General features: G+C 37.2%; 1 long non-coding RNA gene across 2 annotated transcripts; it reads right to left on the reverse strand.

Moving 5' to 3' along the window:
- Nucleotides 1–23888: 23888 nt before the first annotated feature.
- Nucleotides 23889–98004, reverse strand: LOC108640692. Of its 2 annotated transcripts, XR_001921409.1 has the most exons (6): nt 97963–98004; nt 92169–92246; nt 55231–55278; nt 38029–38094; nt 24993–25044; nt 23889–23916 (listed from the first exon to the last, which is right to left on the reverse strand). It is a non-coding gene; the product is annotated as an uncharacterized LOC108640692 (long non-coding RNA). The 2 variants fall into 2 exon arrangements; XR_001921408.1 differs by lacking the exons at nt 23889–23916; nt 24993–25044 and adding an exon at nt 36160–36319.
- Nucleotides 98005–144179: the final 46175 nt, after the last annotated feature.

Genomic DNA, 144179 nt, shown 5'->3' on the forward strand with positions numbered 1-144179 from the left:
GTAGTCTTTGACGTATAACCAGCTGGCATCATTAAATCCTGGCCTTTATGATAGCAATCTTCTTACAGTTGAAGACTGTTATGTTGAACAATGAAAGTGTCTACCCAACCTGAAATATTGTCATGCTATACTCTAAAAATCCTTAGGTTTTTAATGTTTACACTGTTACTGTAATCAAATCAATAAAGCATTTAAAAAAATTCTTGACTTCTTAGTGCAATGTAATAAAGATAATAATTGATTTCTTTACATTATTGACACATTATGAAATAATTATTTTTCATTTATGAAATATTGATTATTAGACATGATTAATTACCCCAGTTCCATTGAAATTACAAGCAGCTTATTAAAGCTCTTGGTGCTACATGTTGACAAGTAAAATTTTTGCAGCTGAAATGATGCTGTGTTAATGAAGACAATTAACAGAACTTTTTATACTCAAAGGGAGCCTTCCAGTAAAAATTATGCTGAAAATAATTAAGATGGTGGAATTTATTTGATGAAAAATTCATCACTTCATCCAGCATACACTGGAAAGCAACTTGAAATAAATTAATTGGGATTTTCAATTTATTCTTATCTTATTTTTTTATGAGGAAAGTTAACCAGTGTTAAAACCTGTTGCATTAAAATTTCTCAACAATATCTAATAAAGTATATAAAAATTAGTCCTACAGAGCACTCCTTCAGCTCATTTTCCTCCAAGAGAGCCACTATCATAATCAAGATGCCCCATAGTTCATAATGAACTGTACTTTAGGTGGTTTGCAGGGGTGCTGGTGCAGAAGTGTTATGTGGTTGGGTGGGCTGGTAAATCCCTCCGCCTGCTGAAGCCTGTGCAGCACAGAGTTTCCATGCTGAGCCCCAGGAGTTAAGTGATGAATTTCGTGACACCAAGGAAAAAAAAATCAAGTAGTGTAAAACCAGCAAAGTTCAGATGTGGGGCTTATTGACCCAGTAAGAAAATCTGGATTTCAAACTCAACACTAAATGGAGTCTTTTACTTGAGTGGACATTAGGTTTCTTCAAGAACAAATTTTGGTTTAGCAGTTAGAATTCTATCTTTGATCTTTCCCTGAATAACCCTCACCTAGAAAAGGCAAGGAACCTGAACATCTTGAGTCAGTCAGGACCTTTGAAGTATATGAGTTTTCACTGTTCTCTCCTAAAAGTCCAAAATCCATAAGGCATGCTCTAAACTGGAGAATGAAACTGTTCATGGCAAAGAGGCTGAATGCAGGGGAAGTTCTGAAGCCTGCCAACATCCATAGTGAACAGATAAACCCCTAAAATCAAAATGGGGATAATCTTTTATCTAGTCATTCCAGTTTGCAGAAGGGAAAGTGTCTTTGTCAGGGGGGTGACTAGTTGTAAAGCACAAAACATGCAATACATGGCACTAAAAGATTTCCACACTATTCTATCAGTGAACAACTAATGACGAAGAAATATTGGTAGAAATGGTTATATGTCAAAAGCCATGACCTTCCCTTTGTCTGAATGAGAGAACCTCCTCAAAATTAGTATGACAGGAGAGTAAATTTAAAGCTGCTTGAACATGATGGCTTGCCCTGCTAAACTACTTCACTTTGTCCAATTAAAAAAGAACAAACAGATGGCAAAGTGAGGTTGTGGTTCACAGATTGATGGGCTTCATTCAGGCCAGAAAAGCAAACCATGTCAAGAAAAGTCTTCCAGTGCAGGAACTCCATTTCTTGCACAGAAAAATTGCTGAAATAGTCCATGCTATCACTTCAACTTATTTCAACTGGCATTTTTCTGTGGAAATTGAAACTGCATGAGGCCAATCCATAAAGAAGACTGCCTGAAGTTAAGCTGTTTTGAAGGGATTCTTGGATTAAGTCATAGGGACTCAGTACATACTTCAACCTCAGTGACCAAGGATGACATTGCTGGGCATACTCATTAGTATAGATACCTCTAACAGACAATTCCTTGATTACTGCTGCCAAAAGTTTACCTTAGAAATCAGAGAGAGTATCTGAGGCTGCAATTTTAGATATTTGTGAACTCTTTTCTTTCTTTAAAAAGAACAGTAACATTCTTCAGTGTTTGAAACATGAACAGAGAGAACAACATTTTGGAATAACAATTGTAAAATTTCTGCTAGGTAACCGTCTATTAAAAAATGCAATAGAATTATATATAAATAGTAGAGTGTGATGATGATCCTTCAGTAATGATACAATGATGCTTTTGGGACCTGCAAAATTAGTTTCTTAGTCTTAGTCACTTTGTTAGTTTTCACATTTAAATTTTGTAGGCTTTTCTAGTGTAATCAGATGACTAAAAGTTTTTCTTCCTCTCAGTTATCCTGCAGTCCTTTGCCCAGGAACATGTCTTTAGGTAAGGAACATTCTTGTAAATTTGAACCAGAGGCTTTTTTCTATCATCAAGAATTTAACAGTAAGACTTTCTCATTAAATTCCTGGTTAATTTGCTTTTTTGTATAGTGTAGATGTCTTTCAATTTCAAAGAATATTCTCATTCCTAAAAAATTCATAATTCATTAGTGGTTGAGTGATGACAGATGTTTTTACTGATTATCATATTTCTTTACTTTCAGAAGATCAACCCTTCATAAATACTGAACTGTGCTGTTATTCATAAGAGCTTGTTTTCTTCAAAGAGTTTATTAATTCAGTAGTCACTTTATGATCAAGAAAAATGTCTATAATTACTGAAATAAAAAAAATAATTGCAAGAGGTTACAACTTGCTAACTGCTGTTTTTTAAAAGATACCTAAGGCAATTTATTCAGGCTGAATCTTCAACTGAGTGCAAAATTTTGGTCATTTAGAGATATTATTGACTATTTTGTTGCAAACTCCTTCTTCTCTTCATCCCTGGCCACTACTTCAACCATCCTCTGTAAGACCATTGCTGCTGTTGTCTTCAGTGTTGTTTTTACTAGGTTTACATAACAGAAGAGCAGGATAAGGAGTTTGTGGCTTGTGTAAGGATGAAGGGGTGCTGATGAAGAAATCAGGGAAAGCACCGGTCACCACTCAGGCATATGTAGATTATGCACAGAGGCTGCCTTGTACCTAAAAGCCTCAGGCAAATATCAGAGAGACTTACCTGAGTATTTACCCTGAGATTGGTGTACATCTGCCAGCAGTGTACAGAGACTGAAAACCTTCTGCTAGGGGTCCTGCTTTGTAGCAAGACAAATAGGCCTGAGGTAGGTGAAGCACTGAGTGTGTGCCTGCTGGCTCCGAATTGGAGGAAAACCACTTTGAAAATCTGAATGGGGTGAAAGCCAACACACTCTTGGTGACGTGCTGAAGGCTCCTGGAATAGGTGCTACTCATTAATTACTGTATACAAGAAAGAAATGAGCTAGATTAAGGGCAGAAGTATAACAGCATGTGTTTTTGTGTTGCACGGTGATTTCGAGGAAGCTAAGGCTGTGCTTCTTTTTAGAGAGCAAGGTGATAAGACGCTCCCATTTCACTTGCACTCTTTCCTCCCATGCAATGCATATGATGGATATGGGATTTTAAGGAAGAATTTAGATGTCTTATATCCCGTAAACTCATACATAGGCTATCAAAAATGTTCCAGTAATTTACATGGTTGATTTAAGAAAAGACAGCCTTTACAAACTTTATCCGGACTAGCAGTTTATTGTGTTCTTGGCAGTTCCACTGGACTTGGTTTTATTTCTCCTTAATTAACCACTCCTATTTCTCAGGCTTTCTAAAACAAGAAGGATCTTACACTTTTCCAGGGATGAGAAGCAATTTACGTGATGTAGCTTTTTTTTCTACTGGGTATGAACCACTTTTTTTTTTCTTGATAATGTTAAAGAATGTACGAAGGATGAAACTATTCCTGGCATTTTTTTTCTGGATTAGAAATTGCATGGCCTTTCTTTAAGGTGAAATATCTTGACTGAGTTTAACGGGCAAATTACTGAGGGGTTTTTATTGCGCTTAAGGAGAAAATAGGCCAAACACAGGACTTCCAAATACTTGAAGGGTTTGTTTCTAATTTATTACATTGGACTTTATAGCATGAGTTATTCTATTGTGTTGCTATGGCAATGTTAACTGGGTTGCCTATAAAGATGTATTCTCTGATAGAGCAGTGGGATGAACTTATCACATTGGATATACTGAGAAATTTCTATATACATGCCTACTCTAATAATTTTTGCTCTTATTTTGAATAGCATTTGATTTGCAGTGCCAGAAATTTGCATCAAAATAAAGATATACTCTGTTTATACTACTGGTTTCTGTAATCTTTATGCAGGCACATTTTCCCGTAAAATAATTTTCCTTAGGATAGAATTGTACATAGCATATGTCTACACAGGATTCATCTGAGAGAAAGTTTTGAATGAGGAAAATTAAACATATTAGGATTCTGCCCTACATTTAATCACTATGTCTTGCAAGGAATATATTCAAGTAATGATTTTTTTTGTTTTAAATCAAGAGCCAGGATTAGAGAATACAGGGAGTGTTGGTGTATAAAAGTCAAATAAGCATACTTTTTGATGTTTCATAAAGGGTTTGATCAAAAGGTCACTACTTTGAAAACATGAACATCTTTGTCCTTATGACAGCTGTGTATATAAATCACATAGGATTTGCCAGTTGTTATAATATTAACTGTATAGTAAAGTTAATTTGCTGGGAATGTGTAGTGTTTCTAGCAAAACATTTCATCCAAGTATTTTTCCACTGACATGAACCTTAAAATACATTTCTATTAAGGTTTTCCTATTACGAAAACATTGTGTTCTAAATATTTGTGTAACTATTTTAAGTTTCTGTTCTTAAACAAGCAAATATTTAAAATCTCACACTTCACTCTTAGGTGGAAAAAAAATAAGCCAGAAAATACTGGCAAGTACTGTAAATTATATCTGTTTCCCAGCCAGGGCATCTGGTCTTTTGGCAGACATCCTTGGCAGATCTTTTATATCAGAGGATTTGAGTTCCTTTCCCTGAGAATTTTGTTTGGTTTATTTTGCAAAGTGGGAAATGGACACTGATGTTCCTACTATGTATGATATTTGGAAATCCAATTTTGCCTGAGACCTTGAAGGGAAGGTTCTGTAAGTATGGCCAATTAAAAGATTACATCATATTGTTTCTTGGGAAATTAGTTTGACTGGAGCATTGCATGTAGACAGTATCTGCCTTCTAAAGATTTTCCAAATTATACTTAAACAAAATACAAAGCAGAACAAGCCACACACAGAATTTCTGTTTTGGAGGGATAATTTTTAAAAGAAAAAGCTAAAAAATATCTAGAAGGAAGGCCAACACCATATACTGATTAGCCTTATTTATAAAAGCTGTTCTATAACTGAATACTGTTGGTTGGGTACATTGCAGCCTGGGTGGGAGCAAATAATGTATTTGACCTGTAGATTGTTCAGGTTGTTCTAATCAGTCTGTTCATCTACTCAAAAAACATGACCACACCAATACTGTGATTTGTGTTAGTCATGTCTTACCCCTCAAACTGCCCTTAGGAGGACTTATCATAAAGTCAAATGCAGAACTGTTGACTACAATCCCTCTGACAATTATTTGTTCATAAATTTCCCAGTGAATAGCTTTCACAAATTAATTTAATACAAATTTATAGAACAAGTTCATGAGTATTTGATATTCAGGATGCATTATTTAGTGTTTTTAGTGTGTAGTCAGTTCATTAGGTGTGTATTTTGGTGAAGTTATGAGCAGTTCCTGCAAGATAGGCTTTGTTTTAGTCCAAGAAGTGTGAAGTTTTTAGAAGTACATAATAAAACATGGTAATGTTATCTCTTTTCCCCTATTTTACAATAAAACTTAGAAGCATAACTTTTCAGAAGCTGCTGAGTTAAGTACCCAGACTCAAAAGCAAATCTCAGAATTAGTTTCAGCTTCTTCTGGAAACTGAACCCCTTTACAGGCACTGCAAGAGAATAATCAAAAAGCACAGGAACACGAAAGTCAATAGAACCACGTGAAGATCCCAACTATTATTTTTCTGTACTTAATATTTATCTAGAATATTACAGCTAAGTATAGCTACATTTCCCTCAGCTAATGGTAATAGAAGGATCGATGGTTGTTTACTCTTGTATTAATTTTTATTAAATAACTGTAATATGTCAACTTCACTTCTGAATATTTTGGGTGGCTTTCTAATTCCTTTCAGTATTTTATAGGGTTTTGAATACAACTGCCTCTATGTTACTTCACAACCCTTTTTCGAAAAACAAGCACTCATCAGAAGGTTCACAGAACTGTAAATGGAGATGCTAAGGAATTGACAGTCTTGTTCTCTAAGCAACTTCACAGATGAGATTTTCATGATTCACCCAATTCTAGCAATATTTGCCATCAACTATGCTGCTCTCCAACTGTCAAAGTGGGAAATGCTGAAGGATAGAGAAGTCGTTACCCTGACAGTCTGTCTTTGAGTACGAAGATTATTTTGTCTACAGAAAGGGTTCTAAAAATAACCTGCCCCACAGAAGACTAAATTTTCTTGTCCCATTTTGTGAGTTCATTGTAGAACTAGATATCAAAATGTCTGCACTGTCTCTGACCACAGGTCTGTCTTGCATGATTTCCTGTCTGGTACTAGCTTGTTTCTAGGAAATGCTGAAGGATTGAATATATGCAAGGTATGCATGTGCTATTATTTTATCTGTTATCCTTTCCTAGCTTCTGACAATCCATCGACTGGAAGCCAGAATTTGCAGTATTAATAACTCTTTTTCTTTCATTAATTTACTAGCTCCTCTTTAATCCCATCTATTATTTTGACATCCACAATTCCTAATGACCTCTGTTAATGTGTTATGCAAAGAAATACTCATCTTGTTTAAACTTTTCAAATGCTTTCCCTTAATAGACATTATTCTCTTTCAGGACTTCATACAGCAGTACCATATCCCACAGTTGTTGCTTTTCCAGAAAGCTCTAGAGACCTCTTCTTTTGTAGAAAACAAGTTATGTTTTGCTCATTTTTCGATGCCTTCTCTGCTCTTACAAAATCTTCTTATAAGAAGAAAGGAAGGAGATAAAAGCCTGATCAGAAATATATTTCTTTCAGTTGCTTCAGATAGTTTCTCTTATTCTTTGTAAACCTTGTTTTCTTTAAAGTTTTTGGTAAATGATTTTGGTAGTTGAAGTGTCTTGTGTTGGATGAATCATACTTTCCTACATATCTGTAAGTTCCACAAAGTATTAAAATAGATTTGTGAAAAAAAAAAATAAAAATGAGAAAACCCTCTTCCCCTGCTATACTGTCATGCTTTCATTCATTAATTATCTTCTTTCCTATAGTTCAATGTCTACTGGTCTGTAAATCAAACTTATTGAAGTGTAGTTTCTTATGGTGCCCTTTACTGAAAATGACATTATATTTTCTGGCTATTACTACTCACATGCTGATACACACACATATATATATATGACAAAGAGGTTACATAGCACAAATCATAAGACTACTAGTAATTTTGTATGAATTTCTTTGGAACTTTTAGGCAAATATGACTTTCTCTTGGCAGTTTGCTGCTATTCTCTTTGCCAGTGTGTTCTAAAGCCTTCCCTAATGACACTTACATTTGAGATGGTGCCTCTGACTCATCCTGATTAAGAAATGGCTTGGGTCTGGAAAGATCCTTTTGTTCCTCAATAGGGAATACTAATTCAAATAGTTCATTTTGTTTTTCTGCTTTCTGTTTATCACAACTAAATTTGACTCTTTATGTCACAATTAAAATTTTTTTCTGTCTCACTAAAGGACAGGCTTCCAGCAACATAGGTATTTAGTTATTAGTACTAGTTATTAGTACTATGTTATTAGTACTTCTTATGAGTTTAGAAAATTGATCATTGTAATCTCCTTCTGCCTGTTTTACTATAATTATGGAAAAAACCTGAAAATATTCTTAATCCTCCTCTATTTCCCTTACATGGAAACGGTCTGTACTTTCTGAAAAATATCTTTTGTTGTTTTAGTAACTGCCTTTGGCCCATTGTATAGACCTTTTCATATATTGTACGTGCTCACTTCGAGTGTCTAGACATTGCCTTTGCTACCTGTAAGCATTTTACTCTTATGCTGCTCATTATTAATTCATTAATTAATTTGTAAAAATATGTCTCATTTTTAAAAATTTAATACTACTTACAGGAATTATGTTACCCATTTCATCTTTTATTCAGTAAAATTATGCTTCTAGTTATGCTCAGTTTATTTTAATATAATTCAAATAAGTAATATCAAAATAACATGCTCGTATTGCTGCCACTGTGAACCAACGGAACAATTTTCATATGGACACTCAACCACTATGATTTGCATCTTTTCAGTCATCTCAGGTAAGAAAGGTTACCCATAGCTTTTCAAGTACTTTTCAAACAGGGTTTTCAGGGTGACAGAACTCTGCAAAACCTAATGGTTACTCTCAGCCTCTCTCAAAAACCTGCTTCCATTGAGGTGTAAGACAGAACTACCTGCTGAGCTTCAACATCATATGTATGGGTTAGATGAGTTGACAGTGAGGTGGATTGAGAACTGTCTGAATGGCAGAGCTCACGGTTGTGATCAGCAGTGCAGAATCTAGTTGGAGGCCTATTATCATTCCACAGGGATCAGTACTGGATTATTCATGAATGAGCTGGATGAATGCACAGAGTGTACCACAAGTTTGCTGATGATACGAGACTGGGAGGAGTGGTTAATACAACAGAAGGCTCTGCTGCCATTTGGTGAGACCTGGACAGGCTGGAAAGTTGGCTGGAGAGGAACCTAATGAAGTTCAACAAAAGCAAGGGTAGGGTCCCACAGCTAGGTGGAATAACCCCTGACACCAGTACAGTTTAGAGGTTTACCTACTGGAAATCAGTCCTGTGGAGAAGGACCTGGGGGTCCTAGTGGACAACAAGCTGTCCATGAATCAGCAGTGTAGCCAAGAAGGCCAATGGGGTGCATTAGGAAGAGCATTGCCAGCAGGTAGAGGGAGATGATTCTGCCCCTTCACTCAGCCCTAGTGAGGCTGCATCTGGAGTGCTGTGGCCGATTCTGGGCTCCTCAGTACAAGAGAGACATGGAGCTCCTGGACTGGGTACAGAAGAGGGGAATGAAGATGATTAGGGATCTGGAGTATCTCTCTTCTTGGGAATGGCTAAGGAAGCTGGGTCTGTTTAGTCTGGAGAAGGGACGACTGAGAATGACCTTAGCAATGCATACGAATATCTTAAGGGCAGGTGTCAAGAGGATAGAATCAGACATTTTGAGTGGTGCCCAGTCACAGGACAAGGGGCAACAGACACAAACAGAAACACAAAAGTTCTGTCTGAATATGAGGCAAAGTTTTTCTACTTTGAGGGTGACAGAGCACTGGAACAGGCTGCCCAGAGACATTGTGGACTCTCCTCTGGAGATATTCAAAACCCATCTTAACCTGTGCAACCTCCTATAGGAGGTTGGGCAGGGAGGTTGGACTAGATGAACTCCAGAGGTGCCTTCCAAACCCAACCATTCTGTGATTCTTCTGCAAGAAAATTACTTTTCTATTGGAAATTACTAAAAACTTAGGCTCACTGAATGGCTAATTGTCTGAAAAAGGTATGCATTGTCTATTTTGGCACAGATGGGGATCATCTCTTCCAGTGTGAATAGCCTCTCTGCATGCATCTGTTAACTAGGCAGGAAAGGCACCTGAGATACAGGTAGCTGTGTTTGTGTGGTGTATTTGCTACACCCAGGGGCAGTAACATGAAATTCAGTAGCAGCTAGTGGTCCTGCAGTGAAGACAAGTAGCAGGAAAAATCCTCCGAACTCTACTACCTTTCTCCTCTTTCACCACAGTTTGACTGGTTTAGTAGGTGTAATTGTGGGAGGCAAAAATCACTCCTTGCAAGGGAAGCTGTAATTGTGGTTAGGTGCTTGAATTGAGTGGGGTTAGGGGAATAAGGGTCCCAGGGGTGTGGAGGATCTTCTATCAGGAAAGCAACAGAGGTAGGACAGATCCAAAGAGGAGTTTAGCATCAGGAGTAGGGGTTCAAACTATTTCCACCCCTAACCTGTTTGAAGACACCCAGCTTCATCCCACAGCCAGAACCTTATTCCAAAACATGTCTAATTCTTTACAGGCCTTTTAAACTGCAGAAATGATCTTCTCCCCACAGGTCTGCCATTGCTGCTGCTGCAGTTTCAATTTTGTTTTTGCAGTCATCTTGGGTGTAGGAACACTCACCTTTACTCATGCAGGCAAACAGCAATGTGTTGTGGGATCATGCAGTTTAGGAACACATCCCTCTTCTATTATCTTGGTGAGCAGTTCCACAAATGGTGAATTACAACCACTCATGAGTACTTGCTGTGCATTCAACTGAATGCAGACCTAGCAAATGTTGAACTCACTAAATCATAAATTTAAAGAAAAAAATCCAGACAGTTAAACAGACTACTTGAATAATTACTCACATTCAATATTCTTAGTTAACATTCTTCATTGTCAGATAAACCCTCTCCTAGTTTTTGATGCTGGTTGTTCAGATTGGAAGAGGTTGTGCCATATAGCAACTGCCAGTAAAACATCTTTAAGAGGTGACTTTCTATATATCATTTACATAGTTTCCTCCTTTTGATTTTCCTGTTATCGTCTGCCTTTATAGGAGGGGCATTATTTACCACAGGAACAATTTCAAATTGAATTTGCCTCATTTAAACAGCTTTTTGGTCTGTATTTTCATACTGAGTTTTAGGGGTGAAGTAGTCTTCTACAAAAAAGAAAATGGAGTTATTCGGCCTTACACTGAATCACAATGTGCCAGGCAGCTTATATGAGAAACGTAGCGTGGCCATGTTCAGAGACTGAGGAAAAATAGGGTTCAGAAAAACACCCTTGTTTTTAGAACATTTGCAACATGGAAATAACTACAGTAGCAGGATGCATGATCAAACTCTTCTTAAAAGAAAATAAAAAAGATACTTAATCTAGGATAAGCCTGTATGGACAATAGTTTTCTTATGCCTTTGCTAAAATGAGAAATGCCTGGAATTGGAAAGGGATGTCCACTGCAGAGTAGTGTTCATATATATAATAGCAGCCAATTCAGGTACCAACAATATAGAGGTGCAATAGGGCTTAGAGAATCCTGCAGTCTTCTCTGGGACTGCAGAATTTTCTGAACAGTAGAATGACTATGGTGGACAATTTGTTCAGTCTGGTCCATACTACAGGACCAACATGTGACTGGCCCCAATATAGGAGAGCAGTTTCAGATCCATAGGAGTAGCACTGCAGTTAAAGCAGTACTGGGATTTTTCTGTATTTAGGTCAACAGTTTCTTGATTGCTCTTGGTGCTTGGGAAACAATCTCCTTGGTAGGTTGGCAGCATGAGTTCTGTTGAGAAAAGCATGACATTGGCATGATAGAAGCTCTATGTAAACTTCCTAGGTAGAAATGGCCTATGAAATCAAAGGGAGCTGATAAGTCAAAGTGTAAGATTATTGCATTGGTCCCGGAGTTTACTCCTATTGCCCAGCTGGATCAGCTAATCGGCTGCTGGTTTACAGACAATCTGTTTGTGAAAGAGAAGCTAGTACTTGTCTTGAACTTTGTCAGATATTAATCCCTGTTTAGAATAACTTTATACCCTTTGCAACTCCTTTTCAAGAATTTATGTGATGCATTAGAGCTTGTGTAGCCCATTTCTCTCTCTGTCAATACAAAATCTTGGATTAATTTACTTATCCCCACTAAATATAATGAAAATGATAATATCTTCCCAGAGAATATAACAACTTAATTTACTAGCTATTCACTTGGAAGTAGAGAAATTATTGATCTTATCCAACGATATGCTAGAACTTCCTAAGCAGGTAGCCCTGAGAATTTTTAGAGGAACTGGAAGATAATAGTGTCTTTACTTCCTCTAAAGGAAGCAAAAGGCTTGCAAATCAGGAAAGCACCTGCTGTGTTCAACACCATGTGGTCTATGTCCCAGCTGAAGTAACCAATTTGTCAGATAAAACTGAGTTGCATAAAGTGAATTGAAATAGACTGGAGATATGCAGTAGAGAATTGTCTCGCTATTTGGAAACTAGTTTATGGCTTGCAGAGCTGAGGTACCAACCATTAATTTGTCAGTGCTGGACACTGTCAGAGGCAAGATCATGAGAGAAGTTCAAAGAAGTCTCTGCTATACCTGAGCTATCACCAATAGCAGCATTCAGGGTAAAGCCTCACAGACCTAATCTTTATAATATCAGAGAATCAGAATCAGATTAAATGTCTTCATTTCCTAATTTATGAGAGGTATTTTGTAGCACTTGTCTGGCACGAACACAGCTTGCACACGTTTGTGCTATAACTGAATTAAGTTTATGACAAAGAACATCAGGTTAAATACAATGTTCAAACTGTAACACGTGGTGTTTCAACCAATGACATTAGGGGACGTCAACGCGCATGTGTGAGAGTCCTAGAGAACTACAAGTCCCAGAATGCCTTTCAGGATTCTTCCTGTAATAGGAACTGCTACAGTATTTAACGTCTTGAAAATTGAGGTAGTTTAATCCACACCCGTCTTTAAAACATCTGTTTTAACATTTTGGGCAATTGAAGACTAAATATTTCCTTTTCAGTGCATTTAATAGAGTTCTAGGCTTTTTATTTGATCCATTTGCTTGGAGTCGTCGCTGATTGTTCTTGTGATTATTCTGCTTTATTCCTGTTTAAAAAGGACTAAGAATTAAAATAAGAAAATTAAATAGGAGGAAAACCCTCTGAAATATCTCTTTTTTCAGAGTTATGATTCCTTACATGTAGCTGCTGATAACAGATCCAGCTATCTCAGCTTAGAGGTAGCTTTTGATATGACAGCTCTAAGAAAATGAAGTGTTTTGCTTAATCATAAATCGTATGTTCTTTTAATTCCAAGTATTTTCAAAGGAACAAAGCAAAATGAAATCTGTAAGCAAATTTCAAAATGACAACTCAATTAGCTTTTATTGAAAAACACTCAAAAGCAAATAAATGTTTCTTCTTGTTGTTGTTCTTTTTTTCTGGCACCCAATCATGCATATTTTTAAGAAAACAAAATGAATTTAGAAACTTCTTAGTTTCTCTCATTCTATATCAGTTCTGTTCTTCCTGTTCAAGTCATGCCCTGAACAGTGAGATACTGAAATTTCACAAAAAACTGTTACAAAGTTTTCATTTACACTCTGTGATGCAGCTAAAATTCTGGGTCTTCTCAGCTTTTCCACCTGATCATATATTAGATATGAGATTTTATTTTAATGTAGAGCAAACAGTCTCTTATAAATCATTCTGTGAAGTTTCAGCCCAGATCCCATATTAAAAACTATGTCTGTGTTCTTTTACTCTGCTTATCGCTGTGGAACATCAAACTTCAGCAGTGTTGGATGCTTTGAAAAGCATTTCTGAGGTCAATGTACCAAGATGTTCCTTTTTGCTGTTTTTCTATATGTAGAGGTTACTAAGTACAGATCTCCACATTCTCGGTAGCTTGCCTTAAAACCCGATCTTAAACATGAGCATTATTACAAATGAGCCAGTTGCTTTGGGCACCACAGTCACAGGACTGTGCCCTTAGTATTTTTAAGATTGATACATTTTGGAATTTTAGGACATTCTTAAATGAGTCTTTATATCATTTAAGGACCCCACAGTTGCTATTTAATGAGACAAGAATAACTGTATGAAAGAATTTGTGCTTAATTAAGTCTACATACCCTCAAAATAAATCCCTTCCAGATGACTTCAGACACTTGGTAACTTTATGATAAACCTGTAGCCCTGTTTCAAAATAATGAGAAAGCATGCTCTACATAAGCTGCTGATAATGAGATACCAAAACCATTACATTCACTCGGGAACATGTTCGAGAAACAGGATCCTGGTTAAAATAGTAACCATTGCCTATTTCAATTAGCGTTTTCTTCTTAGTGTGGTTATGCTGATCACTGCATTACAAAAGAGGGATCACCAAACCATGCTGGAATTTATCAGAGTACACAATTTACTAATTGTGTACTAATAATTTACTAATAGAATTCAAGCTCTGGAAGGAAGAGTGAACAGCTCTGAAATGAAATTAAATTAGCTTGGATTTGCTATTGTAGCCAGATTGCTTCTGCTGCTCAGGTTTGTTTGCCTCTCACTAGTTTAGACATGCCTATGTTGTGGTTTTGACAGCAGAAATGAAAAACATAAACATGTCTCAGTACTAAAGTAAATTTCATGATTAAACGGGAAGGCTAAGCAGCTACTTGTATTTGGGTAGAAGCCTGAAAGTACATTTTCTTGTCCTCATCTGTATCTCAGAAACAAAAGAATGTGGCTCTAAGATTATTAATTCACTTTACTCTGTGATGCAATAAGGCTTTATCAGCACTTAGCTTCTACAATTTACTCTGGAAAAAATCTGAGTTGTTAAAATTGCTTTCACTGTAGTTAAGTCTCACTGTCTCAGATGAACTGAAATTAGACTCAGATTGTTCAGAAAGCAATACCTTTACTCTGAAACATACCTGAAAAATTAAGTTAAAATTCAGTCCTAAGCAAACCATTTTATTACATTTACTTTTTCCTCTGTTTTTCAACTCTCCACAAAATATCATTCTAGTGGCCAAAGCAGTTTTTCAGATATTTTGAAACCTTGTCACTTGTTTTTTTTCCATAACTCCTAAACCTGTGGAATGACCCCGAGATTAGTTCAGTTGTTTGGAGCATGGTGCTAATAACACCGAGGTTGTGGGTTTGATCCCGACGTGGACCATTCACTTAAGGACTCGATGATCCTTGTGGGTCTCTTCCAACTCAGAATATTCTGTGATTCTGTGAACTGAAGTGGACTAGAACCTTATTGGTAACAAAAAGTCCAAAATTTTCTGTCTTTTAAGAAAATGTGTGACTCAGTCCATCAGCATTCAGTTAATCTTGCACTAGTTCAAAAAATCAGGATGTGATCATTTCACTGAATTTCATGAAATTAATGTAACTAGAAAACTTACTGCACTAATAAAGAAATACATTTTTACATTTTCCATTTCCCAGAGAAGTCTTTTAATTACCTGACAAATCGTGTATTTTTTAAGTAACTTTTCACTTGAATCAAACAAAAAATTATCAAAAGCACAGGATGTCAAGAAAAGGGGAGAAACAGCCAAATAAAATTTCAGAACATTAGTTTTTATTAATTTTCTTATTATACATATTGGCTATCAAAGCCTAACATTATTATCTGAAATGAAAAAAATTCTCGTAACATCACACATTTTTTGTGGATCTGAGATAATTTGTATCTTTTTTTTTGCCTTGCTTATATTTTGCCTAATTTCTTTTTGATAGATAAGTAAACTCTAGGTAATTGCATTTTTTATATTCCTAGCACAAATGCTATATCCACCATTTTATAAACCAGTTGTTTCCTGTTCAAAGAGAAAAAAAAAAAAAGCACAAACCAAAACAAGGAAAATTTTGATTCAAATGAAAGTGTACTTTATGCCACATTAGAATGATCACAAATCTAATTTTCTAAATGTGGACCAAAAGAGAGCAGTGAAGATTAAGACTTCCAGAAAAGTGAATCTTATCGGAGGATGCAGTCCTCAGACCTAGACATTTAATACTTATCAAAATGTGGAATGAGAGTACCATCTAACTGCTTGGCTATACTAGTTAGTTTGTAATAGGATTAGATGATAGATTTTTAGTGAGATACCAAACCTCTGTGATTCCCCAGTTAAAATTCTGTACTGCTCATGAACCTTACCCAAAGAGTTCTACAAAAATCTATAGGGTTGTTGTTTTTTTGGTTTACATTTTGTTTTTGAATGTTTTTGAGGGGGTTTAGAGGATACATTTTCCTATCTAATGCATACAAGCTATATTTTGTTTCATTCTTTGCATTCATGCTTTGCATTTTGTTGTTTCACATTAAATTTATATGATTATTAATATTTATCACATATTTATGGACATTTTAGCTGTCTTAGATGTTCCATTGAGCCACATAATTTGCAGTCTTACTTATCTCTTCTTTCATTTTATTTTACAGCTGTTTTAGAGAATTTAGATCATAAATCTATGTGAAATCCTGTTAGACATTCAGCAACAGATTACTGCTTCTCCATGTATAATAAACACATTTAATATTTACATCCATTTGACATACTACTCCTATTAGAGTATGAGTTAGTTCTAAGTCAGAGTCTAACAAATGTCTATCAGGTTTACATATTATGTGTATTTTTGCCAGCCCAGTTTATACTATTACCTTTTAAAAGGATTTATTGATCTAAAATGATCTTGATTGGCAATATGTACTGCTTGCCTCCCGCATAATCTTTTTTATTATATGGTATCACTGTCAGTCTAATAGGATTCTACATAACTGGAATGTGGAAAAGGGATGATCCTACATTTTCACAGCTGAAAAATAGTAAGTCTGACTTTTTTCCATGGCAAACACACTCTGAGGTCCTGCATTTACTGATTACTTGATACAAACAGGAAAGACCGGTAAAATAGCTTGGAATTACCTTTAATTTTCTTTATTCTAAACTAGTTTGTCATCAGTGACACTGACAACAATTGAAGTTAAAATAAGCACAGATTTAATAATTCATTAAACATACACAAAACTATACTTTCTTTGAAAAAGAAGGGGCTACTATTGTAACTTAATACTGAACAACTAAAATACATATCAGCAGTTGAAACCAGTGACTGAGATTTGCAATAGAGTGTATATATGCATTACCAAGGCACTGAATCTCTATTTAGTGATAAAGAGTGACATAGACTCATTCACACACATTGATTAAATGCTCCTGTGTTTAATTTTCCTCATTATTTAGGAATTTGTTTCTTGGTTTCCATGGTAGTTGGTATACAAACCCAGGGCGTCTGTGTATTTGCTTGTACACTGTCCTCTGACTTCTTCCTCATATCTTTCCTGCCAGGGATACTAGTCTGTGTTGGGCAATTCAGTGTTGAGATGAGTCAGCCTCAAATAATTTACACAGGTGGATGTTGAAGATGAAAATTTATGGGTCTGCACCTTATTACTGGTAAGTATACCAGTATTGAGGAGGCAGGTTATGTTAAATCCCAGGCAGAGCTCTTTCTAACCAATTTTCCCCAGTACAATCCTGTATAGTGATTACTGAAAAGTATGTGATATTTTTCTTCATGATTCCTAAGGCTTAAGTAATTTCTTACTTCTCACCAACTTTTAGAGTGTTTGCATGGGGAGAAAAGTGCATACAGCTTATTATTATCTATGGCATGAATATCTAGAATAATTCCTAGGCAGAAAAGCAGAGATTGAAGTAAACCCATAGAGCTGTATCAGTGCACAAAAGTGTAAAAAGCCAGAATGATGGCAGCTTCTCTTCATGTTTATAAATTTTAGCAATTCCATCATTTACTAATCTTTCTGAAAGTCTTTTCTTATTTAATAAACGCTTTGATATTTTGTCTCCTAGCAGTCAAATGAATGATATGGAGGATGCAAAGGATTTGTGCAGTTACTTATAGATGAGAAAGGCAACATTTCTAAATGGGAATGGTTTCAGCAAAACATTTTTTTTTTCAAGTAGAAATAACATTTTCCAGGAGATAGAATAGTGGAATGTGCCACTGGCAAATCAGGGCATACTAGCACATTTTAAAAAGTGTGAAACCCCTGGTAAATTTGTGTAATGTCAGACTGTGTTTATTCTTTGCCTCTCAAAAACTTACAAAAGTATTTTGCTTTGTTTCTCATAAGATCAAAGATTTTATAAAGAAGTGGGAAGTGCACAGATTTGGTCCTGTCCACTCCCAATGGACAGTGAGATAACTGAGAAAAAGAGGGAGGAAAAGGCAGGGAAGACAGAACTCTATAATCTTCTGAATCCTTTGCCTTGGGAGACAGCAAAAGAAAGTGCTTTCTCCACCAGCTTTATGGATGACATGTCTCTTGATGCACAGAGGGCAGTGGTAAGATAGGCCTTTCAGATGTGCTCTCTTCCATATATCTCCAGAGACATACACCAAGAAGAACCCTGCATTAAGCTTTCTGTTAGGTATCAGAAGATTTCTAGAATATGGGGAGTCATGTTTGGGGACCTAGAAATATTCCTCCACACATTTGAGTTTGCTAGGAGCCTGAGTGTTTGAGAAATGCTGCTGAGGTTGTAAACACAGCTCTGTTCTAACTAGTCCTAAGCAGATTCAGTGTGGCATTAAACAATTAGAAGGAATCATATTTAATAAGGAAATGGTTAACCAGTGCATGGAAACATTACCCCAAGTATTTTTTTTTAAATAAATACTAGAAGGTTTGGGGGTTGTCTGAACTTGTTTTATCTGTTTCTTTGGCAATTCAGAGGGTGACTCTTTTAGGCATGTGGGGGTATATTTCAGGTGTGATGACAAAAAGGGACCTCACTATCATTTTAGATTAGTCTGAAAATCAAATTTGCATTTTGTAACTTTTCCTCCCTGACTTTCAGTTAGACAACTTCTTTTAAGAAAGAAATTTATATAATGAGGGTGGAGAGATGCTGGAGTAAGTTGCCCAGAGAAGCTGGATGCCTGACTCCTGGAAGAGTTCAAGGTCCAGCTATAGGGGCTTTGAGCAGCCTGGTCTAGTGAGAGATGTCCTTGTCCATGACAAGCGATATGGAACAAGAAGATCATTTAAAGTTGTCTTCTATCACATATGATTCTGTGATGCTATGATAACCTCTATATGTTGGGAACAAGCTGAGCCAGCCTGCACTTGCGGATTCAGTTAATTAGAATCAAAAAGGAGTGTTTTGGCCTTGACCATGTTTTGAAAAAGGGAGTGCTGTGTTCTCAAAGTGGAAAACCATTTAATGGTCTGTATGATAGCGTGCATGGTTTATACTGTGATTGAAAACAATCACAGAATGATAGTGTGTGAATGTGTGAAATCAAAACATCAGGTCACCGAAGTCTTGGGAATTCTAGTTAACTGAATGGCAACACCAGATGCTGTTTACCTGAAGAGGTTAATAAAAGGGGAATGCAGAGAGAGATCTGTGGAGAATCCCTAAAATGGAACTGTGTGTGTGTGCAGTCCCATTCCTTAATTGCCAATATCTATACTGCAGAGCACCAACCCTGGCAACATTTGAGCATTGATTTATTCACTGTTACCATTGCGTGAATCAGAGAGACTGAGGCATGAGTTGGCAAATAAGACAATCCCAACCCAGATGTTTGTTTAGGAGTCCCAGGATCTCAGTGATGGACCAGGTTTTTAGCAAATGAATGCAGAAGTTCGGCAAGTCTGCTGCCACTGCAGCCCTTTACCGGAGTACAGTTTATTGCTTCTTGACTTTTAACAGACTGAGAGAAAACTAATAGTCTGAACAATTTAGAGCTGCAGTTTGTTTGCTCTTCAAGGCTGCAGGAGCTCATTGAGAGACAGACAATCTCTGCAAAGCGTGGGCACTTGACAGGGAAAAACAACACTGTGATGACTGCCTGAATAAGTGGAAGGGACTTCTGGAGGTCTTTCATCTCATTACTGTACAATTAATAGCTAGACATAATCTAGACATTAATGAGGGATGCAAATGGAACTTCAAAGAAGTAACATAATTAGTCCCTGAATTTAATAATTCACAAAATTACATGGAAATGCTGTAGTCTCTTATTTTAAATAAGTCTAATTAGTTGGTTTTTTCCTAACTCAGCTTTTTTAATAGACTCTAAGTTTTACCATGTGGAAGGTGTACCTTAGAAAATTCCATCCCTGCTTCTCACCTGTTCATAGAATCATCAGAATCACAGAATATCCTGACTCGGAAGTGACCTGCTTGGATCATCAAAGTCCAACTCCTGGCCCTGCACAGAACCATCCCCAAGAGTCACACCATGTGCCTGAGAGTGCTTCCAAACTCTCCTTGACCTCTGTCAGGCTTGGTGCTGGGACCACTGCCCTGGAGAGCCTGTTCCAGTGCTCAACTACCCTCTGGGTGATGAACCTTTTTCTAATACCTAACCTAAACCTCCCCTGACAAAGCTTCAAACCATTCCCTTGGGTCCTATCACTGGTCAGCAGAGAGAAGAGATCAGTGCCTTCCCCTCCTCTTCTCCTCACAAGGAAGTTGTAGACTGCAATGAGGTCTTCCCTCAGTCTCCTCTTCTCCAGAATGAACAGACCAAGTGACCTCAGCCACTCCTGAGGTCTTCCAGGTGTCCATTAGATTTAACAGTCACTCTGTACTGTAATATGATGTCTTAAAACCTGTTGCTTCCTTTCATTATAGATTTCTCTGGACTTTAAGTTCTATATGATGAAATTGCTGAAGATGGATGGTACCTTTAAAAAACATGGCACCTCAGATTGTGTACCAAAATTTCATCTGTTAACATTTTGTTAATACCAATTAGTTAGTTGCTTTATAAATGTCTACTTATAACTGTGTGATTAAAAATTTTGTCTGAAAATATTTCAGTAACTTTTATCCTCACAAAATGGTATTATTTTACCTCTATAATGCACAGTTTACCACACTATCAAAATAAAATAATGAGGCTCTTTCTATTCAGAGTAAGCACACAAAGACTAATGACTAAAAAATCTTTATCATCTGAAACGGGCAAACAAAAGTCGACTATCCATTCTACTCCTCATGTATTATATTTCCCATTTTCTTGTGCGGCAGTAATTATTTTTATGTGCGCAAATAAATTGTATTTAGTGTAATTCACTTGTTTGGGTGTCTCAAAATTCCACTTTAGGAAATAATTGTCATAATAATTAAATGTTCTTTTCACTGGAAGCATCAGCTTATGACAGAGATCCCTATTAAAGAAACCAGTACAATTGTGGTATATGAGATGGGCAATATCTCTTTAAGACAGGCCCTTTCAGAGAGGCAGACTGATGGGCTTATAACAACCTCAGTGCAGCAAACCTTTAGACTTGAGAACATGAATGGATGGCAACCAACCTTACTTTCTAACCAACAAAACTAAAATAACCTGAAGGAAAAATAAGTCCGAAAACTTAAAAATAACTAAATGTCTGAAAATGTTTACAAGATAGAGTGATTTAACAAGAAGATATGTCTTTATCTTCAATAGAACACCTTCAGCTCAAGCAGGCTCTTACTTTGTTAATTCTGTTATACATGTAGTTACTCATCCTGAAAATAAAAAAGTTGTTGATAGTGTCTCTAATTTTCTTACAAAAATTAAATGGATTTTCAGGTATAAAAGCTGAAGTAATGAAGCAAAGCTGAAGCCTTCTAACCTGGAAATATTTGTTTCTTGAAAAGCAATTTTTTTCCTTAATGTGCTTCTCATGTACATTCTCTGTTAAAATAGTTGATTAAAAATGAATTTTGAAAATGAATCATTCTGTAACATCTGATGGTTGTATTAATAGCAGAATATCATATATCATTAAAATAATACTTATTATGTCAAGACTTTGAAGACAGAAATAATACCAGATTGTAATTTTTGAGCTTGTACTAGAGCATTTATTCCTGTCTGAAAGAAAATGGCTTATTTTTACCATGCTAAACAAGTAGGAAAATAAAACTGAAGTGTTGAAAATAAAAGCTGAGTAGGAACTTTTCAAACTCATTGTTTTCATTTTGAAAAACTTCTCTGCAGTTTTTAATTTAATTTATCTTAATTTTAAATAACTTTAGCATTATGCTAAACAAGTAATTAAAATGGAGTTTTTAGCAAAAGTATTCAGAAACCAGTAGAAAGATTTTAAAACTTGTCTGAATGAAACCTTATCTAAATGTTTATCATTATGATGGGGAGGGGGATATTAATTAATTTAAACAAAAAAGAAGAACTTTTTGCAAATTTCATAACAAGTCTCAGCCTCTATTCTAAGAAGGTTATTTGGAATTATATGGAATTTTATTGTTATTGCTGCAAGGCTGTTAAAATTTGAACTAGTCAATTACACTTTTTGGACTTCATGGTGAATCCTGGTCCCAGAGGGATGCAAGGGAACTAAAGCCTTTATCGATTTGCTTCATTTCAAAAGTAAGAGGAATGAAGCCTGCTACCACAATTCTTCCAAATCATTAGAGTCCAGAGTGCACAAAGGGAGACAGATTTAAACAGACGTGACATCTCTCATATTTTAGGCACATGCTCCCAGCAGTTGATCAAGCTTAGTATGTGCAGGTTGCAGGTATAGACCAGGACGTACAATGAGACAGGAAGCCACTGTTCTGCCAGATAGATTCCAGTTAATTCATCTCAGCAATGTGTTTGCTCAGAGACAATAAAATTCAAATCAGTTTGAATTTACTTACCACACTGGCAACTTTGCTACCAGCTCCCAGTATATTAAGAAGCCAGATGGCCTGAAATTAGCCTAATAATACATGGAGTTAATGGTGAAATGGATTCCTGGTGATTTGTGATTTAGGAGTGATAATCAGCACAGTGTGGGTTGATAGGCGCTCAGCTTGAGGATAGGATAGATAGGAAAAAAACAGCATTAACAGGGACAGGCAGGCACTGCTTCTGTCCCTAGGCTGCTGAAACCAAGCTCAGCAGCAGCAGAAGGTGGCACGTTGGCAGAGGTCCCACTAACACCACCTTGGACACAGCTGGCTGGATTGTGAGTTTGGAAGGAAGACTGTGGAGTGGCAGCCACAGGTTTTCTGATGCTCTGACCTACTGCTTTCCCTTCAGGAGTGTCCAGCACCATGACTGAGTCCAGAGTGGTGGCTGGACAGGCTGAGAAGTGGTTCAGGTGGTTTCACAGGAAAATGGTCTATGAAATAAGAGGCTTGTAAAGGACACCTCTGCCCCAGCTGCTTTTGTGTTACATTTTGGAAGGTTCACAAGAGCTGGGCTGAGAATTTGCCTGTGTGGAGATGGAATGGTTTGATCCCACCAATGAAGATGTCAAAAATTAGCAGATAAGAGAATGCAAGTCCTGTGTTTCTGAATACTGTGGAAGTACAGCACTTTACCTGTGAGTTATTATAAATTAATGCCACTTTTTTGCTTCTTTACAAAACTGTGATTTTACAGAACCGAAGTATTGACACTCATGCATTGGGGAATAAAAAGCGCAGAATAGGTCATCTAAAAATCCACAGAATAATGGATGAGCTTTCTTCTATAAAAAATACTGCTTTAAATACTACATATAGTAGAAAGGAAGATCCTATTTGCCATGAAAGGATTTTCCAGACTGCATGACAGTCCTAAAAGTTGGTGAAATGGGTACCTTGACTGGAGCATATAATTTTACTATTGCTTTTAAAAATTACTTGAATATTTGAAGAAAAAAACCTGCATTCTTTAATGCACAAACTGATAGGCACGAAAATTCTGTGAGCAGTGCTGGAGAGAAATTCTCCTTTTATTAACTATACAGTTGGGGACAGAGGATAGAAAAAATACCACACGAATTTTGTCACTGTAGTTAAGGAAAACACTTAAGATACTTTTAGCACATTGAGTTACAACCCTTCCTTTTACAGTCATAGCAGTACAACAATTGAATTACTCTATCCTGCAGCATGGATTGGCTAATATTTCACAGTATTTCAGAGTTTCTTGCTGCTAATAATTTGCTTTCTTCAGGCTGTACACATAAATACTGATGATGTTTATACAGATATATCACTGGATGACTGAGATCAATACCTTGGAATTATCAACCGTTGTGAATTTTTGTTCGGCCTTCGTGTTTATTAAATCTTAAACCCACTCAGAGAGCCCAAAATATGCTTCTGTGAATAATCCGTTTTTCATCCCTTTCTAACTCACGCATAAATCTCTGTCTGGTGTCCAGAATTCAGGTGGAGAATTTTCTGGATGCATCTTCCTGCTGAATGCAACTTCATTGGTAGTTTATTCTTTGCCTTTGATGATTCTAGGGTTTAGAGAGTGCAAGTAGGGTGGAAATGGAAGATATTTTCCCACAGTTAATTTATTGCCCATGAGAAAAAACTGACAGTAGCTATTGGACTGTCTGATTTTCACATGAATAAAGACAATCAAGAGATACTACTAGTCATGTCTTGAGCACTACCTGTATTTTACTTTCACATGACTCTTAGGGGGTGCCAGGGCTCTGGTGTTAGGTTCTGACCTACAATTTCCTGAGCAGAACTTGTAACTTAGGTTATGAGACTTTTACCTCTGAACAAAAGGTGATTCGAGGCACCTATTTAGAGTTCCAGAATTGGCTGAACTGTTGGGTAGAAAGAGCTACATCTTTCTATTTATTTTTAGTCTGAGTCAGCTCTGTGTACTATACAAATTATCCATTCATATTCTGGTAATATTTTCCAAGAAGTTATTTGGTAGTTCCATTTTTAGGAACTTTTCTTCTATTCCATTTTTCAGAGACAAATAAATTGTTACCTATCCTAGGAAATATTCACCCTCCCACATACCAACTTCCTAAAATAAAAGTTTCTCATTTTAACCATGTGCTTTAGGCAAACCTCTTTTACTTTATTGTGTTTTGAAAACTTTTCAATGAAATTAATTAGAGCTTATTTGTTTTCAAGAAAAGATACAGCTCTTCAAGTATATATGATGAAGGATAAAAACATTATATTCTTTATTATAGCACCCGGAATACCTTCCAGAATATAAAATACTTCTTTTTAACAGAAGAAAATACTGGAATAAATTTGGTAGTCTTATAGGTTGAATAGAATACTTTGGATGTCTGGGGGCAATTTGATCACACGGAGGACTAATTGCAAGGTTAAGGTAATTTTCAAGGTGTGAAAAAATGTCTACTTGAGTTTCTGTTGTTGAAACTTTTGTCCAATGCCTCTTGTACTTTTGCTGGTCATGTCCAAAAGGTTTTTCTGAAACTTGTCTGTAGGCCAGCAAGTAATATAAAATAGTAAGAAGATCCTCTCTTAGACTTCTCTTAAAATTGAAAATACACCTTGCTATTTTGTCCCCCTTTTCAAAGCTGCTCTGACTTACAGAAGAAGTTTTCTCTGCTTGCTTGCTGCAAGAACTCCAATTGGCTTCTCTTCTGCAGAAAAAGAAAAATAGAAGACCGCATCTTTAAAGAGACATAGAAGGCAAGGAACACAAATTCTGGAAAACAGCAGATCAACCCAGGCAACCTTGTAACTTATAATAAATTAACAAGTAGTGCCTACGTCTGTAGACTGAGTAATTAGACTTAGAGATTTTTGCTACATACCAGGTCTCATGCTGAAAGTTTGAATTTTTCTTCTCTTTTTTCTTTTTTTTTTTTTTTGCATTTTACATGCTTTAGAATTGGATGTTATTTTATTAAGTGCTCTGATTGCTGGAATATAGGACTTGATGCAAAGATTATGTCTTAGGAACATTGATATTGCTTTTTTTTGGTCTGATCTCCCTGAAACCTGAAGTCTTGCTGTCAATGCTGTACTTGTAGGAGAGACAGGGGTTTGTTGCTACTCCCAATAATTGTTTGCTTCCTGTAACCAGAAAGAATATAGTAGAGGAAATATTCCCTTTACTGCTTCAGTTATTTGCATTCAGGAACACAGGCAGGTCAGAGGAGAGCATATCTGAATCTATGACTCCATGATTAGAACTACTGTGTCTGAATCACTCTTATCAGGAGAGTAGAACAGTTAAAAATCTGAGTTCAACAGGTCCAACAGTGTGAAAAGACAGCATCTGTTAATATTTTATATTCTTCTTACAGCATTCTGAAGAGGCATTGCTAAGGCTTACTCTGAGAGGCATCTCAGGATGCTTGCTGACATCTGATACCATCATTCAGGACCCCAGTTTTCATGGCCCATCGGAAAACATATGCCTTAGATTTGGAGGAATACATAGTTCATGTGTTTGCTAAGGAAGCCCACTGAGCAAATGTCATTCCCCCAAGCATGAATTCCTCTGAGTTTGTCAAGGAATTCAGAGACATTATCACTAGGCAAGATTTTAAAATAAGAGAAGACATCTATTTTATTCCATATATGTATTGGAAGCTAATCCACCAAAACATTGCCAAAAGATGTGGTTCCTTTATACCAAAATGTGACACTCGAGTCTAAAGGTGGGTATTTTCCTGTCAAATAGCAGAACTGAAGGGAGCCATGTCTTCTGCTTTCTCAGTTTGGTCTTTCATAAAATACAAATAGAATATAAAGGGGAAATATAGTGGGTTTCAGCCCACTTCCTATGCCATTCTACATTTATTTTGTTATATCTGTAAATAGTAGATTCTTTTTTTGGTCAAAATACTTGATTCAGTTGCTGATCTAAAAGTTATATTTCTTCAGAATCAGGGTCTGTTTTCAATTTTAAAATCAGCACTGAACACAAAGTAATGAGATGTCTGGAAAAAAAGGAATTGTCTCACAGTAAGCCGAAGACTTAAAAAGAATAAAAACAGAAAGACAAAGGAAGAATTTTTCAAGGAAATTGGCTCCCCAATTGCTTCAGTACTTTTTTACCTTTTACTCCATTGCATGTGGTTCATTTTGTGTGGTGAGCCAGCAGAAAAGGTACATGTGTCTGGAAATAGTGTAGCAGTTGCAGTTGTGTGAGTGTAATCAGAACTATCACGCTAACAATGAGCCATACCAAATGCCTCTGCAATAAGATTTAACAGCTGTGTATCTAGATGGCTGACCACACTGATGACTAGAACAAATGTATCATTGGGTTGTTTTATGAAGCAGAGGGCTATATTCTTTCAGTGAATCCCTGAACCATCAAATACTTTTTACTACTCTCTCATCCCCAAGTCTTTCCTTTAGTTGCTTCAACAGTACTCTCCTACTTTTAATCTCCATTTTGGTAATAACTACAGTTGTAATAAGCTCAGTTAGAATTGAATGCAGGAACTTCAATCCAAACCCCCACCGTATTTACCAGGATGAGCACTGTCTTGATCTTGTTTTCAATAAACATTGTTCTTTCTCTGATCTTTCAGCAACTGTTTTTTCCTGTGATTCACAATTCCCCACTGTAGAGGAGTTAAGAGTGGAAATAAGGACATGAGAAAAAAATGAAGATTAACCTAGAAGACATAAAGAGTGCCATGAAAGTGTTGTGTTCTTGGATTATAAAGAGTAATTATACTAGCAGGATAAAGAGAAGAATTTATAAGAAATTCCTGCAGAAATGTCACTATTGACAATGTGACATGAAATTACCAGAACACGAATAGTGATTATGATGAGTCAGTTACACAGATCATTTTACATAAAAATGTGCCCACTTGAAAGCTGTAACTGGTTTAGTTCCACAAAATGGAAAGTTATGCATTTAGGAACAAGAAAAATAAATCTTAACGATGAAAGAAAAGAAAAGAAAGAAAAGAAAAACTGAAAAACAGTGATTTTGATGAGGACTCTGGGTTCATAGAAGACAAGCCACTTAAGCTTCAGATGAAAAAGAAAAATATGATTTTTCTCTGTACAAAAAGGAAAGTTTTGCTCAAAAGCATGCATGGCTTGTGTTTATTGTGTTGATGAGATTAATTCTGCAATGGTGCATTCAGCATGGGTGTCCACATTCTTAAAAAGAAATTGAAAAGAAGAAGAAAAGAAATGAATTAAAAATTTGTTACATAAAATAATAATGAGTTTTGTATAATTTAGATTATCAAAGAGAAGACTAATGAGACACAATTACAGCTTACTCCTTTCTTCACAGGGAGAAATTATAAAGTCCTCAAAGTCAGTTAATTCTGGCAGGGACCAATAGTTGGAATTTGAAGCCAAATGAATTTGAATAGAAATAAAAGTTTATGTTTCAAAAGATGGATTCTCCATCTTCATGGATAGCTGTCTGTGAAGCAAAACATTTCTGTAATATGCCCTTTCTATTTTATTATCCATTTCAACCTCTTTTTCCAGAGCAATAGATAGTACTCCTGGCACAGCATCAACATACTTTTTTCTTTTAATGTATTTGTGTATTTTTAAAGGAGGAATTCTTAGCCTTAAGATTTATGATGTCCAGAATGCAGCAATTGGATGGTTACTGAATGGAAATATGTACACTGTCCTTTATCTTTAAATATTTCGGGAAACACTGGAGGGTGAAAGGTTGTATGAGTTTACTGGGTGAACGATTGTGTGAGTATATTGATCCTTTTCATTTCTATTTTCTAAAGGAACCTGGAACAGGGTTTTAAATCATGTTTGGAAGATGGTTTTAGGTTGGACCTTGACTGTGCCTTTTCCCATGATGAACTTTCCTATTCCAAATTGATTAGTCATTGACTGTCAGGAACTGGGAGTTGAAAGGACTTACAGGGCAATAAACAGGCTCTTGCACAAACTTTTCCAGTTTGACCCAACAGGAGTTAAACAAATGTAACTAACCCATGACAGATGGTCTTGTTCATTTTATTCAGCGTCTGAAAGACTTTCTTATACTGCTGGCTCCCTCATTGTTGAGGCGAAGTGGTCCCACCAATCTGACATCATGTCACTGAACAGGATCTCTAGCTGACCAAGGCTAAAAGTCACATAACAAGGACTTGAAGACAATTCTTGACTATACTAACTTTCTCAGACAGAAGTATATCCAGAAGGGCTGTATTCAGTTCACTAGAGACATGTCATCCTACAGTTGCTGATGTAGACATAGAATGAAGTCCACAATTTCTTTATGCTCTACAGTGCCCTTGTTAGTCAAGAGGATTTCCAGGTAGCCGGCTACATGGCTCCCATAGAAATAAGCAAGATTGGAAATAATGTGTGTATGTGAAGCCCTAAATGAAGGTTTGTCTATGTCAGTGACACACCCTAGTCGTGTGTGAAAGCAAAGAGCTTCCCTGAAATGTTCATATATTTGCACATGGATACACACAGTATGTATGAACTGTGGCACAGAACCCTAATTTTTTAGAATTAGAGATTAATAATAAATCAAATTTTCTTTGTGTTCCTGAGTGATCTTAGTGCCAGATTCCAGTGGCACACTAGTAAGTGGTTTTCTACTCTGAGAACACAACGCTCTCTTTGGCAAAACATCAGTCAAGGCCGACACTCCTTTTTGGTGCTGATTAACTAAACTGCAGGTGCGGCTGGCTCAGCTTGTTCCCACATCAGCTTCCCTGATAACAGTGTAAGACTAAACCACTCTCATTGCTAGGCCTTCCATGTCAGGAAAATCATAGAATCATTTGGGTTGGAAGAGATTTTAATTATCATCTGGTTCCAACCCCCTTGCCATAGCCAGGGAACCTTCCACTATGCCAGGTTGCTCAAAGCCCCATCCAGCCTCACCTTGAAAATCACCAGGAGTGGGGCACCTACATCTTCTCAGAGTAACCTGTTTTAATGCTTCAGCATCCCCACCATAAAGAATTTCTTCTGTGCATCTAATTAAAATCTACCTTTTTTCAGCGTAAAGCCATTTCTCTTTGTCATATCACTACATACCCTTGTAAAAAGATCTGTAAAAAGATCCTCTCCAGCTTTTTTGGAGGCCCCTTTAGGTACTGGAAGGTTACTATAAGATCTCACCAGAGCCTTCTCTTTTCTAGAGTGAACAAGCCCAACCCTCTCAGCTTGTCTTCGTAGAAGATGTGCTCCAGCCCTCTGATCATCTTTGTGGCCTCCTCTGGGCTCACTCCATCAGGCACAAATGTACAAGCTCATAAGTTTAGTGCTGCCACAGTGATCCTGCATTTGGTAACTGAGGCATCCTTGTCATATTGCAATGGCATAAGGTTTACTGGAAAAAGTAATATCTTCTGTTTGGTGAAGTAAAATAAATTGGAAAAAAAAGATAAGCTTTTGGGAACCTAAGACTGTATCTCTTCAGGATTTGTCTGTTTTTGATTTTATTTAGTCAATAAACTGTAGCAGACTGATATCCTTGACTCATTGGTAGTGCAATGCTCTGCACTGTAAATTGCCTGGAAACACAGGCCTGAGGTAACTGAATCCAGTTCTTCTGTTGTTCTCTAAGTAGAATTAAAATGGGAAACCACATTCCCCAAACATTTACTTCTAATTTCTGCTGTGAAACTGAAATGAAATATAAAGAGCACTTGGGTGAATTTGTGCTATGACTTGATTTTTTTCTTAGTCTAGTGGGTGGATAAGTAATTTTCTTCATTATTAATTTTTAATTCTAAAATGCTGTGGCTGAACATGCTATCTTCAAAAGGAAAACATGTTTTAATGCTTATTTTGAAACTAATAATTTGTTTTATAGAAGACTTTCATTCTGTAGATACCATCTTGTAATACCAGACTTGGGGCTATCATCTGTGGCTGTACTAGCTTAAGGACTGTATCTTAAAATGATTGGAAATATTGAAATATTATTTCTACTTTAATGTTTAGACCTGTATCAGAATGGATTTGAATTCTACCCGTTTCTGAGAACACTTATGTTGCTCTGAGCATTTAGTAACAGTGCTAAAACTGCTTTTAGGTAGTAGGAAGCATGATCAGTTCTAGAGATTGCTAAAATGGACAGCTTCCAAGGGAATCTCATTACTGTATTACAGTAAATAGCTACCAACCTCTGTGTACTTCACCTATAGCAGAACCAGCAAGTCTCTTTGGCTACCACACTGGGAAGAGGAGCTGTTCATGAGAAGTGCAGTGGTTGTTCAAGGAGGGTTATCTCTGTCTGGCAGCTCAAGTCTGCCTGTGGTGGTAGAGAAAACCCACCCCTTCATACATCTGAGCTCCACTGCTTTCCATGCTCTACTGTCACTCTGGGATCAACCCTGTGGCCATGACCCAACCCTGCCCATGCAGCCTTAGGGCAGGGGTTTGCCTGCACAGTTAAGAAACTGAGCTAGATTTACTGGGAGAGCAGCCACTTTGGGTGCCAACTGGGATATCAGAGTTCAGAAATTATAAAAGTAGGTACTGGAGCTAAAGGAAGAGAGAAAGCTAAATATAGATATTACCTGATAAAAGTAATCGCTGAAGAATACAACTGCAGAAGAGAATATGCAAGAACATCTGATTTCCTGGGTACAAAACCAAAAGGTGTAAATGTTCTTTAGAAACAGCCAGGAGGGAAACACAACACTAGACATATAATGTTTGTGTCTAGAGACACTATTCTGACAAACACGAACTTTTAAGAGGAAAATATTTTTTTCCTGCACTTCCTTTTGCAAAATGCATAAGGTGGCATTAATGTCAAATTACTCAATTATATTCATAATAGCAACTATATTTACTATTTTTTCTATAAAGTTATAGCTGAAGACAACAAAAACCTTGAGGATTTTTTGTCTTTGATTTCAGTTTAATTTTTTCTCCTCTTGCTAGCATGTCTACTGAGCACTGTACCTGGAAGAATACTGGGCATCTGCAAAGACATTCAGGTACAATCCTTATTTCCCCTGTAGCTACACATCTTTTCTGTGTTGATGCTATTTTGAGGATTCAGAATGATTAATTCTACCTGTTTTGCATAGAAATGAAACATTCCCAGAAAACTATAGTTTGAAATTGCTTGTCTTTTTTTAATGGAAATATATTTTATGCTCATCCAAAAAAATAAAAACAAATATACCACCTGATATATGACTTTCACTGAAATGAAACTTTTTTTGAAGTTCAAACACGTGCAGTAAACTCCTGACATATGTCTGTAGAAATAGGATTATGGACTAAACTTAAGACTTAATAGTAAATGAAGAGATTTGAATTAACATTTTCTGAGCACTCAGCTGAATTCAACATTTTCTGAGGACTAAACTGATTTCTATGTCTATGGATTGGTTTGGGCTCTCAAACATTTAATACTTCTCTTTAAAATGTATTAAAATTCAGATATAATCAGTGAAATAACTTTCATCTGTGCCTCACAGCAAGAGAATGTATACTTCACTTTCCTTGAATGGCTTCTTAGAAAAATAACTGCCATCATTAATTGAACTTTCAACATTTTTGCAGCAGTGTCCTAGTTTATAAGAGGCGTTTTATATTCCTTCCTCTCTTTTGATCCTGCCTTTGACAGATATGGTCCAAATATTCATAGTAAAATGCTGTTTTACATGAAATAAAAGCTTATTAGTAGTTTCCACGCTGTCAGAGAAAGTGAAAATTAAAATAACAGTTTTTTGAATATTTAAGTGAGTGAGGAGAGGATCGATTAAGCAAGAGCAGATTCAGATAAAAAAGATACTGATATAGCTTACTGATTTATTTTCATTTAAAAATTTTTGCTCTTTCCAGCATGTATGATGTTATAGGAACTACAGTTATAAGAAACTATACAAAAATAGAAAATTATGAAGAAATCAAAATGCCAACTATTTCTCATTTCTTACCTTGAAAGAGTTCTTCCACCTGCATAAATGTATATCAATTACACTTAATAACTTCCTGGAAAATGCTGACTCCCAGGGAGAGAATCTTGTAAAGGTAGCCTGATTTTCCAGAAGTTGCATGGATCCTCAAACTAAATTATGAATAGTTCTGCTTTCCTGAATGGGCTATTCTGTTCACTCCAAAGAAAGGGCATATATGCCTCTCTTTCTTAGTTCTTCAGTCTTGGTTTCATACAATCCAGTTGTAATCACTTAAAGCATTAAAGAGAGACAAATAGCTCATTAAAGGTGTGGGTTGCCCTTCCTGGTGACCCTGTTCTCAAATGTTTCTCTGTTGTCTTATAGAATTCATGTTAGTGCCTTAAGCTGGTAGGCTAGCATCCAACTTTTACCCCTTTTTATTCCCTAGTTGTTTTGGTTTTTTCCCTCAGTAAATCATTTTCAATGTTAAATATATATGTAAGATTAGGAGTGTAAAATATAACCTTTTATGTAGTTAAAACTTTGACGAGTAGTAGTATTGGCCTGTAAAGTGTTATTTTATATAAATTCTAAACTGATTGTGTTTTCAATAATATATCACATTTGAATGGCAACTATGAAAGTAGTGTATTGATCTTGTATGTTGTCAAGGAAATATGATTTTTTCCCCCAAGGTTTTTCTTTAAATTAAAGTTTAAACCAGTTTATTATTCTTGAGAGGTAGTTTGGAGAATAAACTCCCATTTTAATTAGAACACTAATGAAAAACAAAACTGTCTTTCTTTTAGGAGAAAAAATCAATACTGTAGTTTAAACAGAAAGTGATAGTTTGAGGCCTTCTGAACTTTAAAAATATTTACATCCTTTTGACAATATGTCCAAATGCTATTTTAAACTACTGCATCTTGAAATTTAACCAGGATTCATTCATTACCATTTATGATAAAGAAATTCATCTACTGAAAACAATTTAGAATGATCATGTACTGAGCAAAATATATTTCCTTCTGATGGTAAGAGAACTGAATCTTAATATTTCAAGGAATCATTAAGTAATATTATATTCCATTCCATTTTACTACATCTATCCATAATAAATTTTATTAGCTACATTAATGTAATGAGTAATACATTATATCAACTACAGCAAAACTGATAATGTACCTGTCCAATGTAATTTTTTAAACACTAAAGTATCTCACCTGTTTCTCAGATGGCTCTAGACATCTGCTTGGGTGGCTGATTTGTTGTTCAAATATCATCTTTCCTAGATGGACATGTTTTAATGAGACTTGGAAATGTCAATGAACTGTCAATGAAATGTCAATGAAATTGCAAAGTACTGATACTCAGATCCTCACACACACTGTTTTCAAATGTCCTTAAACATAGTAGTTGTCTGAATCCCAACCTAGGATTTGAAGACAGGCATTTTAGTTTAGAAACATGTACACCCAACCTCATAATTCCATTATTTCAAGCCAAAATAATGCGATGATTCTGCATTTGCTGACATAGACACACCTTTCATAATGATGATCACTGCAGTGACTGCAGTGACTTCTAAAAAAATCCCAAGTCCTACTCTTTGAAGATCCTGCACATGCAGCAATGCTATACACTAAACAAGATGAGGAATGGAACTTCACTAGTCAAATACCCCTATAATATTTCTTTCTTGTGTTAGGATACTGTAAGGGTGTCCTTGCTTTGCTCATGCAACTGAAGAAAGGTAAGAAAGAGAGTCAAGAAAAAAGTGTGGCATAAGCTTTATGAAAACCAGAGGGATACTCTCCTTCCTCTACAGAAATAGAAGAAATTAGAACTTAAGAGCATGCCTGAAATAATTTTGAGCTATGAAAGAATAGCTTCAAAATGCTCATTTTTTTCAAGATCTAAAAGAAGAAAAGAAACCTTCTTACAGGCAACCAGTTTTCTTATTCAATCACTATTTCTCAAGGCAATTAGGATACAATTGTTACAAAATCACAAGAATTCCTACTGTTTTCTTGGTTTTTTTCTTATTTCCTTATGTTTTCCTAATATAAATATAATTGTGAATGGATTTCCTCTTAAAATCATTTCATCAGTACACAGCATAGGAATGTGGTTTCCAGAGCATGACTTCCTATCAGATCTCTGAACATCTTCTGTGAACAGGTTTTTACCACTGCTGTCTTTCTTTGTGAAGGAGAAAAATTCATGTCTATTAGGTCTGCCAGAATGAACTGTCAGGGCACTGTCAAGGCCAGTGGCTCCCCAGGGGAAGTCCCAAGGGGAAGGGCAGGGACAATCAAGGCTGTTGGTGCCCCCATGGTCTTAACACCTGTCCTTGTCATAGTGGTCATTCAAATGTCTTTTAAGAAGAACATCGATTTTCAAAGACTTATACTTTTAGACATTAAAGAAAAAAAAAGAAAACAAAAAAAAAAAACCAAAAAACCAACCTGCAGGAACATCTCCTGTCAATAAAGCTGTCTTTGCTTTCTTCATTTTCTACCATACACAATAACAGCCTACCTTGACAGGTGAAAAAGTCAGGTATCTGCAATTCTGTTCACGGGAAACTTGATTTAGTCTGAATAAGTAATAAAGTCTGACAGGTTATTTCAATTTATTCTGGGACTGAATATGCTTGTCTAAGGACCTGTAAGACTTAATGTGCTGAAAAGATTTAGGGATGCCTGTACATAAAATATTAGGCTAGTCAGAGTTAACATTACTTTTATGTTTGAACTACAAAGGACAAATAAGTTACTCTCAGCTTAATTCTTTGTAGTTTCTCTTCAGAGGAATTGAATCTCACACTGAAGGCTCTTGCTATGCAGACGGCTTACCTGAGCTGTAAATTCTATACATCGATTTTGAAGAAGAGCACTGGTTCCTTTTAAATCAATCTGTGTTGGTCTTGCATCACCCTCTTAGCTGTAGCATCCTATTGCCTTTCTGTGTCACATTAAATGAAGTAATCAGCACCTTTAACATCACATATACTTCACTGCAACGGAAGAGACTTTTCTTCTCTGTATTCACATTGAAAGTTCCTGACTCTTCCCAGTTCCCAGCAATCTTGGACTGAATATGTTTAACTTATGACAAGCAGAGTCCTAAGTAATATTTATGGATATTATATTAAATTGTTGTTGGAATATTGTAATACCAAGGGCCTAAACACTTGTAGGCAAATTTTTGTTCTGTTAACCAAAACCTTTGGATGCTTTTGCAGCTTGATGTTGTTTATAAAATGTTGCCTAAATCAGTCCAACCACATAGTTGTACTGCTTTCTTGCCATATTTCCATTTTTTCCCTAAAAATTTTCCATGTTCTTTCTTCCATTGGAGTGGTTTAAGCCCAGCTGCCAGGCTAAGCACCATGCAGCTGTTCATTCACCTCCCCAGCCCCAGGTGGAATGGGGAGGAGAATAAAAAGTCAAACTTGTCAATTGAGGTAAGAACAGTTTAATAACTGAAACAAATTAAAATACCATAATCATAGTAAACAATAAAAATTATAATAATAATAAAGAACCCCAAGGAAAATAACAATTGATGCACAATACAATTGCTCACCGCCCACTGTCTGATGGCAGACCCTGTCCCCAGGCCCTAATTGGTCCCTCTTGTAGGTAACTCCCCCATTTTATATGTTGGACATGACGTTCTTTGGTGTGGAATATCCCTTTGGTCAGTTCAGGTCATCTGTCTTGGCTATGCCCCCTCCCATCTTTTTCGTGCGCCTCCTCACTGGCAGAGCTTAAGGCGAAAAGGTCTTTGGTTGAGGATAAACACTGTTTAGCAACAACCAAAACATCAATGTGTTATCAACATTATTTTTGTACTGAATCTAAAACACAACAATGTACCACCTACTCAGAAGAAATTATCTCAGCTGAAACCAGGACCCACATTTATTGCATTTTTGCCTTGATATCTTTTCTTGCCAAATCTTGAGCTTATGGAAATTCAGCTTCACTCAGACTGTTCATCCTAGCATGTGTATACAGGATCCTTTCCACTGTCAGCGGAGGCATTTTTGATGTAGAGTGTTCTTTCCCTGGATTAAAATAAAGAAGTGTCCACTTATAGAGAAATTTATTGGTTGTACACTGATTGAGTGTTAAATCTATGCACTATTTATCAACACAACTTTTCTACTGAGTGATAAAGATGGATGCGAAGTGGAGCTACACTGAAAGTAAAGCAGGCAACACTGTCATGAAAAGGGCATACTTTCTTTTGCAAGTTGTTGTGCAGTTTGCAAGTGTGTTTGCAAGTGTGTGTCTGCAGTCATCAATCCACACATCCACAGAAAAAAGGAAAAGTAAAAATATGTCTGTAGTAATCAGAAAGAGGTGCTTCAGACTACTTCCACAGCAGTGTTGATTGCGTTTCCTAAATGTGCCTATCAAAGGGTTTGAAGTACTTTCAGCTGATTGCTTAGGCTGGATTCTATAGACTAAGACTCAAAATAATTTTATAACTCTCACCCCATTTCCATTGCAGTGTAATTCTGATTATGGAAGAAAAGAAAAAGTTTTGTCACCATTTCAGATATAAGATATACTGCCTCTCAATCTCTTCTTACAATGATTAGTATGCATATTAACATGTATCATTCACATTATATTGGTCTAAACATATGTTCCGGGTGAGGCAGCTATCATCTATAAATTTCAATAAATTTTTTAGAGAACTTCTTTTTAAGAGTTTAGGTAATAATTTCCTGCAATTGACATGATGTTGTTGACTGTTTCATTGTTATTCTTTAATTCCTTAGTAACTGGCTAAATATTCCATAGCACTGAAAATAAATATTATGCTGCTGCTTTTAGCGGTAGCAGTAGCACAAAATATAAAAACATTATGGTATTTATCCAGTATTGACAAACTAAACTACATGTATAATATTGCTGAGAAATGCCCTCACAGCTTTTCTTTTATCAGAAGAAGCAAATCATCAAGCAGATTTGTTTTTATAAAACAGATGTTTCCTTAAGGAATATAAAAAAATATGCAACAGATACATAAATGTTTTGCTTGCATCCTAAGGGGTTTTCAATTAGTACAGAGAACTCAGTCAAAGTGACTAAGGCCTTTACAGACAGATAAACAGTGATATTTTCAGATATATTTATTTGAGGAGGGTAGAATAGCAGCCCTGAGTTTACCATCGGACAGGAAGAAGAGGGAATGGAATACTAATGACACCACTTTCCCTAAATACAAAATGAATTGTAACCCTTCCCTCAGATCTGAACACATTTATGTGTGAGTTTCTCATGTATCTGCTATTCATACCCCGCCTTTTTGCAGTACATTCTGTGAGACTACATTGCAGAGGAATTCTGTGAATGCTTTTTGTTGTACATGGGCTGTTCCTATAACATAGATAAAGTAAACATGTCTTCAGATCTCCGCTGAAGAGCTTTCCCGAGATATTTCAAAAAATCACCTCTCCCGCTCTCTCAGGTTTTTTACATTAGTTTCTGATCTCAGCTAGGCTGATGGCTGTTCCACGCTAGACCACTTATCATTCTGTTAGTCACCTCTGCCTCTGATATGTCAGTGTACTTCAGGTACCATAATGACAAACAGCGTAGAAAAAGCTGATCTGCAAGAACATGTGGAAATTAATTACTTTCACCCTTCTCTTTGCTGTCACCGTAGTTCATAGTTAATTCACAAGTATTCACACACACAGGTCTGAAAATTATCTTGTTCATAATCATGCAAGATTTCTCATTATGCAAAATAGCTTTTTACCTGGACTTCTCAAACCGCCTTTGAGTGTGCTGTTAATGCCAAAATCTGTCACTTGAAATAATGAACCTATCAGGGAAAAACATATGATAATGTTTACTGTCAAAGAACTTAAATAGGTTGAGCCTATTTCTTACCACAAATCACAAATATGAAGTGATGACATGTTGCTTAGGAAATACTTCTTTCCATCAGCTAGTTGCAGCTATAATCAAACATTTATAAATCATGTCAACAAGGTACAAATCCAGTATTCAGATTTACATATGGGTATGTAGATAAATCTCTATTTTAGCATGAAACAACAAGTAAGTATTACAAAGCAAGTGAAGAAACCACTCTTGCTAACCATAGTTCCACCCACAAATCATTCTAATTCTGATTCACTCTTTCATCCATAATGGCAGTAGACGATTTCTTCAGAAATATTCTAATACTACACACAGTATCTTGTTTTATACAAGTAAATGCTGCTTAGTTGTTCAGTGTTCCCCTCTGCTTCCAATTCTCTATATCTCAAGCTATATGCCTATATGAGCTATGTCTCAAAATCTGACTCCAAGATTTATCACAAAATATTAGAATGCTTCAAGTTGGAAGGAATCTCTGGGAATCATGAAGTCCTATCCCCAAGTCAAGGCAGGTCCAGCTTAAAAATTAGAATTAATTCCAAAGTTTGATCAGATTGCTCAGGTTCACGTGAAGTTGAGTTGACTGTCTCCAATGTAGGTGACTCCACAATCTCTGTGAGAAAAAAGTTTCAATGTTTGAAACTAATGCCTAACCTGAACTTGTCATGCTGCAATTTGTGTTCATAGCCTCTTGGCTTTTGACCATTCATTCAATTCCAAGAAAAGTCTTCTCTCCATTATTTCAAGTGACAATCCATTATTGGGCAGCTTTCTATAGCAATAGCATCTCTCCTCAGTCTTTTGTGCTTTGGGCTGACAAGGACCAGAGAGCTGGTCCTGCCAATAACATTGACGAGCTTTAGCTTAGATGCATTAGGTTCCATGCCCATTACTGCAGTGTTCTCTAATTGATCCTCCTTCATTATGGGTAGTTAGTATTCACTGTGGGTAGTTCAGCATGTAAAGTTCTCCATACACACTCTTCTTTGTCCAGACTTGAGTGTTCAAATGCTTCAGCAGAGATATCTTTGTGTCAGATATCAAAGCTCTGCTTCAAGACAGAAAAAATTCATAAAAATTTTCCTTTTCTCACCATATGCACAATTTTCTAATGCTCTTCCAAAATCATTTGCCCTACATGATGAAATTCATAGAATCTTATATTAGTTGTGGGATGATGGATAGAGTTAAACCTAGACGAGACTCAGGATTTTAGGTAAAAAGCAGCTGCAACTCCCTGGATGGACTGAGGTAGACACGCTCCCCAATACAATGATAAAGATCTGCTCAGAGAAGCAGAATGGAGTGTGGAATGAAGTAGAGACTACGTGTCCCCCTCTCCATTCCCAGCAGAATGGGAGAACGTTGTGGTACTGAGACCGTACATTACCCGTCTGACAAGGGAAAATCAAGATGTTCTGCTGCTGAAGCCAACAAGCCTGTTGAATCCCCTCCTCATGTGCCAAGCCATGACCACCACCACCCTCCCATTAGGTACATCAATCGGAATTAAAAGGTATTTATGACTAGAGCCATTCAAACTCCACCCAAACATAAAGAAAAGAGAATAAAAGTAAGTTGGGGACAGAGGGAAACTGGGAGAAGATTTCCACTGAAACTGCTGGAATCAGTCAACAGGCTGTGCATATCTTCTCCCTTCCCCCAGAAGGATGTCTTGGGTGAGAAATATGCTCTACACACGTTAAATGTGGTTTTAGAACTAGAGCTTTTGCTTGTGCTTACCCTATAGCATATTAGTAGATTGCTTCATATCAGAGCTTGTGCTTGCTTAATATATGTATCAGTAGATTGCTTTAATCATATTTTTGCAGTAGACACTATCACCCACAACCTTCGAACCTTATTAATCTCTCACAATTTATGTTAATAAAAAGTGTTATTCCATAAACTGTTAAAGTGAGTCCTTGCAGTTGCTGGCAGCAGATAACACCTTGGCAGGATCTGTTGAGTCCCCCCTAACAAGGGTGGTCGAGGGGTTGATCTTGTGAATCTGTTGGTGAAGGGTCTCATTACGAGACACTGACAGACTGTTGGACACCAGGGTTTCAACTTTTCTGGGGGTACTGTCAGGCAAAAACCTAAACTCCCACATTTCACGTGACAGTAGTTATGGCCAATATACTATTTTGAAAACAGAAGAACCAAGACCAGATTTGTAATTGATAACATTTTCTAATTTGGAGTTAAAGATAAATGAGTTGAAGACAATTTGCACTGTTTTGCACAATTTGTAGTGTTTATCAGAGACGCTCTCTCTAAGTTAATACCTTACAGATTTAAGAATCTGATATTTAAATGATACATTTTTGAAAACTTTGATCACAAGCTAATTCCCAGCTGAAGATGTTCACAGCACTGGGCTGAACTCAGTAGCCACTTTTATTGGTACACAAGAGGCAGCTTACAGCAACAAACAATAGCTTGTTGCTACTGATATTCCAGGTGGGGTTTTTTTGTGCTTCCACGTCTTTAATCAGAATTAATTTCATTTATCATATGTAGAGCTATAATGTTCATTATGTGTAGGATTACATTAGAATCTGTAACATGATTCTGTTAATTTGTGATGTGTGCTTCAACTTTATCCTCAACTAGAATAAATTGTCTTTTTTATCTGTGGAATAAAGATTTGAGGTGGAAATATTAAAAATATATTTCCCTAGAGCAAAACCAAACTTATGATTTCCTTCTTGAAATGGATTTAATTGCACAATAGAAAGAGGTGTTTCATGGTTATTTTGAATTTGTTTTATTGTACAGAAAAGTTCTATGAAAGTTTTCCCTTTCTTCTTCAATTCCTTAAAGGGCAGAAAGAGTTCAGAGAAGCTATAAAGAAATAAGTTCTGAACATTTGCACTTTTGTCCATTGCTATTTTATTGAGACCTCAAAGGCAACATCAAGGGAGTAGACAAAATGCTTTAGTTTTTAGTTGTATATAGATTTCCTATTTAATCATAACATGCAATTACTGTCATTTTATATTTTGAGTTATTTCTACTGTAACAGCAAAACATAAACTTTATAAATATCACGTTTTCTTACATATTCTACAGTTTAGATAGGTGGTTTCTTATTTTTTGTGCAAGAGAGTGAAATAGATACCTAAGTTCATATTGAAAGTCTGCAGTTTCACTGAAAAGATAAAGCATAAGTAATTGTCTACACAGAGAAATAAGCAGTAGAAGTAATTTTGTCCCTATGGCACAGCAAAATTCCTGAATAAGTGACTTCTGAAACAGAGTAACTAAGTTGAAACAAAGAATCGACACAGAAAATTATGATTTTATAGTTGCATCATTTTATTTTTAAAACCTACAAGCCAGTTTCTCTGTGCAATGAATGCCTTTATTTTTGAACCCCTATTAAAAATGTGTTTCAAAGAAAAATGTGACTGCATAGAACACAACCCTTCTTACATCAATCCTGAGATCTGTTGCACTGAACAAAATAGTATGCACTGCAATTTCCTGCTGTGTTTGGAGAATAAAGGGATCAGAGAATCTATATTTTAAACGTAATTCGAAAGTCAGGTTTGCAAGTGTGCATTTTTCAATCCTCACTTTTTCCACATAATTACACTTAATTACTGTTTGCAAGAGTAAGCAAAAGAATACAAGTGAGAGGCTTATCAAATTCTGGCTCCTAAATGCAGAGCTTGTCAGTAATGGGTTGAATCAAAGTTTTAGCCTGCAAAATTCAAATCTGGAGTTTAAAGATGAGTTTCACTGATGTAGCTTCACCATGTAGATTTGTGAGTTTCCATCAAAATATTTCTTTCTCTTTTTACCAGGAGTAAAGAAAGACACAACACACAGGAAAAAAAAGTCATATACAATGTATGCATATATGATGTGGATAATCATATAGATAGCTGTTATGACCTAAGACTATGGGTGTGCAGAGAGTGCCACACTGGGCTCATAGGATTTCTTAATACACAAAGACATGGAAGCTTTTATCCTCTAAATTTCTCTGCTTTATTGCAGATTATCACAAATCCACAGAAATCACCACTAGAAAGTATACCTTAGATCAATAAAGCAAATACATATAAATATATCAAGCTATTACAAATTACTATCAGCAATCAATAATTAATCAATGTCAATCAATAACACGACAGTGATCAACTACAGCAACAAGCAATCCTATGGCAACAACCAATATAATAACAGCAACCAAGTAGGTACATTACAGGTTATAATTAACTTATTAGTGAAGAAACTTATCAACAATATTAAAGCAATATGCTTATGATAGATTACTTTTATGGATATATATATATAGAAGGGGTATCAAGTGAAGTGTATTTCAGAAAGGGTGAAACCATCCCAAGGGGAGGATAAATCAGTCCCAAAGTTGGATCCAACCATCCCAAAGGTGTGAGGACAAACGAAACTGACCCCAAGGTGGGACCAAAGTGGACACAATGAGACACAGAGTCACTTCAAAGAGGGTCCATGTTGCAGAGTCCGGAGTCATCTGGGCACTCTTAGTGAGTGTCCAAAATCTTGTAGAAAAAGTTCATGTGAAATTCAACCTTTTCAGGAAAGGAAAATTAATTATAGAATGTGAAGTTCTCAGAAAAAGAAACTTCATTTTAGATAAAAATGAAGCTCTTTTTATAGCCTAAAGATATAAGAGGGAGTAGGACTACACCACTTCAAGCAGTCAATAATGTTGTTAATTTTGATTTTTCCTCTGCAACAGCCAATAATTAAATAATTAAATTACGCTTTCAGTTCTTCAAGACTAATTTTATTTTCCCTGGCTATTTCTACTTTTTCAGATGATAAATTGTCATTAGAGCTTCTTGGTTTTGTTTTTACTGATGGTATCTCAGGATGTCTAGAGATTCTTGATACCCCAGCTGTCCTCCAGAGTTACCAGATGCATTTTTTAAGGACATTTCTGGTTCACGGGCCTAGTTCTGAGACTTCCAACTCCCGCTTTGGCAGGCAATTTCTCTCTCAATATTTTCAAGCAGCCATTTTCTTCTGTTCAGTAATTTTCTCTTTTTAACCAGGTGTGGTGGGTTGACCTTGGCTGGACGCCAGATGCCCACCCAGCTGCTCTATCACTCCCCTTCCCAGCCAGACAGGGGAGAGAGTAAGGTGGAAAAACAACTTGTGGGTTGGGATAAGGCAGTTTATTTAAAGCAAAAGCAAAGTGGAAGCTTGCACGCGCAGAAGCGAAGCAAAGTGAAAGATTGCATGGTTTATTCCCATCAGCAGCGATGGTCGGCCGCTCCCGAGAAGCAGGGCTTCAGCACGTGCAATGGTTTCTCAGCAGGCAGCCATTGGAGACAATGAATGCCCACCTTCCTGCTCCTTGCCTTAGCTTTTATATCTGAGCTGACACGATATGGTCTGAAATATTCCCTTGGTCAGTTTGGGTCAGCTGGCCTACTTGGGTCCCCTCCCAGGATCTTACCCTCAATTGAGGAAGAAATGTTACAGTGCTGATGCTGTGCTCAGCAGTAGCCAAAACACCAGTGTATTATCAACACCCTTCTAGCTACCAAGGCAAAGCACAGCACTGTGAGGGCTACTATGGAGAAAGGAACTCCAGTTCAGCCAGACCCAACACACCAGACCACCTTTATGACTGCTTACATTAATGCTGTAGTGAAAAACACTTACCATCATGTAAGTTGTTGGGCAAATATTATCAAAAATACAATACAAGTTTGCTGGTACCTAGTTTCTAAAAAGTTATACTGGTGGAAATGAGGCAGAACAGTTACATTAGACACAGTCTAAGTTAGATGCAGGGGACAAAGTACTCCCTGCCTTCAGAAGAATGCTGTTAAGTCAGCAGAGAACATTTCTGTCAACAGCTTGTAATGGGCATGGAAATAATGTGTGTGTGTTAAAGAGAAACACCTCAGAAAATCTGAGGATAAGAACTTGAAGTGTTATTATGCTGCATTTGTAATGCTTGATATTATCAGCTCTGCCCTTGTGTCCCTCTGTCTGATTTAGAAAAAGGTTGGTTCAGAATAGTTATTATTACAGTGTTTGTTGGTAAGCTGATTCAGCATCTACCAAGGTAATTGCAATTTATTTGTTGTTCAAATACCCATGATTAAACGGGGAGATTTTCACCTGAATTGTTTTGTTTTCCTTAAGAACTTTCTGAACCATAATTTAAATGGGTGTAGGCTGAAGGTACTGATTAAAATTGTTTCTTGTTTGGTTTTATTTTAAGTAGAAAGAAAATTTTCTGATAGTATAACAATCCCAGCACAATTTTGAAGAAGAATGTCTCTCTGTCATGTATAGAACAGATGCAGGATTGTTCTTCTTTTCCATCTCTTGCTCCCCTGTTCCTCCTACAAATAAAGTTTTAACTAAAGTACTTTCTGTTCTCTTCTTCCATATTGTGTTCGGCTTAAGATCACCTCTCTCCCTGGTTTCAGTCCCAAGTCCTGTCAAGCTGTAACTGCAAATACATTCAAGCCCTGTAAAATGAGCCCAAGTAAATACTAGTATAGGTGAGAACAGTCTCACACTGCTCCTTTGTACTTAACCTTTCTCTATTTCTACACTAAATCCTACTGTACCATGCAGAGTTTGAGGAATCTATATAGCCTTTTATTGAGAATTAGACCAGATAAGCCAAAGTTAAAAAACTCACCCAGATTGCTTTCTTGGGCCACCTACATAGATAAATAAATGACACAGCATCTATTTCTTTTCAAGAATGCGAAAAGGAAGCAGCACCTGCCTGTTCCATGCAGACAGTGTAATTTTTTTTCTGTCTGTGAAGGTAGCATTCAGCTAATTTTTGTTCACTTGTATCATTGGGCTGATGGCAAAATTTGATTAGATAAAGCAGAGTAAAGAATGTGACTACAGGGGATCAGGGTAAATTTCTAATACAAGACTGATTTTTCACTAACATCATGTTCTGACCTTAGCAGGTTAAAAATTATGAGCTTTCTCTGTATCTTCTTCTTCTGCATTTCCTGAAATTTTGACAGCTTCTTTGGCACACTTTTTTCTGGTAATATAGCATTGGTTATATGGTATGGAGAGGTGAACCTCGATCTGGTCAGCAAATCTCCAAAACATTTTGTATTATAGTGTACTGAGCTTGAATAGCCCAAGCTTACTGCTCCTGAAAGTAGCACATTCTGTTATTTAGGGGCATCCTTCAACTCTGGACAACCCCATGACCTCTATCTCTGCCTTTCTAATATAACTTAGCCAGAATTCAGGTGAGCTTTGTACTATACAAAGCCTGACAAAGAAAGATAAATAGAAAAACAAGAACTTAGGAAACAAAGGTTGTTTTCTTTTCCACTTAAGCAATTTATTTTGTTGCCTCTTTTCTGTTTCTACAGCCTTGTCTGTGGATTTCTTTCATTAAGCCTGTCTAAATGACAAAAACATTGTTTCCCAGGAAAAGGAGAAAATAGAAGAGCTAATGGGAAAAAAGAGATGCAGTTTGAAGCAGTAAAAAAAGATCAAGAGTTAATCTAAATCTTACTTATTGGGTTTTTTACATCCCGTTTAGTCTAACTTTTCTCCCTTTTGATAGGTGGTTTATACTTGAACAAAGCTAACTGCTTTTAGGAATGATTCTCTTCAACTTGGTCAACACCAAGACTGGCCAGAGAGATGCCCATAAGGCAATGTTTTATCCTCTGGTGCCTGGAATCAGAGCATTTCCACAGAATTTGCAGTTCAGAAAATCACAGAGTAGCTGAGGTGAGAAGGCCTTTCAGGAGATCCCCTAATCTAACCCCTCTGCACAAAGTAGAGTCACCTACATAAGTTTGCACAAAATCTGCATCCAGTCAGATTTTTAGTATCTCCAAGGTCTGAGACTCCACAACCTCTCTTGGTAACCCGTGATTTTGTTTCACTACCCATATAGTAGGAAAGTGATTTCTTACATTTAACTGAAAGCATTTAATGAAATATATGTTCAGAGAAAATTTGCTTCGTCAAGGCAGGTTGAAGTTCACTAGACTAATAAACTAAAAATTATATTCTTACATGAAGTTAGTTACCTGACATGGAAGAACTTACATCAACTTAGTTACCTTGGCATTTTTTTATACCAATGTTCATTTTAGCTCAGAAAACCCAACAAGTACAACTTCTTATGCCTCAGGAAACTTTGACTCATCTTTTTCTCCTGGAATTTCTCAGTAAAACAGAACACCAGCATATTAGATTGATGAAAAGAGATAGCTGAAAAACCAAAGTGGTGGGGTTTTCAATTTCTTTACAGGCTTTTAAAGAAACCAAAGTTCATCCTGAGAGGGACAATTAAAATTAATAAAGGGACTCTCAAGTGGACTTAGCATAAACACAGCACACAGTAAACCAGTAATATTTATGCTGACTATATAATCTTGTACTCAAGACAAGAAAACAGTTTCCCCAGAAGAGAAAACACATATGAAATTAATGAATGTGAAAAGGGCAAAAACGCAACAGGGTGCAAGAAGAAAATAGTGTCTGTAGAATTGTTAGGCTCTGTGGTCAGGGAAACAGCAGACAGAGAATAGTGGTTACCATGGTATTTCAGTGCTAATTTAGTGCATATAAATTTTTGGTAGCATAGTTGGTATATCGGTCACAGACTGAAATGACATTAGTAAATGAAAGGCAACTATGGCACATGATGTAATTTGCTTTGTAAAGATCCAGTGTTTAAAGATTCAGATGTGGATACTTTTGTTATTGTAGGGACATGCTAAAGTTTTTTCTCTGGTAAATATACCAGGATTAGTCTAGCAGTTGAAGAGAGAGGGATGTGAATTAGAAGAGCAGCCACACTGATCTGTCCATTATCGTACACAAAAGGTTGATGTCGTGTCCCTGGACCTTCAAGTTTTCAAGGTATCTGTTAACTGTTTCCCCAGTTACTGAGTTTCCACTTTGAAATACATCTTTTATCTCTTCATCAGTTCAAGTATTTGGTTGAAGTGAAAGAATAGATTAGAATGGTTCAATTTTAGTGTATCCTATAGGGCCAAGGAGAGCTGGTGAGTCTATAATAATTCTCAGTAGGGCATTTACAATTACAAGACCAACAAGAGATGCAGGATCTTTTACTTTATTATGCTTCATTCCACTACTTTTTTCCTTTTTTTTTCTTTAATAAAAGCAAACCTTGTTCAAACAATACAGGTTATTGATTATATGAGCTTTTGGACAAAATTCAAGTTCAGAATGATAATATAAAACTGAAGAGAATGTCATTATTTAGATCTTGAACAGGTTAATCTACAGGACTTAGGACAAGTAATAGAGTCATATATGAAGAAAGAACACACCGAAAGGACTGAATATGAAAGCAGGAAACAAGACTGAAAAGGTAGCATCATCTTTCGTCTTCTTGATTGCAGTGGGTTGATTTTCTAAATTATCATATCAACATGTTCCACAACCATAAAATGGCACCTCAACAGTCACAAGTAACTCTGCACTAGAGGCAGTGAGATACAAAACAATTGTGAACATGTGATGGTGGCCTAAATGATGCTCTCAGACTGCAGGTTGGCAGGCAAAAGATTTTATTATAAACAAACTTGTTCTTTTTATCTGCTTTTCCTCTGTCCACGCGCTAATATAATATATGTCATTGGTTAAGTAGTGTTGTTCATGCATCTGTATCTCATGGCTAATTGGTCTCTACCAATTAGTCTCTAATTGGCTAATTGGTCTCTACCAATCTGTGCTCATGCCCCATCCTGTCTCCTGACAGATAATCGGCATCTCTTCTCATGTCCAAACACATTCCTCTATCTGCAGCTGTTTTTCTTCTCTTTCTCACACTTTCTTCCTTAATGATGTTTTACTTGTTCCTTTGCCAGGCCACAGCTGTAGCTCAAGGTCAAAGCTGCCTTACTACAAACATGTGACTGCACTGGCGTATATTAAAGCACACAAATCAAAATTTAAAATGATTTTATATGTCAGTAGAAAGACATATGAAACCTGATCTGATGCAGATTCCTTGTTGTGGACAGATGTTACCCAACATTTTAAAAAGCCTGATCTTATGAACTGATCTGCTGGCGCTTGAGTGACTTTGAACCAGCACCAGCTGTTGTAATTGCAACATATTTGATACGACAGAAAGAGTCCCAGAGACTGCTTTGTTGCACTGCCAAACTGTGTCATCTTTACTGAATGTCAAATGAGCAAATATTCTATAGTTTTATCTCTTAGAACTGCTTGAAACCATGTCTTAACACCACTTCAGCACAATATATAACCTGCACTCATTTTTGCACATTGGTTCTGAATCATTCTATGAACATTTTAGTTTAGACATAGTTTTATTTTGGCTGGTTAACCATTCCTCCTCATGCAGACAGATTTACTATTAATTCAATTATATTGCATTTGGAACAGAGAAGGGGGACCAAACAAAAGCACTTAAAAGTGATATGAGTCTGTGCAATTTAGTGTTCTAATAATGAAAGACTATAGGCTCTCTGTTTTTTTTTAATTGAACTCTTTTTCGATGCATCAGTATTAAAATACTGCAAAGAGGTTGATCTTCTTCATGCTATATACTATCTCCTATAATTTGAAGATTTAAAAAATTCCTTAGACAATAGTCAGAACCATATATTAAACACAAAGGGAAAGATATTAAGATAGCTGAAGGATAGCTGAATTGCTATCCTTCTGAGATCTCCATTCAAGTCCAACTTAGAAACTCTAAAGTCATAGAAATCTTAAATGACAGCAAGATAATGGTCTTTGATATTTGTTACTTATTAATCTTAAATTCAATGATAGCAAAATAATGCTATTTGGGATTTATATGCTTAATTATATAAGCAGTTCTTCAAAGCCCTAAACCCATATTTTTCATTCTTTGAGTTTAGTGGTGGTGTGTAATATATAAGAACTCCATTATTTTCCTAAAATACTTTTGGATTATCTTACCAGTCTTTTATTTTCCCCTAAAAAGCATTTTGATTATACATATGGACAGCTGCCATTGTAGCTTCCACTTTCCAAGTAAGGCTAATTCTACTTTTGGCAGTGGCTCTTCACAGTAAATAGTCTGGAAGGTAATAAAGGAGAGAAAGTGTATTTCCAGACACAGGTCTTTCCTAGACAATACAGTATAACATAGGAATAGAAAGGCATGGAGTCTGTAAACTTTCAGTTCCGATCTTCTTGAGTATCATACTTGCTTAATTTTTATTCTGAGTATTCACCTGAATCAATAACATAAATATTATTGATTAGGAGGTAAATTCATTTAATAAATATTTTGAAAATCTGACGTAACTTTGATCTCAAGGGCTTTAATTAAAATTTTTTAGGGGTTGTCTTCCCCAGCCTGACCTACCTCTGATCTGCATTTTCTAATCTCTTGCCTTTATTATTCCATTGGTGCATTTTGTAGCTTCTACCTTCCTTTGGCATTTTCTGTAAGAAGGAATGTAGGCTGCTTGTCATCAGTTCTGCAGTATGCCAACCAGAAAATGTCCTCCAACCTACTCCAAATCCTTTGACAGATACTTAATTCTGGGACTGAGAACCCAAAGACCAAAGAAATTATATCTTCTGTTTCATTTCTGATTTACTACAGCCTACTCTATCTAATGGTTGTAGCTCCTACAGCATTAAAACAGGGTGAACAGTCAATGTTTAAATAACATATCACTCACCTCTTAATCACAGGACATGCTCAGACCATCACAAGGCCCTAACTTACCATACAATCATCCCTGCCTTGGATCATGATGACTGAAGAATTACTGCACATCCTTAGTATGCTACAAAATCCAGATATTATGTACTCATATGAAATGACTACAGAAAACCCTTTAGTTCAGCAGATGTCCTCTGAACGTCCAGATAGGATTAGTTGTTGTCTAATCAAAGTCTTATAATCATGAAGATGATGTGATGATGTTTATTCTGTGTGAATAATATAACAGTAAATTGTTCTGAGACATTTTCAGGTTTTATTTTAGGAAAGGAAAATTTACTTAGCTGAACTTGACAATGAATGATTTCTTTACCACTAAAATGAGACTAATTGAATTCCAAGTAAATGAAAGATAAGGATGAGAGCAGACAACAAAGATGGACAGTGCATAAGTTAATTACTTATAAGGTAATAGCAATTGTATTGACATTCTGAGGGTGACAGTGCAGTATGTACAGCAAAAACTATTTGGGCTAAATTTATTTTTTAGTCTTTTCTGGAGCTTATCTGTACAGCACAGCTTACAGCATAGACACAGAAAATATTAGCCCATGTCTGTTAGATTAATTTTATCTGTTTTAAATAGGGAATAAACCCCAAGCAATTCAGCTGCATTACCAAAAGTAAACCATCCTAACGTTTGTGATGTTTCAGGCTATTTGAAGGTGTTTGATGGATCCCCAGTGAGATTCTGTGTTTTTTCAGCACTAATTCAGCAGAAAACCTTTATGAAGGTCTGTAATAGATTTTCTCTTTAAAAAAATTCAGTGTCACCTTGAAAGTAAATAGCAACAAAGAAAGCAAACACAGGAAGGTTTTAAGAAATGTTTGTAAAATTAAACCAAGAAAGCAGTAACACTACTTTTAAATTAAAGAGGAAATCCAATCAAAGAGTACTAACTTTGACCAAAATTATTAAAATTAGTGATTCTTGGAGGTTATGAGATGTTGAGTAAACTGCTGTGCTTCTTCAAATTCATTGCAGTAACAAAGGATACAAAAACTAACCCAACATATCGCTATTTGCGCATGATATAAGCATGTCACCTATTAACTTATGTTTTAGGAGACAGGAACACTTGACTGTTTACTTATATAATACAGAATTTTAGAATTAGTAAAGTTGTAGTAGTATTAATAGAATAATTCAACAGTTTTTCACACCAGTTAAATGAGAAAACATATAAAAAAATTATCCTTTATCATGTTGGTACAATCATCACTAATATTATTATCACTACTCCCATTAATATTATTATGTAGTTTTCCTTCATTATTCCTTTTTTAATTTTGATTGTTTCTTGACTGATTTTCTTAAAAATCAAATTCAATTGATGCCTAAAATATTGCTAAGAAAAAACTCCAAAGCAGTTAATTGAGGGTGAGATAAGGAAAGGGTTTAATTTGTGCCTATGCATAGATGTTACAGGACGTGTGCTCAGGCTGTGCTTGAGATGTTATATTTTATAATACTGCTTGACCAGTCCAAGTTTTGTCCATCCCGTAGCTTTTGCCCTGGTCCACCCCCGGCCCACCCCCTGGGAATTGGGTCTGGGGGCTTTTGGAACCACCTCTTCATCATCTTCATCATCTTCAGAGTACAGAGGGTACACGGTCACCCAGTTCTTGACTGTGTTCTGTTGTTCAGGCCAGGATATGAGTGTTCTCTAAACAGCCTAGGCCTTGCCTTGAAAAAAGACAAAACATTTTCTACTGAATTCAGGGGTAGAATTGATATGGGGAGCATGGAATGGGGTAAGAGGGTTGAGGAATGTGTAAACTAAAGGGTGCTAAAGGGTGAGGAATAAGGACTGCTGCTTCTAAAATCTACTTCTACTTCTTATAAAACTTAGAAAATTGGGAAAATAAGAAAAAAACAGGTGGACCTTATGGCATCAAATGATAGAGCAGACTAATTATCCACCTACTGTAATACCAAAATAATTTTAAATTGAAGTATTAAACCCCTGAAAGATAAGTATTAAACACAGAATTATATTTGCTGTTGATATAAAATATAATTCTGAATCTTTCTGTATTCTCTGGTCTCAGGGTCTTTTTCACTGTTTAAGTAGAATAATTAATTCTGAGATTCATGTCTCTAATGAATAGATGAAAATGCTGTTATTAGAACATGTTATGTACTGTATGCTGAAAAGACTCTAATTTGTCTTGATATGAATTATTCCTTTCATAATTTATGTCTTAAAGATCAGATATTGCTTTGAACTGACCTACATAGCATTAAGTAAATGTCAATGCTGGGCAAAAGCCTTCCAGTGTTGGTGACCTGAACAGAGATGTTGTGCCAACAGTACATCAGGTTTAACAAAGAGATATTCAGTGATTGCATGCAGATAATTTTATTAGCATTATTTTTCATCAACATTAATTGCTCTCAGTTTGCTTTATAATATCCTGCAAAAACTATGTGGAATATCCTATGGAAAACACCATGTGCTCAATATACAGCACCTGCTTTAAACAAAAGAAATTCTTCTCATGATAAATTCTGTTTTTATTGACACCTATGAAGGGTGATTGAATTGTTATTCCTCTCTGTTGAAGATACGGTTTCAGGAACACAAAAGTAATTTTCATCAGGAGGAGAAAGTATTCTTAAATATAGGATGTAAATCCATATGTATGGCATGGTTTATAAGAAGACAAAATAAAGAGTTCTAGTCAACAATAAGAAAAAGTATTTATTACATTAACAGGAGAGTCACAGTAAGCCTGTGAAAGATGATATGCTATATTGAGGAAGAACATGCCATGTGGTAAAAACCAGGAGAAAGCTGTTGCCAGTGTAACCGATGGTCATAAATCCATTCTGACTGTAGGTGCCTGGGGTTCCCTATGTAGGTCAGCACAATTTAGACCTTCAGCACTTTATTTTTCTTAACAGACTCTGGTATAATAATTGAGTAACTCATTAAATACCACAGACTAAGCAAGATCAAGTTGCACTCATGCTCACAGAGAAGTCCTTAATGAAAAATTCTTAATGATATCATATGTTGTTGTAATAATTCAGCAACAGAGGCAATTTCCTGTGGTGTAGTTTTTAGAATTTGAATCATTATCTACTGCACACTTGCACTGTATCTACTCTTTCATTATTAGCCTTGATTTTTTCTTCTTCCAAACTCTTGCACATCTCTGGATGCTGCGGAGCAGTTTGGCGCGTCAGCCCCCGAGTACCTGCACAACCACCCTGTAAGGCAGGGCACAGGAGCACATCAGGGGAGCCTGTTCTGCCCTGCCCAGCCTCCAGCACAGTGAGGCTGCAGTGGGGCTGCTGAGACAGGAACCATGCCTAAAAGAGTTAACTGAGATATCTTGACCTGCTAAGAAACCCCAATACCTGTTTTGCTAGAAGAACATTTTAAGAGCACTGGTTAATATCATGTTCTGTTCTGCTCAGTGGACCAAAGGCCTTATTATAGAAAGAATAGGAGTAGTACACACAGAGTAATAAATTAGGTAAACTAGACGCTTGAATAAGACCTAGAAGGCCCAGAGCCAGGATTTTGCAAGCTTGAAGAATTCAGGTCACTTAATTGAAGAGGTCAAATTGAGGAAGACATCCATGGCAACCACCAGAGGGATGAAGGTTTGAGGAGAAGACCTCCACAATAGAAGATTGCGCATGTCTGGAAAGACTCCGCCCAGAGACTAGCCTGCTTATTAATATGTATGTTAAATGATGTAACCATGTATCCTAAGTGTATAAAATAGCTTGCTTTTGCACTTTCAAGTCGAGCAAGTTTGTCCAGCGCGAGCTGGCTTGCTCCTAACGTTGAATAAACCTTGCTGCTTAAAGATCCAAAAGTCTATGAGCAGTTCTTTATACTGGATTTTTTTTGGATTCACTACTAAAGGAACAGTTGCTTCTCTCTCTGACATGTCTCTCTGAAAAACTCTTTAGTGACTGGATTTTGACCATAATGACCGCTTTATCCTCAGGAAATTTCTTTAAAGGAAAATAGCAATCTTTGGCTCTGGACATGTGTCACCTTACATTTGTGAAGTGGTGTCCACGTGGAGAGCTTGTATGATGCTCTACAAAGACCAATGTAGGTACATTTTTTACCAGTTACAAAAGATTGTTTAAGTCATGGCTTTTTAGACTCCTTAAGAAAAATATGAACATACTTTTCTGTAGAGTCAGTTCTTTCAAATACTTCAAAGGACAAAACCTCCTGAAGGTGACCAATAGAAAGGAGAAAGAACCATCCAGCCTCTATTTCAGTGCTTGTTAAATTGTATACAGCACTTCCATATTTGCAATATTTCTGCCAAAGCATGAGCATCCTGGCATAGAATTGTTTCTTTCTCTTTCAATATGACCTTTTAATAGCCTGAAACTATGAATAACAAGTAGAACCATGTTTTCCTGTCACCTATTTTGTTTGTGTATACCAAAATGCAACTCCCTGTTTCACAAAAAGTGGCACAACAAGGTGTTCATTTTCCAGTGGCCAGAAGTAGAACAAGAATGACTTCATTTCTTTTACTTTTCCAAGTTCTTTCCTCTGTACTTTTTTTTTAAATATTATTCTTCAAATACAGTCCATCAATTTCTATCTGGTTCCAGAGATGGTAAATTTTGTCTCTTTGCACTCATTTCTGCAAGTACTTGTTTCCTATAGGTGCTGTTTTTTCACTTTGTTTATTTCTCATATTGGAGTTAATTACATTTAAACAAAGAGTAGTGCTCAGGTTGCCATTGGTAATCTTAATAACAATTAGCAATTACAATAGTATACTATATAATGATTGCTCATTGTTATTAAGATTACCAATGATTAAGGATTTTCCTATGGGGAAATTGGGTTGCCTTTGGTGTGACAGTAAGCCTACCTTCTGTGAAAGCAGCATTGATTAAGTGGCTCTTGTGATTCCTCACATTCTACCAAGAGGACATTCTGTGTACTTCAGTTACTTCACGTCTTTTGTTACTTCACGTCTTTCCTGAAAAGCTAATGCTTTTCAATGTAATATTACAGGGGAAATAATCCTTGGTATCATACTTTTAAACTGAGAAGAAAGTCTGGATATTTGCTGTGCAGAACCTGTAGGAAGTCCGGGACAAAATCAATACTTCGATCACTACTTCGCTTCTTGATCTGGGTCATTTTTACACCTATAGCTAATGACCTTTTGAAAAAAACTGTACAGTACCTAGTCTAGGTATAAATATGAAACTTTATTCTCCAGAGTTGTTAGTCTGATACTTCTTAATAACACATAAGTTCACTATGCATTAACTATGTAGGATGTTTGACATTTATAATTCTAGACTAGAAGACAGGCATTGGAGAGCTGAAGCACCAGCTCTGTCCTTACCTTACCCTGTGGCCTTAGGAAGCCTCTTCAACTTTTCAGTTTCTCCATCTGAAAAATAGAGATAACATTTTCCTATCTAGGTAGCAGGAGTCCTTTGAACTAATTCATGTCTTATCAATTTTATGCAAAAGCAGTAGGAGTCAGTCAGTTCTGCAAAAATGATTTAGCAAAATGGGTTTTGGTCTGTTGAGAGACCATTTAAAGACCATTGGGAATTAGTATTTTCAAGTCATGATCAGTTTGGAGGAATCTTCACCAGTCATGGAAGAATAAGCACCTTAGGTTTTTTGGTTTACAAAGGGAAACCCTGAAGAGATATATGATAACAGATTTACAGACCCATGAAAGTATTGTATAAGATGACAGTGGTACTGTAACTCACCATTTCTCACAGTTCTGGAACTTGGGGACGATTGGTAAAACTGATAGATAGTAATTCCAAAAGACATATAAGTATGGTTTTATACAGCAGGTCATGAATATCTGAAGCTTCCTGCCACAGGAGTTCATGGAAAGAGGAAGTATTTTGAGGTTCAAAAAGGAGCTGAGCAGATTTATGGAATTTAAGCAAAGGATCTAGTAGTTTAATAATTTGCTCTTCTGATCTTCTTTGCTTTTTGTTTTAATGAAGATGTGAACTGATATTTATGGAGAACTGTTGGACTTTTTTCTATAGAAAAATGAAAGGAAAATGTTTGAGAAGGTCTTGAGTTCAAAGCTTTAAAAACACTTGCCATGAAGAAATCTTGCTATCTTAATCATTACAGACTTATACAAGTTTCTTCATGCTTCCCATTTTCTTGGGAAATCCACTGGCAAAAATGTTTAAAAAGTTATATTATAGGCTTTTGACACATTTTTTGTCTAACAGTTTTATAAATTCTGACTTAATACATTTGTTTGAATAAAATAACCCTACCAAACTGAATCAAGCAGCTTTTAACTTATTCTCTGTATTAACCAGATTTAATTCAAAGGTTTTAAACTTCAGCAACTGCCAGTGCTTAGAGTTAAAATCTCTGCCTGCAAAGTTCAAAAAAAAGAAAGATATTTCCCCTCTCTCTGAAAGAAGAATTCTTCAATAAAGCAGAAAGGACTGGGAGTCTCTGAAAAAATAAAAATTCTCTTTTTTTGTAAGATGAACCTGAACTAAATTGTAGAGAATAAAACGTCAAAACATCTTTATATCTACAATCAAAATATGAAGTTGTTGAGCTTATATTTATACAAAGAATGTTTATGCAGTGCAAACCCCATGAAATTATCATTAGACAGTTAAAATACTTATTTCTGTTCTGTAATTTTTGAATGACTAAGGGGGATGGAGGTTTTATGAAGTGTTGATTTACTATTTGAGAAATGTCACTTTTTATAACAAAAGAAAAGCTGATTTTCTATTCATACCAACTATTTACATTTACTCAAGTAAAAGTACTTGAGGATTCATGACAGGTTTTTTTTCTTTTCTATACAAAGATTTTTTCAAAATAAAATGAAAGGCAACTTATACTTCCGCATCTCTATCAGTTCCTTCTTTCCAAAAAAAATGTCATCTGTTAGCACATTACTTTTAAAATACTTTTGTCCAAATCTCTTTATCAATTTGTGCTCCTCCTAGTTTTCAGACCACAGAAGTTCTTATGACCTTTTAGTGATATTTAATATTTTTCTCTAGCTAATCACGAAGGAGTTTCAATGCTGTCAAAAAAACCCAAAAAACAAACAAACCAAAACCCTATTTGCTTTTAATCTTTTTATTTTTTTCAGAGAAGATAAATGTCAAGCTTTGTTCTTTGAATACAGCTACTCCCTTATTACAGCTTAGAGTAGTGCAGATACATAACTGTCTGTCTCCAGACACCTTCACAAAAAGAGTTGTTAATCACAGAGCATTCTGCCATGCATAGATTTTCTTGAGTTGTGGTGAATATGGTAGTAACCTTCTCACAAGTTGGATATTCTGCATTTTTATTAACTAGGACATTGTCTTGTCAGGAAAACACTTCATCATGTGCTTACCGATAGACTTCTTTCAACTTTCTTTTAGCAGCACATTGAAAATATTGATCCTCCTTTATCTCTGGCCTATTTATAATCCATTCCATTTGCTATTCATCTTCTGCTCTCTGTTTTCTTTTATTTTCTACCTTATAATGCTGAATCTGCCTTGCCCATTCTCCCACTCCCCAGCTATGTCCCACTGGATTTTGAATATAACCAAATGTGAAGACCCAACAATATCTTTGGATAACCTTTGCTAGTGTTTGATCACCCTCAAAGTAAAAAGTATTTTCTTACACTTAATTGGAAATTTTTTCTATATTTCAGCTTGTGCCCATTGCCTCTTGTCCTGTCACCGGCCATCACTGAGAAGAATCATGAACATTTAATCAAATGTACATTAAGTAATTTTTCTGACAATACTAAACTGGGAGGAGCTGTGGACTCCCTTGAAGGTAGAGAGACCTTATGGAGATATCTGAATAAACTAGGGAGCTGGGCAATCACCAAGCGTATGAAATTTGACAAGATCAAATTCTGGATTCTCCCCCTGGAATGGGGCAATTCTGGTTATAGGTACGAATTGGTGGACAAGAAGCTGAAGAGCAGCCCCCTGGAAAGAGAAATGCAGGTCCAGTTCAGTGTCACATTGAACATGAGTCAACACTGTGCCTTGATATTCAAAAAGGCCAATCATGTCTTGAGGTGCATCAGGCACAGCATCACCATCTGGTTGAGGAAGGTGATTGTTTCACCTTGCTCTGCACTGTGCTGGTGCAGCCCTACCTTGAGTGCTGGGTGCAGTTTTGGGCACCTCAATACAAGAGGGATATCAAAATATTAGAACACGTCCAAAAGAGAAGGACCGAGATGGTTGAAGGTCTCAAGGACAAGAATTATGAGGAATGGCTGAGGTCACTTGGCTTGTTTAGCTTGGAGAAAAGAAGGCTGAGGTGTAACATCATCACAGCCTACAACTTTCTCAAGAGGGACAGCAGAGGAAGAGGGTGCTGATCTCCTCTCTCTGATGACCAGCAATAGGATACAAGGAAATGGAATAAAGCTACTTCAGGGGAAAAGGAAAAAGTTTTTCACTGAGGGGGCGGTTGGCCACTGGAACAGGATCTCCAGAGAAGTGGTCATAGTACCAAGCCTGTCAGAGTTCAAGGAGCATCTGGATAATGCTCATAGTCATATGGTTTAGTTTTAAGTAGTCATTGCAATAAGTGGGTAATTGGATTCAATCATCCTTATAGTCCCTTCCAACTTGAGATGTTCAATGATTCTGTTTCTCTCCTCTTTACTCCCCCCGATCAAATATTTATACACATTAATAAGATCACTCCTCTCCAGGCTGAAGAGTTCCAGCTTGTTCAGTCTCTCCTCTTAAGGCATATACTCCAGTTGCTTATTTTTCTTTGTAGCCTTTCAATGGACTCACTCCAACACATCCACTGCTGCCTTGAAATGAGGATCTCAGTGAGCTCAGCACTCTTCTGAAAAAATGAAAATTTTTTCAGGAACCCATTTCACTGATGTGTATCAGTGGAACTGGGTGAAGGGAAGGATTATCTCCCTTGACCTGTTGGCAGCACTTCTCCTGTTGCAGCCCAGCAGGTTGTTGTCATTGTTAGCCATGAGGGCACATTGCTGGCTTTGATTCTGCTTGGTGCCCACCAGCACCACCATAAACTTCTCTGCCAAACTGCTCTACAACCAGTCTCAGCCTGTACTGATAACTGGAGTTATTTGTCCCTAGGGCTAGAACTCAGCATTTCTACTTGCTGAAATTCATGAAACTTCTGTCAGTCCATTTCTCCATCTTTTCAAGGTCGTTCCCAATAGCTGCACAACAGTCTGGTTTAACAACTACTCCTCCTACTTTTGCAACATCACTTGCATGACTCAGGTCAAACAGCAAACAATTTTAATAATTGTTATATATATTTCTTATCTTATAAAAGACAAAAAACCCCAAAAATTGTTCTTGCATTTACCAGCAAGTGTTCATATATATAGATCAATTAGTTCTTGTATATGCCCAGGTTAACAAATGTAGCTAATCTAAGAAACAAAATGCCCAGTAACATTTAGTATGCAGACAAAATATAAATTCAATACCTGAAGATTGCATATTTTTGAATGCTACAATAAATTGTAATAAAGAGAATAAGATTATATGTATTTTTATTTTTGCCTGAAAATGCAGTCTCTAAATCATACTTTTTGTAATGTAAAATTGTATTTGTAAATGTGTAATACAACATGATTTATCTTCAGGCAAGACAGCTTACTTTGGAAGTCTTGATGTTTTCATTGGCAAAAGACATTTTAGAGAATGCAGGTGTTTTATATTAAAAGCAGAGTAGCTGAAACCAGCTGTTGATCAACAGCAATAAAATTTTGATATGCAGGTAAGCTATCAAAATATAATTATCAGAGTTTTAGTACCAGTTTGACAATACTAATCTAGTACATACATATGCAAAGTATTTGTTTCGTCCCTGAACTTGGCAGAGAAATGCAGTGAGGAAGGTTTTGTTTTCACACCCCCTGTGATGGTGTGTATCCCCCCCGCCCCTTTTCTGCTTAGGCAGTAGGCACCAGTGATTCCTCCATCTGGCTTCAACTGGTCTCTGGGAAGACAGATAACACACAATAGCTAAGGGCGATACATCTTGCTGAGTTCTAGTTGAGCATGCGCCAACCAAAATACGGCTGGTATGCAAATGTGACTAGAAGTCAATCACATTAGTCCATAAATTATGGACACCCTAGGATCCATTGAGTTATCCTTCACAGCAGCATGCTGCATGCCAGAATCTCTTGATTATATTAAATATTGTATGAACAATATTTACAATATGAAGAACAGCTATGTTATCTTTAGGAGTTTAAGGAAATTAAAAAGCTCTAGATTTCTAGAAATTATTTTATGCTGGTTTTGACTGTCTATAAAAATTCTTCCAAGTGTTTATCACGTTTAACTATATAGAATTGCTTAATTAGTTGAATAGAAAATAATGAAAGTTAGACTTTCCCATTTACCACTGTTTTATTTGCAGAATGAATCATACAAATATTTACACAACTGGAAAATCTTCTTTCAGTGATTTGCATTTAGCTTATTACCAAAGTACTAAAAAGCAATTAAAAGTTTTGGAGAGTAATTTGTCAGAGTCTCTTTTCAAATACAGATTGTCACAATAATTGCTTATGTCATATGTCACTTTCACTAGAGATGCCAGGAGTGGATGGAAAAAATTTTTTATATGCTTTATGGAAGTGAATTTAATTTGATGCCAAAACTGAGCATGAAACTCCCCTTTCCCAATAACATGGATCTTTTAAGCTAGTTGTGTAGACTGTTTAGTCTTCATTTCAGCAACTGCACATATTGGTTTCTTTCCACACCAGAGCTTTTTTTCCTCCCAGTCAGATAAAATATCTTTTAAACTGAAATTATGTGCTGCCATTTCAGCTTTGGGGCTAATGAACAAAACTGAACTCCTTGCACTGAAGTCTTGACAGTTCAAGGAGGTCTGAATGTTTGCAATTTAGGTACCATGTACTCAGCTGATCAACTTTTCAGTAAGTATACCTCTTTCATAACTGTGAGATCACCAGTGTTCTCCATTAATGTGAGACTTGCCAAAAGCTTAGCTAAATATACTGACTAAATCTCATTTTGTGTATGTGAAAATAGTTTTCTTCAATCAGTTACTTTGTTTTCACATTAAAGCTTGAAGACTTTGTTTCAGCTAGCCTAATGACCCTTTCTCAACCTGTCATAATGGGATTTCTACATTGCTTCAACTTGCTATTCTTGTTTTTATACAGCAATCTTAAGTATTTCTTTTTTATGGAAATTGAACTGGCCAGAGTTACTCGTGTGAGGCCAGAGTTATTCATGTGATCTAAGTCTTTTAATCCCAGATGTTTTGTACATCCTCTACATGTTCAGGACCATTGCATCACACATCAACTAATTAGTTCTGCATCTGCCTGTGTTTACAAGATTTTTCAAAAGTAATTTCCTAAAATTTGCTGAAAGGTATTTTAACGGATGTGTGGGATGGAAAGAAAATTCACTCTTCCTCAATTCTTTTTTTTTTTTTTTGTTTCTGTGTTTTTAAATTAAAAATAAACACAAAATAATTCCCCTTAAGGTTTCACAATCAAATTTAATTGAATTATTCTATGCTGATATAATGATTTAATCATCTAAACATAGTAATTTAATTAAAAATATGAGATTAACATGAACTTTCCACTGATCATTTTTTTTTGGTTCTTAATATGATGCAGTACATTTTCTCATTGTATTTGTTTTTCTTCTTGTCTCATTACTTTCTTAAATTGACTAAGATGGTTGACAGGCTTATTCTGTCAGATTAAAAAATTTGGCATTAACTGAAATAAAAAAGAAAAAAACAACAGTATAAGTTAAGAAGTTTTCAAGCCACTAGTGGTTCTTTTTGTTTAATAGGCAAACTCTTCATATATTTCATTAGTTGAGGATTGGGTAAAAATAAATTAATAGGAAAACATAGAGAGAGAAACTGCTATAATGAATCTTCAACGTTTTAGTAGAGTTTTACTGAGCTTGTATATCTGGGAAATATACATGTATTAACCTCTATGGGCTGTGCTGTACTGCAGAACAGAATAAGTGCAGATTTAAGTTTCTATATTAAAGAATCTGGGACCAGATCTGACACCAAAGCTGTATACACATTTTTAGAATCTCCATACTGTTCTACTGGCTTCCCTTTTCTCCTTTCGTATAGATGCTAAACTTTATCTTTGACTTTAATTTATTGTGAACACTTCTGTCTTGCAGAAGTCTTCTCTTTTATCTAGTAGTGATTTATTTGCAAGAATCTATTTTGTAAGTGGTAAACACCATATGATGATATATATTCTAAAGACAGTGCATACCCTCATGTGGCTCAGATGAGCTAATATCAATTGTTTTCTTCATATGTTTTCCTGGATGGGCAGCAGATGCACGTGCTTCTGAGTATCTTGTGGATTAAGAGCCTACACTTCTAATGGGTGCCTTTCTGTTTTGTTTTGGAATTACAAGAAACCCGTTTAAAGATAGAGTATTAAGGACTGAATGTAATTTTGAAATGGACTTTGCATGTATGTGTATGTAATAATAGAAAGTATGATTAATTGCTTATCTATGCATTTGATATTTGAGCATAACTTGGCTAGAAGAAACTGAAAACATTTTATTGGATGTAGCAGTTATTCTGAAGTGAAAAAGATATTTCTGTGAGAAACTAAACCCATTGGCAAGACAGTGCAATAGTTTTCAAGGCAGGACAGAAGCATTTTATGGAATTTAACGGGTTTCTCTAGTTCAAGTATTAGGGTCTACAGCTCAGTGCAAAATTGCTCCAAAGTAGAATTTGTGTGATGCTTATAAGTGAAGTCATCTAAATGATAGTAGGAAAATAGAAGAGTATAACTTTGCTTCATCAGTGTCTCAACATATTATACTGTTGAAGGTGCTCTAAATTAAATAACTCATTTGACTAGATGGTGATAAATAGTACACTGGTTGCTGTCACAGCAACATTTTGCTAAATGATCCTTTTCCTACTCCCAGGTGCTCTGTTGTCGCTAAAACATCGTTTGTCACAGGAGAACATCTGCCATCTATATTAACATTTAAAAAAACCAGAAAACCAAAAACCACAGAATCAAATGACCAAAAACAACAAAAAAAGAAACACACAAAAATCCCAGGACTTTATAGGGCTCTTCACATTCCAAGAAAGCCAGATCTGTGGGCTTCACATTTGAGATTGATGCAAAAGACATTAAATGAGGAGTAAACACTGCATGTGCACCAACATGTAAAACCTACGGTAGTACAACCAGAAGTAACTGCACTAGTTTCCAAGCATAATGGAAAAACATTACTATCTCTAGGTAATGAATAATATGCCTCTGATATGTGAATTTCATAATCTTAATATCAGCAGTGGTAACTTTCAATGTCTGCTACAAAACAACTATACTGTCAGCTTCAAGTTTTGCAACAATATACTTTCTGAGATGAAAAATATTTGCTAAGGGATCACCTCTGAAATGTCCATAAGGTGATGCTGATGACTATTATATTACTGGCAGCAATTTAGTGCTGACAATTAAAAAGGAACTGTGATCATGTGGTTAGACTAAACTTAATTCCAAATTTTAGATCTGAACAGAAGACAGAGTTTTTTAATTATATAGCTTCCCAGGTGTCACAAGAGCTGTCTGTCTTTACTGCAGGTGTTCAGGACACTTCTTTACAGAGGAATTACACTGAAATAATCTGATCTAGCCTAGTCTAGACTGGTCTTCTAGACAGTGTTTGTGACAGCCCCATCATCTAATTATACATCTCCCTGATGGACTCTGCATATAGCTTTTATTATATTTAATGGAATAAGGATTATCTCCTCTTCTAGCTCTTTTCTTCAAAGGAGTTTTTAAAAACAGTTTTTTCCTCATCTTTCTCTCAAATTCAGAATCCAAGAACTGTTTTGTATCACAGTAAGACACTTCATTGATGTGCTGAATGTGCCCTGACACATGAAAAAAACCAGAAAAAGTAATAGGAAATAGGTATTTAAATGAATGATTGTTTGTTTATTTTTCTTATCTACTTTAAAAGTAGCTGGAAAAATAGTGCATTTCTGTGACTTCAAAGATATTAGGAAGCAAGTCTGAAATGGTTTCACGCCTTTTCGAGTTTAGTTGATTATATCTTAGAAAACTAACATTTTTCACTTTCTCATAATATTGACTCTAATGCAGCAACAACAGAAACAACAATGTTTAATAAACTATGAATTATCAGAATTATGAATTAGTCTACACTTTGCTCCAGTTTGCATATTAGGGACTTCAGACTGTGAGTGATTAAATGGCTTTACACTGTTCTGCTTTATACTTGGTCATTAGCTTATGTTCCTATGCCTTATTTACTACAGCAATTTCAAACTCTCTTTTTGTTCATATTTTCTTTCTCTCTCCATCTATATTTTTGCAATATATAAAACCACTCCACTGCAAACATCTAAGTATGAAACATCAAATTCTTAGAGAATCACAGACATGGATTTAAGATGAGTTGCTCAAAACTATTCTGGTCCCAAAATCTGCAACTGTGCTATGGTTATACAGCTATACAAGCTATATAATCTAGGGCAGTATTGAATTATTTCATCCTGAGATCACTCTTCATCTTCCTAAAAAAATTCTTTCCTTTCCTAAATAATTCTCTGCTATCAGTATCATTGTAGGTGAGGATGTCACAGCAACAGCTTTCCTGTAGATAAGGCAGCTCATCTGCAGGTGTGCTCTGCCACATGCCTGTGGGAAGTCAGCTTATCAACCTGTTGGTACTGAACTGCTTATCTGAGATGTGCACAAAGGCTTAAACTACACATTTTACAGGCATCACTTGTCATTTGACATCTTACATTTCACAATCTTAATTCTCTTTCAAACAGCTACTTGTTTGAAATTTAGTGTAATATTTTAGTGTGATACAACATATTTGATACAACAACATTTGGTTATTCAGCTTAATGACATTATACTCCTTTCTGCAAAGTCAGTTAACCAAAGCACCATTATTTTTATTAAGTCCCCAAATATAATTAATGCTCAAATTTGACAAGAAATATATATAGGTGGGTTGTTGTTTTTTTCTTTCTTTTTTTTTTTTTACAACTCAGGTACTGGTGAAATCACCTGAATCTATTTTATTACTGGATGTACTATGATCTTATTCCCTCTAAGTAGAAACAATCTCTGTTAAATCAATGTTACACCACAGCAAATCTCTGCATTTAAAGATTTGAAAAATATATAAGGAAATAATAACTCATATTCCTTGTACTTTACAGTTCTGAAAGCAAACCTTTCTCAAGAAGAGTGCTGCACTTATAGTGGTCCTATCCTTTATACATCATTTGGATTGAGTCTTTCTGTGCTCCAGACAACCTTCAGTTTTCAAAACACAAGACAAAGGAAAAGGTCTTTCTCAAGTTTCCAGTCGAGAATCTTATTTGGTAGTACAAATAAGTACTTTTGGCCTAGTAAATTGGAAAGCTTATCTATGAGGCTTCATTCAGCATTTGTTAGAAAGAATTTCTTGACTGAAGTGTCATGATGAAGTGCTAGGGCCTGAGATAGGCCAGAATTGACTTACAGATGAATCCTGTACTGTCCCTACTTGATATAGGAAAATGGGCAAACCTCATATATAACTTAGATTGCTTGCACTAAGTATGAACCTTATACATAGATTAGCTGAACTGCTTAGCATTATTATGTCAAACCATATATTTGAGACATCTTTTTCTAAATCTTGTCTGTTAAACTGGATGCTTAAGAAATTTTGGTATACTCGCGTGACTGCAAGATATTTTAGGGACCTTAGGAATCTCACCCAGGAACCTCCCCCAACCTAGACCTGAGCTCTGGCCAAGCCCTGGTCTCAGGTGGTCAAGAAGACTGTCACCAGATGTTTTGGCATGCAAGTCATTCTGACTTACCAATTTGGCCCTATAAAAGCTGGACCCCCTCACAGGAAAGATGGAGACCTCACCTGTGAGTGGATGCACTGCGTGGGATTTCCCAGTTACCGAGATTGGTTCTCCAACCCTTCTCTGTGACCTGGGCTCCCCAGCGAATGAAGCAGTCTGGGTGATGATAATGTATTAGCAGGGTAACTGGGGATGTATCTTTCTTAATCACTATTTTTGCTTGTATAGTAATGATTAGATACACTACCTTGCTTAGTTTGTTTGTTGCCAAAACAGTGCATGTGCTAAGCTTATTGCCATATTCAATGCATTCTTTTGGTTTTGTGTTGCCTTAATCTTGCTAGTAAAGTGAGACCATTCCCTCTATTGGTGTTCTGTATAGACGCCAACACTAACCCCACTACTGCATAGTATGGGGAAGGATTAGAAGCAACTGCTAATCCCCCCAAAATAAAGCTAACACTTAAAAATAGTATAAAGTACGTCATAACAATTCCTGCTTGGCTTCTATCCAAGACCTTTGGCCTGAAAAACCATTGTTGTAATTTCAACTACAAGAACATAAAACCTTAACAAACCCACCCCTTTCTACCCTTCATAGCCTCTCAACAACACATTTTTGTTATCCAATTGAACTACTTCTCCAACCACTAAACAAACCCTAAATCAATGTCAACTATCACTACAACTAAAACAAGCCCCAATAATAATCGCTATGCCTAAAACAGCCTTAGTCCTCTCTGTCACCCGTCAATTGGCAAAACACGAGCACACTGCAGTTGCTACTAACCTTCATGGTCTTGTGTTTTAAACAAATATTTCTAAAAATTAGTGTAGCAGATCAACTGCACTCTCTCAACAAGCACACCAAGTATAGGCAAAGACCATGACATAGTGAGTATGCATAAAGATTTTAAAAGCTTAAGATAGTAAACCTGTTTTCTGAAAGCAAAGAAACTGACAAAGGATTTACAAAAATCTTCAGTTTTAGAAGCAGATGATGATAAAGTGGGCAGCAAAACCCACTCTGCACCTTCCCTACCCAGCAGCATAGCCAGGTCAAAGCTATAGTCAGAGCCATATCTGCAACATCATGGGGAAGATTTCAAAAAGAAAGTTTAGTGAAAATGAAGACACAGCTTTTTATGTGCCCTTCTTTATTAGGTTGCCTTGGCACTGAGAGTGGGAACAAAACTGAGAAGCATCTTCTGTCTTACAGTGATTCACCTGTTCTTATGACAACTCCAACTATAATTGGCATTTTCTAGGGCTTTTGTAGAAGACCACAGATACATTGCCTGACATCCCTGAGCACAGTGGTAAAAAGAAGCTTTGCGAATAGGGTTATTTATCCAAATTGAGTTATTGATTGCTCCTGCTTAAATCATGAGTTTCTGTGGGTTAAGCTTTGCTGCAGGACATCTAGAGCTCCAGCAAAAGTATCTTTTTTAACTTCAAATCAATGGCCTCCTTACCTGAAGGAAAAGGCAAACTGTTAAAACCTGCTAGTAATTTATGTAGCATAACTTAGATGGATCATTCTCTTCAATTTGGCTTCAAAAATAAACATAGAAAATAGGACTACTCTGGATAGATTGATAGAACCTAAATGATCAAATAAATACATTGATTTTTCTCAGAAGACCTAGTGTAAAATGGGTGTCTCAGTTTCAAAAATACACTGTAATTGTTGTATAGACAGACTCTACTTGGGCTTCACAGTGGAATTATTTTACTATTTTCAAGAAGTAATAAGTAAAAGGAAAACTTTTTTTAACTAAGCAAAATCCTTAGAGCAACATTTTGAATGTAGTAGTAGTTTTTGTATGGAGGTAAGTCTAGACTATGTTGGAATGACTCTACTCAGCACTGGTGAGGCCATACTTGGACTGCCATGCCCAGTTCTTGTGTCCACAGCTGTACTTGGTTTGTGTGGAGAGAAGCTACATGAGTGACTTCTGTGAGAAGCTGCCAGAAGCTTCCCCTGTGTCTGATGGAGTCAATGTCAGATGGCTCCAAGATGGACCCACCACTGGATCTGAGCTCATCAGCGATGCTGGTAGTGTCTCTGGGATATTATATTTAAGCAGGGAGAAACTTACCGCGCAGGAGCAATTGCAGAAGAAGAAGAGAGGAGTGAGAATATGTGAGAGAACAAACTCTGCAGACACCCAGGACAGTGAAGGAGGGGGAGGAAGTGCCACAGGTGCCAGAGCAGAGATTCTCCTGCAGCCCATGGTGAAGACTATGGTGAGACAGTGCAAAGGCTATTAGGTTCCTAATGGTTCCTCTTAATTCCTAATAGTTTTGATATAAACTTAGCGCTGTAGGTGGCTGATTGATTACTGGTATGTCTCACTGTGTTTAACAGTGCACTTTTCAGGGTAAATAATTTCAAAAAATGGCTTTCAATTGGCATTAAAATCCACCTGGCACATTTTGAACAACAGACTGGCAAAAGGCTGACAAAAGAAATGAATGTCGTCAGTGAGATGAATTGTAGGAAGAACATACATCTCTGGTTGGGGTTTTCAAAAATCATGTAATCTCCCATTATTGTAGATATTGGCACAAATATTGCTCAAAGGAGAGGGGTAAAAATAGAACACCATTTTCTGAAAAACATATTTAAGAGAAAAAAGGTAAAACACTGCATTTTTTTTTATATCTTGACCTCCATTAAGTTCTTCTGAACACTCATTAGTTCCGATGGCAATAGCCTTGAAACACACAAAACATGCCTTCTGCCTGGGTGCCTAAAAAACTTTTGACAACAGATAAACAGTGTTCTCTGCACACCAAACTGCGTGACCAATAATTTAACTGCCTCAGTTATTCATCTGCTGTTGTATGTCTCGTGGCTGGACTACAAACTTTCTGGAGCAGGGCTAATTTATATGTTGTACCTCGATTTAATGCTAACAATTTCTGATGCTGGCCTAGACCTAATGTCTCTAGTTTACTGCACTAACATAAATAATGATTGTCTAATTAATAATTACCTAGAGGAAAAGCTTCCTTTTTCCTATGCCAGTAGGAGAAATGCATCTCAATAAAAGTTAAAAACAGAATAAGTCAGGAGCAGAGTCACAGAGAAGTAGCAACTCAAACATGCAGTGTTAAAAAAGCAATGAAACCCAAAATTGAAAGGACAAACCTGTTTTTAAATACCAAGTATTTCAAACTCAAGTACATAATGAAGTTACTGAATATACCTCTTCCTTTCCCTCCCTCAGTCACTCTGTCCCCATTCCCAATTAAAGGGAAAAAGCAAAGGAAGTAATCATGTAATTAACATTAAATCCCTATCTTTAATTCGTATCTTTAATTAACATTAAATCCCTAAATTTCCATCTCCAGAAAAATGTGCATTTTAAAGTCAGAACTTTAAATAAACAAGCTCACGTTTTGTTCAGAATTATTCTTTAACCTCACTTTGGGGAGGTATTCTTCTGCCTGCATCCAAAAACACGAGAACTGAGTCATCCTGTTTCCTTTTTCATCTGCTAAGTCCAAATAGAGCAGGGTAGATTTCATTGCCCTCAGCATGCCCTCACAACACTTTGGCTTTGCATCAGGACTGTGATTATAATCAGATCTCATTCTTCAGGGCTTCAGCTGATCAGCTGTAAGAGTCTGGGCCTTAATTTGACTTGTAAATTCTCCTCTTCCTTTCCACATGCATCTTTTCTTCTGAAGGGCTTGCAATTGACTGCAGGTGGCTGCTGAGTGAGGGGTACCCATACTTAGGGTGGTACAGTGTTTGAAGGTGCTTAACTTATGTGTCTGATTAGGCACTCAAAGTCATTCTAATAACACATTTTAGGATCAGGAAGGAACTATAAAAAAAAATCAAAGCCAACACAAAATGTTCATGGGGTTATTTATTTGAATAGATCTTTTTTGGCAGATTAAACTTTTACTAGATGGATGCTTACACAACTGATACAATGCCATAGCATTTGTGGAAAACATTGATTTGGAGTTTTCTGGTTTATCTTTGATCTTCTCATGACATGTTTGTTTTTTTCTGTTAAGTAACATTGAAATAGGCAGCATCTGAACTGCATACTTGGCACCCAGGTTTCCCTCACACTGTGTGATTAGATTACCTATTGTGGTTCATGAAATGTGCTCATACTTCAGACTGATGAGGTACTCTGCTATGCTTCTCTGTTGGTGTTCTGAAATGCTGAAACTATTCTGGCACTGGTGATAAGGTGTCTCTTTTTAACAGTAGATATATTTCTGAGTCAGGGACACAATGATCACATAAATGAAGTATTTTTTAGTAATCTAATATATGATGCTGAGTGAGCAGTAATGGATATTTAGCATGGTTTGTCACACATTTTAAATGCTGTGATTTCAGAAACAAGTACGCAGCAACTCTTCCAAGTTTTCTGAGAATGCAGCTGATGATAACAGCTCCTCCACTCTAGTTGCTCTATTTAGCTGCACTATTATCTTTGGTGAAGAAATCTTTTTCATCTCTATGTCCAACTAGAATTCCTAAGGAGATGCTCCTGTTCTGAAAGCACCAAACATCATTCCTTCCTATTTGCTTCCATTAACACTCTACCAAAGTGCACCAGAAAACCCACACAACTGGTTGCTTCTTTCAGTGAAAGAAATTAAAAAAACGGGGAAAAAAAATAAGAATTTACTGTATTTGTTAGGTTTCCACAAGTGTAAATATCTAGAAAAGAAATGTTAAAAAGAGATTCCAAAATCACAAACTTTTGCTGTGAGTTTTTGCTTGTTTATTTACTTAGATTACCAGTCCAAATCTTTATCTGTGTGACTGAAAACTAACAGGAAGAGAAGGCAGTTGTCCTTAATGGAGGAACTGGATTTGAAAAAGAAAAAAGCTTCTGGGCTTGCTAAAGGTAAATTGAGAACTTACAGGAAGGGCAGTGAGCGTTTTGGACCCTGTTGGTAATTAGAAAGTCACAAATAGATGCTCGAAATGGAACAGCATTTGAAGCTAAAATGAAGTCAGGTCATAGGAAAGGACAAGTTCTATTGAAATTCCTGGAGACAGCATATAAAGAGGTACCATGGAGCTCCACAAATAGCTGAAAACTAGAAATGGAGATAGGAATGGTCAGTGAACTGCTAGAATGATCCTTTATATTTTAATCTTGGTGAGATGTCTAGATCTCTTTGCAGACATGGTTGTCTGTCAGCCTTATCTCATAGGTGATATACAAAAGGAGAAGGTATTCTCAACTAAATTAGAGCAAAACAAAATAAAAATCCTTCAGCAACAGAAATGGTAACATCTTCATCAAATATGACATTTGACAGAACATGCTTTTCTTGCCACCAAATAAAAAACTCTATTGGAATCCACAAAGGGAAATACCTAAAGGATTTCCCAGATAAGAAAACATGGAAACATAGAAAATTACTCCAAATAATTAGGTTAAAAGAACATTGTTGTTGATTCATGAGAATATCAGTAGAAATCAAACTAAATAAGTCTTTTCCACCTTAAGAAAGCCCTTCTACTGAGTAGAATATTCAGGTAAGTTTATAATAATATTGGCAGTTAATGGAATATAAAAACACTGGGAATTTTAAATGGGATAAATAAAACTTAACATGATTTCTAACATAAGGGGCTTATTAGGGCTCTTAACCAATTTATATGGGGGGATTTATGTTATTTTTTTTTACTGATGCAAACTGTTCTCAAAGCAGTTTTATTATAACAACTATATCTGATGTAAATTTCATAATTTTAAATTAGCTTTTCTATTCTATTCTTCTATTACAATGTGTCCTCTAATCTATAGTTATGTTCTTTTATAGAAACAGTTGCACCTGTTTAGCTATCTAAAAGCTGTCACATTGATTGTTTCATTTTTTTTCTTACCTTTAATATCTGATTCCTAAATTTTCAGTTTAGGTGAACCCCAAGTCTCAAAACTTCAAGTTATTGCTCACACACATGGCAGGAAATTCCCTTGAGACTCTCCACTGAGAACTCTGCAGTGCCTGCACCTATCCGCTGAGATCTCGAGACCCACTGCCTATGTCCCATTGGACTGATTTAATAAGATTGCAGAATGATTCCAAAGCTTTGCAAGCTTGTCCTTCATATTGGTTACCTATGTGGGGTATATGTTACATTTGCTTTTATAAATTCCTGTCAGATTCTGATTCTTCTGCTGTAATGTGTAAACTGGGGACAATGTCTTAAAATTTTCTGCGATAAAATTAACAAAATATCCCATGTTTGGCACTGGCTTTCCCAAGTGAAGTCTGTGAAGAGTGGTATTTAGGAAAGCTTCTTTGAATTCACTGCATGGTGCACTATTTTCACAAATAGATAACCTGCAGTGAAGAATGTGTATGAGTTTTGAGGTATGAACCAGACCTTTATGTCCACACTCCAGAGAACTGCAGACTGTTCCCCTGCTGTTTTTTCCAAGCTTGTTTTTATCTTAAAACAGCAGACTTGTTTCTTGTCATCACAGAATCCATTACAGTTTATAAAGTGAGATGACTTTCCCTATGGGTTCTCTTACTAATTTGGCAAAGAATATATTCAGATGAATTAATGAAATCCTGGGTTTTCAATTTTTCCTCTTGTATACTCCCTATCAGTGCTCAGTGGGTGAGTGTATCTGTCTGCTGGAGCTATGAATGTTTCCATCTCTGTGATTCTACTCTCACTACAGCTTTTACCTTTCTACTGCTCTTTTGCAACCCAGGTTACGTGTCAGACCTGGGCATCAGATCCATCCTTGGAGAGGAGGGGAGAAATTTGTCACAGGAGTTTATAACAGGAGTTAAAGACAAAGAGTGTTACAGGTTGGAGAGCAGCTGAGATACACCAGGGCACTCACAGGGTACAAAATACATTGCAGGGGCAATTGATTCAAATGCAGAGTGTTCCTCTATAAAGCTAAAATACTTTCAGAATGTCTGGGAAAACTGAAGCAAGTCTTCAGCTGTTCTCCTCAAGCATAAAATCCTTCTCTTTCTTTCTCCATTAAAAAAAAAAAAACCAACCAAAAAATCAAATCCCCCCAAAAACCCTCTCACCAAATACATGTATTTCTAATAAATTTCTATGTAATTTGTAGCAGATGTTAACTTTTTTTTCTGACACTACACATCTTAGATGCACTAGTTAGTTTTTTTTCAAGTTTATTAACTAAATTCCCATGATTCACTAAATTGCCTGTTTATCTCTTTTTTCCTAATTCAAAAAGTAGTAGAAAAATAGAATCAACCAGGTTGAAAGGGACCTCTGAGATCATAAAGTCCAACCTTCAATCCAACACTGCCATGGTTACTAGACCATGGCACTAAGTGCCACATCCAGTCTCATCTTAAAAATCTCCAGGAACAGTAAATCCACCACCTCCTGGGCAGCCCATTCCAAGGTCGGATTACTCTCTCTGTAAAAAATTTCTTCCTTATACCCAACCTAAACCTCCCTTGGCACAGCTCAAGACTATGCCCTCTTGTCTTACTGCTGGTTGCCTGGAAGGAGAGACAGACACCCACTTGACTACAACCTCCTTTCAGGTAGTTGTAGAGAGTGATGAGGTCTCCCCTGAGCCTCCTCTTCTCCAGGCTGAACAACCCCAGCACCCTCAACCTCTCCTCATAGGACTTGTGCTCGAGTCCCTTCACCAGCCTCATTGCTCTTCTCTGGACCTGCTCCAGCACCTCAATATCCTTCCTGAACTGAGGGGCCCAGAACCGGACCCAGTACTCCAGGTGTGGCCTCACCAGCGCTGAGTACAGGGGAAGAATCACTTCCCTGCCTACTGGGCACACTGTTCCTGATCCAGGCCAGGATGCCATTGGCCTTCTTGGCACCTGGGCACACTGCTGGCTCATGTTCAGCTTCCTGTCAATCCAAACTCCCAGGTCCCTTTCTTCCTGGCTGCTCTCCAGCCACTCTGTCCCCAAACTGCAGGGGGTTGTTGTGGCCAAAGTGCAGGACCCGGCACCTGGCCTTTTTGAACCTCATCCCATTGGAATCAGCCCAACTCTTCAGTCTGTCCAGGTCCCTCTGCAGAGCCCTCCTGCCTTCCAGCTGATCAACGCTCACCCCCAACTTGGTGTCATCTGCAAATTTACTAATGGTACACTCAATCCCTTCCCCCAGATCATCAATAAAGATATTAAACAGGACTGGGCCCAACACTGATCCCTGGGGGACACAACAAGTGACCGGCCGCCAACTGGATGCAGCACCATTCACCACCACTCTCTGGGCTCGGCCATCCAGCCAGTTCCTGACCCAGCACAGAGTGCCCCTGTCCAAGCCGTGGGCTGCCAGCTTTTTCAGGAGAATGCTATGGGAGACGGTGTCAAAGGCTTTGCTGAATCCAGGTAGACCACATCCACAGCCTTCCCCTCATCCACCAGGCGGGTCACCTGATCATAAAAGGAGATCAGGTTGGTCAGACAGGACCTGCCCTTCCTGAACCCATGCTGATTGAATCTGATCTCCTGTCCATCCTGTAGGTGCTGTGTGATTCCATTTAGGATGATCTGCTCCATAACCTTGCCAGGCACTGGGGTCAGGCCAACAGGCCTGCAGTTTCCTGGGTCCTCCTTGCAGCACTTTTTGTGGATGGGTGTGACATTCGCCAACTTCCAATCATCTGGGACCTCCCCAGTGAGCCAGGACTGTTGGTAGGTGATGGAGAGTGGCTTGGTGAGCTCTTCTGCCAACTCCCTCTAGTTTAATATCTAGTTGCTGAGGGGACCAAAGAGATCTTGTCATTGCGTTTCACAAGTCCTGTCAAAACCTATTATCAGAATGATGAGTGGTGTTTATACCACAAGCTACTAACAGAATTTGCAAGCTATCTCAAAGAATTTTTATTCCTGAAGTCGGTTTTATGTTTATTTTTCTGAAGAAGTGTGAATAATGGCTATTGTGCTTAGCATGCATATCCATGAAATGCCATTTCCTTTGGACTAATCCCTGAGTAACCAATTGCAGGCACAAATAGTCTCAATCTCATAATGCACTCAGGAGCACATTGCCCTGAAGGTACTGGAAATCCCTACATCTCCTCTGCATGGAAAGAATGTAAGTGGTACTACTGTCTTTATTGGTGCTTACAAAATACTATTATAGGTAACCAGAAAAAATGTATCTGATAACACACACATAATTATTATATTTTGTTACTACAAGGTTGATGTCCTTATTACCATTAAAATCCAGCTAGTTTGAGTGACCTTTATATCATCTTCTGTATAAAATGCTTAGCAGTAATGATAAGCCAAATATAAGCCTTTTGAATAAATATAACCCATATGGTATTGCTCAGGAAGTCGATAGCAGTTGAATATTTCCATTTGTTCAGCAGATGTGCTACTGCATCGCCTAATGGTCACAAACAAGAGTAAACAACAATGAGAAGTGCAAATTTTGCTATACATCTTACTCATCTTCAGCTGGGAAATGGCCAAATGGAAACTTTCATATATTTTCCCATTGGCTGAACATCTGGTTATGCTAATTCTGACCTCAATACTTCAGATACAGCCTAGGAACTAGTAGTTTTAAATATTGTTTTTATAATCCCATGGACTCTGTAAAAATATCCTTAAAATTAGTGTAAGCTTATCTGTATGACTCCAGCTGCAATGGTTTCCCAAGAATTGCCTGAGACACTGTATTACCTGATCAATCCCAGGATCCCACACTGCCTACATGCTCTTCTCATCTTGGCTTTTCTGAAATGCCACAGTTGCCTTGACCACCAATGACATTTAAACACGGGACATGGCCTGCATAGAATTCAAATTCTCTTCTTATAAGCAGCATAGATGCCATGGCACTGGACCAGCTCAGGATGACATGAACCCAATCCTCAAAAATGTTTCAGGAGCTGTGAGAGCCCCTAAGCCCACTCCCTTGCTCTTTCCTGCATTCCCATCTCCAGCAGTGAGCAGCCTCAGTCACTGCCTGTGCCAGCTTGGACATCAGCAAAAAAAAAGCCTCCTGCATCAGTGGGATCTCAGCAGGCACTATGCCTGCTCAGAAGGGGCTCCACAAGATATCTTTCTCTCATCTAAATTCTTTGAACAATCCTCTTTTTTGTAAGAAGCTCCTTTGGACATCTCTAAGGTGCACAGCACCCCTCACACTGGCAACTTGGGCCAGGGGAGACTTCTCTAGCCAGACTTAAGAAGGAAGGGGTCTTCCTGACCAAAAAAGAAAAAAACCTTTTACAGTCTGCTGAACCCTTTCCCTCTCATCTATTGGACTACCACAGTTTCATAGATTTTTCCTATTGCCCAGGAGCAGGCTTGTTACTAAAACTGGACAGCATATAGAAACAGGGCAACACATCTTGGAAGATGGCCTTTCTTCACAGCTCACAAGCACGTAGCAAGTCCTGCCTGACCTCAGCCTGTGAGGTATATACCTGTACTGTTTTTATGGCAATTTGACTCCAGACAGTCAAGAAATTTGCTGTACAGAAAAAGCAGCTGAGCCCTAATTTTACATTCACTACTGAAAAGTGTTAGGACATGTGCTTCCTCATAGATAACATTTTGGGGCAAAAATCATGCACAGATGTTTCATAGATAGCAAGATATCGACTCAAATGAAAAGTCATAACAATAGCTAGCTTCCCAAATGTATGTCATATGAATTCCTCTTTAAATTATGCTGAAATCCTTACATTATGCAATATTTCTGATAACTACACCAAACTGAGATTAGACAGGCTTGTCCCCACCATCTGCCACTAGGTCTTCAGCTCCTTTGTGCTCTGAAGTAAATTATGATATTTTAACCAGCATGAATGCTGATCCTGTGGAAGTAAGCATTAATTTCATCCACAATTATGTAGAACTGCCATTGAAGAAAAAAACATGAGGAATCTTGGACTCTCAGTCAATTGCTGCTTCACAGAAAAACCAAGACAGCACCACTGGGACATGGTTGTATAAAATGACAGAGGCAAAGAAACCGATAAGTATGCCCAGGGAGGGGTGCAGGAAGTTAATAATTTGCATTTCCCTGTGAAACACTGAATAATTCAAATTAGCAAATAACTTCCACTCCTCTGGTCCTGAGCTGGGGAGAAACTAACCACATTTAGCTATAGGAACTGAGGAGTGCAAGACAAGTCTTTTATAAAACCTCAGGGTTTTATAATTAGCAGGTCTTCTAAGTTCTTTAAATTCTTTACCACTGCTCTTAGGATGATAAAAAACTGTTTTCCTAATTTTTTAAAATCATTTTTCTGCTCTAGATTGGACTCGGAGTTAGCAAAAGAGGCCTGGTAGCATAACAGACTAGGGAAATCAATTGTCCACTATTACCCCTCATGCCATTTACCATCTGATAGCAACTCAGTATGTGGAAATAAGTACTAAAAAAAATACTGTCAAAGTGTTCATTTTGGAATTAAGTTTTTTTTTTCTCAATTTCTTAATCTTTACATTTCAAATCTTACTTTTTATAGTAAAAATAACAAATCATAATTTTTTTTATAAAGACCATGGTGTAATTACAACTGCTCCTACAAAGGATCTGGTTGGAAGGAAGGTGTTATCTGTCATGCCAAAAGTCCAATAGTAGGCAGTAAACCTGAACACATATGGAATAACTTCAAATTAAAGCACTAGAGCAATTTCTGTTCTTGATCTTTCTTCCTAACTCCAACATTTTCCTCAAAAGAGTACCTACAGTAAAGCTATTTCAACCCAAATTCTTTCTTAACCCCTTTTTGTTGGAGGAAGCCACTTCAACATGGTCTGAGAAACATTACAACATAACATTGCAATACAGCAACAGAATATCAAGTTTATGTAATTTACCTCAGTAAAGGGAATCCATTTTTCTAGACTTCTTTAAGTGGTAATAGTCTTGATCATATTATCGGCAGGGCTGCTAGCACTGCCTAGTCTCATTACTCACTCATTACTTGAAAAAGATCCTGTTTTCAATGGAATGGGTCTTTTCTAAAATTGAACCATTTGTGCTGAAATATTCTATGCCAGAAGACTGCCTCAGCATGAATTGGCAATTATCATAAAGTAGTGCTGATGACAGTAATTTCAACCAATATTCTTCAGAAGATGGAAAGAGTGTATCTCCTTTTTAAAACCTCTACTGATTTCTTTGTTTCCTTCCTTTCTTTCTTTCCTTCCTTTCTTTCTTTCCTTTCTTTCTTTTCTTTCTTTCTTTTCTTTCTTTCTTTTCTTTCTTTCTTTTCTTTCTTTCTTTTCTTTCTTTCTTTGTTTCCTTCCTTTTTTTCTTTCTTTCCTTTCTTTCTTTCTTTTTCTTTCTTTCTTTTTTCTTTCTTTCTTCTTTCTTTCTTTTTTTCTTTCTTTCTTTCTCTCTTTCTTTCTTTCTTTCTTTCTGTTGAAAAGCCCTATCTTTGAAGCAGGAACTGAAATTAGAGAGAAATACTCTGCAATTATATGACTTGTGCAGACTTAATAGAAATTAGCCTATATTTGGGCAAACCTAAACCCCCTAATGAACTGCAGTTTTTATTAGTAGCAATGAACTTTTTGTGTTGCTATACTGAATGAAAAAGCAAAAGCTTTCCAAATTAGGACTTCTGGCTATGTATAAATGAAGAACTCAGGAGTGCAGGAATGCTTCTGGCACTGGATACACGAGCTGTACTCCAGGGCAAGAACTCTGCTCACATTGGTACACCAGGCATCCCTTCCAGGTGTGCAGTGGAAAAACGCAACACTGAAGATCATGATGTCCTCATGAACAGCCATCAAAGTCATATAAATGCCCTTTGAAAACAGAGCCACACATTCATTAGAGAAAAAAACATACCTATTGGATCAGTGATCTCATGGTGTGCCCTGCAGGAGGTATGGCTATCTGTTTACCAAGCTTAAATTTATCTTTCTTTTTTATGTGGTGACATTTAGAAGTTATGCTGTAGGGTTTTTTTATTTTGGTTGGGTTTTGCATTGTGTTTTTTATTTTTGTTAGTTGTTGCTTGGTTTTGATTTTAGTTTGATTTTTGGGGGTTTTCGAGGGTTTTTTGGGGGGTTTATTTGGTTGGTGGGTTGGTTTGCTTGGGGTTTTGTTTTGGTTTTGTTTTGTTTTTAATAAAAATAACCTCGGTCCTCCAGCTGCTTATTTCTCATAGCAATATTTAGGTATCTGTCTGCTACCAGCTGTGGAAATATATCTGCTCTATCTACTCTGTTGCTCTTTTTCTCTATCGGTTTGCTCAACATTGGCTTATGTCGAAAAATTTTGCAATTTTCCTGAAGACTTTAAAACTCATTTATGGACGTTCAGTGTTTGAAAGTCATAAACATTTTTTCATAATTTCAAAACAAACTTTGCAAAGAAAGATAATTAGTTTAACCAGAAAATACTGTCTTGTGTGTGTTTTCTACTTAAATGTAAAAGTGCAAAAAAAACCTCCCAATTGGCCAAGCCTGTAAGTGAATATTTCAAAAATTATTTTGGTTTATTTTGCCTCTTTTTTACAAATGTAAGCCATGAAGTACACATAAAAGAACTGTGCTATGATATAATTGCTCTCAAAAAAATTAACACTGCTATAGATAGATATAAGAAGCACATCTCATGTCTTTCAAGCAATGGAGTTTAAAAAAACCTAGTGTGCTTTTAAAAGGAAAGAACATGTGGGAGGAAATTCACACTGGAGAAAAATACATCTACCTATGCATTTCTTTTTGATTTGAAACATCAGTTGAGAGCTTTCACAGAATTTGAGGAACTATTATCCCAAAAGTTACTGTCACAAATTTATACTTAAATTCATTTATCATTTGCCATCTGTGGAACTCAGTCTCTTTAAGACAGTAGTGAAGCACACCTTTCATGCAAAACTTTATTTGTAAAAATTGTTACATCTATGTTTCAGATGATGAAATGGAGGATAGATATACCCAAAGTGATATGTATATTGCATTGGACACTTGAGGCTCTTTCCTTCTAGCAAATCCTTTCACAGTCAAAGCCAAACAAAATAGACTGAAGAGGAGACATCATGGAGCAGTGGAAGGGAGCATTTACTTTGTGTGCTTGTTTGGGAGATGACCACAATAACTACTTAGAATCATAAATCATAGAATGGTTTGAGTTTAAGGATTGGGATGACCTTAAAGATCATCTAGTTCCAACCTCACTGCATTGGGCAGGGACTCCTTCCACTAGGCCAGGTTTATCAGAGCCTCATCCATCCTTGTTTGGAGCACTTCCAGGGATGGGGCACCCTCTGCTTCTCTGGACAATCTGCTCCATACCTCACCACCCTCACAGTAAAGGATTTCTTCCTAGTATCTATTTTAAACCTGCATTCTTTCAGCAAAAGACCATCCCCCCTTGTCCTATCACTACATGCCCTTGTAAAAAGTCCATCTCCAGCTTTCTTGTAGGCCCTCTTCAGGTGTTGGAGGGCTGCTATAAGGTCTTCCTATAACCTTCTCTTTTCCAGGCTGAACAACCCTAAGTCTCTCAGCTTGTCACCACAGGAGAGGTGCTTCAGCCTTCTGATCAACTTAGTGGCCTCACTCTGCCCTCACTCCAACAGGCTCATGTCTTTCTTGTGTTGGGACCCCAGAGCTGGACGCAGTACTCCATGTGGGGACTCACAGGAGCAGATTATAGGGGCAGAATCACCGCCCTTGACCTGCTGACCATGCTGCTTTTAATGCAGACCAGAATACAGTTGGCCTTCTGGTCTGCAAGTGCACATTGCTGAATCATATTAAGCTTTTTGTCCACAAACAGCCCCAAATCTTTCTCCCAAGGCTAGTCTTGATCCATTCTCTGACCAGCCTGTACTTGTGCTTGGGATTGCCCCGACTCAGGTGCAGGACCTTGCATTTGGCCTTGTTGAACTTCATGAGGTTTGCATGGCCCCACCTCTCAAGTCTGTCAAAGTCCCTCTGGATGATATTACTTCCCTCCAGTGTGTTGACTGCACTGCACAGCTGGGTGTCCTTGGCAAACTGAGAGTGCACTTGATCCAACCATCCATGTTGCCAACAAAGATGTTAAAAGGTGCTGGTCCCAATAATGATCCCTGAGGAATGCCGCTTGCCACTGGTCTTTACTTGGACATCAAGCTGTTGACCACAACACTTCAAGTGCAAACATCTATCCAATTCTTCATACATTCAGTAGCCCATTCATGAAATAGATGTCTCTCTAGAGACAAGGATATTGTCTGGGACTGTGTTAAATGCTTTGCACACATCCAGGTAGATGACAACTATTGCCCTTTTCCTGTCCACCACTGTTGTAACCCCATTACAGTTTTACATACTGAGATTCGCATACACTCATAGTATTTTGAATGAACAGGAGTACCTTTATATGTATAGAGATCAGCTCCAAAACATGAAGCTGTTCCAATTCTTGAATAGACTTTGAAAGGTCTTGAGAAATATACAATAAGAGTCTTCTAGAAAATCCCTCCATTATTTTTATATAGTTAGGGCATACCTTTGGAAATTGAAAGTTTGAAGTTATAAATGGCAGACAGGATTGATAAGGCCTGTCTGTGTAATTATATTATATATACTTGTTAGCATAATTATATATTATATCTGTTTAGTATAATGCTATAGGTAACAATAGTTTTAATTTATTTTTTTATTCTCATCTATTCCACTGGAGGCCTCAGAGGTTTTTCAATAATTCAATTACTTTAATAAAAAGAAAGTGAGTTAATAAACATTTAATAACAGCGCTTGGATTAACACATTTTGAAACTAAGTATATTTATGTAAGAAAATGGCGTTGCAATAAATTTAATTAACAAGTCTATTAATGTTCTATATTATTATTAAAAGTAAGGCCCTGTAGCCATATGCTATGAAAGAGAAGTCTTAACTGTGCAAAAACTATGCTGCGAAAACATTTCCATGGAAAACTTTTCTCAGGTCTGAAAATATCCATTAGGCAATTCTACACATTGTTGACTGCTGGAACTGCAGGGTAAAAATGTTGAAAACAGATGTCAAGATCATTTGCAATGGAATATTTTATGTCTGTGGCTGTCCCAAAATAAACAAACAATACATCTACCCTTCAGAAGAAGGGTCTAATCAATGAACAGTGGAGCTTTTTCCTGTTAGTATGTTTCAACTGATATTTTTATCGTGCGTTGGTAGAGAAAAAAGACTTGACCTGAAAAATTAACTCAAGTTTTAACTTTCAATTCAGAACCTCGAGTCAAACTTTTCCCGTTTTTTGTCATTATATGTGCATTTTAACAATGACAGACTCTACTAGGCTTCATGTTAGTTGGCCTGTTTGGTCTTAAGACATACTGTGCTTTCACTCACTTTGGTTCTACCACAGCCTGACAGTGTCACCTGATGAGTCAAGGGGAATGGCATGCCACTTCAGACAGACATACACAGCTTGCGGTATTTCAACGTCATGACAGCTAGACTGTTGTGTGTGTTTCAATGCCTCTCTTCTTCAGCTCCCTTGAGGGGTATGGGTAAGAGCATTTCAGCACTCTCTCAAACTGCTTTATTTCTGCAAGGTGACTGAAAAATAAGTTAGAGAATGGAAGGCTGAGCTGTCCCCAGAGTACCAGAGAAACTGGAAGATGCAGTCACTTTATTTCTGATCTACATCTTTTCCTATCAGTAGGGTTTATGCTAAACCGACAGTTCATGTCCAAAGAAGCACTTGAGGGCGAGGAAGTCAAAACGAAATGTTTAATTTTCCCCCAGAAATTAGTTTAAGCACTATGTCATCAACAAGAGATATGTAAAAACTTTTAAGCTGACAGGAAATATCATTGCCTTCTAAACTCAGAGCATGCTGTGATATTGTGGGTGTATTTTGACTTAGCCCCTGAAGGGGCTTCAGTTTCCCATGTCATACCTTCTTGGTGTTTCGCTATTAGAAATAGGAAGGCAACATCTTCTGATGGCTGTGTAGCTAATTGTGACAGCACTTATCACACTCTGAAGTGTCTCTAAGTCATGGGTGAACACTTTTCACTGCTGCATTGCTGCTGCCTCATGCTACACATTCTGCTGTATAAGAAAGAGATGATACACTTATACCTGCCTAGTTGTGATACACCAGCATACTCTGTAAAGATCTACCAGTGAATATATGATTTTGTCAAACAAACCTCACAAATGACAGTCCTTCACTGGGCTTGATTTCTTCTTTTCCTTCAGCAGTGAGATGAACCCTACTGCAGAATATTCTGGCTGAATAACAGATCATTCAGAGCTCAGGTTCATTCCTGACTCAGGACAGTTCCAGGAAAGTAAACCACCAGGTTTTTCTGTTGCATTCAAACGTACAGACACATAGATTTTTGCATTTTGAGTTATAGCTTTATCTGTGGCCTCCATATGGTTTTCATTTTTTTCTTTGTAAGTTTGCATTTCTATGAAAAAAACAACATATAGCCTTGTCCTAAAGGTTCTATCAATTTACACAAATTGAGGGCACACATGTGGAAATTATGGCAACATTGTAGAAAAGTGTCACAGGGACCCACTCCCCATATCCTTCAGTCACATAATCCCACTGACTTCAGCAAATACTGGCTTAAGTTAAGCAACAATGCCTCGATTATGTTCTTCCACTCAGAGCAAGAAAATGACTCACAGCAATTAGCTTGACAAACAAAATCATGTTTTCCAGTCACAAATGATTAAAGATTAAGCTTTGATGACACATTTGTTTATCATCTATGATTCAAGGTATGGTTTGTGCCTGTAGATCTTAGCCTGGGATTTGTTCCTGTGGTACCTCTCACATATATCACTTTGTAAATGTGTACATAGTAATTTGCTATTTATGCTACGTGGTACTTAATTTATGTTGTGTTATTTCTGCTCTCTGTTGGAATACTCATTTTATTTGGAAAGGATTAAGTCTAGAAACACAAATACCAATGCAAACTGAGGGTGGATGAAATATTTCTGACATTTTCTCTTACAATAGATAGTCTTCTGATCAAAAATCATGATTTATATTGTGTGAATAAATTTAGTCATAAAGAACACTAGAAAAAAGCTTATTTTGCTCGAACAGATGTTCACAAGCAGTGTCTTCCTATTCTCTCTCAGCTGATTCGTAGCTAAAAACTACTCTGTGAAAGTGAAAACATTTGATTTTTTACAGAACATGTGACTTGTGCTTCAAGACAATTTCAAGAGCTAAATGTAAATGTTTTTCTTTTTAATAATTTTCTTCATAGAGTCCAATCTCTTCCACTTCTTACTCATCACTATTTTCAGGATATGCAATTGAAATTTGAATATTTATGTATTGTCACTTGAAATTAGCTCTTCTCAGCTATTACTTCACAGTCATAATGAGGTGATAATGTGTCTTTGTATAATTCAAGAGCCAGCTGGATGATTCTTGTCCTTCCTGCAGTAGCCTGATGTTAATTCAGCCAATGTGTTTCAGGAGAGCTGTATTTGATGTTTGCTAATTTATTCTATGTGACTTGTCTATTATGCCATAGTGAGTTTGGATGACTGCTACTTCAAAATGAATGTAGTGCACTCTCATATCACTTGCTCCATCTAAATTAAGTCTTACTAAATCTCGTTTAAGTGATCATAGTGATTTCTCTTCCATTAGACATATATATTTGTATATATTAACTGTGTGTTTTCTCTCAAACTATTAAAGACAGAACCCGAGAAGGTATTCAAACAAGGTTTTTAAAAACTGTAACTGTGATTAAAGGAAATAATGAAGTGTACCAGTGATAGAAGATTTAAAATACAACGGGAAAGGAGAAAAATAATGCTTCCTGACATCAGGGTAATTAAGCATATAGTAGCCTAAAGAGATGAAGACTGGAGGTAATAACATACCGTGGCTGTTCCTTCAGCTTTATGTTTTTTCTAACAGCCTCATTTTACTTTCTTGCCTCATAGTCAGTGAAGTTTTAATATGCTGATAATTCAATGTATTACTGATGATGTCTCTGAAATGAAGAAGTTTTCAAAAAGACAAAAGGTCTTCCTTCTCTTACTCTTGTCTGATTTATATGCTTGATTTGGGTTTAGAGATGGGATTTCTGAAATTTTTGCTCTGTTACTGAGTAGGCTTTTTTTCAGCCTGTAGTCTGAATGATGCTGTGAATTGGTCAAAAGAAGGAAATAAAAGGACATATCTTCTATGAGTTCTACATGTCATGCATCTAGGTCCCATTTACTGTCAGTTTTTTGAGGACATTTTTGTCAGTTCAGAGTTTCTGAGGTGATATGAGTAGCTTGTCATGGTTTCTAACATAAACCTGGAAGCATATATTTCATGCCTTGGCTTTTGGCATGTAGATGAATCTGGGTATTAGTGGGCATAAAATTTAATGTTGGATGAGTGTGGAAAGAGTCTCTTTGGGTTATGTCTTGGTAGTGGATACCTATATAGAGTATTTGCTCTGGCTTAAGCCCATGCACCAAGACACAGTCCAAAACTGTGTAGAGAGTTTGGATAATCAGCAGGCAGTGCTTGAAGGTGCTTGAGTCTGCTGTCTGTCCCTTTTTATTCAGCAGCAGTTGCTTAGCCTGTAAGATGGTCTAAGATCTTCCTCCCAAGATCTATGTGAAGGTACTGGGGCAAAAGTTTGACACGACTTGTAGGACAAAACATGGTGCTAAATGCCTTACTGATCTACAGGACAGCCCCAGGAGGATGTTTTTTCACTTAAAAATCCACTTTCCCATCTTCTGGGCCTGCTCAGCTTTCATACTACATATGGCTGTACCTAAAACTACAGATGGCTTGGAGGGAATGCTATGTATCTCAGACACTGAGCTCTCAGATACTGTGTTTCATTTGCAGGGACTGTTCACTGGGTACTGTCTATACACGGAATTTGAACCTTTGCTCATTTGGTACTGAACATGTTCTGAATTGCTTTAAGTAAAGAGCTGTGGACTCATTAATGGAAAAGAAACATTCTTTTTCTTGTAGTTTAAATTAGTTTTAATATCTTTTGCTAATTTCTTTTCGAATTTAAAACAACTAAAAATTTTTTTATTTGCTTTACATTCTTTTGGTGTTTATTACAAGCATATTTCAGCTCTGCCCAATGTGTTTTTTACCGTATGTTTTTCCCCAAATTACCAACCAGCATGTGCCTCTGAGATCCATTTTTTTCATTAAAAGGGTTTTATTCCCTTAGCATAGCAATTACGTTGATTATTTCTAAGTGTAGACAGATACAGTCATGCTAATAGAGGTAATTACTTCTGTTGCATTACAGTGGTTTGGAGGGATTTGCCTAGGCACTAGCCATGCCAGTTGTCGCAGCTGTCTGTGGGTTGGGAAGTGCTGGACAGTCTGATTAGGATGATAATTAATGTCTAGAGGAACTCTGTCAGGTACACAAAATCCTTTGTATCTTGAGATATTTAGGGAATTACACGTTCTGATGTACTTGTCTTTTAGAAAGCAATTGTCTCTGCGATATCTTGAAAATCCAGGTGCGCACTCAGCAGGGGATCTCCCAGTCTGTTTGTGAGAAGCTTAGAGTGGCCAAGCATATAAAGAAACTGCAGAATGTACTAGACTAAATAATTCTTTGACCCACTTATTTACCCATTTGGGTAAATAAGAGATCTAGAGAAAAATTGAGAAGTTCTATAAAAACAATAGAGATAAACACAAAGATTGTTTTGGGGACTGATGATCTTGATGGCAGCAAAACTGATATGGTAACATAAAACTGAATGATAACAGAGGCTGAGAATCTGTTGGAAAGAGGTTATTGGAAATTCTACTGCTTCTGACTTTTGTTGCTTGAGTTCCTGATAATGTTTGGTTGGACTTTATAGCTGTTCTTTTCTGAGGTAAATCTTTCCAGGAGGAGGCAGTTCCAAATCCAGCGTAACCCATTGTGAAACCCTAGAGGGAACCTGCTCTAAACTACCCTTGGGAAAAAAATGTCGAGAAAGCTGATAGAAACCATCTCAAATGGTTGAAGACACCAAAAAATTAAAACTGGCTTAAAATAGTTCAGAAAAAAACCTTTCTTTTTTGAGTTAACACCACCATTATTCAAATAAGAATTCAGGCAGATAATATGAAAGAGAATATTTGGGACAAATAATTGATTTAGTGGAGAAAAAAACTGGGAGAAAAAAAGCCATCTTTGAAGGTGGCTTATTTATATTTGTGAAGTTTGCAATTTTCAAGAGAGAGAGTTCACACACAAGGGTACACATAGTATACCGAAAATGACATTATTTGAAAACTTATCTTGTGTGGCTCATGAAATATCAAAATATCAGTCTTACGTCTTCCTTGCAACATTTAAATATATTAGAGTTGACTCATCCCATTTCTGAGCACTGACATCAGAAACAAAAACCAAAAAAACCCAGAAAATCCAGTTATTATGGATGTCAGGTAGAACCACAATGGTCTAGGAGAATGCCAGAAATAAGCTGACAATCTAGGAACAGAACAAGAGGTACAGCATAAGAATGACAATCTACAGCAGCCACTAGACTAGAAATGCGTCCCGTAGTGAGATGCTATGGCTTTCTTCTTCATGTCCTCTATTTATCAGAGAAGGAAGTTTAACGTTTCTACTAGAGATGATTAACTGCCAAAAGAAGCACATCAGCACCAGTGATATGCATCTGAACTTATTGAAAGCTGCCACCAGACCTTAGAAATTCTTATTCGCTCCAGCAACAGCACTATTGTTTAAATCACTGTCATATAGGAATATGAAGGAATATAACATGAGTAGTTTTAAAGCCAAGAGAATAGATGAAAAGGACTTTTCAGGCTGAAGAAAGGCCTTTAAAGCCATTCAAGATTCTCCAACAAAATGAGGCAGAGATAAAAAGGGACTTTTACCACATCCACATTGGGCTACATTTCCAAAGAGAAGTTGCAGAGATAAGAACTTTAATGTGTTGGCCTCTACCTTCTCTATACTACCCGGAGAACTGGAAGGAAAATACATGATGTGGTTTATCAGAAGACAAGTTGTTCAGCACAAACAAATCAAAACGCCTTTTATCCATTTCCATTTGGAACAAACTAATTGCTGTTATCTTAACTGTTTTCCCTTTAAGCACTTTATAATTTCAATAGCTGTAAATAAAATTATAGCAGCCTAATGTAACATTGTCTTCTGATTTCTATTAGGATATTTCTTAAATTATGTATTTCAATTATTTCCTTTGGCTTTTTGACAATTCCTTAAATTGCTCTTAGGAAAAAATCTTGTAACTCACCAAAAAAAAAAAATTCAGGAAAAAAAAATTCCTTATTTAAACATGAATAACCATGGCACTATCTATCCCTGCAGTCTAGATCCAGTCACACAAAACAAAACAAACAAGCAAAAAAACCCAAACCAAAACAATAATAACAAAAAGGATCTTTTACAATAATTTTCACCAAAAGGTATCCTCTATTTTTTGTATTTTGAATATCTATTTCTAAATTCTCCAAAGTACTTCAATTTTATAGTGTAGGATAAAAATCAAACAATGCTACTGCTCATTCTGTGCATCTGTTAGCATCAAACTATTCACCAACAGCAGGGAATCTTACTTAGGCATCTGATTATGACCATGTGATGTTTTGTAAACTGAAATATTTTTCATCCTAAAAGCAAATAGAGGTGATAGCTGGACTCATGGAATGAATATTGGCACATGCTGACAATATTATGAAGCTTTATCGCTTTATCGCTTCATAATTTTTCTGTCAATTTTTTCAATTATCTTATTTTTTCTGTCAAGACTTTCAGCTATAGTTCACATCGGTTTTTATTTTTCAGTCTTCGAATCACAGAAACTACTTGAAACAGGGTGATCATGAAGAGACCATTCCGTTTACCTCTGAAGAGAAATTAACGTGCTCTTAAGAAAATTCTTTGCTTTAAGAGTAGGCTCAAAATTTTGGGACTAATAGCAAGTTAATACCATCACATGAAATTTGTAAAGGCCTGGCCACTCTGTTTTTGTTACTTGCTAGATATTTTGCTGAGAAATAAGAAAAAATTCTGTGTCTGCTTTAGCTACAATTAATGTTTGAGAAAGTTGCATATTACCCTAGCAATTTGATGGCCTCAATATACAAGAAGAACAAGGCTTGTATGAGAAGCAACATGATTTATTAAACCAGATTATTTATCTAGTCAAAACAGACAAGTTTTCAGGCAGTTTTCTTTCTCACAGGTTATTATTAGTATATTATCCTTAATTTTATCCTATAAGCAACAGGTAAATTTTTATGTGATCCTGAAAAATATAACTGAAAAATATACAGTCTTTGCAAGAGAATGGTTCTTGTGAAATTCTTTCTAGTGAATAGTATATAATGCATAGTATGTAAAAATCTGGTGATAAATAAGACATTGCTAACATACCCAGTATTAAAATTTACTTAGAGAAAGCTGTATTTTATTTTTAGAGAGTGGAACACATATGAAAATTCCTATAAAAACTTTATTTCCATGAAACTTAACATACTACTAATTATAAATGCCTCCTAATATGAGAGAGACCAAAAGCTTTCCTTTCTCTTTCAATGAATTGTAGTGGAATTTTTGCAGAATTACTGCAGTCCTAGAAAAAGCTGTGAATTTTTTTTCAGTGCTGTTACTAGAAGCAATTAAGCTGCCTATAATTAGACCTCATAGATTTTTTCCAGGTTTATGAACATACATTTCCATTGATTTGAATGAGAGTCCTGCACAACAGAAGTCTTTGAGATTGTTGATTTATCTCTAATATTATTTTAAATTTAGCAGACTTTTTGAATTGAATTGAATGACATGACATGATATTACATGATGTCACAGACAGTAAAACAATAAAAGTAAAGAGATGGTAAATCACTGAAAATCAGATTCATTGTGTACTCACTCTCTATGAGTAATGACACTTCTGTACTGGGGCAAAGCCTTTCTTCTCTATTCCATTGTTGAGAATAAAAGAAGCCTTTAAAAACAGCTTAGCTTTGATATCCAATAGTTAGCTAACACTAGAGTAGATTAATTCCACTGCAGCCTTTCTGTGCCTACATTTCCCTAAGAGAAGAGAAAATATCATTTTCTACTGCTTCAATATTTGTACAGATGAGAAGTGGACAGGTCTTATCTAAATATGGCACACTGCTCTTCTGGAAGCAAAGATGCATTTCAGGGAGCTTCAGGGAGCTAAGGTTTCTCATTCCGTTCCCTCGAGGTGGTAATTAGTATCTGCTGGAATCCTGCATCTTTTCTTACTTCTCTGAGCTTCTACTCAAGGAGAAAAGACACAGATTCACCTTTTGTATATTTCCTTCTACAAACTCTTCTGCTCTCAAAACCCAACACTTCAGATCCTGGAACATAATCTGCTGCTTTATCAAAACTAAATACAATGTTGCTTAAAAGAATTTCCACAGAATTTTTTCCCCATTATCTTTATCTTTCTGGTTTTGTGGGGTTTGGTGTTCTATAACCATTTCCTTCTCTAAAAACTTGGTAAGATACACCTTCTTTATAGCATGGAGGGTAGTCAGCTCTGTAGTTATTTCATTTGCCTCCACACTCACAATTTCTGTCCAGCATGTCTGCATTAGTTCTGCCTTAAATGCTCTCCACAAAGATGTAGGTGATGACACAGTGTGCCCAGCAGAGGAAATTAGTACTGGGAATATTCTGCTCTAACTATCAGAACTATCTCTATCCTTTTATTTTGAATTGGTGCAACTGAAGCGTACTGCTAGACAGAGTCAGACTGAAGTGCGATGATTTCAGTATAATGCAGACAGTCTTATTGGCTATTTAAATTATTTTTTAATAATGAAAGGCAATAAAACCTGAAGTCTTCATATATTTTCTTTGTTGAAGACCACTATAAATTATATGTCTTGGTCTGGATTATAGTAATTTAAACAGAACCTTATGAGTTGTATTGTCAGAAGTCTGTACATGATACCTTTAATAACAGCATTCAGTGAGTGTAGCAAGCTTGGAATGTGGCTTTAATTCAGTACATTCGATAATTGACAAAGACACTGATTTTGTACAGATTATATTGGCATGTGAAATTACCAGGAAAGGTAAACACATTCATAACTGAAAGCAAGCTATATGGAGTGATCTTTTTAAGAGAAAGAATAATCAATATTAAAAGTAATACTGCTCTGTCTCAACTGACAGATTTGAGTTATCAAAATTAATTACATAACACTGATTCCCTTCATTAGCCATAAAGTTGACAAGAAAATGAGAGCAACACTACACAGCACTAACTTCACTAGCACTAATTTCAAAATAAATTTGCTCTGAAACTAAAGTTGAAAATTTCATAAATGTATGATAGTTCTTATGGTTTCACTGTTATCCTTTTTGCTTTTCAAAAGATTTAGTGAATGTTTCCTTCTTCTATTGATGAGGGAAAAATGGTTCCAACAACATTTCTTATCCCATTATCTTTCTCTTTTTAGGACTACTTAATATCAATATTTCAATATTCTAAAATACCATTTATAAACTACAATTGACTGCTTTTCTTTTACATGATTAATGATTTTTAATGTCAAAAGAGTAATATATTATTTCCTCATATTGTTCACCCCAAGTATGTTGGAGTTGTATGTAATTTAAAGTAAAATTTTTTCGAGGACTTGGGAAAAGTCCCTGGTTCTGGTCACAGTAATTCAGAATGATTCAGAAGATACGGTTGTTCACAACTTTGACTACTTTCTAGTCTACTATTTCAGTCTTAGGAATCAGAGTGGTAAGAGTCGATCTGACAATACGCAGTTGCTAAATTTTATTTCACTTGGTAAGTATATTTTTAGTCAATACTCTGCAGGAAAAACTCTGAGTGATAGTTCTACAGATACAGTAGAATAAAAACTGTGTCTTTCTTGATTACAAAGCTCAATGAAATGCCAGACATTATGCTTGATCCTCCACAGCCTTGTATATTTTTTTTGGTTTTCTGCATTATTCTGATTCAGTAACGTTTTTCAGTTTAAATAACCCTACTGTGCTGTTCAAAATCAGGATCTTTTTATGCATGGAGTGCTGAAAAGCCATTTGTGAGGAGTCTCTGCAGTGAGCTCAAAATCAGTTCAACTTTCTAATTTCAGAGGAATGACAGTAAATGTTAAATTTAAGTAGGCATGGAAATATAGGCAGAAAAATTCTCATTATGGTACAATGCACACACAGATATATGCATTTTAAAAATCCAGTAGTAAACAAACAAAAATAGTAAAGAGAGCAAAATTGCATAGAAGTAGCCTTGCACGTATGTCTATTATACATTGTCTATTATACATGTACGTGCTACTCACGTCTTAATAAAGTTATTTTACTTTTGTGATCAACGTTACTTTAAGTCACTGTTGTTTGCCTCTAGGGGATATTACCAGGAGGAGACAGAACTCACAGTTCCAGCAGCAGTGCTGATATTTGATAAGCATTCTCAGGAGACGACATACAGTGCCAACTCTTCTGCATTCAATCCCTGTGACACAGGCACAATTACACCAACTTCAAGATGAGCAACACCTTACACATTATGTTAGCTAATATATTAATTTCTTTATTCTTAGACTGGATTAAGTCTTGTAGCTGCTGTAACTTTCAAATTGTACATTAAAAAAATGTACCTTGGTTTCAGGTATCCTGTTTCAGTTATAAACCATGAGTCAAACAGAAAAGTCTTTAATCTTTAGTCCTTTTTGTTCCTATTTATGTATTCTCATTTTATGGGTATTAAACATATATTAAATATATAACTACATTTATAAAGTAACTGGTATGGTCATGTCCCCTGAAAAAATTAGATTAATTCTAGATTGTTTTCCCTTCCTTTCTATTTTTATTCTACCTCCTACTTCTTGGCTTTTCCTCTGCATCTTGTTCCAGAGAGTTTGAAATTATTTGTCATATTCACAGTACAGAAGACTTCTTCTGTGTTGTAATATTGTTTTCTCCTTTCTCCATTTAAAAGTATCAAAGATTACCACACAGAGTTGAAGGATGTCCCACTGAGACATTCACAACAGAAGAAATTCCCTAGAATCCAATAAATGAAAGACATTTTAAGTGTAAGTCAGTGAGACGTGACCACTGATGGTTATAGAAGTAGACATGAGTGGTAAGAGTTTTACCAAGCCAGACTCAGAGGGTGTATGGATAACTGGGCACATGTAAGTCTCTGAGTACTGTATGATTCAGCCTGCTCTTCCTGTCACCTACTTCATCTCACTCACTCTTTTGTTCTCCCCCCAATGCTTAGTGTTTCTGTTCAAAAAGGCTTCTTTCACCTTAGTACTCCAGCAATGCCTGTTTTCAGGATGGAGCACAAAAGCATTGACTGCTAAATTGCCTGCAGCTTTCAGAGCAGATCTGAAGAGCTTCCTTAAGTCACAGTGCCTCCTTTCTTAACACCATCTCTCAGTATTTATGAGCATTTGGGGCACCTGAGCCATGTGCCCCTCTCCTAGCAGCAGCCCCTCTATTGCTAGTCCCTCTGCAGACATGCTGTCAGCAGCCTCAGAGAGCATGCTGCTGATCAGCTGGTCCTGTTGGTGTAGATCCTACATTTGGTGTAGGGATTTCTCTCACCAGTTTTTACCTTTCTGAAAGTTTATTCTGACTTCTCTCCAAATCACAGGATCCTCTTTATTAAGTCTTTAAAACTTTTACATTTTTTTTCTCAGTTTTTTTTCTTTCAAAATTATAAAAAATAACTCCTGTAAAATATGTCCTCACATGCAACCCAGTCCCTCCGTCTGAATTCACATGACTTCTCTGTCATTATTTGCAGACCTCTACAAACATCTTCTTATGTTTTTCAGCTGGTTTAAGGTTTCAAAATTTGATATAGAGTGAGGAAAATATATTCACTGTTTAAAAATCTTTGTACTGAACATAATATTATTGCAAATCCATCCAAATATTTCATACTATCTCCCATACAACCCAAAACTTGTCATCAACAGACCTAGGCACATTCCCACACAAGGACATAACTTTCCTTTTTAACAAAAGTTTCAGTACAATGAAGACCTGTAAAATCTATTCTTTCATGTCACTAATTAAGTTTGTCTTTCTCTCTTTACTGTAGCAGTTTCAATTCTTTTGCAGAAATAGAAATCTCTCACATTTAAAAAATTTTTGTCTCTACCTATGCTTTCTCTATTTTTTCTTTCCTTTGGTCCCTTTCTGACTTTTTACTTCCCTTCTTTTTCCCATTTCAATTCTCTCCCACTTTCTGGTTTATATCCTTTTAAAGGTTAAATTCTACCACAGAAGGACTCTTTCCTATTCTCCACACCACAATGTGCAAATTCTGCTCCTTTTTTATTGTTTGGTTGGAAACCTAGACTAAATGCAAGAAAATACACTGCTCTTCATTCAAGCATTAGAGAACCATTAACCTGAAAGGAGTGTACAGGCAAAAGAAACGAGGCCACTTCGAAATAGGGTTAATAACCATTTTTCTGAAAATTAATACATTACCTCTTAAAGACACTTGTTTCTAGCCAGTTCTGTCAGCATTTCATCTTGTTTTCTTCTTATACCTCCATAATTCCTCCCTTTTTAAAATACAGTGTATACCCATGCTTTGCTACACAATTATCACAACACAATTTCCCACTTTTAAATTTTTGTTAAAAGAAGCTTTCATTTTTTCATTGTTCCTTTTTAATGAAAATTCATTTATGCTTATTGAACATCAGAGCAGATTCAGTAAAAAGAAAAAGGAAAAAGAAATTAATACAAAATGCATTAATATATGCTCAAAAGTCATGTTAAGACTCTGTCATCTATACTGAAACCCTTATTATAGGCTTTTATCTCTTTTTACTTATTCAGAAATCCACAACCTTGAAAAAGAGTTATTTAACTTTCACAGTGGGTAGCTGATTTGAAAAGTGGGATATGTCGGTATTTTCTTTTGTTGTTTTCTCTCACCTAACAGAATATTTACTGGAAGTAGATGTTTGGTTTATGATAATCATATGGGATATAACTGCAGGTTGGCCAGGAGACCTCCTTGAAAAGTTATATCACAAAGGAATTTCATTTGTGCTTCTAACATACCTTGACCAAACATTATTGAAAATGTCAGTTTTTTCTAGCCTTGCTGAAGCAAGAGACAGATGACATCATCATGTCATGAAGTCTGACCTTCTTTATACCACAGGTCAATAAGGTTCACACAAATATTTTGTAATATCTAAAGATTTATTTAAGCCAGATATCTCATTCTCAGATTGCTGTAGGTAGAGGTAACAACAGACCTAAGCACAACCAGTGGCTTAGGCTTCTTCATGGCTGGAAAACTGTTGTGGTGAGATGATCCTAGCAGGCAAATCATATTGGATGCAACAATTATTCCTCCTTCTTTGGTTCTTCATAAAATACCTACCAAGCCTGTGAGAAAATGCTTGTTTATACAAAATCGGCAGCCAGTGTTGGTCTGGGTAAGTGAACTCTGCATTGCAGAGATTCTCTGTGTTGCAGAGTTGACCTACAGTACTCATTATTTGCCTTGATTTTGTATATAAACAAAAATCCCAGCAATTGCTTATTTGGTTTTTGTGCACTACTTTGACAGGTCAATTTAAAAAGTACTGACTGGACTGGAAGTACTGAGATTGGAGACAGAGATTGTCCTGGAGGCTGCTCAGGAGAGGAGGGAGCTGAAAGGTGTGATGGGCAGATCCATCAGCACCTGTATGGTGGCTAAGGTGCTCTGCAGAGACATTACGGTCTCTGGAGAGACTAAGCCTATGTTGATGTTTGCCATACCATTCTCTAGTATCTCTCACACTGCATTCAACTGGCATGGAATAGCCCCTGTCTGCATTATGAGACTCTCTGACCCTCTGAAACAGGGTGACTGAGTCCTGTGCACCTTTTGGGAATGATCTTCATCCATGTTGGCTCTGGAAGCACACCCAGGGTTTTTCAGGGACAGCCTTGCTCAACACCTAGCACAGTCAGTGACTGATCTAGAAGTTTGTCTGTGTAAATCACTGACTCACAGCGTTCAGGAGTGTTCCCTAGAGCTGTTTGATGTGTCTATGTAGGCTCAATCCCAGGGACCGGAAAGGGTGACAGAGTGAAAGAAATTCCCTAGATAGCAGTTTGCTGCCGTGTGGGAGCTGCTGTGTGACTACCTAGAAGCAAGGACATGCACTATGGTCTGGGATGGAGATGTTCAATAACATCTTCCAAGCCATGAAGTTTAATAACTTTAATTTCCATTTTATCTTCCTTATTTTGAGCTTTTGTTATGTAAAAAAGGTTCTGTTGCTCAGTTAAAAGAATTTAGCTTTTTATATTTAAAGGTCTTTAGACTTTCTCTAGAAACCACTATAGGAGAGACAGATTCACATCAAAGCCAAACTAGTCCCACAATCTCTATCACTTGAGAAAGACATGGAGAAAAAAATCAAGAGAAGTGCACAGGCCACATGTACACAGAAGGAAATAAGTTTCTTCCCAGTTCCAGAGAGAACCTAGTTGCATCCCAAAGGGGAAGATTTAAAAGTGTTTGCCTAACAATGCAGTTTCCTTTTCTTTTCCAGCAAAATAATTTAATTTTAGAAACAAAGTGCTGTAGGAAGATTTTTGCACTGGTGCGGGTAATCTGGGATTTCACTTCTACACCCTTCCTTGTTTGGAAAAAAGTTAGGAGAAATTTAGGGAGGATTTACCATCAAACAGAATGGTTTGTGGCATATAGAGCAATCCCAAACCCATGTTCCATTCCTTGCACTAAAAGTAGTGCTTTACAAATGGCCAAATCATTTCCATTTGAGGGGCAGTACTTTGAAGCTTCTTTTGGAAAGGTTTGAAAAATAATGGTTGTGCACTTCTGAATTGCTGTGCGCCACAGCTTGAAGTGACTCTGAAAAGAGAAACCCATATTATGATTTAAAAATTGTTTTGTATATCGTTGGTTTGAGTCCTAAAGCCTAGCTGCGAAACATAGGGAATCAATAAGACTCCTTTTCCTGACAGGACAGACTTTAATTAGGCTGTTTTATAGCCAATTTGAAAGGTACAGGAAAATAAGTCTAAAAATGCCTTAAAACACTTTTTCTTGCATTTCAGGTAGGCTTTTCCCCCCTAATGTAAGCATCTAGGAAGAGAAAAGTTTTCTGAAAGTAGAGTAAAATTTAAAGACCAGACCTTAAGAGGCTTGTCAAACTCACAGATCTGAACAAAAGTGTACCACATTTCATCTTTACTAAATAGACAGTGGAGGCTGGCGTACAGAGGTGTCTCAATAATCCTTCTGCTCTCAAAGCAAATGGTCAAATTCCCACAATAAAGAGCAAAAAGATCACATTACATTTATTCTCCTTAGATTTTGAGTACTAGAAACGCAGTGCTTTCCATAGTTTATGAGAAATGCTGGGAGGGAAGCTTATCTTAACAGGGTTTTTGTTTCATTCCATTGCTGACAGGACAGCTACTTTTCATTCTCTCTTCAAAAATTAATATCAGCATTCTTCCACAAAACTAAGTACGATCTCGCTTCTGGCCAAAGTAATTTGTTTTTCTGCCAGAAGTAGGCGCTGTGTACTCTAAGCCCGAACTGTGTTGTTGTGTAACAGTTCATGAGACCGCCTGTCTGCTGTGCTGAGCCCTTCTGTGTCCTCAGTCTCCCAGGGTTTCCTATTTCCATCATCCTAGCCACTTGGTCCCATCTGTCAGTGCAGAGAGAACTTCAAGAGAAAAAAAAAAAAAAGGAAATGCTCAGGTTGTTGTCTAAAATTACCTCAACCCTTTTCTTGATGAGGTTCAAAATACTTTTCTGACAAAACCACAGCAGCCAAGGAGCCTAGTATGATCCTAGGGTATTGCTGTAATTTAAAGATTTTAAGCAATGTCTGAGAGATGCAGTGCAACCACATACCCCAGTGTCACGGTTTAGGAATAGTATCTCCAGTATAGTGTTCTTATTGATACTATGTGCTGCTCAATCGCTTCCCCCTTGCCCTACCCCTGTGACAGACTGGAGAGGAGAACTGGAGACACAAAAGGTAAAGACCACGGCTTTAGGTAAGAACAATTTACTGGAAACAGGAATAAGAAAATTAACAGTAACAGCTACAATATCAATAACAAAGTGTACAAGACAGGCAAACAATTCACTGGTGATTGCTCACAACTGGCAACTGGAGTTACCCTGCCATTCCCTCCACCACACTTACCTGATCTGAAGGAGCCTCATTTCCCTTGAAGAGAGTCCCTTCCCCCCACCCCCCGCAATAATGTGAGGTGATATAGAATAACTTCCCCGTCCTAGCCATGCCCCCTCCTGGCTACTGCAAAAATTAACCCTGTCCTGGATGGAACCAGGACACCCAGGAGATCAGAAACTCCACTTTTATTGCTCCCACTTCAACAGACAAAGTTTTAAACTCCAGGGCTTCACTCACGTAATTCGAAAGATAGTACAATCTTATGTACGGGTGTAGTTCTGCTTGGATGTATTTGTACTTTGGCAATATTAATCCCATAAGCTACATTTATCATTTATGTCAGTGTTTATCAAATAGCAGGAATGAGGTTTGTATTTCTACTCACCTCACCAAACTTTCATCCACCAAGGAATAGAGTACATGCTGGGAAACAACACATATAATAATAATGATCATCTCAATGCCAATGAAGCAATGAAAGAGAATCAAGGATGAATTTGCTGTACATTTGAAGGAGTGAGAAGAGAACAGGAACACCAAGTTGGACTGCTTTTGTTTACTGCAACATATTTTAATTACGATTTACAGTTGTGTAGGAATTCTGATCCACTGGAAAAAGAGTAGTTAGTCAAGATGAAAGTATGAAATGAACAATTTAAAATTTACTATAATAGAAATGAATTTTCAAAGTTTAGACTCTCTCATTGATCATCTGCAAGTGATGTAGTTGAAAGAGACCTGTCCATTTCTTTCTCCCCTCTGCACTAACACTGCACTAAGTCTGTGTAGTTGTTTGACCCTGGCTGGATGCCAGATACCCACTAAAGCCAATCTCTCCCTCCCCTCTGCAACTGGACAGAAGAGAGAAAAAAGAACAGCGAAGGATTCATGAGTTAAGAACTGGGAGACGTCACTTACTGATGACTTACTCAAAGTGGGGATATTAATTAAATTTATTACTAACAGGATCAGAGCAAAAGAGTGAGAAGTAAAATAACCTTAAAAACACCTTCCCCCCACCCCTTCTTCCTTTGAAACTCAACCTCCTCCCCCCCAGCGGTGCAGGGGGATGGAGAATGGGGATTACGGTCAGTTGTTGTTTCTGCTACTGCTCAGGGAGAGGAGTCCTTCCCCTGCTCCTGTGGGGTCCGTCCCACGGGAGACAGTCCTTGATGGACCTCTCTGGCAAGAGTCCATCTCACAGGTAACAGTTCTTCACAAAACTGCTGTCCCATGGATCACTTCTCCATGAATGAGTTTCTCCAGCATGAATCCCTCACAGGGGCTGCAAGTCCTACCCGGGAAAAACCTGCTCCAATGTGGGCTCCTCTCTCCACAGGCTGCAGGTCCCTAGAAGGACCCTGCTCCATCTTGGGCCTCCCATGGGGTCACAGCTTCCTTTGGATATCCGTCTACTCTAGCATGGGCTTCCCCTGGGCTGCAGATGGGTCTCTGCACCCCGATGATCCCCCGTGGGCTGCAGGGGCACAGCTGCTCCACCATGGTCTGCACCACAGGCTGCAGGGGCCTCAGCTCTGGCACCTGGAGAACCTCCTCCCTCTCGTTCTGCACTGACCTTGGTGTATACACTGTTGTTCCCATGTTCTCACTCCACTCTTCCCTGGCTGGAATTTTCATCTGCCCAACAACCTTCTGTTCTTTAATATGTTATCATGGAGTAGCTACTATCATTCCTAATTGGTTCTACCCACCCTGGAGCTAGCTGGCATTGACTCCACCAGACAGGGGAAGCTTCTAGCAGCTTCTAACAGAAGCCACCCCCTGCACCCCGCTGCCAAAATCTAGACACAGAAACCCACTACAGTCTGTTGCATCCTGCAGAGCTACTACAGTTCCCAAAGAGCCTGACAGACTTCAAGAAACATTTGGATGATACTCTCATGCACATGATTGTGACTCTTGGGGATGGTCCTGTCAAGGGCTAAGGGTTGGACTCGATGGTTCCTGTGGGTCCTTTCCAACTCACATGTTCTATGATTCTGTGATTTAATTTGTATGTAAAACCTCTTTTCTGTGCAGTTGTTTCCATAACTAATTAAACCATGAAATAAACACCATAATAAATGCCAGTGCCCACTAAAGTTGCACACAAATAAATCTCACTCTGTTTAGACCCCATTTTTTGTGAAGTGAGTTGTATCTCAGTCTTATGCAACCATGCAGCTCTATAAGATATTGCCATTACTTGTAACAGGCCACAAGCTTTGTAGTGAATTTTTAAGGTCTCAGTACTGAGGTTTGAGAGGCATGCTCAATCCAAACTTTTCTTGACCCGTTGCAGTTTTGTCATACTTGTTTTAGGTGTGACAAAAATTTCTATAACTGGCTTGATGTTTATGTCTAATTTATTTTATTTTTATCATCTTTTTGTGTCACAATCAGAGTTTTAGATATGTAGGAGCAAGTAGCAATTCTTGAAAGTAGACTGAGATATTTGTGACTCTGACACGATGATGTAGTGTAAAGAAATACAGGTCTGGTTCAACAGCAGCTTTGTTGAGTAGTGAAGCCACAGGATGTGGCACACACTTGGGCAGTCATGGGGTAACAAAACGTGGGGCGTGTGCTTGGTACTGCAGATCCCATAGCTAAAAATATATCACCAAATAGTCTGCTAAAAAAAAAATGTCACAAAGAGAACAAAGAAATAGTATCTAGCGTGTATAAAAGACATCATATATAGATCATTCAGGCATAACGTAGAGATATAGATCAAACGAGAAAGAAAAAAGTGTGGTAGTAAGCACATAAAAATTAATCTGTTAATATCCTATACTGAGGAAAAAACCTATCACAATTAACACTACATTCCTCTCAGAAAAGGACTCCAGGTGCTGGCAACTTACCATGAGTGTGCATAAAAATTCTACTTGTACTGTTATTTTTTCTCTAATATTCAGATCTGGACTAATAATTACTAGACTCTAAAGATTTCCACCATAGTAGTGTTACTATAGTAACAGTAAATTATGATCACATATGTGTATTTCTGCTTTGCCCATAAACAAGACTTTGAGTGCAATACATGCTCACATGAGCAACAAAAGCACTGATTTCAGTGGGGTTCAGGACTTCACACAGTAGACCAATTTTATTCTACCTCAACCTCCAAATCCTATTAAGTTATGCATCAATGCACTTCATCCCAAACTTTCTCTCGGTGTTGTCTAAAACCTGGAAGGCCTTCTCTCCTGTGGCAGCACTTCTGTGGCAGCTTTTAGCTGCCTCTGCCCCTAAGGCCAGTCCCTCTTCTCTTGGGAACCAATGGCATTTGCCTGCTAACATGGCACACCTCAAAGCATGTGTGTAGCACACTGAGCTCAAACCTTGACAACTTGGCAGAAGTCCTGTGTGTTTCTGGAATGGCACAGATGCTCCCAGGTGCCCAGAAGAAAATTGTGGGCTGATGCCTTGTGCACAAATAAAACTGAATCTTTGTTGGTATTTGGCATGGACAGTGAGTTTCATAGGATGCTATGAACTGCTTCTCAATATTAGTTTTTTTACATGGTAAATATCAGTTTGTACTTCTGTAGTTTATTTTATTTCAGCTTTACCACTTTCTATAATATACTTTTGGTTTATGTTAAGATTTCAGAGAGTGGTTAATTTAACATTGCCGTTAACCTTAACTTTACTGAGAAGACAAAAGAAGCCTAATCTTTGAGATACATTTCAAATCTGATTGTTTACAAATTTCTGTTTGATTAAAATTGGAGGCCCAGAGAATGACAACACAAAATCTAATATTTCTTTTCTCTGTTATTTCCCCAGTGAAAGGAATACGTTTTTTTCGCTGCAATTAGTTTTTAGTTTCCCTTCTGCAATCAAGATATTTCATGCTGGCCAAAGTATTACTGACAACTGAATGACATATGAAGAGTTGTATCTAAAATGCCATTTAACAAACCGATTGAGTCCTAAACAGAGAGGTCTGACTTTAATGTACAGTTCTACTTGCTTTCTGGTCTTATGGGAAATTCCACTATTTTTTAAACCACTGTTGACAGGATATTTTAAAGTCTATTTTTTTCTGGCTTCTGAACACCTTCCATAGCTGATTGTTCCATTGCCTATTATCATACTTCCTCTAACACACAGTAAGTCAGTAAAAGTTTCAGTTCTCATCAACCAGCCCTGAGCAGGTTCCTAGTTAGTGAGCCCACATCTCTGGGTCACATTGCAATAGAAATGTTTACTCTATTTTAGGTATAAACTCTCTGGGTAGCTATCGTGACGGTTCTTGCAAGAGTTTGTCCAGAGTACATGACAACTCTATGCTAAGATAAGAATGGTACAGGTCAGATAATGGAGTTGCAATCTCAAATAATTTCTTAAATATTAACTTATGTGCTAATTGATGGAGAGTGAGCTTTACATTCCTATTTGTGAGACTTTTTAGCCAGAAAAACTTATTGGTTAAGATGCATCCTATAATAACACAGAATCACAGAATCATTTAGTTTGGAAAAGACCTCTGAGATCATCAAGTCTAACAATTGACTAAACACCACCATGTCAACTAGACCATAGCACTAAGTACCACATCCTGTCATTTCTTGAACACTTCCAGGGATGGTGACTCTACCACCTCCCTGGGCAGTCTGTTCCAATGTTTAACAAAACTTTTCTCAAAGAAATTCCTCCTATTGTCCAGCCTGAATCTCCCCTGGTACAGCTTGAGGCCATTTCCTCTTGTCTTGTCACTAGTTCTCTGGCAGATGAGTCTGACCCCCACCTTGCTACAACCTCCTTTCAGATAGTTGTAGAGATCAACAAGGTCTCTCCTGAGCCTCCTTTTTTCCAGGCTAAACAACCCCAGCTCCCTCAGCAACTTCCCATAAGACTGACTCTCTAGACCCTTCCCCAGCTCTTCTCTGGACACACTCCAGCACCTCAATGCCCTTCTTGTAGTGAGGGGCCCAGAATTGGACGCAGGAATTGAGGTGCAGCTTCACCAATGCAGAGTACAGGGGAAGAATCAGTTCCCTGATCCTTCTGGTCACAGTGTTTTTGCTGCAGGCCAGGGTGCCATTGGCCTTCTTGGCCACCTGGGCACACTGCTGGCTCATGTTCAGCCACTGTTGACCAGCACCCCCAGGTCCTTTTCTGCTTGGCCGCTTTCCAGTCATTCTGCCCCAGCCTGTAATGCTGCGTGGGGGTGTCATGGCTGAAGTGTAAGACCTGGCACTTGATCTTGTTGAACCTCATATTGTTGCTCTTGGCCCACCTCTCTAGCCTGTCCAGATCCCTCTATAGACCCTTCCTACCCTCTAAAGGATCAACACTCCCAACTAACTTGATGTCGTCTGGAAATTTACTAAGGATACACTCAAACCCCTCATCCAGATCGATAAATATATTGAAGAGGACTAGGACACACAGCTCAGCTTTGTTGGACAATGGAACATAACATTAAGTTATAATGAAATAAAGGCAGTTGTTCAGCAGAAATATATTCATTCAGTAATTCAGACCACACATTTTCATGTGGCAGTATGAAGTATCTGCAGTGAAGATAAAGAAAGCTTTTATTGAAATCAGTTTTGCAGTGTGAAATACTATTTCATATCCTGTTCTTGCTGGCACTACTGGGCAGCTATATCAGTCTGTGATGTGTCCTTTCACACCTAATAAGTGTCTGTGCCCTTGCTAATCTACAGAGAAGCAAAGCAATAGCAAGCTATTATACATTTAAAACATGATTGGAATTTTTACTGCCTTTTATGATAGTATGCAGAAGTAGAAAATTCCCCATAAGAAGTCAGTCATAGACTGTATTTTCTCATTTACAACAGCAAAGTGGATGCCTGTAGAAAGTATAAGATTGAAGACCAATAGGAAGAAAAACTTTCTGCTGTGGAAACTGTATCCAGATCACTGCATGGAAATACAGCCATATTATGCTCCATGAAATGGCCTAATTATTCTTTGGAAGTCTTTATACATTGGTCTACCAAAACATCCTAAAGTAAAAGGTGTGTCAAGAGCTATGTAAGCTATGTGTAACAGTATTTCCTGCCATTCCCTGTAAGCCTCTCACTTCTAGCATTTTGAGACTGTGCAGAAGAATTCTTGTCACCTCCTCAGTGTCCTCTTCTTCCTTTAAGGACTCCTGTCATTTCTAGCTTGAGATGTAGGGTCTTTTACCAGTCTGAAAGGTTCTTAGTAAAGATAGTATCCTCGTAAGTTTAGAAGTTATTTGCTTACTGGCCTACTGTGTGGCTTATCTACTTTGCCACAGTCTCATTTAGAGAGAGAAAATGAAGTATATTCAGTTGAATCACAGACACTCCCAGTTGCACAGTGATGTTTTGACTTTATTTTCTAGTCTCTTTCTAATAGTGTATATTTGCTGTATATTTGCTGTTTCCTTAGCATTAACTGAGGGTTCTCTTGACATTCTTACAGAACTATCTGCCATGACCAGTCCTTCTTTGGTAGAACAGTTGTTTTAATGTCATTATTGTTTATGTTTAGTTAGCTTTATCCCATTTACAGTATTTCCAGTATTTCCAGTGTACTACACAGTGTCTATCATTTTATTGTCAGATCACTCAGCATGGTCTTCACTCCTTGAAAGGCAGATTTAGTTGTAATATTCTTAAATACTAACAGTAAGTTGTGTCCTCTCACTATCTAAGTCCTTTTAGATCAGTTACATATACATTTATGGTGGTTTGAGACCACCACAAAAATCCAAAATCCAATTTCCAGGCTTCCCCTACCCCTTCCCACAATTTTATCTCAACACCAGAGAGAAACTTTCAGGCAAGAGGCTTCTATAGGGGAAAAGGGGAAGTATACACATTTATTTTACACAAATAAATATATTGTACAAGCTAAAAGCAACTATATATATAATATTACACATTTCTATCAGTCCCTTTAAGCTTCTCCCTCAATTGAGTCCAGCAAAAACCCTTCAGGCTGATAGGTAAACAGTCTTTCTCTTGTGGGAGTGTTCAGGGAATCTGACTCACTCCCCCACCAACCTTCAGCTGTTTACTGAAGTCTCTTCTTCCTTACGAAGTCCAAGAAAATAGTTTGAGTCTGTGCTCCCTTGGTTCCGTGTCAGTCTCTACTGTGTGATTCTCTCTCTCTCTCCCCCTCAGTTACGTAACTGCTGTAGTTCAGTTCAGTTTATTACACGTACGCGTCTTCGAATTTTCATTCCTCCTCCGAGTTTTCGACTGTCCTCCATTTAAATAACTGCAAGGACATCCTCCAGGTCTTTCTCTGGTCCGTCTCCAGTTTCACCTGGGGTTATCTCCCTGGTGCCAGGCTGCGTTCAGCCTGTCCACTTTGGCTCTGCTCCAATGCTGAGCCTCCCTACCACTTCACAGTGAGAGGGAAAAGAAGCCCCCACTCCGCAGCCTAGCTGGAAAGGGGGGGGTTGGAAGAGGGCCTGGCTCCTCCTTCCCGCTTACCTTCAGGTGCTGTGAGTCTCTTCCCTCACAACACACACTCACTCCAATGCTGCCTCCAATCCCGGCTTAGACCAGAGTTGTGGGCCGCAGGGCCCCCCTTCCCAGGAGGGGGAAAAGGGGGCCCTGCCACCCCTGGGCCTTCTACACCCACACACCCCCACACAGCAGCAGACACAGCAGCAGCCAGACAGACCGATTGCCAACAGCTTCCAGCGGTTGTGTATATATGATTTTTCACAGGAGCGAACAAGACAAGCGGTGATTAACTCTTCAGAGGAGACTGCCCTGGAACCCAATCACCTCACTTATAGACCCCCCGACTCCCAGGGGGGGTAATTTTCAAACCATGACAACATTGGAAAGCATAGATCTCTCTGAATCTCTCTTTATTGATAAACCTCTCTTTATTGATAAACTTGACCTTTTGCTCTTCCTTTCCTATCCTTTCAAAAATAATGAATCCACAAAAATTATTCTCCTATAGCATCTTGATTTGTTCAATAGTCTTTGCTGAGGGAAGCTGCCAGAAACATATTTAGAACTCTAAATAACATGTATCTGCTGAAACATCTTTACAAGAAAGGTGACGTTATCCATCCTAAGCTGTTTTTCTTCATGAGGTAAGGATCTCCTTGGCTACATATCAATACTGACAATATTCTTAGTTTAATAATTACTCATCTAGCATTCAGCTGGAAATTACTTCAGGAAAGGCTTTCAGTCTGCGTTATAAAGCAGATAAAATGCAAAAATCACAGTGAGTCCTTGTGCAGTGGCAGCTTTTGAATTAAGAGAAGTGATATGTGTGATAAAGAAGGGAGTTACTCTATGTTTATAAGGCAGGTCATTTATACATCCAGAGTGAATCCAAAGTCATCACGAAACTCAATCTTAGCAATTCTTACGGATGCAGTGATATTTCCAAGAGTTTGGTCAAAAGCTGAGCCTCTCATTTTCTTATTTACTGCATATGAATGGAAAAGGGGAGGGTTTCTTCAGTTGTGTTCATTATTCTAAGTGATGAAGTTGTATAATCCAGACATTTTTCCCTCTTTTATTCTTGAGTAATCAGTGAAACATGAAAAATTAATTTACTGTGATAAAACTAGATTTCTGTTCAATATAAAATTTTTGCTTTTTTTATTCTTTATTATGCACTGTAAATGGCAACTGTGGTTGCTGCATGAAAAATCTAAATTTTTTTGCACAGAACACTTCCTTTAACCCAATATTTCATAGACAGGGAAGTCACTCAAGGACACAGTAAATGGGGGAAAAAAAATTGACTGGGATAAAAGCAACCAGAGAAAGAATTTTAATTCAGTGGAGGTCAGTTGAGATGACAGGACATGCATTATACTAACAGTGTTATTGTCTTCTATTTTTTTAAAGAATGTTGCTAAGATGCTAAAAGCTTTGCATTTCCCATCTGCACAACAAACAGCAGATTGCATGTGGTCCAGAGCAGGTAAAGACTGGGACCCTAGAATTTTTCAAAGTGCAGTCCCATGGATATCCATATCAGAGAGCAAACCTACTCATGCAACTAATTGCGGGAAGTAATTTCCTTGCAAAATACAGAAGGAATATTCAGATGAGGGAGTGAGATTTAGACTGTGGATTTAGCACAGATACAAATGGAGGATTAGAGACAAGTGAGAATTATTTGAATGTAAACTGGAACGTAGACCAGTAAGCTTTTAACTTAGTTTCATTAGTTACATACCATATAGTTGGAAATTAAGAGAATGCTTCCAAGCCCTATTCTGCAATCTATTTGCTTATATTTTATTTTCTGAAAAGCTGAGGTACACACTCATTATTTTTAGAAGTGTTGTGTGGTGTAGGGTTTTTTCTATTGACCTTGAGTTGGAGAAGATGTATATTCTCTGTGTACGCACATGCACATGCATAGTAGACACACACACAAACACACACATCCATGGTATCATAGAAGATCACTTTTTGGTTTTTTGTCCAACTGCAAACTGAAAGGCTTCCTCTCTTAACCTTTCTCAAGTGATTTGTCTGAAGATTTCCTTTGATGAACAAGGTCCTGTAAGAACAGGACAAAACACAATATGGTTGATCAAAGAGTATGCTGGTGAATATCTAACTTTTTTCAATGTAATGAGAAGTTGATATCTAAGCCATATATCCTTCTAAATACTTAAGTGAGGCCTTCCTTAAAAGCAAATACTGCCTATATTTCTCTTCTGCTGCCTCTTACACTGACAGTAAATAAGAAAGGATCTAACACGATATTAAACCCTTTTGGAAACACTTTGAGTAATTTTAGTAACAACTCATACCCTATTCAGACCTTCCACATCCACCTCACAAAGACACTAGACAGAAGCTTGTTTTACTTTTCATTATGTTTTAAATAGATTTCTTGGGAAAGGAAGAGATTCCTCAGTTCCATAGAATCATTCAGCTGCTCTTTGGTCCTCACTGCTCAGAACCTTGTTTCAGAGGAAAATCAAATCAGAGATGATAAGGAGTAAGTAGATTACTGAGCTGACTTTATGATGTTTGCTGAGGATTATAAAAAGATTATATAAGGCATATTCTGATTTTCTTCAATTTTGTCATGACCCAGTGAATCATTTCATGTGCAGTTGCCTTGGATTCTCACCAAAGAGAAACTACATTTAAACAGATGTTTTTATTTCATACTTCACATAGGCATCTTCCTTTGAGAATGAGAAAGGACTCTCATAAGAGTACACTTACTTACAAAGAAAAAAGCAGCTAGCATTTCATTCTGATTCCTTACATAATCATCATTTTCAATATAGCATTACATTCATTATTCTTTGGAGACTATTCTACAAATGCTTATGCTAATTCATTGAATATAACTTTTATCTATTTATCATAACAATTATTCTAAATCAAAACCAAATTAAATGAAAGGGAAAATATGTCAAAATGAAATTTTTCAGGCAATATTAAACCATTGTTTCAATTTTTATTTTTAAAGATTTCCATTACAATTAAATATGAATAAAGCATAATTCATTTACACTTAAATAAAATATCCTGACTTGAAATACAAGACAGATGTGTTAGAAAGATGAAGCCCTGCAAAAATATTGATGTAAAAAGTATGCTAATTTTTTTCCTCATTACAGGTACTGGTTTTCATAAAGTGATATTTTCTGGTGAAATGAATGTTTTCCCCTGAAAAGTTCCTGTTAGGTCTAATTTCTTCTGAGATTACTTCTGCTTTATAAATCTGTGGTCCAACTGGAATTAAATTATCTTTTTATTGTCTCTCACAAACCAGGAGACAGATGATATTGTTATCATCTCTGTGGAGACAAGTTTCAAACATTTCAGTGACTTTTTAAAAAACAGTAGTTAATTTCTTCACAAAATTTTTCAAGATCCACTTAAGTAATTATTACTCTGAGCTATAAAATAAAAAGATGTGTACAAATGTAATTTAAATACAAAAATATTGACTTTTATCTGTTTACTACATAAGCTTGAAGAGAAAGCTGATACACTGATATGCTGTTAGATATAATCAAGTGCCATAAAAATGATATAATGTCAGTGAAGCACAGAAAAGGTTCATGGGATAAGACACCAGGAAAATGAAAGGTCAGAAGTGTCCAAATCGACTTCTTTTATTTAAGTCAAGCAGCAAAAGCTTTTGAACACAGACCTTAATTTCATCTTTTTATAAATAACAAGCAATTAGGGCATGTTTAAAACATTATAAATATAACTGAATATTAAAAATGGAGTTGTAATGTTTGTGGGGAAAATCTGTATTCTGTTCCATGCTGAATGTACTTTTGGACTTGGATTTATCTTGAATCTGTCAGAAGTCTTGGGAAGAATTTATTACCATTATGAAAGCAGCAGTTGTCCTTTGTGCTTTGCTGCAGAGCAGCTACCACAAGAGAAACCCCTGCAACTCTGAATAGCAATCATCTCTCCTTCTTATGCCAGAAGTTAGACAGCCCAGTTGATGGGGATAATGTGGGCTATTATGATTGCCATGTGTATGCTTCCTGCTAAATAATGGATCCAGATGTGCTGAAAATCAACTGCAAACAGCTTTTAGCTATGCACAGACTCCACAAATCTGTTATCAGCAGGTATTATTCTTATGTAGCCGTCATCCATTCCCCATCTCCCCAGAAACTTCTTTTGAAGATTGATGTTTCTTCTCTCTCTAGTCTTGGTTTAATAACTGTGTTGGAGTCATATAACTCCCACTTTCATTTCTTATTTAACAGAAGGGGAAAAAGAAACTCTGGCAAGAGCAATGCAGGTTTACACTGTTATCATGTGGATAACAAAAGCATCAAGAAGAAAATGCAGAAGGTAAATAAGGAAAAAACTGTCTGACAGCTCAATTCAGGCAGGCTGACATGTTCAGTGTGCTCAGCAACCCACAAAGGTTCTGGGAGGGGTTAGAAGATGCCTCTGTTGACAGAAATTTGGGGCTTGATGAAACAAAGTCTCAGATTTTCTTTCTTGTAGCAAAACAGCCTGCTCCTTTTCTTGACCAACCAGCCATGGGAGGCATGACAGACCTCCACCACCTACACATCTGAGTCTAATTCTCTTGCCCAGCCTACTGACAGTTTCCCCTGTCTTCCACATGGCTTTGGGGACTGCAGCCCCAGGAGTTATCTGACAATGACTGAGCATTCCTTTTCATTCTCTAATAAATTTGTGGATGATGGGAGTAGCAGGACACATTAAGGGACCTCTTCATTCTTTACGTCTATGGGATTACAACAATTTAAGGCATGTTTGCTTAATGCTTGGCAATAGCAGCATTATAGTCAGTTCATACTTTGTGTTTGTTTGTGGTTTTTTTCATGTCACAGTGGTGGTTCTGTATCTTTATTGACCAAAAGGCATGTTTTCAAGGGTCAGCTGACAATCTGGATAAGGAGACAGCAGGGGCTTATGCAAAGATATGGAGGAGTGGACACAACCTGTGACAGCTCTCAGTCACCAACTCACACTTTGTCATGTAGCTATTACATCACACAAACATAGGATGAATGTCACTGACTCCAAAAAACCATCACCATGAAACTGTGTGAAGGGTCTTGCTCTGCTGACTCCACATCCAGATGCTGAAGGTCTTACTTGTCTAGACGCAGGTTATTATTACACTCTGAAAGATGCCCTTACATCTTACTAGTGCCCTGGGAGTTACTGGTGGTAAAGCAACTGTTGGTGCTGTGGAGTGTAGCTATTTGGTAAGCAGCTACTCTCTGGTACAGAAATTATAGCTCAGTATGAACGAATGGGCTTCCAGCACACTGTGGGGTGTCTTGCTAGTTCAGGTCTTTAGAATCCTGCTACCTTGAGCTGCCTGTAAATATTTATTTTAGACAAAAGTATTTATGTTGATGACTTGCAGACCTTGATTCAGTTTCATTTGCATTAGCAAGGATCATTTTCCTTCTTTGTAAAATAGCAATGTCTAAACTACAGGGAGCTATAAAATATCAAATGCCTTAGAGTGCTGGTGCCATTCAAATGTAGCTCAGTTTTCTGTCCCAGTCATTGAACCACTCTTTTATGGTCTGTTTCCCCATGATTTCTTCTCACAGAAATTATAGATTCATGATATGCTTTAGGTTGGAAGGAACCTTAAAGATCATCAGTTTCAACCCCCACTGCACTGGGCAGGGACACCTTCCACTAGAACCAGATGTCTCAAAGCCCCATCCAGCCTGGCCTGGAACACTTCCAGGGATGAGGCATCCCCTGCCTTTCTGGGCAGCCTGTTCCTCACCACCCTCAAAGTAAAGACTTTCTTCCTAATGCCTAATCTAAATCTACCTTCTTTCAGTTTAAAACCATCATTCCTTGTCCTATCACTACAAGTACCTCTCTGGGTTTATTGTAGGCCTGTCTAGGTACTGGAAGGTGTTATAAGACCTCCCTGGAGTCCAGGCTAAACAACCCTAACTCTCTCAGTCTGTCTTCATAGGAGAGGTGCTCCAGACCTATGACCATCTTTGTGGCCCTCCTCTGGACCTACAATTCTTGAGTGTGACTGTCCAGTCAATTCCTTATCAACTGAGTGGTCCATTCATCAAATCCATGTCTCTCTAGAGACAAGGATGTTGTGTGGGACAGCATCACTGTAAGTGACCTGTTTACCATGAAGTTCAAATGGACTTTCATAAACAGTGGTTTAGGGAAATTTTGTATTTGATGATGAAATATAAATAAGCCCAAAACCAAACTTTTCACTGGGTATAAAGTCGCGGTATGTTACACAAATGTTATTCCTGCTGAAGGTTCAGCCACTTAATGTGGCAGTTCATTAAAAATATTATTATTGAAGTGAGGGAATATTGCTAAGCATCAGTTTCAGGCTACCTTCAAGAACATCATGTCTCTAACAGATGCTGGTTGTTGATTCTCCTGGGAAATGCACAAAAAACATTCAACACACCAAATGGCCCTTGACACTTCTGGAAAACAACATTGGAAATTTTCTGATTGAGAATTTTAATTTGTTTTGTCAACTAGAGCTGATGCTTATGCCTCACTTAAAAAAATAGTGTTTTCATGCAAGATTTAGATATGATAAACAAAAACATCTTTTCTTTTTTTTTTAGTTGCTAAAACAGTCAGCTCTAAAACTGATGGAAAATGCAGAGAAGGGCAGAGGAGATAAGAGATTATTTAGAAAAATAATACTGGAAGACTGGAAAAAACACTGGAAGACTATAATTTGTGTTATTGCCCCGTAATATCTCCCAGAAGACCTGACAGTGATCCAATGAGTGTGGAATGATATGAGGCATGTACAATGTATTCTTCTCATGATGTGTGATTTATAAAAGATACTAGCAGTCTTAGAAATTAAAGATCAGAAACTAGATGATCAGACTTTCTGCCCAAGTTTCACAGGAATCAAAAATGAAGGAATAAAAGTGTCAATTTGAGTATCTCTGAAGGACACATTGTACTCATTATTTTGAGTACAATTATTATTATTTCTTGTTATTTTCCCGTGAGCCCAAATGCACAAAAGGGAGGAGGTTTAAAAGCAGAGTCCTCAAACACTAGTTACAAACCAACACATCCTGAATAAATGAAAGGAGGGGGATGTGGGGATGACTGACAAAGCAGTGAGATGGAACACTAAACAAGAGGAAGAAAGAAAACAGTTGTGAAAGGATGTGGCTTTAAAGCATCAGCAAAGATGAGTCCCACGTGTGAGAGAGGCAGCTCCCCAGGCTGGTGATGCAGCTGCAGGTTGGAACCGCAGTGATGCTGAACAGGACTCTGCCAACGCAGCAACCAACAGGCACAATGGAAAGCCTGAACAAGAGATTAATTCAGCCCATGTTATCTGTCTGATTTTGAGATATTCATTTTGATAGGCGGTTTTCACTTCTGTGGTTGAATGATTGTTTTCTGCATTACCAAGCCCCTGGATTTCCAGGCTCTCTCGTGCTATTGTGACTGCAAAAAACCACGTGTCCATGAAGACCCTGGCTCCCATCTGCTCTAGTGGTCTCTGCTAGGCTGTGCTGGGAAGATGGGGCTGCTCTTATTGAAGCTGGCTGAGGGCAGGCAGGCTGCATGCTCTGGTAAGGCTTAGGGAGCCTTGAGCATTTGCTGTTCTTCCTTGGTCTGTAAAGGAGCCCTTCAGTGCTACCCATCAAATCAATTCCAATACAAACACAATTGATAACTTTAGTTTTTCCACTGTTGCTTCTTTTCAAGTTTTGACTGAAAGTAATTACTAAATTTTTTTGAAGTCTGAAAATATTTACACCTCTAAAAGTGTTTTACTGTCCAACTCTCTTACTATTTCCACACTGGTGAGTACCCCAAAAATCTTGCCTCACAAGATTCAGAATGATTTTGAGATCTGAAAACCACTGAAGCATAAAACCTGTGTAGGTTTCTTAATTAAAGGTTACGCTATATACTCAACTTCAAAATTTCAAAACATTTATTTTGTAATACTGTTTACAAATTGTCTTCTTTTCTAATCTTTCCAAAGTTAGTTTCCCTTACATTAGTTCTTACATTGCAACTTATTTCCTTCAGTCTTTTACACACATTGTGTGGTTTTAGAAAGGAAGAAATATTTTTACATTTATATATGTTTATAGAAAGTGAATTATACATTAATAAAAACCTATTTTTGGTATTATTTCTTTATATTACTTAACTCTTTTTTCCTTGATTTTGCATCAGTCCTATTTTTCTCTCTTTTTACCGTGATTTCTTCCCTCTGTTTCACCTCCAGTACCTCTTTCTTCTTCCCTGTCTTCTTTATTTCCAATCTTTCATATTTTTCCTGCCTAACTGCACAAAACTCAAACTATTTCACTAATGAAGTAAATGGTTGGACTGTTGTGAGGATCATTAGGATAACAGATATGAGAAGCTTCATAGTCTGCCTATATGAATTTATGAAGTTTAGATTTAATCTAGTTAAAAATCAGATATTTGTTTTTCCATTTCTGCAGTGACTGGGAGACATCCTCTTCTCTGTACAAGATTGTGTCATTTTCCACAATATGCCAACCCCATCTCCCGTTCACATACAAACAATGGTCTGCTTGCATATCAAAGTAAATGATGTTTCTGCACACCAGTGCTATGAGCATTCAGTCCTGTGGATGAAGTGCAGAGAAATCATCCATTCAGTCACAGCCTTTGCTGGGACACAGAAAATCTTCACCCAGATTTTGTACTTTTGCTTTCGTCTGCTTACCTTCCAGCACTTATCCCCACAGAAAAATTATGTTCCTTCTCAAAAAGAGATGAATTCAGGACAAACTAGCACGTGCAGCAGGAGCTAGTTAATCATAAGCCATTTAATCAGACAGTATATCATTTGTGAAATGCATTAGAGTTGAACACCACCCTTCATCGTTTTTTCAGTTCTGTATCTGGCAAGAGAATGGTGAAGTGACTCATTTTAAAACAATTAGGTGATAAGTGTTTTGGGCTGATTAATCATGAAAAATAGGCCTGGCAAATACAAACAAAGCTAATGATTTTCCACAGTGATTTTGCTATTTCAGTCTGGTATTTTTTGAGCAACCAATCCAGTGAAATAAGAAGCAAGGCTGATAGGCTTGTGTACAGTTATGGTTATTATAGTCCCCTTTTGGCCTTTTGCCATTCTTGCCTAAAAAGCTAAATGAGAAAAACCACCCAAATCATAAATATTTTGGGGCAAAAATGCTTTTAACAGCAAGCAGTGAAGAGACAGTAAGCCTGGACCAAGAATTTGTATTAAACGAACAAGATTTCTATCTGGCCTTTAGTTCTCCACCCTTCTATCTGAAGTTGAAATGTGAACACATATATGTAAAGGTGCATAAATAATGCATGGCATGTCTATACTTGCTATATTTCAATGAACTAGGGATTATCAAATGAAAATAATAGGAACTTCTCTATTAATGAAGTTAGTAGGAACTCTGTGGTAACCAGTGATAGCACCAGAGGGAATGGTCTGAAGTTGTGCCAGGGGTGGTTTAGGTTGGATGTTAGAAAAAGGTTCTTCACCCAGAGAGTGGTTGGGTACTGGATTAGGGTCCCTGGGGAAGTGGTCACAGCACCAAGCCTGACAGAGTTGAAGAACATTTGAACAATGCTCTTAGGTACATGGTATGATTCTTGCAGATGGTCCTGTGCAGGGCCAAGAGTTGGACTTCAATGATCCTTGTGGGTCCCTTCCAACTCAACATATTCTATGATTCATTGAGGTTCAAAATAAACATGGAGATTTTAGTGAAACATCGTATTCTAAAACTCCATTTATGTTTAGAAAAGTACTAAGAGTAATAATCTTTCTCTTTTCCCTTTGCTTTGTTTCTTAGATCAATGAGAGAGTAACATATAGAGACTATTTTAGAGCGTGGTGACTACTTCAGAAGGACTGAAGAAAATTCCTTTTTCAGTCCTTTACAAACCATCTCTTCAGATCTGGTATCTCAAAATTATTTGTTCAATGAAACCATAAAACAGATGCTCATAAGATACTTCAAGAGATAGAGGCATGTGCTCCCTAGCTCAGAAACAAGATCAACTTTTAAGATCTCCTGTAGAAACTATATAGTTATAAACCCCGTAAAAACGCAATATATACCTTAGTTTTTTTCTACTGCAAAATACAAACCCAACTCCAAACACGTTATTTACGTTACTAAGCAGGATATTTATGAAAATTTCTCTGAATTGCATTTGACTAGACATTGTCCTCTACATTCAATTGCATTTTTAAATGGACTAACTTAATGCTTCAGTTGCTCACAAAAAAATTCTGTCACCAAGCTTTCATTGGGATAATCTTACATGCGCAGAGAACCAAATGTTTGGAAGTACACAGAAATTTAAAATTAAAATGTAACTGGAATGTTGACCAAATATTTTAATGAAGATTTTGATTCAAATTAATATTAAACAAAACCCAGACACTCAATATTTGATCTGTGAAAGTTTAGAAAATTTGGAGTTTGAGGAAGCAATACTGATAAATTTGGACATTTAAAACCAAAAGAAGCTGTTTAATAGTGAAAATGATGACTGGAGCTTCTAATAAAACAGGGAATTGCCTCAGCTATGAAAGGATGGCTTTTGCCCTTTGGATCTGACAAGGCAACCACTGCAAGACTGTTGATTTTATAATTGTGGGGAAGACAGGAAAACCCTCATAAAGTAATATAGAATGCTATAAATTATATGGATTATTACATTTCTTATCTGTTCAGCCACAGCAGTACTGAGTTAAGAATGACAGTTATTTACTCTGAGTTACCAAAAAAGTCAATTATATGAGTAGCCTTCACTTGAAGGATAGGATAAGAGGGCACACGCATAAAGCAGCAGGCTGTGGACAATGACCTGCACACCAGTCAGTGCCTGGTGAGAAGACACAGGCTCTTCCAGACTGAATATCACACTCAGTTTCTAGCATCATTGCTCATTACTGTGGTTGTTGCAGCTGAGGGAAGGGTTGAGCTGTGTAGGACCTACTCTACAGAGGGGAAAGAAGTGAATCCTCTCTGCAGAAGCTGATTGGTCCACTTGTGTTACCATTCTTTGACTCACTTCATGAAGTGAGTCATAGAGTGCATGAAGTGGATTTCTTTTGGGTAAGATGGGAAGATGTGCTCCAAGAGCACTACTAATGTTCTCCAGCTGCTAATGGATAGTTAGTCCACGTAATGTGACTATAATTAAAATAGGGGATGAAAGCCCAAGTATAGAAAAAAAAATCCAACATAAAATCAGAGTTGTGACTCAGCTCTCATCACGAAGTGTTTTGCTTTACATTCTCCCTTGCACTATAATACCTCCCAATGCAGACACAGCCATAGACCAAAAAACGTCAGATTGAAATTGACTCAGATCTCTGAACTTGCTATTTGGTTTCCCCACCAGCCATTCTTTCAAACTCTTTTGGGTGATTAATAATGAGCTTTCTCCTCATAGTCTGCTAGGAGAAATTGGGATGCAGTGATTATTTAATTTGATTCATATAACAAAGGTGTCTATTTTGTAACAGGAACAGCTTTCTGCACACTATACCAAAGTTAGGAAGTTCTAGCTTGGAAGAAAGACAAAAAGATCAGTACCTTGCTTTTGATCCTTCCTTAGATATGACAAAGGTGTGATCTCTTAATCATGGCACTTTCTCTTGTTCTTATTGTGATGTGTCAATGAAAAAAATATGCTTCAGATAACAAAAGTATTGATTCCAAGGGTTTTGTTTGTTGTCCATGACTGCATCTTTAAAAGTGAGGAATGGATGACTCATCTCATTGAGGATCAAAAGAATACAGGAATGCTAGGCTTATTTTACCTCCTCTAAGAGGTAAAGCAGTCAGCTCTGTTGGGTTTTTTTAATTTTGACATGCTGCACATCTTCAGGCTTCCTATACATACAAGAAAGGGTTTGTTTGAAGTGTAACAACTGCAGAAGCCTGAAAAAGTAATCTTTTGGCTGTCTCTTCTTTGAGGCACCCTGCTCTTTGAGCACCTCCATTTCTGTAGCAACTGACACGCTCCCCAAGCTACTGAAAGGTCTCTGTTTTAAACCAGCAATAAACACAGCTCAGGTTTTGCAGCATCCTTTCACAAAGGCGAAAGTCATCCAATTGTGACCATTGAGATTCTCATTTGCCTCACTTTTGGTATCTCTAGCTGCTGCCTTGCACAGGCTTTCCTTGCTTTGTCCTGTGTTTGGAATAGAGACGTTTTACAAAAGTTATCTTCACTGATTATCCACTGTCCTTTCTGTTGCCTGCTTAGATCCCCTTGGTTGTTACTCTTTTCAGTTTTTAAGAAAAATCTTTAAAAAAAGGCTAAAATGAATTTACCTGAACTGATTTCCATTAGAAGCCTCTGTCTTCATGCCGAAGCAATTTTCTCAGTCCATCAAAGAACAGCTATGTCTATCTGTTATTAATAGTGACAAGCTAATATATCTTAGCTGAGGGATTTTTTTTATCTTTCATAGGTATTTTATATGGAAGATACAAAGCATCTATGAAAGTTAACCTCAGAATTCATTAACAAACTTAAAAATCACTGAAAATCTTTAGGGTTTCCCAGAAAACATGATTTTTTTTCCTATTAGTATTTTTTCCTCTATTCTTTTATAATTGTTCAATAACAGGATGAGACTTTGCATATGTAGAATACCAAAATAACACCTTATTTTAGAAGTAAAAATTAAATAAATGTTACAACTTGAAAAATTAAAAATGTTTGAGGTGGCCTTCAATTAGAGCAACTTCCCATGCTATGTCAATCTAATTCTGAAATGTAGTACATTTTGGATGATTTCATATTTTACTTCTTCTACCTATTTCTTTTGAAAAGAACACATATTTAAAATTCAATTTAAAATGTTCAATGTAAATCTGTGTTCATAAACATGTTTTATCAGAAAAGAATAACTAGTCTTTCTAAAGAAAAAGGGAATTTCCTAGGACATTTACATACCATACAACACAATGTAGCAAAATGAAATAGTCATTTCCTGAGTAAAATCAAGATAGTAAGCTTCCTAAATGCTTTCTAAACAATTTATGGATGAATATTTAAAAGCTAGTACTGTGGTGATGCTGACCTGGAAACCATCACACATCGAAGAGTTAGCGATCATCAAGAAAGTTGATCTGAGGAGACTCAGTCCTGTGATGTGCTGTGCTGCACATCCAGCATGGCCTTCAAGCTTGTGTTGGGTTGCACAAAACCCTTGGCTGCAGGATCACATCAACTGGCTTATTGTCACAGGGAAGCATACAGGCTCTTCCCACTGGGTACCAGCAATGGCAGAGCCTTTCTGTTCTTTTCTCTATCCAAAAGTGCAGCAAAAAGTTCCTCTGTGAGCATCCTTTTTGTTTGACAACAGAAGTAATGAACAGAGTTATTCTCATTCAAGAAATTCCTATAGTAAATTGGCACTCTTCCCATGGACAAGGTCTGCACAGTCTGTACAGAGTATGTATCAGAGATCTATTCAAAGCTGCACAACTCAGGATTCCCAGCATTTAAAGGGATGTAAGATTATCTGTACTCTTCTTTCCTTCTTTATAGTGTTAGTTCTAATACATAGCATTTTATAGGATACTTTACAGAGCCTGAGTGACTTTTTTATGGGGATCATAACAGGCCAGTATCTCCTAGTGCAAAATGACTACTTAAAATGACTATTTGAAAACACCAGGACTATGTAGACTGCAAATGGAAATCTGAGTTTTTCATAACAGCCTAATTTCTATTTTCCTTTTCTGTATTTATTGAAAGTGCAAGTGCCACTATTTGAGTAAAGGGTTGATGCCCAGCATGTGTGAAGCTACTGCTGAACTTCTGATGGGCCCTGAAATACATTTCCCTGTTCTCTTCCCAAGAACACTTTCAAGAGGTATTGAGAACATTATTTTAGACAACCTGCTCTTTCCAGTTTTCAGAACTATTTCTGATGTAGTCAAATCCATGTAACTGACATACAAAAATATTCTTTTTGAATCTTAAACATTCTAGACATTTAGTCCAAAATGCCTCTGTAGGAATTACATATAGCCATTATGGGATGTAATTCTGTCCTTAGGGCCCTTCAGTGCTAGCCCTAAAGCTCAAACTGACAATACCAACAGCAAAATTCTTCAGCTACTTGATTAAGAGACCATAAGACAAGCAAAAGTCAGAACCCGTATTGGTTTTTTATTTTGGCTGTTGCCTATATGCATACTCATTATTAGAAATGCTCAAATAATTGTGTGTTTGCTTCAGAGAAAATATACCCAGCCTGTTACTGCAGAGTTAGTAATATGCTGCAAATTAATACACTGACTTATCCACTCCTCACAATTTTGTATCATCTGCAAATTTGCTGTGAACACTATCTGTCCCCTCCCCCAGGACATCAACAAAGATGTTAACCAGTATTGGTCCCTGTATCAAGACTTGGGGCACACCAGTAGTTCCTTGTCTCCAGCTGGACTTTGTGTCACTTATCACAACCATCTGAGTGCAGCCCCACTTTTCAATCCACCTCATTCTCCATTTGTTTAGTCAATGCTTCATTAGTTTGTCTATGAGGATGCTGTGGGAGACAGTGTTGAAAGCCTTGTTGAAGTCAATATAAAGAGTAGCCACTGCTCGCCTCTCATCCAAGACAGTCATGTCATCACAGAAGGTTTTCAGGTTTGTTGTTTTCCTCTTCATCAATCTATGCTGACTGTTTCCATTCACTTTCCTAATTTTCATGTATTTACAAATGTTTTCCAGGTTTAGTTGCTTCCTAACCTTTCTGGGGATCAAGGTGAAACTGACTTCCTGGTCGTTTCCCAAATCCTTCTTTCCCTTTGTGAAGATATTTGCTTTTTTCCAGTTCTCGGGTATCTTCCCTGGTCACCATGATTTTTCAAGAATAATCAAGACTAGTGACACCAGCAGTGACACCAGCAAGCTCCCTCAGCACTCATGAATGTATCCCATCAGGGCCCATGGACTTGTGTTTGCCCAGATTGTGTTAATATTCCCTAACCTGATCCTTCTCCACCAAGGTTGTCTTCCTTTCTCCTGGCTTTTCCCAAGGGTCTCAAGGTGCTGAGATTGCTGAAAGCAAATCTTAAAGGTCAAAGTAAAGAAGACACTGGGTATCTCCCTCTTCTCCATGTCTTTTGTCAACAGGTCTTTTATCTCAATCCTCATATTTCCCCTAATCTTTTTTCTGCTGTCAATTTACCTGTAGAAGCCCTTCCTGTTGCTCACCACGTCCCCTGACAGGCTTTCCTAACCCCATCTCTGCACACTTTTCTTTCTCTATTCCTCCCAGGTCACCTGTCCCTTTCACATCTTTTAGTCTTCCCATTTACATTTGAGTTTTGTCAGGAGGGACTTGCTCATCCATGCAGGCATCCTACCACTTTTACTCAATTTCCTGCATATCCAGATGGACAATTTTTTCAACCTGCGGGATGCAATCCTTAAAAATCAACCATTTGTCATCTCCCATGCAATTCTTTGAGAAGCTCCCTGAACAGGAGCTTAATTTATAGTCGCTGCAGCCAACACTGCCACAGCATTCATATCCCTAGACAATTCTTCTTGTTTGTAAGTGTGAGATCCTACACAGTACCATCCTTCATTGGCTTCTTGATCATCTTTATCAGGAAGTTATCACACATGCACTCCAGAAACATCCTGCTCATATTGTGTCATGTTGCTTTTCCAACAGATATTGGAATGGTTGAAGTATTTCTTGAAGACCAAGGAGGGAAAGATGAAGATTCTTACAGTTGCTTGTGGAAGGGTTCATTTGCTTCTTCTTCCTTATCATGCAGTCTGTAGCAGACACTCACCATGTTCATCTGCCTGCTAACCCTGATCCATAAGCCCTCAACTTGTTATCCGTATGTCCCAAGGCACTGTTCCATGCGTTGTCACTGCTCTCTCACAAGCCAGGTTACTCCTCTCTTCACCATCTCAGATAGCCCTTTCAGAAGAATCAATACCCAATCACTTTACGTTCCAACTGTGTGAGCTATCCCATCATGCCTCTATGATCCCAGTGAGATCATAGCCCTGTAACTGCACACAGATCTCTTAATTCCTTCTGGTTTTCCCCTATGTTGCATGCATTAATGTACAGACACTTCAGAGAGGCGCACAGTTGTGTCAATTTCCCAGAAAGTAATCATACAAAAATATCTCATTTTTCTCATCTAGAGAAGAGAACACTTGCAATTATATTCCACTACTGAGAAATGACCTGATAGCTCTTCCTGACAATCACATCAGGTTAATTACGCTGAAGGTGACAGAATCTATTCAATATCATGTGTTAAATAGTGGACATGACTCAACACTCAGGTTTTGAAAAGAATGTGCGGCTTTATTGCACTTGCTTTGTTATGTTATTAAAAAAGCCAACCAACCAACCAAAACCTGACAGACAAAAAAATACAAACAAAAACTCCCTAAGTCCCCTAAAAAACCCAAACTCAACCAACAAAACAGGAAAAAACCCGCAACAGAAACAAACAAACAAACAAACAAAAATCCCCAAACCAAAACCCCCCACAACAGTCAGGATAAAACACATCAAAATTCATGACATTGGTTCAGCATTCCAGAGAGAAAAACAATATACAGCAATAGAGCATGTGGTAATGCTGGCTGAAAGGGAATGATGAAGGTCAAGTCAGCCTAGGTTTTGTTTAGACAAATCTCAAAATTTTTAAAGGATAGAGGATACACAACTTCTCAAGCTGCAATTTATGGTCCATGTTCCTTGTTACATCATTTGGCACATTGAGCCATCCATTAGGATGAATTTGGATCCATCATCTTTGTAATCTAGTAGTCGTAGGTTATTAGATCTCCCACCCCCGCATGAGAGGAAGTTCAAATTGGACATTTGTAAAAGGTTCTTCACTGAGAGAGTGGTTGGGCATTGTAACAGGCTCCCCAGGGAAGTGGTCATAGAAATAAGGAGGACAATGAAGATGGTGAAGGACCTTGCGGGAAAGCCATATGACGAGCAGCTGAGGTCACTTGGTCTGTTCAGCCTGGAGAAGAAGAGACTGAGGGGAGACCTCATTGCAGTCTACAACTTCCTTGTGAGGAGAGGCTGACACTGATCTCTTCTCTGAGGTGACCAGTGACAGGACTTGAGGGAATGGCCTGAAGTTGTGTCAGGGGAGGTTTAGGTTGGATATTAGAAAAAGGTTCTTCACCCAGAGGGTGGTTGGGCACTGGAACAGGCCCCTCAGGGAAGTGGTCACAGCCTGCCAGAGTTCAAGAAGCATTTGGACAATACTCTCAGGCACATGGTGTGATTCTTGGGGATGGTCTGTGCAGGGCCAGGTGTTGGACTCAATGATCCTTGTGGGTTCCTTCCAACTTGTTATAGTCTGTGATTCTGTGATTAAGTCTCTCAGATTTTAAGGGGCATTTGGACAACACTTTTAGTCATATGGCTTAGTTTTAGGTACTTCTGCAAGGAATAGGGCATTGGACTTGATCCAGATAGGTCCCTTCCAACTTGAGTTACTCTCTATGATTCTGTGATCTCTTAGCCCCTTCTCTGGAGGAACAAATAGGTCTCCACCCTTATGTACTCCTCAGAAGTTCATACCTGACCATATGCAGAACCTTCTTCAATTCCTCAATACCTTTCTTGAACTGTAGAGCCTATAACTGGACCAGGATCCAGATATGGCCTCTCCAACACAGAACAGAGTGAAATAATAGCTTCCCTCAATCTGTTGGCCATACATCTACTGTAGTCCAATGTGCAGTTTGCTTTTTTCATGATGAAAGCTCAGTGTTGGATCATTAGTACCCACTGAAAACACCAGGTCCTTTTGCAACCTCACAACCTGCACTGATGTGTGGGGTCACTCTGTTCCCAAGTTTCAGAGATTTGCACTTCTTGAACTTAATGTGATTTATGCTGGCCAAGTTGTCCAGTAATTAAGCTGTTCCTGGAATGACTGTAGTATTACTTTCTGTTACTCTTTACGTCACTCACAAGTTACTTCTTCTGCTACAAGGCTTTGGCCTTCCTGATATCAGTCACAAGTGTCTAAACAGTATCGTTATACTTCTCCATCATTTCCTCTTCTTGTTTCTATGACTTTTTTGCACCCTTCTTGCACTTTAGTTGAGCAGTGAGCATATTGTTTAGTCATGTAGGGGGTTGGCCAAATGTTGAATTATTCAAGAGATGTAAGCTTAAGATGATGTTGAATGACTGGACATAATTATAAGTTCAAGTTATCTTCATAGATAAACAAAGGCACATGAACTTTCAGCCTCTTGTTACAATAAAACATTGGAAGTCCTGTTGATTGAGAGTGAACATCTTGAGCAACTGGAGTTGTTCTTTAAGCATCAGCAAAGAATAATAATGTAATATGGTCAAATATCAGCAGAACGGATCTTAGCAGCAAACCTGAAAGATAATGAAAGGACCTGAATATGAGAAAATGGTTCTGAGAATTACAGTTTGCAAATATATAATTGCAGTGCTTTTCATGAAGAAAAAAGCTCTGCAACGACAGTCTAATATAAATGGATATAGGAGCATCACTGGTTATCACCAATGCAGAAAACAAGGCCAAAAGAAGTTGGAAGGGGCAAGTCTGAGTTTGCTGCAGAAAAATCTGTACAATAATTGCCTCTTCACTGATGCACTGAAGACAGGCTGTTGGCCCTCCACAGCTATATTTGGTTAGCTTGACAAGGTTTTCCTAGCAGGTCTCCAGCGGTGATTTCTCTGAGGAACTGCTAGAAGCTTCCCCTATGGGAAGTCCGATGGAGCCCATACCAGCTGTCTCCAAGACAGACTCACCATCAAGAATTGTGTGTTTCAAGTTACCAGTGCTAAGGCACTTTGCTGGAAGAGCTAGAAGTCCTGGGTTCCAAGCCTTCTTTGACAAATTTTACTAATTGCATATTTTATCAAGTTATCTATGATAACTATCACTGAGATGACCCCCTTAGCCTCGAAAGTCATGCTCATTTGGTTATTGCTTCTTTCTCTTACTCAGTGATCTTCAGAAATCTTCTTGCCCACATAACCATTTCAACAGAAAGGACAGATTGTTCTATCGCTTTGTTTTTTTGAGGGAGTTGTTTTGTTTCTGAAAAAGATGTCTCTAATTTCATCTGAATACAATTTTTAAATTTTTTTTAGGTGAAATTTAAATAGATGCTGAGTTATCAGAGGCTCTCCAGGACCCATAGTCCTTGGAGAGTTCCTAAGAAAGTTCTTAGCCTACAAAAACCCCCGAACATTATGTCAATGCTGTTGCAATTTACAAATCTGAGGGAAAAGTGGAGGATGACAATGATTAATGTCCCTTCTCTCCAGTCATATCACTGGAAACTGGAAGAGATAATAAATAAGGAAATGCTCTATATGGATGACACCACCCGCTTTCAGTCTGAGGGACAGGATTTGCAATTTTCTCTGTACTCAAGTGTTCTAAGTTTTGGAGGAAAGCCTCCAAAAGGAAGGGAAGAAATTAAGACCTGCACAAGGGGGCAGAAAATTGCTATTAACAGAATCAGCTATTTATAGTGCCTGACTTTATAAAATCTGTAAATCCTTGGTTCCAGAAGCTGCAAATTCAATCCCTATTGAGATGATGGGGGACAAAGTTATTTATATTGACTACAACTGCTGCCATTTCCATAACAGTAACAGTTAGAGAGGCACAGTTATCTCCATGAAGGTAGTCACTGTCTTGAAGAACCAGAATTCTAAGAGAGTGATTCAATTGCCTAAACATAGGCATTTATTGTTATTTCAGATGACCTGAAAGACAGTCGTGAGGGTAGATACTTAGGGAGAGGCTGCTAGAGGCCAGGTAGGGTATGCTTGGGTTTCTAAAATAGTATCTGATACTTATGTTTAGGTGGCTGACCTACCCATTTTCAATTTTTCCTTAAAGCTGCTACCTCTGGAAAATGTATTCCATATCTTAACTGAGACTATATTTTTAGTCCAGCTATCAAAGATGATGAGATTCATAGAATCATAGTTTTCATGGGGTTTTATATGCAAACATACTTTTCTGTCTATCCATATTTTCTATTTAATAATTTTTGAACAATTCCAGCCAATTTGACAGATGGACACTGGCTTCAAAGGCATTAACAACCTCCAAGTGTCATGAAAACAGGCTGGATGAACAACCCTATTAGTGCCCTGACAAGAAAAAGAGCATGGTATGAATTTTATCATAGACAATGAAGAGCCATGTAAGAGAGAGGTAGTACAAGCACTCCAGCAGCATGAAAACTTCATGTGGCATTAGCAGCTCCATAAACAGCAACAAGTCCAACTACAGGAAGCCAGGCTTCATCAGTTCCACTGCTCACAGAGCAATTACATTTGTTATCACACTACAACCTTCTCCATTACCACTACCCAACCGACAAGGAAGTTCAGCATGGTATAAGAAACAAGACAGAGAAAATTTTAAAAGAGGCAAGGCTCTAAACAAAATGCAAAACCAAAGATCTGCAGGGCCAGAGAAAGATTCAAGGTTTTGTTCTTATATATTCAAAGAAGAAAACTGAAATAAAAATAAAGAAAAATAAGAAGTGTAGTAGCACATTTGTATCTGAAGTAAAAGAAAATTTTCACAAGTACTCATAAATATCCAATGAATATTGTATTAAATGTGTTAGTCGTTGGCACTTGCAAAGTCTTGTGGAAACAATTCTACCACGTCTAACTGGTTGTCCCACACTTGTTTTTATGGCTATTGCAAATCTCTTCCTTGCTTGAGAGAGGAGGCCCTTGGCACTCTAACTTAGTTTTACAAGTAAATTCCATGTAAATGAAAATTAATTGTTCCCCTAATCTTTCTGCTGGGGCTTTTAATTTTTGGTTTTTTGCCTGTGTTATACCTATAAAAGGCAGCCATGTCCTTGTCTACTTTAGGAAGTACTTGCATGTTGTCTTTGTTCTGCATAGGAAAGAGATGATTGCTTGCAGATCTGGGGGAATAAACATACAAACATTTGTTTAGAGATTAATTGCTCACAGAATCACAGAAGTTAGAAAATGACAGAATTATACTGTCTGTGAAATTTTCCTTTTTCTCTCCGTACATTATGGTGCCATGTTTAATGGAATGCTTTAATACATCATTTTATTCCAATGGAAACCATTTTGCCTACTAACTACTGTTGACTTTGTTTCAGATGGCAATAGTTTCTATTGCATCAGCACAGAGATTTTATCACAGCTGCTTAGACTGGCTGATTAGCAATTTAATGGGATTTAGCTGACCAGAAATGAGAGGACAGACAGCTCTAATGCCTAAAAGGCTGTTAGATTTATATAAGCCTTCTTACTAAATGGGTTGCCTGAAGTATTACAGCAACCATTTCCTGAATTTTGAGCCCAAATGGATATATACTTCTGCTTATACTGGAATTTAGGAAGTGACAGACAGAAGGCTTTAATTGGATTAGCCTACTGGTCTACAATGTAAATTTAGTATAACAGTAAGTAATAGTATCCAATATAAATATTTCCTTAGGTTTGGGGACCTAGAACTGTCCTACAGGCAACAATTCTGATTTAAGTGCAGTGGTGTAGATATAATTAAGGGAACACACTGACTTAGTATGGGTAAACGACTTATATAACCTTGCACACCCTAATTGAGAACAAGCTTTTACAAAATGTAGCAACAGGATGATGCATAGAGGAAAAGGAATACAGTGAGCAGAAGTAATGATGTGATCTAAAGCACATGTAAAGATTTTCATTACAAAGCATTGCTCACATTTTTTCTTTTATCTCCATATACTGGAATATTACATTTGATATTTTCTCCATTTTGCCACTCGATTTGATGGTGTGAAGAAAAAGACATGTTGAAAAACTCAGTTGTTCCTGATGTGTTGTCTGATTAGTCACCCATGTACTGGTTTCTTACTAATAGAGATTCCTCAAAGTAATTCAGAAGAAACTTTGAATAGTTTGAAGCCCAAAGGTATCCTATATGGATTTATTAATTCTTGGGATGAATGGGATGAACTTAAATCTCTTGAGGCCCCAAAAAAATCCCTAAAAATACAACTCTATTTCTGTAAATTTATTATTTTAAGCTGATAGAGATTTCATCTGAATGCTTACTTATGTATAAAGAAATACTCTGCAGCAAAAATTGCCTACTCCTTACCATTAAATTACCTGTATATTGAACCAAAGGACATCATTCTTCACCATCCTACTGTCAATATATAGCATAGTACATGTAAAAATAAAGGATAAACCACTGATATCTTGAGGACTGTCCTCATCAAAGGTTTTACACAGATGTGAATGATTTTAAAGTGTGCTAGGCATGAAGCCTGATTCCTTCCTTACCCTTAACAACGTGACCAGAGGAGCCCAAAGTAACCTGGACAACAGGTATCCTTGGGTTATCTGGTGAAAATCTCAGCTAAAAACGATTCAGAAGTAGACAGTCATGGTGAGTTTTCTTCAGGAAGGGCCAAGCCCTCCTGACATTTGTTTAAAAGTCTTTCTATACCACTGCTGAATCAGTCAGAGAGAATAGGGAAATTATTGTCTCCAACTGAAGTATCAGGCATTATCTGTTGCCACAAGCATGATTGGAGATTTTATTGTTCTATTCTGGTATGGCAAAATCTGCGGTAAATTCTTGCCATTAGTCTGACTGATGCTGTAAGCGTGGCTTGCCTACTCTGTTAGTCATCTCTTAAAAAGAAATTGCTGTGTCTCCTGCAGTTACCTTGACAATTCACAGGGTAAGCTATTTTTTAATGCAAGTTTACCAAGAAAGTGCATGCTGAACATTGCAGTCAAATGGATCCAATACTCCACTAGCATAAATTACATTGTCACTCAGGTAGAGTAGGCTGTACATATGCAAAACACTATGGAAATGTTTTTACCATTCAGCAAAATGATTTGTAGAAGTTATATGGATATGCATGCATTTCTTTCATGGTTTTAGAGTCCTGCTGTCTATGTGTCCTCATTTGCAACAATAACCAGTCTACAACAAACCTCACATAATTAAACTGAACAGAATGACACTTTCTTTAGCAAGGGTAATTGTTCATACGCTGCCTCTGTGTAATGAGTCACCATAAACTAAAGGACATGTTAATAAGTATGCACAGCTGGCACTTTGGGCTGGATTCTGGCTAAATAAGGACAGCTTAGCAAAACATTCCAAGCATCATGATCTTTCAAGCCACAAAATAGCCTCAATTAGGAAGAAGATTTTACACTGCAGTGTTTATCTCCCCTTGCATTTTCATCATGAGCAGCTGAGATTTTAAACACCCAGAAGTTTCTCTACTGCTGGAATGTGAAACATGTTCACCTTCACAAATTTTTAATAAAACCATACCTTCACCTAGTATTTTTAAAAATTACTCTGAGTACTCCCCCACTTAGATGTGCTGGCTGGGCTCTTCTAAAATATAACACACTTCATGCACTTACCTAATTGGCAGATGGATTTTAGTCAGGTTTATCGACCTCAGAAAGAAATTAATAACTGCTTTTGTCTCGCTCATGCAGTTACTCAAATAATATTTTCAATTCTATATAGAAAGTTACAAAAACGTAACAGGAATGAAAAAAATAAAGGACTTGTAGTATGGAGACCTTAGAATGATTATGAAAATCAGGGTTGCAAACCCCTTGTGTATCGGCAAAATGATATTTGGAGGACAGAGGGAAATAAACACAGTAAAACATTAGTAGGATATTTAGGAGGATATTTTCTGAAGTTTAGACTATATGAACTGATAACCTTCATTTCCTACTTGAAAAATTACATCTTGAAATGTAACATGGGCATCAGAGGGCAGAAAACTACAGACAGGGGTTGAGGAAGCTCTAGTTTTCAGGAAGTTATTCTGCTTAGTAAGTGCCATGAAGCACATTCCCAGATGAGTGTCATGGTGGACAGAGTTCAGCTGGAAGTGTACTATTGGGATTTCACAGACCATATTTATTTGGAGTTCACTACTGTCTTCTAGAAAAAGCCCATCTGATTAAAGGCTACTTTAAAGAATTACTTTAGAATGTGTTTCAGTCATGACCTGTTTGACATTAATGAAATAACTCATCAGCACCCATAACGTGCAACTCAGCAACTGAAATGTTGTTCAGCAAAAGTGAGTAACTTTTGATTGTGCAGTCACTAAGTAAAAATTTGTAACAGTGTGTATAGGTGCAAATAATGTTATGTGGAAATAAAAATTATCAGAAAAAGGTGTGACACAAGGTAACATCATTTGCCATAACAGTTTTCCAGTGAAGAATGGGAGATGATGGATATAAAATGCAACTAGCTGCCTCCAATGGCACTGCCACTGCGTTGTGAGGTTGTTACTCCCAGTCAGAAGAATGAGGCTAAGCTTCAATTTAATTCAGAAAAGGAGCAGAAAAAGAAGGAAATATATAGTCAATACCCAGGTTCTGAAATGGAATATACTGCAGACAATAAATGGCTCACATATAGCTGCAGGATAAACCAAGCATCATATAGAAGCAGAAGGGAAGGTAGAAAAGACTAGACTGATGGGGAATGGGCTGTTTCCATAATCTGAGTGTTACTGATTATTCACGTGCTGAAGAAAAATACATCCAGAAATGTAATGCTGCAAGTAAACATTTTGAAATAATCTTGGTGAAATATTTTAGACAGCTAGTCATATCTGTGATCAGCAACCAGAGAGGAGAACAGTCTTTCCTGCTGCATCATAGGCTCTCTCCTCTAATATCTCTTAAATTACCCACTTCCTTATGAAATACCAGTTTGTGCCAAGTGTTCTGTGACACTGACCTCTTGTTAAGTGTCAGCAAAATACAGTATGAAGATTTATTGACTGGAATGGTAAGCAGCAAGTCAGGATGCCTTGCTGTGGAAGCAATATAAGGCAGCTAGCAGTCAGGCATGTTGCCTACTTCTGCACCGACCACGTCTCCCTGACATTCTCCTGCCAAAAAGCATACATCATCTTAGTGACCCTGAACCCATATCTGACTCACATCGAAGTAAAATTGAAAACAAAGCACCAGGGCAGGAAAGTTCATCAAAGCACATTCTTCATGGGGACTTAGGCAAGATGAGCTCAGACACCTAACTCATACGTTGCTTACTGTGCCCACAGTGTGGCTTATAAGGGACTCTTTATTTACATTAACCTTAACTTTAAAAATACATAGAATCATAGAATCAGCTGGGTTGGAAGGGACCTCCGAGATCATCAAATCCAACCCTTGATCCACTACTGCCGTGGTTACTAAATCATGGCACTAAGTGCCACATCCAGTCTCATCTTAAAAACCTCCAGGGATGGACAATCCACCACTTTCCTGGGCAGCCCATTCCAATGCCTGATTACCCTTTCTGTAAAAAATTTCTTCCTAATATCCAACCTAAACCTCCCTTGGCATAGCTTAAGACCATGCCCTCTTGTCCTACTGCTGGTTGCCCGGGAGAAGAGACCAACCCCCACCTGGCTACAACCTCCTTTCAGGAAGTTATAGAGAGTGATGAGGTCTCCCCTGAGCCTCCTCTTCTCCAGGCTGAACAACCCAAGCTCCCTCAACCTCTCCTCACAGGACTTGTGCTCAAGTCCCTTCACCAGCCTTGTTGCCCTTCTCTGGACCTGCTCCAGCACCTGAACTGAGGGGACCAGAACTGGACCCAGTACTTCAGGTGTGGCCTCACCAGCGCTGAGTAATGAGAAGAATCACTTCCCGGGTCCTGCTGGCCACACTGTTCCTGATCCAGGCCAGGATGCCATTGGCCTTCTTGGCCACCTGGGCACACTGCTGACTCATGTTCAGCTTCCTTTCAATCCAAACTCCCAGGTCCCTTTCTGCCTGGCTGCTCTCCAGCCACTCTGTCCCCAGCCTGTAGCACTGCAGGGGGTTGTTGTGGCCAAAGTGCAGGACTCGGCACTTGGCCTTGTTGAACCTCATCCCATTGGAGGATGTTTTAGAAGAGGAAGGAGGTGTAATATTTTTTCTCCTTCTGCCTATGTTGACAGGTACCCTATCGTCAAGACAGTGGGTATAATTGGAAGCAGGACCTTTAGGACTTTTTTATATCAGTTTATCTGAGAAAGGATGTCATAACCATCTGGAAAGTGGTTATTTTAAACCATAGCAGCCATTCAGCTATGGTGGTGGTGGCCACCAGACCTACAAGCCTGTCTGAGAGCCAATAAGGTAATGGCTTCAGAAGATGTGGTATCTGCCTTCCAGCTGCACAAACATATATAGTTATGTAAGATGAAAAAGTTACATGCTTTTAATATGTAAGACCTAGATCAGTGCACTGTCTCCTCTCATTGTAATCTTGAGACGTGTACAGCCACAAGGCCTGTGGGCTAAGGATTTTGAGGCAGGACATGATGTGACCACATGAAGGAATCAAGAGTATCAGTACATATCCAGTGCTGACTCAGTCTTGCAGCCATTCCAAAACCAGCAAGTACTATTCAGCTGATTCAGTCAGACCTCATGTCTTGGCACTTGAAATCACACTACAGCTGTCTCAATACCGTATGTATCAAGGCTTTCTTGTGGTGTCTACAGTCCATACCAGGTCAGCATATACTCATGTAGGTGTTGGAATTTGAAACTTACTCTACCAGCCATCTTGCTTTCCATCTTACTCTCTCCCCTGTCTGGTTGGGAGGGGGAATGATAGAGCAGCTGGGTGGGCACCTGGTGTCCAGCCAAGGTCAACCCATCACAAATGTCACCCAAAAGTCTTCACAGGATTGTGCTTTGGATCTACTTCTCCTCCTTCCAGATGTTCCCTGTGATTGAAGTGTGTTCCTTCCCCTATGGCAGAGACAGGTTGCTACCTGTTGGAATGTTGCAAGTCTGAAGTGTGTAGAGGAAGGAAGGAAGACAAAATGAAACTATCCCGCATGGAAATGACCAGAGATTTTTTGCACCATTCGGTAAATCTTTTATGATCTGATGTTGGAGGAACACAAGGCAATGAGCTGAGGAACAGGGTGGGAATTGGGTGACTACATTTGTAAAGCATGTAATAAAGAATGTTATAAATCTTATTCCACCTCTTTTGAGCCCAGAATCTATCTGTTCAAATGGCTAGAGAGTAATTTTTTTCTTTTCATAACAGCATTTTGAAAGAAACCCCTGTAACTGGGGAATTGTGTCTTACTGTAAGCACAGGCCTTATGGATTTCCACACATTTCTACAGCACTGAGTGCTTTTATGTTGAGTCTCTCTGTAAACTATATCAACCTTTTACTTGAAGATGAACATAGGCATGTATTTTCAACACTTGATACAAATGTCCATATAAGACACAGACAACCAGATGGACTGGACATATTACAAGTTATATTTGTTATATATGTGTGTGTTTGTACCTATTGTACGTGTATATGATGCTATTTGTGCATATAACACCCTTTCTTACAATATACAGATAACTAAATACATGAGCAATTCTTCATACAACTCTTTTTTCTCATAATTTTTAAGGGGATATGTTTTTGAGCTTATGCTGAATGAGAAAGACATGGATACACAAATATTTGTTTAAAAGATCATAGTGTTACAGTACATTGAAGCAAGTCCTTCTTACATACTCCATTCTATAGAGACTAGACAGCACAATCTTCTAAAACAAATACTGAAATGTAGGAGACATGAGTTTATAAAACACACACAGAACTGGTAAGCGATGAAAATGTATACAGGAAGCTCAGCTCATTATCAAACTCATTTTCCTTCTCCAGCAAACTCATAATCTTTTCTATTTTAGAAGTTTGAATTATGCCTAATTTAGCTGTGTGGTACCTCTGATCAAACCGAGGATGACATTATTTCATCATCAAACTTAAATCAAATAATTTAGATGTCTTTCCCAGTTCACTTAGTGCAGATCCTTGACTGATGCTGTAGAAATGCCTGCTGGCTATGGGTTCTGGTAACAGAACAGCATACTTACGTTTATTCATCATGTTTAGGACATGTTTAATATATCTCAAAATTCATTTGCACAGCCAGTCTTATGCAATGCTCATTGTGGATCTCACCAACATCCTTCATTCTATCTCTTAGATGTCATGCAGTAGCTTCTAGGGCATTAGTAATAACAGTAATCTGATTAGCATGATTATGAACTGGTTATGTGCCTTTTTTTGTGTGTTTTTTAAATTATAACGTCATCTGCATTTGCTCTGGACAGGACATCTCCCTACCAAGGTCATTTTCTTGTGTAAATAAAGCATGGACACAATCACAACTTACTTTCTCTGCAGTTATGATGACCTTTTCTTTTTTTTAATTTCTCATTTCTGCTTTTCTATATTGCATATACATGGTCATGTCCTTTTACATACTGCTACTTCCTCAGATTGTTATAATTCAGATTTGTAAAATAGTGTACTGCAATGTCAATGAAGCCCATTATAATTTCTGACTATGTAGCTCATGGCACAAGAAATCAGTGGTCAAGTTGATCTCTTTCTCTTTAAAGACACTATGATTGTCCCAGCTGAAACAGAGCTAACTCATGTTCCCTTTTTTTCAGCTGGACACTTTATTCAGATTTATTTCAGCATTTCCCCTGAAAGAGCCAGGCATTCACTTGTGATAGCTGGAAGCATTCCTGGAGAATGGAATCAATCACCATCATTCGAGCCAAAAAGGCACTGATATACTAAAATAGTTCTTATCTTTTGACATAAAATGTCACCTCTTGAGTTGTACATTAATCATAGCATTCAGGATTATCAGAGGTATTGCTGGCCATGGTCTAACACTGATTCACCACAGAGATTTGCAGCGAGATTTTTTGCTTCCTAGCACCTAATTGGATTGAAACCATTCCTTTGATAGTCTATATCTGTGATCATCTTAAATTAAAATTTCATTCAGACCTGTAATTGATTTTTTTTATATTAATAGTTTTCTGAATTCCTGAGATTGAAAAAGCAAATGGGCTTACAGTTTTTCACCCCCTCTACCGGGCACTACTGGTTCTGTAAATCTCTAACACTGGTGCTCTGACTTACCCAGTTCATTTCCAGCACCTACCTGTTAGTAGGTGCTTAACCAGCAAGTATTATTGCAGACCCTAGTAAAAATTAAAACACAGAATCATAGAAAGAGATTATTTTCAGTCTTGCAAAAAAAATATTTTTATGAATAAGGAAAATATTTTGAAAAGCTGCTATCTACTTACCCCTCTCCTTGTATCTCTAGAATTCTTTTCTCTTTTTATCTTGTGATTCCTCTTTGAGTGTCACTGATTTTTTAAAGGAATAGCACAGTACAGCACATGGTGCATTTAGAGGATTAATGAAGAGGGTTCCCACAATACGAAGAAAGTGCAACAGACTAAGAACAAATGAGAGGCTGAGACCAAAAAATGTCAAGCTTTGGTAGAATATTAGGGGAAAATTAGGGAAATATGATACAAATTATTGAAGTGGCATAAAAGATATTATAAAAATCTTCTTGCGTTATTAACACACAATTAGATGGAAAACAGGGATTTATTCTATACTGACAGATAGGAGGATTAATCAGCAAAATATAATTTTATGACATCTAATAGCAAACTGTCAAGTTCTAGTATATTAGACTGAAGATTCTGTCTTATGTGCTCTGACAGAAACAGAAGGAGAGATTTCATCCAAAATACAAATAATTCAGATACATTTACTTTCAACAGAATAAACTTTATCATGTATTGTAAAACAAATGCAGTAAAAATGTGTATGTCAAGAGCAGCAGGGAATGTATGTCAGAGCCGCACCAAGTTCCTGATACTCGGCTTTCCATTTTATACTTCTAGACATTGTGGAGAGCAGATTGCACCTGTGTGGCTGCAACAACTAGGTCTTATTCAGAGCAAAGGGTGTAACCATTTATTTGACTTTAAAAACACAGTGTGACAAGATGCCTTACATAGCATAGACCTTCTAATTTGAGAAGCATATTCAGTAGTTTCCTTGAAAGAGTGTGACCCAAATTAGACAGCAGAGCAGTAGCCAACCAGTTGAAACCAAACTTCAGTTTCAGTTTATTCAGGTTCTGCTTCAGCTGGCCTGAGTTGAGATAGTATTCAAACCTGGGGACTTTAACAGCTTTGCCTTCAAGAGAATGAAGCAGAGAGGAGAAAACCAGATGATCTTTGTTAATTTTCATCTAAATCAAATATTTCTGTCTGTTCTAATAGTGTAGAGCAAGAGAAGAAATGTAACATTCAGAGTCCTGAAAGTTTACAGAAAATATCAATGTAAAGAGCTTTATATGTTATATGCATATACAATATGTCACTTCTTCTTAGCAGTGAATTAGACAGCATCAGTTTTATTTTTCCTGTAAGGCCAAGAAAAACAAAGCCCAACCATTTTTGCCAAAATAAATAATGTTGGTCTTGCCCCACAAGCAAAATAAAATGTTGGGTTTGGTTGTTTGGTTTTTTTGCTTTTTTATAGTTAAATATAATCAGTTTCTGAAAGGATTGTGTTATATGGAAAGCTATTATTGCTTTAAAAAACCAGAACAATTTGATATTTTTCCTAATAGCCACAATACTAGCACAGAATACTGATTATAGTGAAAGCAAAATTGGAATCTCATGGTGTGGATGTAACGTGTGTGTATATTCACAGACAGATAGATAAATCAGTACAGAATGTGTTCCATCATCTTTGCATTTTTTATCACTGGACTTCATCTGCAATTTTATCAAACAGTGATGTAAGAAACATGCTTCTCTTCATTATGTGCTTTAGATGGACTATATGAAAAAATTTTATATTATCTACAAATGAGATTATTCCACCCTTCTTTTGCTTCTCCACAATTTGAAAATATATTTAGAAATAGATTTAATACCAGTTTTAGGGGCTCCAGCTGGTAACCTCCTACCACTGTGAAAACTGTCTGTAATGAACGGATAGAAAACAGTCTGATGTTCACTTCAATCTGTACCTTAGTTCCAAAGGCTTTAAAGATATTTTTGCACAATCATAAAAAAACCCAGGATGTGTCATGAGCATGAACATGTACACAAAGAAGGCCCTCGCTAAGCAAAGGTGTCCCCTGAGGGCCCCTTTTGCCATCCTTAAGGTAGCCCAGCTGGTACAAAGGATGTGCAACACAAGGACAGTAGGGTTCAGTGGTTTAACACGTACATGACCTATGAAAGTTTCCATAATTTTAATAACAAAATCTGCAAGTGAAAAAGATTACAGACAGATGTGATACCTCCCTTTGTCCTACGCTTTTGTCAGGCTTTTTTCTTACGGAACTCAGTGCAAGAGAAAGAAGACACAAACTTCAATGCTCTACCATTTTGAAGAGATAAGAAAAGTCATTAACAGGGGAGAGGAAAAGAGAAAATTTAAAAATAAATGTGCGGAGTCTATAAGGGAAAAGTGGTAGAGGATGAAGCTGAGTACTGTCAAACTGATTGATGGAAACTAGACTACTTCATAGAGCTGCTGAACTTTATCATGACACACACTTGATCCCAGAGGCACTTAAATCAAAACTCTGCTAAGCCTAGAGGAGATTTTATCCTTGAAGGCAAACAACTTGAATACTTCAATACAGTAATAAAACACCTAATGGTGGACATTTGTGATTATTGCCACATGCTCCACTGCGTTTTATTGGTCTGTCCAACATAACAACTGCCCCAGGTATCTAGTAATATACATGTCAGAGTGACCAACTGGTAGAAAAGTAGGATTAGGAGACATAAATTTATAACACATGTAATACCCATCATGTTGGGTGATGTGAAATATCATCCTTTTCCACAAAAGTACAGGAGAGGTTAAGCAGACGCTGTCTCTGGAACTTTTCCACACTCTTAAAAAGATAGACCTGGATCTGATCCACACCAGTGCAGAAGCTTCACCTGATTTAAAAATTATTTAAAACCTGAATTGAGAAAATAATATAACACATTTTCAAAACCCATATAGCTAGTTTCCTCTGGTTAAGAACATAGATGGACTCCAGAGAAGCCTTCTCATAGTAAATTTTGCTATTCTTCAATTAGTTTTGTCTTTTTGTGAAATGAATTGTAACACTGCGTATAGCAGATACTTCCCTCTCTCTTCCACTTCTTTACTGATAGGACAGCAGAGCAGCTATTAAAAGGACACTGATTAACCCTGACAAGTTTGTCCTCATTTGTTTGAAGAGTAATGTAAAAGCCTAATGTAAACATTTCAAAGGTAACTTTTTCTTCCATAGCTATCATTCTTCATTCTTTCTTTTTGTTACCTGTTCTCAAGCCTGTCAAAACAGGAGACCTTTTGTACATGTCCTGTACAGATGTCCTGAACTAAGTGACCTTCATGCACAGAATGATAAATGGGCCTTGAGATTATGCATCTTCTCTAATAAAAGCAAATACATTTAATTAGAAAGTATTCTTAAAATCGTTATTCCTCATTAAGTCTATGCAAAGCTGTCAAAAAAAGGGATTCATAAGCTCCTGTGAATGAAGCAATTTTCTGCCCAATACAGAACCCAATTCACTGCCCCCCTTCATATCTCTCCTCCATCCACAGCACCTTTTTTTTAAAAAAAGGACTCTAATCTTCTTCCTGAACCACAGTTCTTTCTGATTAACCTCTACACTCCAAAAAAAGTGCATGTAGGCACTGCAATTCTGTCTCCATATTTATTTATAGGTTTTGTGTTCTTTTTAAATTACATATATTTTCTTTCACTCAGAAATGAGTTTCTATTGCCAACTCATCTCTTGTAAATAGAAAAGTAGCCATATATAGAAAAGACTTAATTACTAGAGGTCCCAACAGAGTGCTTGATCTATAGAAAAGAAGCATTCTTTCAGTTACTGTCTCATTTAATTGCAAATAAAATTACTATGTGTTTTCTCTTGAAACATTTGATTTACTTAAACAAGCATAGTTTCAATAACCAAAAGTTAAAGTAATTTTTATAGTCTTTTGCTGTCTTTATTCATTACTTTTTCTGTTACAGATGGAACAGCTTCTCCTGAACCAACACGAGTTTTGTCTGGCAGCCACTTGTCAAGCACTGGCACTGTTATTACCCAAGAGGCTCTCGCACAGGAGCAGATAGCGCTTGGATGATTAGTCAGTGGCACAAAGATGAGAGTAAAACTAAGAAACAATAAGTACAACATTAACATTATAAGGCTTAGAGAGAAAGAAAAAAAAATATTACAGAAGCTTCTGGAAACAAATGACATTGTTCTTAATCAAACTGGCCGTTATAAAACTAACTAGTTTTAATTCACAATGAGCAAAGGTATTTTGTGATCAAGGGCTTTTTAAAAGATGCTTCTTCTGTGATTACTTCCCAGGAAACAAATTCTGGCCTTTATTTTACTTAAAATTGCTAAGAAGTTAAGATGACTGGTGCTTATTATCCTGCCCATTGGCCTCTTGAAATTCCAGGCTGATTATATATTTAAATGGTTCAAGTCCATGCCTGACCCACAAGAAGATAGAAAACTAAGTTTGGAGACTTCACCCTAAATCAAGTTCATTTTTAGAAAAGTGTATCTCATAAAGTTATGCAATGACTTTCATATCAGAGTATCACAGCAATTTCCTTACACTGACCAGGCTAACAAGCCTGAATTCTGAACCAGCATGCCACATTTCATGGAGTTATTATCACTGTTGATGTGAATCTAGCACAAATTACTAAAAGTAGGAGTAAAATTTTAGATTATTTGTAAAAGTTTCATAGCAGAATCAAATGAGTAGTGTGTCAATCTGCCAAAGATCTTATAAATTTGTAGACATACAAAAATAAATAGCAGGTGAATGAGGGGGACTAGATAGACCAGAAAATATATTCTGAAAATTATATCTGATTGGCATAGCAGCAACTTCATGAGATTACTGACACATTATAACATAAAAGATCATGAAATCTCCATAGCAGATGAAGAGGTCAATAAGAGAGGAGATACATAACAAGAAAAGGTACCATTCAGCTACAGAGAGCAGAAACTGTAACAGTAATGAGAATGCATGAGAAAGGCATAAGTGCTGCCTTGACTACAAGATTATATGAATGGGAGTTTGTATGAATGACCAGAAAAATCACCCTACAAAGAGGACATGTCCATGAGAGAGAACTTTAAGTTGTACTTGTAAGGTGGGCAGAACCAGATATAGTGTGTCACTCAAGGTCCTAAGAGATGAAGAAAGCAAGTGGATGGGAGACTTCCAGGCTGAAGCTTCTCCACAAATTGCAGTATTTTAGGACAAGTGACCAAAAAATGGTGGAACTCCAAGTCCTTACAGATAAAGAGAATAGAATATTTATTGGAAAATAAATGTCAATATCTCAAGGAGTTAGGCAAGTCTAATGATAAAAGGAATTAAGGAAACTGGGCTATTCCTCATAGGAACAAACCAGGAATGAACTGCTACACCGGGAATAAATTGGAATGTGTTGTCAGAATCAGATCTTGTTCCATGATTTCAACCGAAAGTGGAAAGAAGAGTAGACTACATAAAAACTATAGATAAATTCTCTGTGCATACAGAGACAAATCAAACTGGGCAAGGGACAAACTGATGCACATCTCACAGGTGATATCTAGGATATCAAGATGTAGTTATATAAACTCAGGAAAAGGTTACCCAACATAGAAGGAAATCTATAAAAAAAGTGTCTTGCAAAATAGAATCTTTAAAATAATTTTTAGACAGTTCCTTAAAAAGAATTCTTGACTTAGGGTAAATAAACATATGTTGGAGATTTCAGATGGAGGCAAAATGTTTCAGACCGGCTGGGTGCAATATTAGGAAAATTAAAGGAGGAGTGAATAAATCTCAGTGAATAAACTGTTCAAATTTACCCTCAAAATAAAGGAAGAAAGGTGAGGTAACAAGCAGCTAACAAAGGGGGCTTTGCAATTGCAAAAAAAAAAAAAAATTAAAAAATCAGATGTTAGGACAAAAGAAGATTAGGAACTACAAATCAATCAATTTACTTCAACTGATAGAAAGATTCCAATAATGAAAGAGAATGACTGTCACTAAAATAAAACTGGAGGACTAAAAATCAAGACAGATGCCAAAAAAATATTGCTTCAGATAAACCTGATCTTTTTTTCATCAACAGGAAAAGGGTGGTTGGTTGCAGGCTCCCTAAGAAAGTGGTCACAGCACCAAGCCTGATAGAGTTCAAGAAGTGTTTATACAATACTCTCAGGCACCTGGTGTGACTCTCAGGGATGATCCTGTTGGACTTGATGATCCTTGTGGGTTCCTTCCAACTCAGCATATTCAGTGATTCTGTGCAAACTGCCTTTGTGGAAGGACTAACAGGAATATTGTATATTTTGCCTTTGGCAAAATTTTTATTATTCCAATATCAATCTAGGATGATATGCACTAGCTCCCGTAACTATTGAAAGGATACAAAACAGCTTTTGTAATTATGTTGAAAAAAGTGCCATACATCATTCTTTAGCAAATTTGAAGGACAGGTAATTGAGTGTGTACAGCAGCTCTGTTCACTCCAGCATCTTCAAGATTTTCATTAACATCCTAAAGAATAAATGTTATGCTTAATTATTTAGAAGATTACATGATTCTGGAAAACATGAGAGGTATATTAGAAGATAATTTGCTCACGAGAAAATGAAAAAATAACCTAAGTACTATGCTATTTGATAGGTGTAAGTAAAGTATTTTTGCAGGTATAGTCAGTTATACAAATAAAAGATGAACAATAAATATGGAAGCAAACATTTCAAAGGCAATTGGTAATTTCTGACCACAAGTTAAACACATCAATAACAACCTAGCAAAAAAGGCAAATGTCATTTCAGAGTGCAAACAGAAGTATAATTTACAATTACATGAAGCAATAGCCCTTCACTTGGTTCAGTATTGGTAAAGTCTCAGTTTGAGAACCATGTTCTGCACTTTAAAAGCATTCACCATTTGGAGACTTTCTAGGAGAGAGCAAGAATGATCAGGAGGTTCTAAAAATGACCTATGGAGAAAGACTGACTGCGGCAAGGAGCAGGTAAATCTAAAAAAGAGAAGAAGACTCCTTGAGTGAATACAAAATGCCAGTAAAGATAAAAATCTGCTGCAAACAGGAAGAAAATTATCTATTTTCACAGAGCAGTGTGAATGCAGCCTGAATAAGCTATGGGTCATGTGAAGTCATAAGCTCTGTAAATCTTTAAAAGCAGGTTAGGCAAACAGCTCCCAGAAATAAAACGTAATGTTACTTCTGTCTTGCAAGTAGAGAAAAAGAGTAGTTGAAACTCTGAAGTTTCTTTTCTAACAAATATTCTATGATGCCATTAATACATGTCATACGGAAAACTTCAGTTACAAGGAGGAAAATGAACTCTTTCATATTGGTTTGTATGATGTATTAGCCATTTCAGACATTGAAATAAGTTTTGTTAGCCTTTTTTTACTTCTCTTGACCTATTCAATATATCAAAAAGCTGTGAGTTTACAACTAAAAGAGCTTATATTTTTTCATTTTGCTACCAAGTGTAACATAAGCCTTAACAACTATGATGTTGTCTCAGACTTAAACGTGTATTCAAGCCAGAAAAAGTTTCACTTTCTTGTGTCGCCATATGTTACACATACAGTTATAAATTTCTTTCTGTGTTCACCCAAACATGTAAGATTCAAACCATTTTTCACCAACTGAAGTAAACTGTGCCACAGGATGTGGCAGTAACATTATTCAGCAAAGACAGACTATAACTGTGATTAAGTGGAACATTTTGATACCTGAACTAAATTACTGATGAAAAATGGACTTGTAGTGTCTATTGTATCATGAGGTGTTAGAAAGATCTAAGAGGAGTGAGTGGAAGTTTTATTCAGGCTGCAAAAGCTATGCTAGGAGTAGTTCTTGCAGACATAAATAACTAACACATTTGCTGAGCTCCTAGAGACACAAGTCAAGGTTTGTGCTATCTTACACTCACTTTGAAGACAAAATAGATTATGTGATTTCAACAACTCCATGAGACGGAATAAAGCTTTCTGAAAATATTGCAAATACACTAGAAGTTTAAAACATGACCAGGGAATCTGGGCTAGCAGAACAGAAAGGGATTAAATGAGCAGGCTGATCTGGGGGAAGACAAACTAAAGAGAGGTCTGTTAAAACAGAAATTTGATAGGAAACAGTCACGGACAACATGGGTGATGTATACAGCACAGGAAGAAAAAGAAAGAATCTGGATTAAAATCAGTGCTGGTATAAAAACAGGCACTGGAAGGGGAAGAGGATGTTACAATATTGTCAAACATGAGTCTTCCTCTGTGTGAGTTTGTATGTGTGTTCAGAGGAGGAAAGTGTCACATTTGGAAAACTCTGTACTGAAATATTACTCAACCTAAGGGACAAAGACTGAGAGGAGTTCTTACAAAGATTTGTCAGTGCTGCTCAGCTCTTCTTTCCTTCACCTGTCAGTATGTACCAAAATACATCAGAACTGCCGGAAAAATAAAGTACATATTCCAACTTCACCTAGTTAGAAACATAGAGAAAAAACAAATATAAATTATATTAACTTTTATATTTATATTTCTTTCTGAGATGGTACTCCTTACTAGGGAAGGAGGAAAATATTTTTTCTTTCTATGAGATTTAGTGAAATTTTTATTCCACACTAAAAAAACTATCAAATTTGCAATCAGATTTTTCAGCAATCTTGAACCAATATTCTCAAAGATTTGCTGATGTTTTTGTTTTACCAGAAATATAATTTGTCCCCTTAACTTTACCTCTTTGTTACCTTAGGGGTGGAGGGGTACAGAACAGCGTGTTCACAGGCCAATTTGGTCGGCAAAATGTCTGTTTATTAAAAGAATGCTCATTATATACTGCTGCTACCCCAGACACGTGACTTCTTGTTCTACAGTACTGGGTACACAAGGAAAACATACTTTGTTGTCCGGTGTTAATTGGAGCATAGCAAGTGTCCATAAGAGATGAAAAAACTTGTTTACCTGTCAAAACTCCTCGTTGACCTTGGCAGGGAGCCTTCTTTGTTCTAGTTTGAGAGCCTGTAGCCATGTTAGCTACACAGTTGTTTTTATTGTCTGCACCCAGCCATGCAAAGGCCCTCAAAATGCAGGACAAATTGCTCACCCAATTTTGCCCTGTCTACATTACCTCCCCTTAGTAAAGATTAGAAAAAAAAGGTTCTCTATTTTGCATTTGTAATATGCATAGCACCAAGAAGCCTTCTATTTGAATATCTGTTCTTGTGTCATCCTTGTTCAGTGCAGCATTAGACACAACAGCACTGAAAACATAAAATGAAAATAATAGAAATTAGAGGTATTTTTTTTTGTTTCTTGCAAATTTGACATCAACAGAGGAAAAAGTTGAAATTCTTCATAGAAATACTTAACTCTTCTACAACATACAAAATGTACTGTGTACACAAATGTGTTTATGCCACTGTTATTTGTAAATATTCTGTACTGAAGAGGAAATCCTGCTTGCAGCTTATACTCTTTTTGGTAAAACACATGCTGGGAAACTTCATGTGGCCATTCACTGAAAATTTCTCAAAATATGCTAACAGGTTATATTTTTGTTTGTTTTGACAATTTAAATTTAATTTTAAAGGTTTTTGAACACACAGAATCACAGATTATTCTGAGTTTGAAGGGATCCACATGGATCATCAAGTCCAGCTCTTAAGTGAATGGCTCATATGGGGATCGAACCACCA

The sequence above is a fragment of the Manacus vitellinus genome, unplaced genomic scaffold (assembly GCF_001715985.3).
Source record: "Manacus vitellinus isolate BGI_N305 unplaced genomic scaffold, ASM171598v3 scaffold_4_pilon, whole genome shotgun sequence".
Lineage (NCBI taxonomy): Eukaryota > Metazoa > Chordata > Aves > Passeriformes > Pipridae > Manacus > Manacus vitellinus.